Below are 143875 nucleotides of genomic sequence, written 5' to 3'. Positions count from 1 at the left end.
ATGTGGTGCTGAGGATCGAACCTGGGCCGCACGCATGCCAGGCAAGCACACTACCGCTTGAACCAAATCCCCAGCCCAAGGATTAGTTTTAAGGTGAGGCTTAGGACTCGAATTAGGGCTAGGTTTAGGTCTAGGTGTAGTGTTAGAGTTTGGTTTAAGTTAAGGTTTAGGGTTAGGGCTATTGCTCAGTTTTAGTTTACTGCTAGGATTATGGTTAAGGCTAGTTTTACAATTATCGTTAGGGTTAGGGCTAGTGTTAGTGTTAGGCTAGTGCTTAGGTTTAAGGTTAGATTTAGAGTTAGGGTTAGGGCTGGGACTAACTTTAAGATAAGTGTTAGGGCTAGTGTTAGGTTTACGGTATCAGATAGGGATAGAACAAGGGATAGGGATAGGGATAGGGCAAGAGTTAGAGTTAGTCTTGGGGCTAAGGTTAGGATAGGGTTAGAGATAGAGCTAAATTAAGGCTAGGATTAGGGCGAGGTTTTGTGTTTAGCTTAAGCCTAGGGTTATGGTTCGGGTTAGGTTTAAATTTAGTTTAAGGGATGACATTATAGCTAGGTTTAGAGGTAGGGTGAGGGTTAGAATTATGGTTAGGTGTAGGGTTAGAGTTAGGATTATGATTAAGGCTAGGTTTTTGGTTAGGATGAGGGTTAGGTGTGTTTTTAGTGTTAGGACTAGGATTAGGGCTAGGGCCAATTTCAGGTCCAGAATTATGGTTAAAGATAGTTTTAGGGTTAGGTTTATGGCTACATCTAGGCTAAGTGTTAGGTGTTGGGTTATGGTCAAGTTTAGAGCTAGGGGTATTATTAGGGTCAAGGTCTGGGTTAATGTTTGGGATAGGTTAAGGTTTCATGTTTGGGCTTGAATTAGTTATAGAATTAGGGTTAGGGTAATGATTGAGTTAGGTTTAGGATTCAGGTTAGGTTAAGGGTAATGGAAGGGTTAGGATTTGGGAGAGGGTTAGATTTATGCCTAGGGTAATCACTATGGGTAGGGTTATGGTTATGGTAATGGATAAATTTAGAGATCAGTTTAAGGGTAGAGTTATGGTTATGATTAGGCCTAGTGCTAGGGTCGGTTAGGTTTAAGGCTAGGGTTAAAAATTGGTTTAGGGCTAGGATTTGAGTTATGTAGGGCTAGGGTTAGGGTTACAGCTAATGCAAGTACTAGGTTTACAATTAGGGCTAGTTTTAGGGTTTTAGTGCTGGGTTGATTGTTAGGGTTAGGTTTACATTTAGGGTGATGTTTACAGCTAGAAATGTTAGGATCAGTGTCAGATTCAGGGTTTGTTTTACGCTTCGGCTTCCAACTCAAATTAGGGCTAGGGTTAGGTCTAGGTGTAAGGCTATGGTTTGGTTTAGGTTAATGGTTTGGGTTAGAGCTATGGCTTGGTTTTGTTTTAGGGATAGGGCTAGCATTAAGGGTCATTTTAGGATCAGTGTTATGGTTTAGGCTAGTGTTAGGATTAGGTTTAGGCTTTGGGTTAGGGCTAGATTTAGAGTTAACCTTAGTTTGCCTAAGGTTAGTGCTAGGGATAAGGATAGGGATAGAGTTAGCACTAGGTTTAGAGCTACGGTTAGGGTTACAGTAAGAGACAGAAATAGAATGAGTAATAGGGCTAGTGTGAGAGTTAGAGTTAGTCTTAGGGCTAGGGTTAGGGTTAGGTTTAGGTATAGGGCTAAATTACCGCTAGGGTTATGTTAGGGCTAGGGTTAGGGCTAGTTTTAGGATTAGGCTTAGGCATCAAGTTAGGGTTATATTTAGAGTTAATTTTTGATCTAGTGTTACTGCTAGGGCTACGGATACGTCAAGGGTTACCACCAGGGTAAGAGTTAGTGTTAGGTTTTATTTTTTGGTAAGGGATGTGGTCATAGCTAGTTTAGGGCAAGGGCGAGGGTTAGTATTAGGGTTAGAACTAGAGATAGGGTTAGGGTCATGATTAAGGCTATGCTTAGGGCTATGATGAGGACTAGGATTTGTTTTAGGGTTAGGGATAGTATTAGGGCTATGGTTAATGTCAGGTCTAGGGTTACAGTTAGGGATAGATTTAGTATTAAGTTTATGGCTTGGTCTAGTGTAATGGTTAGGTTTTTGCTTAGGGTCAGGTTTAGATCTAGGGTTATTGTACAATCAAGGTCAGGATTAGGGTTTGGGTTAAATTAGTGTTTAGGCGCAAGGCTTGAATTGGTGTTAGATTTAGGGTTAGGGTAATGACAGTGTTAAGTTTAGTGTTTAGGTTTGGTTTAGTGTAATGTATAGGGTTAGGGTTATGCCAAGGTTATCAGAAGGGTTAGGGTTATTGTTAGGGTAATGGATAGGTTTAGCGCTAAGGTTAGGGCTAGGGTAATGTAAAGGATTATGGCTAGGGTTTGGGTTAGGGTTAGGTTTAAGTTTAGGGTTAAAGCTAGGTTTAGGACTCGGATTAAGGCTAGGTTTTAGGTTAGGTTAGGGCTAGGGTTAAAGCTATCACTAATGAATGAAGTAAGTTTATGATTACAGCTAGTTATAGAGTTAGAGCTAAGTCTAGGTCTAGTGTTAAGGTTAAGTTTATGGTGATGATGATGTTTAGAGCCAGGGTTAGTATTAGGGTCAGTGTCAGGGTCAGGGTTAGTTTTTGGGTTAGGTTTAGACTTTAATTAGGGATAGGGTTAGGGTTAGGTGTAGGATTAGGGTTTGGTTTAGGTTACGGGTTAAGGTTAGGGCTATGACTGGGTTTTGTTTTAGAGTTAGGGTTAGGGTTAGGGCACGTTTTAAGATTAGTCTTAGGGTTAGGGCTAGTGTAAGTGTGAGATTTACGCTTACGTAAAGGGTCAGTGATAGGAGTAGAGTTATGGCTAGATTAAGACTTATGATTAGGGTTAAATTTACACTTAGGGTGAAATCTAGGTTTTGAGATAGGGCTAAGTATAGGGCTAGGGTAGGGCTACATTTAGGGCTAGGTGAATGGTGATGGTATGGGATAGGGTTAGAACTAGGTGTAGAGCTAGTGTGAGAGTTAGAATTAGCCTTTGGGCTAGGGTTAGGGTTAGGTATAGGGCTAAATTAGGGCTTGGGTTAGGGCTAGGGTTAGTGTTAGTTTTAGGCCTAGGGTTAGGTTTAGGGTAAGGAATGAGAATATAGTTAGTTTTAGAACTAGGGTGAGATTTAGGGTTAAGGTTAGGTTTAACGTTAGGGTTATGATTAAGGCGAGGTTCATGGCTAAGATTTTGGGTAAGTTTTGTATTAGGGTTAGGGCTAGAATTAGAGCTAGGGTCAATGTCAGGTCTAGGATATGGTTAGTGATAGTGTTAAGGTTTATGGCTAGGTCTATTGTAAAGTTTAGGTTTCTTGCTAGGGTCAGGTTTAGAGCTATGGGTATTATTAGAGTTAGGGTCAAGGTTAGGGTTAGGGTTATGTTAAGGTTTAGGTTTAGGGCTCAAACTAGTCTTATGTTTAGGGATCGGGTAATGACACAGTTAGGTTTAGGGTTCAGGTTAGGTGTAGGTTAATACATAGGGTTAAATCTAGTGCTAGGATTAGGGTTCCGCCTAGGTTTATCATAAGGATATTGTTATCTTTGGGTAATAAATAGGGTTAGAACTTGGGTTAGGGGTAGGATTATGGTTAAGATGAGGTCTAGCGTTAGGCTTAGGGTTATAGTTAGTGCTATGGTTATTTTTAGGATTAGTTTTAGGCTTAAAGCTAAGGTAGGGCTTGGATTAGGGCTACGTTTTGTGATAAGTTAGGGCTATGGCTAATGTAAGAACTAGTGTAAAGATCAGGACTAGTTTTATGGTTAATGCTAGGGCTAGGTGTAGTTTTAGGGTTAGTTTTAGAGTTAGGGTGAAGTTTAGAGCTAGGGTTAGTGGATGTCAGGGAAAATGTACAGGTAGGGTAATGGTTAGGGTTAAAGCCAGAATTAGGACTAGGGTTAGGTCTAGAGGTAGGGTTAGAGTTTGGTTAGGTTAAAGGTTATTGTTAAGGCTAGGTCTAGTTTGTCTTTAGGTCTAGAGCTATAGTTATGGCTAGATTTTTGATTAGGTTTAGGTCCAGAGCTAGTGTTAGCGTTAGGCTTAGGTATAAGTTTACCAGTAGGGCTAGTGTTAGGGTTCAGTTTAGGGTTAGGTTTAGATTTGGACCTAAGATTAGTGTTATGTTCAGAATAATTATCAGGGATAGGGTTAGGGTTTGGGTTATGGTTAGATCTAGAATGAAGGCTAGGGTTAGATCTAGTTATAGATTTAGGTTTTGGTTAGGCTAAGGATTAGTGCTAAGAATACAGTTAGCATTAAAGTGAGGGGTTGGCTTAGGGTAAGAGATAGGGTTAGAGCTAGGGTTAGGACTAGGTTTAGAGTCAGATTTAGGGTTAAAGCTCGTGTTAGGGCTTAGATGAGGGCTAGTTTTGTATTAGGGTTAGGGATAGTGTTATGGTTATGGCTATTGTAAGAAATAGGGTTACAATTAGGGTTAGTTTTAGGGTTAAATTTAGGGCTAGGTCTAGTGTTGTGTAAGGTTTCAAGTGAGTGTGATGTTTAGATCTAGGCTTAGTGTTTGGATATGAGTCAGGGTCATGGTTAAGTTTAGGGTTTGGTTTTGGTTTCAAATTAGGGATAGGGTTAGGGCTGGTGTAGGGTTAGGGGTTGGTCTAGGGTAAGGGTTAGTTTTAAGGGTATGGCTCAGTTTTGTTTTAGGACTAGGGCTAGGGTTAAGTCTAATTTTATGATTAGCATTAGGGTTAGAGGTAGTTTCAGGGTTAGTCTGAGGCATCAGGTTAGGGTTAGTTTTAGAGATGGGTTTTGATCTAAATTCCGTGCTAGGGCTAAGGATAGTGCAGGGGTTCTGACTAGGGTTAGGCCTTGGGTTAGGGTTACAATAAGGGATAGGGTTAGAAGTAGGGGTAGTTCTTGTGTGAGAATTATTGTTAGTCTTAATTCTAGGGTTTGGGTTAGGGATAGGAATAGGTCTATATTAGGGGCTCGGATTAGGGCTGGGTTTAATGATAAGGTTAGGACTAGAGTTAGGGTTATGATTATGGCTACGGCTAGGATTAGGGTTAGGGTAAGGTTTAGTGTTTAAGCTATGGTTAGGGCTAGGGGGATAGTTAGGTTTAGTGTAAGGTCTAGGTTAGGGTTATGGTTATGTTTACGGTTAGGTTTGGGGTTAGGGCTAGATTTTTCATTAGGGTTAGAGTTAATTTTAGAGTAATGTATTAGATTAGATGTAAGAGTAGGTTTAGTTTTAAGTTTAGGCGATGGTTAAATTTAGGTTTAGGCATAGATTTAGTTTTGATTCATGGTAAGGTTTAGGGTTAAGTTTATGGCAAGGGTTAGGTTAAGGGTTAGGTCGAGGGTTAAGTTTATAATTAGGGTTAGAAATAGTGTTAGATTTAGGGCTTGGGTTATTATTAGGGTTAGGGTTAGGGTCAGGGTAATGTTAGGGTTAGAGCTAGGATTAGTACTAGGGTTAAGGTTAGGATTAGGGCTAGGGTTTGGTTTATGTTTAGGAATACAGCTAGGGTTATGTTTAGGCTAAGGGTTAGGCTTTGAGATAGGGTTATGGCTAAGGCGAAGGTTAAGGTTAGGGCTACATTTAGAATTATGGTTATGCTTAGTGTAGGTTTAGGCCTCGAATTAGGGCTAAGTTTTGTGTTAGGTTTAGGCCCAGGGTAAAGGCTATGTGTAATGTAATATGTAGGTTTCTGATTAGAGCTAGTTTTAGTGTTAGGGTTATGGCTATGTTTAGTGTTAGGTTTAGGTTTTGGGTTAGGTTCAAGTTTAGAGCTAGGTTTAGTGTTAGTGTTAGGGTCAGTGTTCAGGTTAGAGTTAGGTTTAGGGTCAAAGCCAGAATTAGCACTAGGGTTAGGTCTAGGGATAAGGTTAGTGTTTGCTTTAAGTTAAGGATTTTGTTAGAGCTAGGGCTCAGGATTTTTTTAGGTTTAGGTCTATATTTATGGCTATATTTAGGATTAGGCTTAGGTCTTGGGCTTGTGTTAGGGTTAGGTTTAGGTATAAGTTTACTGGTAAGGATAGTTTTAGGATTTGGTTTAGTTTTAGGTTCAGATTTAGAATGAGGGTTTGTGTTAGGGTAAGGAATTGAGTTAAGGTTAGAGCTATGGGTTAGGGATAGTAATATGGTTAGGGTTTGAATTAGGCTATGGATTAGGATTAGGACTAAGGTTAGCATTATGGATAGGGTTTGGCTTAGGCTAAGTGATAGAGTTAGAGCTAGGGTTAGGGCTAGGGGTAGGGTTAGGTTTAGGGGTAGGGCAAGGTTAAGTTTAGGTTTACATCTAGGGTTTAGGCTCAGAATAGGGCTAGTTTTTCTGTTAGGTTTAGAGCTAGGGTTAGGGCTATGGCTAATATAAGAACTAAGATTATGATTAGAGTTTGTACTTGGTCTAGATCTAGTGTTAGCACTATCTTTAGGGTTACTGTGATATTTAGAATTAAGATTAGTGTTAGAATATAAGTCAGGGTCAGGGTTAATTTTAGGAGTAATACATGAATCAGAGGTAGAAGGTTATGGCTAGGTTTAGGGTTAGAGTTTGGTTTAGGTTAACATTTTGGCTTAGGACAATGGCTTGGTTTTGGTTAAGTGGATAAGGCTAGGGTTATGGCTAGTTTTAGGATTAGCGCTAGTTTTAGGTCTAGTGGTAGGTTGAGGATTAGGTTTATGATTAGGGTCAAATGTAGAGTTATGGTTAGATCTAAGGTAGGGTCTAGGGCTAGGGTTAGTGCTAAGATTAGGGCTTGTGTTAGGTTTATTGTAATGGATAGGGTTAGTACTAGAAATGGGGCTGGGGGAGAGTTAAAGTTAGTCTTAGGCAAAGGCTAGGGGTAGAGATAGGTTTAGGGCTACAACAGGGCTAGGATTAGCGCTAGGGTTAGTGTTAGTGTTAGGCCTATGGTTAGGGCTAGAGATATGGTTAGTGTTAGGGTTAGGGTGAGGGATAGGGTTAGGGGAAAGGATGGGGTTTTACCTAAGTTCAGGTCTAGGTCGAGGTTTAAAGTTAGAGATAGGGCTAGAGTTAGGGTTTGGGTTAGGATTAAGGCTAGGTATAGGCCTAAGTTGAGGACTAGTGTTTGTTTTAGGGTTAGGGCAAGGATTAAGGCTGGGACTAATGTCAGGTCTGTTTTTATGGTTATGGTTAGTTTTATGGTTAGTTTATGGCTAGGTCTAGTGTAAAGGTTAGGTTTAGGTTAAGGTTCAGGTTTAAAGCTAGGTGTGTTAGTAGGGACAGGGTTTGAGTAGGGTTTGGTTTAGGTTAAGATTTAGGCTTAAAGGCTTGAATTAGCATTAGGTACAGGGTTAGGGTAATTGATAGGGTTAGGTTCAGGGTTCAGGTTAGGTATAGAGTAATGAATAGAGTTAGTGTTAGCAATAGTTTGCGTTAGGCCTAAGGTTAGCCTTTGGGATAGGCTTATCTTTAGGGTAATGGATAGGGTTAAAGGTAAGGTTAGGGCTTAACCTAGGATTAAGGATTAAGGTTAGAATAAGGACTAGGGTTAGGGTTAGGCCTAGGGTTTGGGTCAGGTTTAGGTTTTGCATTAGTGTTAGTGTTTGAGCTAAGATTAGGGTTAGCTTGAGGGGTAGGGTTAGAGTCAGGGCTAATGATAAGTTTAGGTTTAGGGTTATTTTTAGATTATGGTTAGATTTTGAGCTAGAGTTAGGGTTAGGGCGAGGGTTATGGTTAGGGTTAGGTCTAGGCTTCTTGTTAGGGTTAAAATAAGGGCTAGATTTAGGGCTAAGATAAAGGCTACGTTTGTGTGAGGTTTATGGCTAGCATTAGGGCTATGGGTAATGTAAGAGCTAGGGATATGTTTAGGTCTAGTTTTAGGCTTAGGGTTATAGATAAGTCTAGTGTTCTAGTTAGGTTTTGGGTTAGGATAAGATTTAGAGCTAGGGTTTGTTTTAGGGTAATGGTCATTTTTCGGGTTAGGGTTAGGTTTAGGGTGACGGCCTGATTTAGGATTAGCATTGGGTCTAGGGATAGAGTTAGTCTTTAAGTTAGGTTAACGGTTATTGTTAGGGCTAGTGCTAGGTTTTTGCTTAGGGTTAAGGCTAGATTTATGACTCTATTCAGGATTAGGTTTGGTCTAGTGCTAGTGTTACTGTTAGGTTTAGGTATAGGTTTAAAAGTAGGGGTACGGGTAGGGTTTTCTTTATGGTTAGTGTCAGGTTTAGACCTAGGGTTAGTGTTAGGGTCAGAATAAGGGTCAGAGTTAGAGTTAGGGTTAGAGCTAGAATGAGGGATAGGATTAGGACTAGTAATAGAGATAGGTTTTGATGTAGGCTAAGGATTATGTTTAGGACTACGGTAGCATTAGGGTGAGGGTTTGGCTTAGGGTAAGGGATCAGGATAGAGTTAGAGTTAGGGTTGTGTTGGGGTTAGGGTTAGGTTCAGCCTTATACCTGGGTTTAAGCTTTGGTTAGGGCAAGGATTTGTGTTAGCATTAGGTCTACTGCTAATGTAAAAACTAGGATTTTGATTAGGGCTAGTTCTAGGGTTAGTGTTAAGGCAATATTTAGAGCTAGGGTTACTGTTAGGATTTGAGTAAGGGTCAGGGTAACTCCTAGGGTTAGGTTTAGGGCTCAAATTAGGGCTACATTTAGGGCTAGGTGTAGAGTTATAGTTTGGTATAGGTTAAGAGTTAGGGTTAGGGTTATTTCTTGATTTTGTTTTAGGACTAGGGTAATGTTAGGGATAGTTTTCCAATTAGCATTAGGGTTAGGACTAGTGTTAGAGTGAGCTTTAGGCTTAAGGTTAGGGTTAGATCCAGGTTTAGGGCTAGGGTGAAGGATAGGGCTAGGTTTGGGGCTAGTAATAGAGATAGGGTTTGGGTTATCATAATGGATAGGTTTAGAAATAGAGATAAGAGTAGGGCAAGAGTTAGAGTTAGTCTTGGGGGTAGGGATAGTGTTAGGTTTAGGGTTAGGTCTAAATTAGGGCTAGATTAGAGCTATGGATAGTTGTAGGTTTAGGCCTAGGTTTAGGGCTTGGGTTAGGGTTAGGGTTAGGGTTAGGGTAAGGTGTGATGTTACAGCTACATGTAGGGCTAGGGAAAAGCATAAAATTAGGGTTAGGGCTAGGGCTTTTATTAGGGTTAGGATTAAGACTAGGATTAGGGATAGGATTAGGGCTAGGATTTGTTTTAGGATTGGGGCTAGGATTAGGGATAGGGCTAATGTCAGGTCTAGGCTTATGGTTAGGAATGGTTTTAGGCTAATCTTATGGTCAGGTCTATTGTAAGTGTTAGGTTGAAGGAATGGGTCAGGTTTACAGCTAGGGGTATTATTAGGGCCAGAGACAGTGCTAGGGTTTGGGTTAGGATAAGGATCAGGCTTAGGGATCAAATTTGCATTTGGGTTAGTGTTAGGGTTAGGGTAATGGATACGGTTAAGTTTAGGGTTAAGGTTAGATTTAGAGTAATGGACAGGTTTAGGGTTAGGGATAGGGTTAGGTTTAGGCCTAGGGATAGAATTTGGTTATGGTTATGGTTATGGTAATTGATTGGATTAGAGCTACAGTTAGGACTATGGTTATGGTTAGGTTAGAGCTATGATTAGGGTTAGGTCTAAGATTAGAATGTGGTTAGGGTTATGGTTAGGGTAATGGATAAGATTAGAGCTAGGGATAGGGCTAGGATTATGGTTAGGATTAGGGCTATGATTTGGGTTAGATTTTGGGTTAGGACAAGGTCTAGATTTATAGTTAGGTTTAGGTTAAGTTTTAGGGCTAGGGTTAGGATTAGGGCTAGGTTTAAACTAGGGTTAGGGCTCTGATTAGGTCTAGGTATTGAGTTAGGTTAGGGCTATTTAGGACTAGGGCTAATGTTAGAAATAGGGTTATGATTAGGGCTAGTGTTAAGTTTAGCATTATGTCTAAATCTTGTGTGTAGATTCGGTTTAGGTTTATGGTGATGATTAGAGATAGGGTTGTTGTTACCGTCAGAGTCAGGATCAGTGTTTCTGAGCAGAGATAGAGATAGACTTGAAAAAGGGCTAGGCTTAAGGCTAGGTGTAGCATTAGGGTTTGTGTAAGGGTTAGGGTAAGAATTAGGGATAGGTCTAATGTCACGTCTAGGATTATGTTTTGGTTAGGGTTAGAGTTAGAGCTTTGTCACAGTTTTGTTTTACAGCTAAGACTACTTTTCTGATTAGCGATAGTGTTAGTGCTAGTGGTATGATGAGGTTTGTACTTAGATTTATTTTTATGGTTAGATCTAGGTTTAGGGCTATGGCAATGTTTAGGGCTAAGATTAGGGCTACTGTTAGGGTCATTAACGGTTAGAGTTAGAACTAGAAATAGGGCTAGGGTGAGAGTTAGAGTTAGTCTTAGGGCTAGGGTTAGTGTTAGTTTTAGGGTTAGGGCTAAATTAGGTCTAGATTTAGGGCTAGGGTTAGTGTTAGATTTAGGCCTAGGTTTAGGGTTAGGGTTAGGGCAAGGGATGGGATTATAGCTAGGTTATAGGGCTAGGGTGAGGGTTAGAATTAGGGTTAGAGCTAGGGTTAGGATTAAGGCTATGTTTAGTGCTAGGATGAGGGTTTGTTTGAAGTCTAGAGCAAGGATTAGGTATAGGTCTAATGTCAGGTCTAGATTTATGGTTAGTGTTAGTTTTAGGGTTAGGTTATGGCTAGATCTAGTGTAACGGTTAGTTTTAGGTAAGGGTCAGGTTTAAAGATAGGTGTATTATCAGGGTCAGGGTCTGGGTAGGGTTTGGTTTAGGTTAAGTTTTAGGGTTAAAGATTGAATTAGCTTTAGGGTTAGGGTTACAGATAGGGTAATTGATAGGATAAGGTTTAGGGTTCAGGTTAGATTTAGAGTAATGGATATGGTTAGCATTATGCCTAGGGTTAGCATATTCTTTAGGCTCAGCTTTAGGGTAATGGATAGTGGTAGAGCTAAGGATAGGGCTATAGATAAGGTTATGATTAGGGCTAGGGTTAGGGTTAGGCCTAGGGATAGTTTCAGGCATAGTTTTAGGGAAAGTATTAGCATTTGAGCTAGGGTTAGGTCTTGGGCGAGGGTTAGAGTTAGAGTCAGAGCTAGGGTTAGGGTTACCGTTATATTTAGGGTAAAGATTAGAGTTTGAGCTAGGTTTAAGGCTAGGGCGAGTCTAGGGTTAGGATTAGGTCTAGGATTATGGTTAGGGTTATGATTAGGGCTAGGTTTAGGGCTAGGCTAAGGTCACGGTTTTGTGTGAGGTTTAGGGCTAATATTAGGGCTATTGGAAATATATCAGCTAGGAATATGTTTATGACTAGTTTTAGGGTCAGGGTTATGGATATATCTAGTGTTAGGGTTAGATTTTGGGTTAGGATAAGGTTCAGAGCTAGAGTTTGTTTAGGGTTAAGGGTCATTTTTCAGGATAGGGTTAGGTTTAGGGTGAGTGCCAGAATTATGATTAGCATTGGGTCTAGGGATAGGGTTAGTCTTTAATTTAGGTAAATGGTAATTGTTAGGGCTAGTGTTAGGTCTTTGTTTAGTGCTAGGGCTAAATTTATGACTATATTTATAATTAGTTTTCATCTAGTGCTAGTGTTACTGTTAGGTTTAAGTATAGGTTTACCAATATGGAAAGTTTTAGGTTTCGGTTTAGTGTTAGGGTCAGGTTTAGATCTAGGGTTAGTGTTAGGATCAGAATAAGGGTCAGGGTTAGAGCTAGAATGAGGGCTAGGATAGGACTAGTAATAGAGTTAGGGTTTGGGGTAGGCTAAGGATTAAGTTTAAAACTAGGGTAGCATTAGGGTGAGGGTTTGGCTTAGGGAAAGGGATAGGGTTTAAGGTAGGATTAGGGTTAGAGTTAGGTTTAGGGCTAGGGTTAGGGTTAGCATTAGAGTTAAAAAATAGGGTTAGGTCTCAGATTCAGGCTAAGATTTGTGTTATCATTAGGGCTACAGCTAATGATAGAACTAGGTTTCTTTTTAGGGTTAGTTCTAGGTTTAGCATTAGGGCAATGTTTAGAGCTAAGGTTAGTGTTAGGGTGCGAGTTAGTGTCAGGGTTATTTCTAGGGTTAGGTTTAGTGTTATGACTCAAATTAGGGCTAGGTTTAGGACTAGGTGTAGCTTTAGGGTTTGGTTTAGGTTAAGGGTTAGGGTTGTGGCTCAGTTTTGTTTTATGTTTAGGGTATATTTAGGGCTAGTTTTCATATTAGAATTAGGATCAGGGCTAGTGTTAGGGTGAGGTTTATACTGAATTTTAGTTTTAGATCCAAGTTTAAGCCTTTGGTGTAGGTTAGGGCTAAGTTTGGGGCTAAGGATAGGGCTAGCTTTTGGGTTATGGTAAGGAATAGGTTTAGAATTAGAGATAAAGCTTGGGCAAGAGTTAGAGTTAGTCTTATGGATAGGGATAGGATTAGGTTTACTGTTAGTGCTAAATAAAGGCTAGGAATAGTGCTAGGTTTAGTGTTAGATTTAGGCCTAGGTTTAGGGCTAGGTTTAGGGTTAGCATTAGGGTTAGATAAGGTATGATATTACAGCTGTATTTAGTGCTAGAACAAGAAATAAAATTAGTGTTAAGGCTAGAGTTAAAATTAGGGGTAGGATTAATGCTAGGCTTAGAACTAGGGTTAGGTCTAGAGATAGGCCTAATGTCAGGTCTAAGGTTAAGGTTAGGCTAGGGTTAGGAAAGGGCTATGGCTCAGTTTTGTTTTAAAACTAGGCCTATGTTTAGGGCTAGTTTTATAATTAGTAGTAGTGTTAGGGCTAGTAGTAAGGTGAAGTTTCAGTTTAGATTTATTGTTATAGTTACATCTGGGTTGAGGGCTGTGGCTAGGGTTAAGGCTAAGTTTAGGGCTAGTGTTAGGGTTATGGTAATGGACAGGGTTAGAACTAGAAGTAGGGCAAGGGCGAGAGTTCGAGTTAGTCTTTGGGCTAGGGTTAGAGGTAGGTATTGGGTTAGGGCTAAATTAGGGTTAGGATTAGTGCTAGGCTTAGTGTTAGGGTTAGGCCTAAGGTTAGGGTTAGTGTAAGTGTTAGGGTTAGGATTAGGTTTAGGGAAAGGGATAGGGTTATAGCTTTAAGGCTATGGCGAGGGTTAAAATTAGGGCTAGGACTAAGGTTATGGTTTGGATTAGGATTAAGGCTAGGTTTAGGGTTAAGCTGAGTGTTTGTGTTAGGGCTAGGGTTAATGTCAGGTCTAGCTTCATGATTAGTATTAATTTTAGTGTTAGGTTATGGCTATGTCTAGTTTAAAGGTTAGGTTTAGTGTAGGGGTCAGGTTTAGAGCCAGGTGTGTTTTTAGGGTCAGTTTCCGTGTAGAGTTTGGTTTAGGTTAAGATTTATGGTTAATGCTTGAATTAGCAGCAGGATAGGATTAGGGTAATGTATAGACTTAGGTTTGTGGTTCTGGTTAGGTTAAGAGTAATGGATAGGGTTAGTTTTAGCGATAGGGTTATTGTTAGGACTAGGGATTGGATTTGGGTTAGGCTTGTCTTTAGGGTAATGGATAGGGTTAGAGCTAAGGTTGGGGCTAGGCTTAAGTTAAGGTTTTGGGTCAGGGTTTGGGGTAGGCCTAGGGTTAATGTTAGGGTTAGGTTTAAAGTAAGTGTAGGAATTTGAGCTAGAGTTAGGCCTAGGGTGAGGGTTAGGTTTTGAGTCAGGGCTAGGGTTAGGTTTAGGGTTAGAGTTATGTTTAGACTAAGGATTAGAGTTTGAGCTAGGGTACAGCTATGGCAAGCATTATCATTAGGGTTAGGTCTAATTTTATGCTTAGGGTTATGATTAGGACTAGGTTTAGGAATAGGATAAGGGTGAGGTTTTGTCTTATGTTTAGGGCAAATATTAGGGCGACGGGTAATGTATGAGCTAGGGCTATGTTTATGGCTAGTGTTAGGGTCAGGGTTATGGATAAGTCTAATAATGTTACGATTAGGTTTGTTTTAGGATAAGGTTTATAGCTAGGGTTTCTATTAGATTAAGGGTCATTGTTGGGTTAGGGTTAGTTTTATGATTAGGGCCACAATTAGGACTAGAGTTTGGTCTAGTGATATGTTGAGTCTTTACATTAGGTTAAGGGTTATTGTTAGGGCTAGTGCTAGGTTTTTGTTTAGGGCTAAGGTAGATTTATAACTATTTTGTATTAGGTTTGGTCTAGTGCTAGTGTGAATGTTAGGTTTGATTATAGGTTTACTGGTAGGGGTAGTGTTAGGATTTGATTTAGGGTTAGGGTCAGGTTTAGATCTAGTGTTAGTGTTTGGGTCAGAATAAGGGTCAGGGTTAGGATTAGGGTTAAACTAGAATGAGGGCTAGGTTTAGGACTAGTAACAGAGTTAGGGTTTGGTGTAGGCTAAGGATTAATTTTAGGAATAGAGTAGCATGAGGGAAAGGGTTTGGCTTGGGGTAAGGAATGGGTTAGAGGTACAGTTAGGGTTAGGATTATAGTCAGGCCTCGGATTATGGCTAGAATTTGTGTTAGCATTAGGGCTACAGCTAATGAAAAAACTAGTTTTCTGATAAGGGCTAGTTCTTGGGTTAGCGTTATGGCAATGTTTAAAGCTAGGGTTAGTGTTAGGGTCTGAGTCAGGGTCAGGGTTATTTCTATGTTTAGGGTTAGGACTCAAAATAGGGCTAAGTTTAGGGATAGGTGTAAGGTTAGTGTTTGGTTTAAGTTAAGAGTTAATGTTAGGATTATGGCTTGGTTTTGTTTTAGAGCTAGGGTAGGGTTAGGGCTAGTTTTCCAATTGGCATTAGGTGTAGGGATAGTGTTAGTGTAAGGATTGCGCTTAAGTTTAGACTTTACAACCAGGCTTAGGTCTAGGGTGATGGTTAGAATTAGGGTTTGGTCTAGGTTTTGGGTTATGATAAGGGATAAGTTTTGAACTTTGGATAGGGCTACCGCGAGACTTAGAGTTAGTCTTAGGACTAGGGGTAGGATTAGGTTTACGATTAGGGTTAAATAGGGCTAGGATTAGCCCTAGGGTTAGTGTTACGTTTTGACCTAGAGTTAGAGCTAGGGTTAAGGTTAGTGTTAGGGTTAGAGTAAGGTATTATGTTACAGCTATATTTTTGGCTAGGGCATGGGATAAAATTAGGCTTAGGGCTCCAGTTAAGGTTAGGACTAGGATTAAGGCTAGACTTAGGGCTACGATTAATGTAGGGTTTTTGTTAGGGTTAGAGCTAGGATTAGTTCTAGGGCTAATGTCAGTTCTAGGGTTATGGTTAGGGATAGTTTTAGGTTTAGACTTATTGCCAGGTATATTGTAAGGGTTACATTGAGCGTTAGGGTCAGGTTTACAGCTAGGGGTATTGTTAGAGTCAGAGTCAGAGTTAGGGTATGGGATAAGTTAAGGGTTAGGGTTAGGGCTAAAATTAGCATTAGGTTTAGCCTAATGAATATGGTTAGGTTTCAGGTTCAGGATAGGTTTAATATAATGGACAGTGTTAGGGTAAGGCATAGGTTTAGAGTTAGGTCTAGGGATAGAATTATCCCTAGAAAATTCTAGGGATAAAGATATGGTTCAGATAATGGATAGTATTAGAGGTACAGTTAAAGATATGTTTCAGGTTATGGATAGTATTATAGGTACAGTTAGGACTAGGGATATGGTTAGGTAAGGGCTATGGTTAGGGTTAGGCCTAGGGTTAGAATTTGCTTAGGTGAATGAATAAAATTGTATCTAGGTTGAGGGCTAGTGTTATTGTTAGGAATAGGGCTATGGTTTGGTTTAGGTTTCAGGTTAGGACAATGTTTAGGTTTAGGGTTAGGTTTACGTTAAGTGTTAGGGCTAGGGATAGGGTTAGGGCTATGATTAAAACTAGGTTTAGGGCTCATATTAGGGCTAGGTTTTGTGTTAGGTTAGGGATAGAGTACGACTACAGATAATGTAAAAACTAATGCTACGATTAGGGCTAGTATTAGGGTTAGCATTAGGACTAGGTCTAGTATTTATACTAGGTTTAGGTTTAGGGGGATGATTAGAGATAGGGTTAGTGTTAGGGTCAGAGTCAGGATCAGTGTTAATTTTAGGATTAGGAATAGGACTCAAATTAGGGGGAGGGTTAAGGCTAGATGTAGGGTTAGGATTTTTGTTAGGGTTAGGGTAAGAATTAGGGATACGGCTAATGTCAGGTCTAGGGTTACGTTTAGGTTAGGGTTAGGATTGTGGCTATGGCTCAGTTTTGTTTTAGAGCTAGGGCTACGGTTAGGGATAGTTTGGGTATTAATGATAGTGTTAGGCTTAGTAGTAAGGTGAGGTTAAATTTTATATTAATTGTTATGGATAGATCTAGGTTTAGGTCTAGGGCTATGGTTAGGACTAAAGTGTCACGGTTATGATAATCGATTGGGTTAGAACTAGAAATAGGGCTAGGGTGAGAGTTAGAGTTAGGATTAGGGTTAGGGGTGTGTTTAAGGTTAGTGAAAACTTAGGGCTAGGATTAGCACTAGGGTTAGTGTTAGGGTAAGGGATAGGGTTAGGGTTAGTGTTAGTGTTAGGGATAGGGTTAGGTTTAGGAAAAGGGATGGAGTTATACCTAGGCATAAGGATAGGTGAGAGTAGAATTAGGGTTAGGGCTAGGTTAGGGTTTGGGTTATGATTAAGGCTAGCTTTAGGGCTATGTTTGAGGTTTTGTGTTAGGGCTACGACTAGGAGCATGGATAGGGCTAATGTCGGGTCTAGGGTTTTGTTTAGTAATAGTTTTAGGGTTTGGTTATGGATAGGTCTAGTGTAAGGTTTTCGTTTTGGGTAAGGGTCAGGTTTAGAGCTAGGTGTATTATTAGGATCAGGGTCGGGTAGGGTTTTGTTTAGTTTAAGGTTTAGAGTTTAGGGTTTAATTAGCATTAGGGTTAGTGTTAGAAGTATGGTAGTGGATAGGGTTAGGTTTAGGGTTCAAGTTAATTTTAGAGTAATGGATAGGGTTAGTGTTAGCAATAGGGTTAGCGTTCGGCCTAGGGTTAGCATTTGAGATAGGCTTATCTTTAGGTTAATAAATAAGTTTAGAGGTAAGGTTAGTGCTAGAATTAAGGTTAGGATTAGGGCTAGGTTTATGTTTAGGCCTAGGGTTAGTGTCAGGGTTAGGTGTCGGAAGCCATTCTCACACGTGACTGGGTGACTCCCGGTTAGGGTCTGAGGCGCTCTGGCTGTGTCGGAGCTTTCCCGGCCCTCTCCTGGTGAGAGAACCTGTCCGTGTGGGGGTGTAACTGACCACTGACCCCGGAGGCCCAATCACTGACCCTGACCTTGGAGTGCGGCTCCCCCTTCAACCTTCATTGGATGGAATTATCCCCTGAATTTCTTGCTCCCCAATAAAAGGCTACTCCCTGGCGTGCTCTCTCTCTCTCTCTCCTGCTAGCCCTGAGTAATCCTTGCTGCCCTGCCGGGTGGTTAGTGGAGGGAACCAGAGAGGGGAGCCGTCTCGGACCTGGTCATAGAAAAAGGTAACTGAGTCTGTGTGTTTATTTCGATCTCACTAGCTAACTTTTATGCCAAGAACCTCATTAATGAAACCATTGCGCTGGCCGCGTGGTAGAATTGGCGCCCAACGTGGGGCATTCTAGATTAGCTAGATTGAGTGGGAGCGCGCGCTATAAAGATAAAGAAAAAAGTAAAAGATAAAGGAAGTGGTGACAATTTGGGTCACAAAAGGAAGTGGTGACAATTTGGGTCACAAAAGTACCTTAAGATATTGAAGGAAAGAGACGTTAAATTAATTAAAATGGGAAATTCAACTTCTACGGATAAGGAAATGTATCTGACTATTTTAGACAGTATAATTAATCAGAAAGGAAAACAGATAAAGAAAGCTCAGTTATTACAATTCTTAGAGATTGTAGGTAAATATTGTCCTTGGTTTTGTGAACAAGAGTCTCCAAATTTACTTACTTGGGAGAAATTAGGAAGAAAGTTACAAAAGGTCTGTCTTTCAAATGAATTACCTGGAGGCATAGATAATATTCAGAGAACCTGGACGGCCTTGGAAGTTTGTCTTTTTAAATATATGGGCCAGAATTCGTGGCCCCCTGAAGACCTGCTAAAAGGCATTCAACGGGCCATCAAGTCTATTCAAATGGAAAATCCGCCTGAGGCTACGTTAATTCCTTTTCCTTTAAGCCGCTTAAAAACGAAGGCGCTAGGGGCCAGGCCCAAAGTTAAAAATGTAAATTTAAACTTGCAAAATCAGGTTACTCGGCAGGGAGATTATGGAGAGCAACATCAGAAAGGAGATACCTCCGAGGTCCTAGAGAGCCCTCCAAGGGAGGTAGACAATCTTCCTGGAGAGGAAAATCCGGAAGAGATTCCTAGAGGGGCTCAGAGTTCCTCTCAGCCACGTGACTTAAAAGCCCAAATTCAAAATGGTGATAGTGCAGAATCCGACCTTGTCTCAGAGTCAGAGGGAGAAGAATCAGATGTTGAAATTCGAGATTTACAGAGAAATTTCGACAGGCTGCGTTTAACACCGCCTGCCCAGGCTACTCAAATTCGGCCCATACCCGCTAAAAGAACAAAGTTTAACAGGTACGCTGGATTAACAATGACCTTTCTTACCCCATTCCAGCGAGGTATTAAGAAGGCTCAGGAATTGGGGGAGGATACTAGTGGCTTTCAACTTTTTCCCGTTTTTGAGCAAGTTAATGAGCAAGATCAGAGAGTTAGAGTTCATGCTGTAATTCCTTTTAAAACCATTAAGGAACTAAAAGGTGCATGTGAGACGTACGGTCCAAATTCGCCTTTCGTACAGAGTCTGATAGATAATATTTGCTCCCAGCCCCTTCCTCCTAGCGACTGGATTTCTGTAGCCAGATCCTGTCTGAGCGGGGGAGATTTCTTGCTCTGGAGAACTTATTGGACTGATTTTTGTACTGAACAGGCAGAACTGAATAGGAAACGTAATATAGAAACACCAGTCGAAATGTTTTTAGGGACAGGTGAATTTGCTGACTTAGAAAGGCAGTTAAATTATGACTTTGTAATATACAATCAAATAACTGATTGTGCAAAGCGTGCCTGGAGACAAATAGTCTCTAAGGACCAATCCAATTTAGTTCTTACCAAAATCAGGCAAGGTGCCAATGAACATTATTCAGATTTTGTAGCCCGATTGTACCAGGCTACAAACAGGTCGATCGGAGATCCAGGAGCCAGTAAATTCATAGTCAGACAACTAGCATTTGAAAACACAAATAAGTACTGTCAAGATATTCTCCGACCGCACCGTAAGAAAGGCACAGTTTCTGAGTTCATTCGCTTGTGTTCTGATGTGGACTCTACACATTTACAGACTGTAGCTTTAGCCGCAGCCCTAAAAGAAACCTTAAAGCCACAGGATTTAGGGCGAAAACCCCGCGGAAAATGTTACGTTTGTGGGAAAAGCAATCATTTTGCGCGGGAGTGTCACATGCGCAAGTTCAGGACTCCATCTACTGGCGATAATAGATATTGTAGGACTCGATCCCACATGGCAGATCCAGATGGCGCGGATCAGCCCGCCTTCCCGCCGTCATTTCCTCCTAGCGGGAGGACAAAAAACTTCCGGTCGGCCCCTCCCCGGGCCGAGCAACAATACGGGGAATTCGAGGAGAGGTCGCACAGTGTGACGTCACTGGCGCCGACCAGGACAGCCCGCGATTTTTTCCGGAGGGATTTTTACCAGAACGTAGATCGCAGACAGTTTTCTTAGGGCCTTCAAGGACAATTGAATTGAGTCCTGAATCAGGACCAGAACAAATCCCTACTGGGATTTTCGGGCCGCTTCCTGATAATACTATAGGTTTAATTTTGGGACGTAATAATTTAAAGGGAGCCATTGAGGTAGTACCTGGTGTGATAGATTCAGATTTTAAAGGACAATTAAAGGTTACTGTAAGATCCAATTATGCCCTAAGGCTCACTCCAAGAGATACATTTGCCCAATTAATTTTATTGCCCTGTGATGCAGGGAAACACCTGCCGGTAAGTTCAGCTTCTAAGCCGCCGGACAGAGTATACTGGTCACAGTTAGTACGACAAGAGCGTCCTTTATTAGAACTTAAAATTAATAATAAAAAATTCCTCGGAATAATTGACACAGGGGCTGATATCTCTATTCTTTCCAGTAGATTTTGGCCAAGAAACTGGCCTTTACACGTAGCGCCAGCTAACCTAGAGGGCATAGGGCAGATTTCACAGCCCGCTCAAAGTGCCAACTATCTCCATTGGAAAGATTCCGATGGGAACAGTGGAGTATTCAAGCCTTATGTGTTAGAGACTTTACCAGCTAATCTATGGGGAAGAGATATTTTAACCAAAATGGGATTATTATTAGTTACTCCTAACTCTATGAGATCAGTTGAGGAAGTTAGTCAGAGATATTTTCCTGGAGATGATAGGGAGACCCTTCAGGAAGAGTATCTGTTTACAAACCAGTCTCCACGACAAAGATTAGTAAATGCTCCAAGCCAAAATTTTTATTAGGGGCCCTGAGTACTTCCCCGATCCCTAGAACAGCTAAAAAAATCACCTGGCTCACAGAGGAGCCTATATGGATTTCTCAGTGGCCCATTTCAAGGAAAAAACTTAAAATAATTCATAGGTTAGTAGAGGAACAACTTCAGGCTGGTCATATAGAACCAACGCTTAGTCTTTGAAACACACCTATTTTTGTTATTAAGAAAAAGTCAGGAAATTGGAGATTGCTGCAGGATTTAAGGGCAATAAATCATACAATTCAGCCTATGGGATCCTTACAGCCAGGACTTCCCTCTCCCACAGCCATTCCTTTAGATTATAGCTTGATGGTAATAGATTTAAAAGACTGTTTTTTCTCTATAAGGTTACATCCTGGAGATTGTGAGAGATTTGCTTTCACTGTCCCAACAATTAATTTTAAGGAACCTGTTAAAAGATATTGCTGGAAAGTACTCCCACAGGAAATGCGTAATAGTCCTACTCTGTGCCAAAAATACGTAGACCAGGCGATAGATCCCATAAGAAATAGCTTCCCTGATGCATATATTATCCATTTTATGGATGATATATTATTGGCTCATGCTAATTCAGAGGTACTTTCAGAAATTTTTACTCAGTTAGAGACTTCACTTACAGCAATGGGTTTATGCATAGCTCCTCAAAAAATTCAAAAAGTGTCACCTTTTCAATATCTAGGTCAGATAATTCAAGGACGTACAATCCGTCCTCAAAATCTTCAGATAAAAATTAAGGAGTTACATACCCTTAATGATTTTCAAAAGCTATTAGGAGATATTAATTGGCTGAGGCCATCCTTAAAACTAACTACTTCTGAGTTAAGTCCTTTATTTCAGATATTACAAGGAAATCCTTCTCCAACCTCTCCACGTCAGCTAACTTTAGAGGCTAAAACAGCTTTAAGGAAAGTTGAAAATGCAATTAAAAATGCACAGCTTACTAGAGTTGATCCTAAGAAAATGGTGTATTTATTAATATTTCCAACTGAACATACACCAACAGGAGCCATATGGCAAAAATTAGGAGTTATTGAGTGGATTTATTTATCCCACTCCCCTCAAAAAACATTAATTCCTTTTCATGATTCTATAGCTCAATTAGTAATTAAGGGTAGAACTAGGATTTTACAATTAATTGGATCTGAACCTGATATCATAATTATTCCATTTTCTGTTCAACAGATTAATTGGCTTTTTCAAACTTCTAGCCCATGGCAAATAGCTTTTGCTGATTTTCCTGGCCAGACAGATAGTCACTATCCTCGTGATAAGATTATACAATTTACATCATTAACGTCACTTATTTTTCCAAAGATTGTACGTGCCCATCCTATAGATGAAGCCTTATCAGTGTTCACTGATGGATCAAGTTCAGGTAAAACAGGATTTTATAGTCGTGTTCACACAGAGGTAATACAAACTTCTTATACTTCTGCCCAAAGAGCAGAGCTTCAAGCTCTGATTTGTGCCTTAACTTACTTTGCAAATGAGCCTATTAACATTTATTCTGACAGCTTATATGCAGTCGGAGTTACTAAAAATATTGAAACTTCAGTTATTGGGTATACTTCATCACAAGAGTTATTTAAATTATTTCATAATTTACAAAAGGCAGTGCTAATGCGGAAATATCCATGTTTCATAGGACATATACGAGCTCATACTAATCTTCCAGGACCTTTAGCTTCAGGTAATAACAAAATTGACAAACTCGTAGCTTTTTGTCAACAGATGTCTTCATATGACTGTGCACTAGCTTCCCATTCCTTACATCATCAAAATGCTTCTAGCTTACGTAAAAAATTTAATATTACTAAAAAACAAGCTCGTCAGATTGTAAGCCAATGCCCTAAGTGTGTTATTCACACTCCATCTCTGCCATCAGGGGTAAATCCCCGTGGATTAAAGCCAAATCAAATCTGGCAAATGGACGTAACTCATATTCCTCAATTTGGTAAACAGTGTTATGTACATGTCATAGTGGACACTTATTCTAGATTTATTTTTGCCACAGCACGTACTAAAAAAAATTCTCAAGATGTAATTTCTCATTGCCTAGCAGCTTTTTCTGTTTTAGGATGCCCTATGCAGATTAAAACAGATAATGCTCCAGCTTATGTGAGCTCTTCTTTTCAACAATTTTGTCAAGAGTTTAAAATTAATCATAAAACAGGAATTCCTTATAACCCCCAAGGTCAAGCCATTGTAGAACGAGCTCATTTATCTATTAAACTTCAATTACAAAAATTAAAAAGGGGGGATAAGCTTATGACTCCCCAAAATAGCCTTAATCATGCCTTGTTTGTTTTAAATTTTTTAAACTGTGACGCAGAAGGTCACACTGCTGCTGAGAGACAAATGTCTCCCTCAGTAACAGGCCCTTTAGGCAGAGTTTTGTGGAAAGATTTACAGACCGGTCAGTGGAAGGGCCCAGACCCGGTGATTATATGGGGCAGAGGGCATGCTTGTATTTTCCCAGAAAATTCTTCTCGTCCTATTTGGGTGCCTGAACGTGCTATCAGACATGGAAGAGATAGAACCCAGATTGAAGCGACTGAAGATCAACCCAGAGGAGCCCCCATCCAAAAGGAGGAGATATCGGAAAAGGATGAAGAAAGACCAGATTGACCCAGCCAAAAAGCTGATTTCATGGAAAGATGTGAAGAAGCTAACAACCCAGGCTTCCCGAATACTTCGAGACCTAGGAGAAAACAGGACCCCAATGATGATGGTAGCAACAGTAATTGCCCTACTGGGCTGTCAGGTAAAGGGGGATCAAGTAGACACTTACTGGACATATTTCCCAGATCCACCCCTGGTACACCCAGCTGTGTGGACTGGAGAATCTATTCCAGTATTTACTAATGACTCATTCATGATGGGAGGATTTACAGATACTCATATTACTCCCAATCATGTGACTAGATTTAATTATTCTGGCTATAGTGCCCAATTACCCTTGTGTTGGTCCCACGATAAACATGCTGGCTGTCTGAAAGTATCATTCGAAGAAAAGACAGCGATTGGTAGACCTAGACTGACAAATAATTCTATTTATGGAGATTTAAAGCCTAATACTAGATCAGTAATTAAGATGGGACTTTCCCATAATAAGCCAGTCATTTCTGCCAAACCTCCACGGATACACCACTGTCCAAATAGTTCTACAATTGAGATTGGCACCTTTCCTAAATGGATGGATTGTATAAATCCCTTTCCTGTACAACATAAGGTGTCTAAAGATAGTGGGTATATTTTAGACTGGTCTCCAAAAATTGATAAGAGACAATTACGAAGAAATTCTGCTATGACACCTGCAGGATTTGTTAGTAATATTTTGACTTATAGTAAAGGTGGTGTTCAAAAAGATATTTGGCGTTTAATTGCTGCCTCAGAATTCTTACATTTTACAGACAAACCCTTACCAAGATTTATTGGCAAGAACTGTAAAGAGGGATCTTGCTATGGCTTACGAGCTTGTGTCCAATCTCCTTATGTTTTAATTATTAAAAATGTAAAAGTTAAATGGATAGATGACAGATATATTGTTACTTGTAATAAATGTAACCTAACCAATTGTATTACTAGGTATAATGGAGGAAAAGGAGTGCTGATACTTCATCAGCCCTCTTTTGTTTTATTACCTGCTAATATTTCAGAGCCATGGTATGCTGATGCTGGTTTACAAGTCTTACAGCAAATTCATGCCCAGCTGGCAAGACCTAAACGTGCTATTGGAGTTATAATTGTTGGTGTTTTGGCGCTAGTCTCTTTTATTGCATCAACTGTCTCTGCGTCTCTGACATTGTCTCAAAATATTCAACATGCAAAATTTCTTAATAATTTAGCTCAAAATACTTCCAAGGCTCTGCGTAATCAAGTAAATATTGATAAAAAGATTGAAACTAAATTAAACGCCTTAGAGGCAACTGTTATTGACATAGGTAATGAACTTTCAGCCTTAAAATTTAAAGAAAGGCTTAAATGCCATGCTAATTATAAGTATGTGTGTGTTACAGCTGCCAAGTACAATGCTTCTCTCTGGGATTGGGAGAAGGTTAAAAACCATTTGTTAGGTATTTGGCAAAATAGTAATAATAGCTTGGATATTCTGAAACTTCATCACCATATCCAAGACATTCAAAATAATAGAGCTGATTTTTCAGATCCTTCTTCTTTGGCTAACCAAATATTGAAGGAGTTAAATGGATTCAACCCTGGAAATATTCTCAAACACTCGGCCTGGTACATTATTGGATTATTCTCTTTGCTGCTAATTCTTTATTGCGTTGTAATTGTAGGATGGTGAGTCTTCAGAACAAGAATGCAAAAACTCCAGAGAGTAAACCGCCGCCTCATTTTTGCGAAAAGAAAGGGGGAATATGTCGGAAGCCATTCTCACACGTGACTGGGTGACTCCCGGTTAGGGTCTGAGGCGCTCTGGCTGTGTCGGAGCTTTCCCGGCCCTCTCCTGATGAGAGAACCTGTCCGTGTGGGGGTGTAACTGACCACTGACCCCGGAGGCCCAATCACTGACCCTGACCTTGGAGTGCGGCTCCCCCTTCAACCTTCATTGGATGGAATTATCCCCTGAATTTCTTGCTCCCCAATAAAAGGCTACTCCCTGGCGTGCTCTCTCTCTCTCTCTCCTGCTAGCCCTGAGTAATCCTTGCTGCCCTGCCGGGCGGTTAGTGGAGGGAACCAGAGAGGGGAGCCGTCTCGGACCTGGTCATAGAAAAAGGTAACTGAGTCTGTGTGTTTATTTCGATCTCACTAGCTAACTTTTATGCCAAGAACCTCATTAATGAAACCATTGCGCTGGCCGCGTGGTAGAGTTAGGTTTAGGGTAAGTGTTAGGATATGAGCTAGGTATAGAGTTAGGGTGATTGTTAGGGTTAGAGTCAGTGCTATGGTTACTGTTAGGTTTACAATTAGGGCTACGTTAAGGGCTAAGATAAGGCTAGGCTTGTGTGGTGTTTATGGCTAGCATTAGGGCTATTGGTTAGGATTAGAGTTAGAGTTAGTTTAGGGCCAGAATTAAGACTAGTGTTGGGTCTAGAATTATGGTTATTCTTTGGGTTAGGTTAAGGGTTATTTTTAGAGCTAGTGCAAAGTGGTTTTTTTAGGGGTAGGGCTAGATTTATGACTATATTTAGGATTAGGTTTGGTCTAGTTCTAGTGTTACTGTTAGTTTTAGGTACAGATTTACTGGTAGGTGTAGGGGTAGGGTGAGTTTTAGGGTTAGTGTAAAGTTTAGTTCTAGGGTTAGTGTTAGATTCAGAATAAGGGTCAGGTTTTGGGTTAAAGTTATAACTAGAATGAGGATTAGGGTTAAGACTAGTAATAGAGTTGGGAATTGGGATAGGCTAAGGATTAGTATTAGGACTAGGGTAGCATTTGGATGAGGGTTTGGCTTAGGAAAAGGGATGGATTTAGAGGTAGGATTAGGGTTAGGGATAGTTTTGGTCTAGGGTTAGGTTTAGGGTTAGTCTTAGGGTTAAACCTAGGTTTAGAGCTTGGATTAGAATTAGCATTTGTGTTAGGTTTAGGGCTATGGCTAATGGAAAAACATGGTTTCTGATTAGAGCTAGTTCTAGGGTTAGTGTAAAGGCAATGCATAGAGCTAGGGTTAGTGTTAGGATCCGAGTCAGGGTCATGGTTACTTCTACGGTTAGGTTTAGCACTCAAATTATGGCAAGGTTTAGGGTTAGGTTTAGGGTTAGTGTTTGGTTTAGGTTAAGGGTTAGTGTTAGGTTTATGGCTCAGTTTTGTTTTAGGGATAGGTTAGGGTTAGGACTAGTTTTCCAATTAGCATTAGGGTCAGGGCTAGTGTTAGGGTGACTTTTAGGCTTAAGGTTAGGGTTATATTCACGTTTAGGGATATGGCAAAGGTTAGGGCTAAGGTTGGGCCAAGAGATAGGGCTAGGGAGAGATATAGAGTTAGTCTTAGGGCTAGGGATAGGGTTAGGTTTAGAGTTAGGGATAGGTTTAAAAATACGGATAGGGCTAGGGAGCAAGTTAGAGTTAGTCTTAGGGCTAGGGATAGGGCTAAGTTTAGGGTTATGTCTAAATTAGGGCTAGGATTAGTGCTAGCGTTAGTGTTAGGTTTATGCCTAGGTTTAGTGCAATGGTTAGGGTAAGGAATGATGTTACAGCTATGTTTTTGGCTAGGTCATAAGACAAAATTAGGGATAGGGCTAATAGTTAGGATTAAGGATAGGCTTAGATCTAGGATTAGGGCTAGGATTTGTGTTAGGCTTAGGGCTAGGATTACGACTAGGGCTAATGTCAGGTCAAGGGTTAAGGTTTGTGATAGTTTTAGGGTTAGGTTTATAGCCAGATTTATTGTAAGGGTTAGGTTGAGTGTTAGGGTCAGCTTTGCAGCTAGGGTATTATTAGGGTCTGAATAATGATTAGGGTATGTGTTAGGTTAAGGTTTAATGTTAGGGCTCAAATTAGCATTACAGTTAGTGTTAGGGTAATGGATATGGTTAGGTTTAGGGTTCAGTTTAGGTTTAGGGTAATGGAAAGCCTTAGGGTTAGGGATAGTATTAAGGTAAGGCCAAGGGATAGAATTCAGTTAGGGTTATGGTTAGGGTAATGGATAGGATTAGAGTTAAAGTTAGGGCTAGGGTTATTGTTAGATTAGAGCTATGATTAGTTTAGGCATAGGGTTAGAATTCGGTTAGGGTTATGGTTAGGGTAATAAATAAGATTAAAGCTAGGTTTACGGCTAGGGTAATTGTTAGGATTACAGCCATGGTTCGGGTTAGTTCAAGGTTTACTTTTTGGGTTAGGTTTAGTTTAAGTGATAGGGCTAGGGTTAGGGTTAGGGATAGGGTTAAAGCTAGGTTTAGGGATCAGATTAGGGCTAATTTTGGAGTTAGGTTAGGGATAAGGTAGGACTACGGCTACTGTAAGAAGTAGAGTAAAGATTAAGGTTAGTTATAGAGAAGGAATTAGGTCTAGGTCAAGGTCTAGTGTTTAGATTAGCTTTAAATTTAGGGAGATGCTTTGAGATAGGTTTAGTGTTAGAGTCAGAGTCAGTATCAGTGTTACTAATCAGGGTTAGGGATAGGACTCGAATTAGGGATAGGATTAAGGCTAGGTGTAGGTTTATGTTTTGTGTTAGGGTTAGGGTAGGAATTAGGGATAGGACTAATGTCAGGTCTAGTGTTACTGTTAGACTAGGATTAGTTTAGGACTATGGCTCAGTTTTGTTTTAGAGCTAGGGCTAGGGTTAGGGCTATTTTTAGGATTAGTGATAGTGTTAGGGCTAGTGGTAGGATGAGGTTTAGGCTTAGATTTATTTTTATGGTTACATCTATGTTTAGGGCTAGGGACTGCATTAAGATTAAGGTTAGGGCTAGTGTTAGGGTTATGGTAACAGATAGGATTAGAACTAGAAATAAGACTGGGGTGAGATTAGAGTTATTCTTTGGGCTTGGGTTAGGGGTAGGTTTAGGGATAGGGCTAAATTATGGCTAGGATTAATGGTAGGGTTATTGTTAGGGTTAGGGCTTGGGTTAAGTTTAGTGTTAGTGTCAGGGTTAGAGTTAGATTTAAGGGAAGGAATGCGGTTACATCTAGGTTTAGAGCAAGGGTTCGAGTTAGAATTTGATTTAGGTCTAGGGTTATGGTTTGGGTTAGAATAAAGGCTAGGTTTAGTGCCAGGATTAGGGTATGTGTTAGGGCTAGGGCTAAGATTAAGGCTAGGGCTAATGTTAAATTTAGGTTCAAAGTATGTGGTAGTTTTATGGTTAGGTTATGGCTAGTTCTAGTGTAAGGGTTAGGTTTAGGGTAAGGTTCTGGTTTAGAGCTAGGTGTTTTATTAGGGTCAGGGTCCAGGTATGGTTTGTTTTAGGTTAAGGTTTAGGTTTAAGACTTGTATTAGCATTAGAGTTCGTTTTAGGATTCGGGTAATGGATATGGTTAGGTTTAGGATTCAGGTTAGGTTTAGAATGATGGATATGGTTATTGTTAGCAATAGGGTTAGCGTTAGGCCTAGGGTTAGCATTTGGTTTAGGCTTATCTTTAGGGTAATGGATAGGATTAGAGCTAAAGTTAGGGCTAGTGTTCAGGTTAAGTTTATGGCTCAGGTTAGGGTTAGGCCTAGGATTATTGTCAGGGTTAGGTTTAGGGTAAGTATTAGAGTTTGAGCTAAGGTTAGGTCTCGGGGGAGGGTTAGTCTTAGAGTCAGGGTGACGGTTAGGGTGAGGGTTATTGCTATTATTAGGGAAAGGGTTAGAGTTTGAGCTAGGTTCAGGACTAGGTCGAGGGTTAGGGTTAGGGTTAGGTCTTGGTTTATGGTTAGGGTTAAAATTAAAGATAGTTTTGCTAGGTTTGTGTGATGTTTATGGCTAGCACTAGGGCTATGCGTAATGTAAGAGCTCGGGTTATAGTTATGGGTAGTTTTAGGGTTGGGGTTATGGATAAGACTTGTTTAGGGTTAGGTTTTGGGTTAGGATAAGGTTTAGAGCTAGGGTTTGTGTTAGGGTAAGCATCAGTGTTTGGGTTAGGGTTAGGGCCAGTATTAGGAATAACATTGGGTCTAGGGATATGGTTAGTCTTTGTGTTAGGTTAAAGGTTATTGTTGGGGCTAATTCAAGGTTTTTGTTTAGGGCTAAGGCTAGATTTATGACTCTATTTAGGATTAGGTTTGGTCTAGTGCAAGTGTTACTATTAGGTTTAAGTATAGGTTCACCGGTAGGGTAGAGTTAGGGTTCGGTTTAGGGTTAGTGTCAGGTTTAGATCTAGGGTTAGTGTTAGGGTCAGAATAAGTGTCAGGGTTTGGGTTAGGGCTAGAGCTAGAATGAGGCCTAAGGTAAGTACTAGTAATAGAAATAGGGTTTGGTATTGTCTAAGGATTAGGGTGAGGGTTTGGCTTAGGGTAAAGTATAGGATTAGAGGTAGGGTTGGGATTAGGGATAGTGTTAGGGATAGGATTAGTGTTAGGGCTAGTCTTAGAGTTAAACCTAAGGTTAGGGCTCGGATGAACACTAGGATATGTGTTAGTATTGCGGCTATGGCTAATGGAAGAACGTGGATTCTGATTAGGGCTACTTCTTGGTTTAGCTTTATGGCAATGTTTAGAGCTAGGATTAGTTTTAGGATCCGAGTCAGGGTCTGGGTTACTCCTAGGGTTAGGTTTAGCACTATAATTATGGCAAGATTGAGGGTAGGTTTAGGCTTAGTGTTTGGTTTATATTAAGTGTTAGGTTAGGTTAATGGCTCAGTTTTGTTTTAGGGCTGCTAGGTTAAGGTTAGGGATAGTTTTCCAATTAGCATTGCTGTTAGGGCTAGTGTTAGGGTCAGATTTAGGCTTAAGGTTAGTGTTTGATTCAGGTTTAGAGGTAGGGCAAATGTTAGGGCTAAGGTTGGGGATAAGGATAGAGCTAGGTTTTTGGTTATGGTAAGGGATATGTTTAGAACTAGAAATAGGGCTAGGGTGAGAATTAGAGTTATTCTTAGGGCTAGGGATAGGGGTAGGTTTAGTGTTATGCCTAAATTAGGTCTAGGATTAGTGCTAGAGTTAGTGTTAGATTTAGGCCTTTGTTTAGGGCTAGGGTTAAGGTAAGCAATAGTGTTATTGTAAGGTATGATGTTACAGCTATGTTTAGTGCTAGGACACGGGATAATATAAGGGATAGGGCTGGGGTTAAGATCAGGGTAAAGATTAAGGCTGGGCTTAGAACTAGGATTAGGGCTAGGGATAGGGCTAATGTCAGGTCTAGGGTAAGGTAAGATGTTACAGCTATGTTTAGTGCTAAGACAAGGAATAAAATTAGGGATTGCCTAGGGTTAAAATTAGGGTTAGGATTAAATATAACCTTAGAACTAGGATTAGAGCTAGGGATAGGGCTAATGTCAGGTCTAGGGTTAAGGTTAGGTAGGGTTAGGTATAGGGCTATGACTCAATTTTGTTTTAGAACTAGGCCTAAGGTTAAGGCTAGTTTTATGATTAGCGATAATGTTAGGGGTAATGGTAGGGTGAAGTTTAGGCTTAGATTTATTGTTATGGTTAAATCTAGGTTTAGAGCTATGGCTAGGCTTAGAGCTATGTTTAGGGCTAGTGTTAGGGTTATAGTGACAGATAGGGTTATAACTAGAAATAGGGCTAGGTTGAGAGTTCAAGTTAGTCTCTGGGCTAAGGTTATGGATAGGTTTAGGATTAGGGCTAAATTAGGGCTAGGATTAGCGCTAGGGTTAGTGTTAGGGTTAGGCCTAAGGTTAGGTTTAGTGTTAGGGTTAGGGTTGGGATTAGGTTTAAGGGAATGGATAGGGTTATAGCTGGGTTTCGGGCTAGGGCAAGGGTTAGAATTAGGGTTAGGTCTAAGGTTAGGGTTTGGGTTTTGATTAAGACTAGGTTTAGAGCTAGGTTGAGGGTCTTGTGTTATGGCTATGACTAGGATTAGGGCTATGGATAATGTCAAGTCTCAGTTTATGGTAAGTATTAGTTTTAGTGTTAGGTTATGCCTATGTCTATTGTAAGGTTAAGGTGTAGGTAAGGGTCAAGTATAGAGCTATTATTATGTAATAATATTATGTGTATTATTATGGTCACGGTCTGGGTAGGGTTTGGTTTAGATTAAGGTTTAGGGATAATGCTTAAATTAGCAGTGGGTTCAGGTTAGGGTTAGGTTAATGAATAGAGTTAGGTTTATGGTTCCGGTTAGATTTAGAGTAATGTATAGGGTTAGTGCTAACGATAGGATTATCCTTAGGCATAAGGTTAGCATTTGGGTTAGGCTTTTCTTTAGGGTAATGAATAGGGTTAGAGCTAAGGTTAGGGCTAGGGTTAAGTTTAAAATTAAGGTTAGGGTTAGGGTTAGGTTTAGGGTAAGTGTAGGCATTTGATGTAGGGATAGAGCTAGGGCGAGGATTAGATTTTGAGTCAGGGGTAGTGTTAGGTTTAGGGTTAGGGTTATATTTCGGCTGAAGATTAGAGTTTAAGCTAGGGTTAGGATTAGGGCGAGGGTAAGAAATAGAGTTAGGTCCAAAGTTATGGTTAGGGTTATGATTAGGGTTAGGTTTAGGGCTAGGATAGGCTAAGTTTTGTGTGATGTTTAGGGCTAATGTTAAGGCTTTGGGTAATGTAAGAGTGAGGGATGTGGTTATAACTACTTTTAGGGTCAGGGTTATGAATAAGTCTAGTGTTAGAATTAGGTTTTGGTTTAAGATAAGGTTTAGATCTAGGATCTCTATTAGATTAAGGGTCATTGTGGGGTTAGGTTTAGTTTTAGGTTTAGGGCCACAATTAGGACTATCATTGGGTCTAGTGATAGGTTTAGACTTTACGTTAGGTTAAGGGTTATTGTTAGGGCTAGTGCTAGGTTTTTGTTTAGGGCTAGGGCTAGATTTGTGACTCTATTTAAGATTAGGTTTGGTCTAGTTCTAGTGTTACTGTTAGGTTTAGGTAAATGTTCAGTGTTTGAGTTAGTGTTAGGTTCGGTTTAGGGTTAGGGTCAGGTTTAGATCTAGGGTTATTTTTAGGGTCAGAGAAAGGGTCAGGTTTAGGGTTAGGGTTAGAGCTAGAATGAGTGCTAGGTTTAGAACTAGTAACAGAGTTAGGGTTTAGGGTAGGCTAAGAATTATAGTGAGAAATAGGGTAGCATTAGGTTGTGGGTTTGGCTTAGGGTAAAGGATAGGGTTAGAGGTAGGGTTAGGGTTAGGGATAGGATTAGGGTTAGGGTAAGTCTTAGAGTTAGGGTAAGGGTTAGCGTTAGTGTTTGGGTTTGGGTTATAGTTAGGTTAACGGTTAGTATTAGGGTTAGGGAGAGGGTTAGTATTAGGTTTAGGGTTAGGATAATGTGAGTTTTAGGCTTAGGGTTAGGGTCAGGGTTAGGGTTAGTGTTAGGGTTAGGGTTAGTTATAGCGACAGGGTTTGGTTTAGGGTTAGGTTAGGGTTTGTGTTAGGGTTACGATTAGTGTTATGGTTAGGATTAGAGATAGGGTTATGGTTAGGGTAGTGTTCAGGTTAAGGTTAGGGTTAGGGTAAAGTTTAGGGTTAGGGTGTTAGTGTTAGGATTACTGTTACGGTAGGGTTTATCGATAGGGTTAAGGATAGGGTTAGTATTAGGGTTAGGGTTAGGTATAGGGTTAGGGTTAGTGTTAGGGTTAAAATTTAGGTTAGGGTTAGAGTTACAGTTAAGATTAGGATTACAATTAGGGTTTGGGTTTGTGTTATGTTTAGGCTAGGGGTTAGGTTTAGGGTTAGTGTTTGTGACAGTGTTAGGTTTAGGGATAGGGTTCAGGTTAGGGGTAGGGTGAGTTTTAGAGTTAGGGTTAGGTTTAGGGTTAGTGTTAGGGTTAATGTTAGGTTAAGGCTTAGGGTTTGTATTAGGTTTAGGGTTCAGGTTAGCATTAGGGTTAGTTTTAGGGTTAGTGTCAGTGTTAATGTTAGGGTTAGTGTTTGGTAAAATTTAGGGTTAATGTTAGGTTATGTTTATGGTTATGTTTTGAGTTATGGTTAGAGTAAGGGTTATGGTTAGAGAAAGGGTTAGTGTTATTTTAGGTTTAGTGTTAGGGTTAGTGTTAGGGTTAGAGTTAGGTTAGGGTTAGGGTTAGGTTTAGTGTTGGGGTTACTGTTAATTTTAGGTTTAATGTTAGTGTTAGGGCTAAGGTTAGTATTAGGGTTTGGATTAGGCTTAGGGTTAGCGTTAGTATTAGTGTTAGGGTTAAGTTTAGTGTTCTGGTAAGTTTTATGAATATGGTTAGGGTTAGGGTTAGGATTATGGTTAGGATTATTATTATTATTTAGAGTTAGGGTTGGGATTATGACTAGTGTTTGGGTTAGTGTTAGAGTTAGGTTTAGTGTTAGTGTTAAGGTTAGATTTAGCCTTAGTGTTATGGTTAGGTTTATTGTTATGGTGAGGCTTAGGGTAAGTGTTAGGTTACGGTTAGGGTTAGGTTTAGAGTTAGTGTTAGGGTTAGGGCTAGGGTTAGGTTTAGTGTTAGAATTAGAGTTATTGTTAGAGGTAAATTTAGGGTTAGGGTTATGGGTAGTATTAGGGTTAGGAATAGTTTTAGGGTTTCTGTTAGAGGTAGGTTTAGGTTTAAGATTATGGTTTGGTTAAGGTTCATTTACGGTTACAGTTAGGGTTAGGTTCATGGTTAGGTTAGTGTTAGGGTTAGGGTTCTTGTTAGGGTTACATTTAGGGTTAGTGTTAGGGTTAGGTTTAGGAATTCTGTTAGGGTTAGGTTTAGGATTTCTTTTAGGGTTATGGTTAGTATGATGTTTAAGTTATGGTTACAGTTAGGATTTGTGTTAGGTTTAAGGTTAGGGTTAGGTTTCGGTTAGGTTAGGGTTAAGTTCAGTGTTAGGGATAGGGTAAGGTTTAGGATTAGGGTTAGTGTTAGGGTTCTGTTTAGGGTTAGAGTTACATTAGGGTTACGTTTATGTTTAAAGTTCATTGTAGCGTTAAGGTTAGGGTTAGTGATAGCTTTAGATATAGGGTTAGGGTTAGGGTTAGTGTTAGGTTTAGAGTTAGGGTAATACTTAGGTTTAGGGTTAGTATTAGGATTAGGGTTAGGGTTTCGGTTAGCTTTAGGGTTAGGGTTAGGTTTAGGGATATTGTTAGGGTTAGGTTTAGGGTTAGGATTAGGGTTAGGGTTAAAGTTAGGGTTAGTGTTTGTGAGAGGGTTAATTTTACTGTTAGGATTTGGGTTCGGGTTTATGTTTAAATTATACTTAGGATTAGTTTTAGGGTTAGGGTAAATGTTACAGTTAGGATAAAATTTATGTTTGGGGTTAGGGTTAGGGTTATATTTAGTGTTAGTGATATGTTTTGGGATAGTGTTAGGGTTAGGGTTAGGTTTAAGTTTAGTGTTAGGTTTAGGTTTAGGGTTAGGGTTAGGGTTTGTGTAGGGGTTAATTTTAGTGTTATATTTAGGGTTATAATAAAGGTTAGGATTAGGGTTAGGGTTAGGTTGAGAGTTAGGGTAAGGTTAGGGATAGGGATAGGTTTAGGGTTAGGGTTAGGGTTAGAATTAGTGTTAAAATTAGGGTTGGCATTTGGGCTAAATAAGGGTTAGTGTTAAGGTTATGGTTCATTTTAGGGTTAGGGTTAGGTTTTGTGTTAGTTTTAGGTTTAGGGTTAGGGTTAGGGTTAGGGTTAGGGTTAAGGATAGATTTAGGTTTACAGTTAGAATTAGTGTTAGGGTTAGGGTAGGAGTCATGTTAGTGTTAGAGATAGGGTTATTGTTAGCGTTACTGTTACAGTTAGAGTAAGGGTTATGATTAGGTTTAGTGTTTGAGTTAATGTTAGAGTTAGGTTTTGGTTTAGTATTAGTTTTAGGGTTAGGGGTAGTGTTAGGGTTAGTGTTAGGTTTAGGGTTAGGGACAGAGTTATGGTTAGGGTTAGCGTGAGTGTTAGGGACAAGGTTACATTTAGGGTAAGATTTAGGTTGAGGGTTAGGTTTAGGAATCGGGTTAGGGTTAGGGTTAGAGTTACAGGTAGTGTTAGGGTTAGTGTTAGGTTTAGGGTTAGGTTTAGTGTTAATGTGGGGGTTAAGGTTAGGATTAGGGTTAGCGTTAAGGTTAGGGATAGTTTTAGGTTTAATATTATGGTTAGGTTTATGGTTAGGGTGAGTGTAAGAATTAGGGTTAGGGTTAGGGTATGGTTAGAGTTAGGGTTAGGGTTAGGGTTTGGGTTAGTGTTAGGAATAGGGTTTTGGTTAAGTTTAGTGTTAGTTTAGGGTTAGTGTGAGGTCCAGTTAGGATTAAGGTTATAGTTAGGGTTAGGGTTAGGGTTTGTGATAGGATTGCATTTAGTGTTAGGGTTTGGGTTAGGGTTAGGGTTAAGTTTAGGGTTAGAGTTTGAGTTAGGTTTAGAGTTAGCATTAAGGTTAGTGTTAAGATTGGGGTTAGTTTTAGGATTATTGTTAGCATTAGGGTTAGTGTTAGGGTTAGGGTTTGTGGTAGGGTTAGGTTTAGGGTTATGGTTAGGTTTAGGGTAAGTGATAAGGATAGGGTTAGTGTTAAGATTAGAGTTAGTGTTAGGGTTAGGATTAGGTATAGTGTTAGGGTTAGTGTAAAGATTAGGGTTAGGGTTAATGTTACATTAGTGTTAGGTTTAGGGTTAGGAGCAGTGTTAGGATTAGGTTTAGGGTTAGGGTTTTGGTTAGGTTTAGGATTTGGGTTAAGGTAGAATAAGGTTTAGGGTTAGTGTTAGGTTTAGGGTTAGCTTTAGGGTGAGGGTTAGGCTCGGGTTTAGGGTTATGCTTAGGGATACGTTAAGTTAGAATTTGATTTAGGTTTTGCATTAGTGTTAGGGTTAACGTTAGTTAGTGTAATGATGAAGGATAGTTTTAAAGTTTATGGTTCATGTTAGGTGTAGGTTTAGGGTTAGTTTTAGCGGTAGGTTAGTTTTATGGTTAGGGTTAGGGTTAGTGTGAGGATGAGGGTTAGGGTTAGGATTTTGTTTAGTGTAAGGGTTAGTGTTATGGTTAGGTTTAGGTTAGAGTTAAAGTTAGGGTTATGGTTTGTGTTATGGTAAGGGTTAAGTTGAGTGTTAGGTTTAGGTTTAGTTTTAAGGTTACGGTAAGGTAAGGGTTAGGGTTTGGTTTAGGTTAGGGTTAGGGTTATGGTTTGTTTTAGGGTTTGTGTTAGGGTCAGGGTTACGGTTAAAGTTAGGGTTACGTTAGGGTTAGTGTTACTTTTAGGGTTAGTGTTAGGGTTAATGTTAGTGTAACTTTTAGTGTTAGGTATTTGTTTAGGTTTAGGGTTAGTGTTTGGTTTAGGGTTAGTGTTAATTTTAGGGTTAGGTTTAGCTTTAGGTTGAGGGTTAGGGTTAGTGTTAGAGTTAAATTTAGGGTTAGGGTCAAGGATAGTGTTAGGGTGCCACAGTCTCTGGCTGGGCACAAATCACGAGTCTCCACACAGCTTGTAGATTCAAACAGCAATTCTTTATTCCCGAACTCACACCGGCCGTCTACAAACACGTTCTGGGGAAATCCACGTTCTCTGCCCAAAATCCACACTCTGCTCAAATCCACTCTCTGCCCAAATCCACTACTCCTGTGCTTCTGTCTCCCAAAATATACTGTCTGACCCTAAGAACTCAAGAGGAACTCAGCAGCAGGATACGCCCTATTCTAAAAGGGGAACACCCTAATCTCCTATTATGCTAAACCACCCTATTCTAAAGGGGGAACACCCTAAACACTGATCCGCCCTGGTCCTTGAGCAAGGTCACCTTACATGCAATGTCCTGCAAAATGTCCTATTTCCATGAGTCCTTCCACTAAAGAAACATGGGGGTACGCTGGCAAGGAAATTGTCATACCTACTTGGCTGATGGCTCCCAGCATTAGGGTTAGGGATAGGCTTGCGGTTTGTGTTAGATGCAGGTTGAGGGTTAGTGTTTGGGTTAGGTTTAGGTTAGGTTAGTGTTAGGTTTAGGGTTAGGGTTAGGGTTAGGGTTAGTGTTAGGGTTAGGTTTAAGTTTATGGTTAGTTTAGGGTTAGTGTTAGGGTTATTGTTAGGGTTAGGGTTAGGATTAATGTTAACCATTAGGGTTATGGTTAACATTTGTGTTAGGGTTACAGTTAGGATTTTGTTTATGGTGATGGTTACGGTAAGGATTTGTGTTAGGGTTAGGATTAGGGTTAAGTAAGGGTTAGGGCAGAGTTAATGTTAGTGTTAGGGATCGGGTAAGTTTAGGTTTAGTGTTAGTGTTAGGGTTGTGTTTAGGGTTAGGGCTTGGTTAGGGTTAAGATTAGGTTTAGGGTTCATGTTACATTTAAGGTTAGGGTTATTGATAGCTTTATGTTTAGGGTTAGGGTTAGTGTTAGAGTTAGAGTTAGGGTTATACTTAGGTTTAGGGTTAGTGTTAGGATTAGTGTTAGGATTATGGGTAGCTGTCAGGTAAGGGTTAGTTTTAGGGATATTGTTAGGGTTAGTTTTATGGTTAGGATTAAGGTTAAAGTTAAAGTTAGGGTTAGTGTTTGTGTTAAGGTTAATTTTAGGGTTAGGGTTTGTGTTAGGATTAGGTTTAGGCTTAGTGTTAAGGTTAGGTTTAGGGTTACGGTTAGGGTAAAATTTAGGTTTAGGTTTAGGGTTAGGGTTAGATTTAGTGTTAGTGATAGGGTTAGGCTTAGGGTTAGGATTACTGTTAGGGTTCGTGTTTAATTTAGTGTTAGGTTTAGTTTTAGGGTAAAGGTTTGTGTATGAGTTACGGTTAGGGTTATATTTAGGGTTATAATAAAGGTTAGGATTAGGGTTAGAGTTAGGTTGAAGGTTATGGTAAGGTTATGGTTAGGCATAGGGTTGGGGTTAAGTTTAGTGTTAGGATTAGGGTTAGGTTTAGGATTAGTGTTAAGATTAGTGTTAGGGATTGTGTTTAATTAGGGCTATGGTTAGGGTTACGGTTCATATTAGGATTTGGATTAGGGTTTGTGTTAGTTCTTGGTTTAGGTTTTGGGTTAGGTTTAGGGTTTTGTTACGGATTTGTTTAGGGTTACAGTTACAGTTATTGTTAGGTTTAGGGTTCGAAGTCATGTTAGTGTTAGAGTTAGGGTTATGGTTAGTGTTACATTTAGAGTTTTGGTTAGGGTTAGGTTTAGTGTTTGAGTTAAGGTTAGGGTTAGTTAGTGTTAGTGTTAACTTAGTGTTAGGTTTTTGGTTAGTGTTAGGGATAGGGTTTGGGTAAATTTTAGTGTTTGATTAGGGTTAAGGTTATTGTCCAGTTAGGATTAGGCTTATGATTAGTGTAAGTGTTAGGGTTAGGGTTGGGGTAGGGTTGTGGTTAGGATTAGTGATAGGGTTAGGGTTAATGTTATGATTAGGTTTAGGGTTAGGTTTTGGGTAAGGGTTAGATTTAGCATTAATGTTAGTGTTAGTGTTAGGATTAGGTTTAGTTTAGTGTTACGTTTAGGGTAAGGGTTAGGGTTAGGGTTAGTTTTTGGTTAGGGTTAGGTTTGGAATTAGGGCTACAGTTAGAGTTAGTGTTACGGTTAGGGTTAAGCTTAGGTTTAAAATTAGTGTTTGGATTACGGATAGAATTAGGCTTATGGTTAGTGGTAGGGTTAGTTCAGGTTAGGATTGGGTTTAGGGTAAGGTTTAGGGTAAGTGTTAGTGTTAGGGTTATGGTTAATGTTAGGGGTAGGGTTAAGGTAAGTGTTAGGTTTAGCATTAGGGTTAGTGTTTGTGTTAGTGTTAAAGTAAGGGTTAGGGTTAGGTTTAGTGTTTGGGTTAGAGTTTGGGTTAGTGTTTGTGTTAGCTTTAGGGTTAAGTTTAGTTTTAGGATTAGGGTTCCAGTAAGGATTATGGTTATTGTTGGTGTTTAGGTTAGTGTTAGGGATGGGGTTAGGTTTAGGGTAAGTGTTAAGGTTAAGTTTAAGATTAGGATTAGGTTTAGGAATGATTTTAGGGTTAGGGATAGGTTTAGGTGTAGTGTTAGGGTTAGAGTTAGGGTTAGTGTTATGGTTAGGGTTAGCATTAGGGTTAGGTTTAGGGTTAGGGTTATTGTTAGTGTAAATGTTAGTGTTAGGCTAAGGTTTATGGTTAGTGTTAGGGTTAGGGTTATGGTTATGATTAGTTTTAGAGTTAGTTGTAGGTTTAAAGTTAGTGAAAAGTTTAATGTTAGTGTTAAGGTTATGGTTTGTGTTAGGGTTAAAGTTTTTTTGTGTTAGGGTTAGTGTGAGGTTTAGTGTTAGGGTAATGGTAAGGATTAGGGTTAGGTTTAGGGTTAGTGTTACTGTTAGATGTAGCATTAGGGTTAGTGTTAGTGATAGGATTAGGTTTGGTTTAGGGTTAGGGTTAGTGTTAGGGTTAGGGTTAGGTTTAGAGTTACAGTAAGCGTTAGTGTTACCGTTAGGGTTAAGCCTTGCTTTAAAATTAGTGTTTTCTTTAGGGTTAAAGTTAGGTTTATGGTTAGTGTTAGGGTAAGTTTAGGTTAAGTTTAGGTTTATGGTGAGGTTTAGGGTTAGGGTTATGGATAGGGTTCGTGTTTGTTTTAGGGTTAGGATTATGTTTAGTATTAGGTTTAGGGTTAGGTTTAAGTTTAGTGTTAGGATTAAGTAAAGATTAGGGTTAGGGTTAGTTTTTGGGTTAGGGTTAGGATTTGGATTCGTGTTAGTATTAGGGTTAGGGTTAGATTTAGGGTTTGGGTTACTGAAAGAATTAGGGTTAGGGTTCAGGTCTGTGTTAGAGTTAGTGTTAGGTTTAAGGTTAGGCTTTGTGTTAAGGTTAGGGTTAGGGAATGTGTTAGTGTTAGGGTTAGGGTAACTGTTAGGATTAGGGTTAGGATTAGTGTTAGGTGTAGGGTTAGAGTTAGTGATACGGCTAGGTATAAAATTAGGGTTATGTTTAGTATTAGGGTTAGGGTTAGGTTTAGGAGTAGTGATATGGTTAGTGTTCTTGATAGGGTTAGTGTTCTGGTTAGGGTAAGTGTTAATGTTAGCATTAGATTTAGGTTTATTGTTAGATTTGGGGTTAGGGTTACAATTAGTTTTAGGTGTAGGGTTGGGTTTAGGGTTAGGGTTTGGGTTAGGTTTAGGATTAAATTTAGGGATAATGTTAGATTTAGGTGTAAGATTAGTGTTAGGTTTAGGGTTCGGTTTCATGTTTGTGTTAGGATTAGGGTTAGTGTTAGCCTTAGGGTTAGGTTTAGGGTAAGTGTTAGGGTTATTGTTAGGATTAGGGTTAGTGTTTGTATTACTGTTAAGGTGAGGTTTAGGGTTATTGTTAGTGTTAGGTTTCGTTTTGGGGTTAGGGTTAGGGTTAGTGCTATGTTTAGGTTTAGGATTAGTTTTAGGGTTAGTGTTAGGTTTAGGGTTAGGGTTATGGTTAGTGTTTGTATTAGGGTTAGAGTTAGGTACAGGTTTAGGGTTAGAGTTAGGTTTAGGGTAAGATTTAAGGTTAGGGTTAGATTTAGGGTTAGGTTTAGGGTTAGAGTTAGGTTTAGGGTAAGTGTTACATTTAGAATTATGGTTATGGTTAGAGTGAGGTTTAGGTTTAGCTTTAGGTTTAGGGTTAGGTTTAGGGTTAGAGATAGGTTTAGGGTAAGTGTTACATTTATAATTATGGTTATGGTCAGAGTGAGATTTTGGTTTAGCTTTAGGTTTAGGGTTAGGTTTACGATTAGGTTCAGAGTTTGGGATAGGTTTAGTGTTAGGCTTAGGTTTAGGGATTGGGTTACAGTTTGTCTTAGGGTTATCAGTCAGTCTAGGGTCAGGGTAACTCTTAAGGTTAATGTTAGGGTTATGTTTACAGTTAGTGTTTGGTTTAGTGTTAGGTTTAGGATTATGATTAGGGTTAGGGTTAGTGTTAGGGATAGGTTCAGGTTTAGTGTTAGTGTTTGGGTTAGGGTTAGTTTTAGGGTTAGGTAAGGGTTAGGGAAATAGTTAGGTTAGGTTCAGTGTTATGGTTTGGTTTAGGGTTAAGGTCAAATTTAGTATCCGTGTTTGTGTATGTGTTAGGGTTAGTTTTAGGTTAGTGTTAGTGTTAGGGTTGAGGACAGGGTTTGGGTGAGGGTTACGGTTATTGATATGGTTAATGTTATGGTTCGTGTTAGGGTTAAGGTTAGTGTTATAGTTAGTGTTAGGTTTAGGATTAGGGTCAGGGTTAGGTAAGGTGTTAGGTTTATGTTAAGGTTAGGGTTATGGTTAGCCTTAGGGTTTGTGTTAGGTTTACGTTTAGGGTTAGGTTTGGGTTAAGGTTAAGGTAAGGGTTAGGGTTAGTGTTAGGTTTAGGGTTGGGGAAAGAGTTATGGTTAGGTTTAGTGTTAGGTAAGGATTAGGGTTAGGGCTAGGTTTCTGGTTAGGTTTAAGGTTTGTTTAGGAGTTAGGGTTAGTTTTACACTTATGGTTAGGTTTAGTGTTTGGTTTAGGCTTAGGGAAAGTGCTGTGGTTTGTGATACGGTTAGGGTTACGGTTAATGTTAGTGTTAGGGATAGGGTTAGGATAGCTTTAGCATTAGTGTTAGGTGTAGGGTTAGTTTTAGGGTTAGTGATAGGGTTAGGTTTAGGTTTATGGTTAAGGTGAGTGTTAAGGTTAGAATTATGTTTCGGGTTAGGGTTAGGGTTAGGTTTTGTGTTTTTGTTAGGGTTAGGGTTAGGGTTAGGTTTAGTGTTATGGTTAGGTTTATTTTTAGTGTTAGGGATAGGTTTAGGATTAAAGTTAGTGTTTGTTTTAGTGATCAGATAGTTTTATGATTATTCTTAGGCTTAGGGTTAGTGTTAGGGTTAGTGTTAATGTTATAATTCTGGTTAGTTTTAGATTTTGGTGTAGGTTTAAGGTTAGTGTTAGGATTAGTGTTAGTGTTCAGGTTATACTTTGTGTTATTCTTAGGTTTTGTGTTAAGGATAGGGTTAGGGTTAGTGTTAGGTTTAAGGTTACTGTTAGAGTTAGGGTAAGGTTTAGGGTTAGGTTTAGGGTTAGTGTTAGGCTTATAGTTAGGCTTAGGGTTAGTGTTAGGGTTATAGTTAGGCTTAGGGTTAGTTTTAGAGTAAGTGTTAGGGTTAGGGTTAGGTTTATGGTATTGTTAGATTTAGGATTAGGGTTAGTTTTGGGTTAGTGTTTGGGTTAGAATTAGAATTAGGGTTAGTGGTACAGTTAGTGTTAGGGTTAGGGTTAGCATTAGTGTTTGAGTTAGGTTTAGTTTTAGGTTTAGGGTTCATTTTATGTTTAGGGTTATGGTAATGGTGAGGTTCAGATTTAGTGTTAGCATTTGGTTTAGGGTTAGGGTTAGGGTGAGTGTTAGTGTCAGTGTTAAAGTTAGGGTTAGTTTTAGTGTTAGTGTTAGGGTTAAGGTTAAGGTTAGGGTTATGGTTAGGGTTAGTGTTACGGTTAGCATTAGGGTTAGTGTTAAATTACTGTTTGGGTTAGAATTAGGGTTAGTGTTAGGTAAGGGTTTCTATTAGGGATAATTAGGTTTAGGGTTATGCATTGGGTTATCGTTTGTGTTATGTTTAGGGTTAGTTTTGAGGTTAGATTTAAGGTTAGGGATATGGTTAGGGATAGTATAACAGGTTAGGTAAAGAGTTTGGGTGATTGTTAGTTCTAGAGTATAGTTTTAGTGTAAGAGTTATGTTTAGTGTTATGGTTAATGTTAGGTTTAGGGTTAGGTTTAGGGTTAAGATTTGTGTTAGGGTTAGTATTAGGTTTAGGGTAAGTGTTGTGGTTAGGGTTAGGGTTTCGGTTAGATTTAGTGTTAGGGTTAGGGTTATGGTTAGTTTTAGTTTAAGGTTTGTGTTGTGTTAGTGTTAGCTTAGTGGTTGGTTTAGGGTTTGGGTGGGTGTAATGCTTAGGTTTAGGGTTAGGATTAGGGTTAGCATTAGGGTTAGGTTTAGTGTTAACTTTAGGTTTAGATTTAGGGTTAGGCTTAGGGTTAGGGTTAGGGTTTGGGCGAGGGTTGGGCTTCAAATGGTTAGTGTTATGGCTTTTGTTAATGTTACTATTAATGTTAGTGTTTGGGCTATTGTTAGGGTTGGAATTAGTGTTAGGTTTAGGTAAGAATTAGCATGATGGTTAGGTTAGGCTTACGATGGTGGTTTGGGTTAAGGTTTGTGTTTGGTTTAGGGTTAGGTTTAGTGTTAGGTTTAAGGTTACGGTTAGGGTTAACGTTAATGTTAGGTTTAGGGTTTTGGTTAGGTTTAGTGTGAGAGGTAGGATTAGGTTTAGGGTTAGTGTAGGGTTATGTTAGGATTACGGTTAGGGTAAATGTTATGATTAGGGTTAGGTTTAGGATTAGGATTCATGTTAGGGTTTGGTTTAGGGTTAGTATTAGTTTTAGTTGTAGGTTTTGTGTAGGCTTAGTTTACTGTTAGGGTTAGGTTTATGGTTAGGATTAGTATCTTGGTGAGTATTAGAGTTAGGTTTAGGGATAGTATTATGGTTAGGATAATAGATAGGTTTCGTGATAGGGTTAGAGTTAGTGTTAGGGTAGCACCATGGTTAGGGTTAGTTTAGGTATAGTTTTAGTGTTAGGGTTAGGTTTAAAGTAAGTGTTAGTTTTAGGTTAGGTTTAGGTATAGAGTTAGTGTTAGATTAATGTTAGGGTTAGGCTTAAGTTTAGGTTTAGTTCCAAGGTTAGCGGTAGTGTTTGGTTTAGGTTTATAGTTATGTTTAGTTTAAGTGTTAGTGTTGGGGTTAGGGTTAGTATTAGGTTTAGGGTTAGGGTTAGGTTGAAGGTTAGGTTTAGGTTTAGGGTAAGTGTTATTGTTAGGCTTAAGATTAGGGTTAGGGTTAGGGTTAGGGTTTCTGTTAGAATTATTGTTAGCATTTGTTTTAGTGTTAGTTTTAGGTTTGGGATAAGGGTTTGGGTGACAGTTAGGCTTAGAGGTATGGTTAGGTCTAGGTTTCGTGTTAGGCTTTGGTTTAGGGTCAGTGGTGGTGTTAGGATTAATGTTAGGGTTAGGTTAGGGTGAGAGTTATGGTTTGTCTTAGGGTTTGTTTTAGGGTTAGGGTTAGAGTTAGAGTTAGTGCGAAAGTTAGGGTTAAAGTGTAGTGTTAAGTTTAGGGTTAGGTTTTGTGTTAGAGTTATGGTTAAGTTTATTTTTAAAGTTACGGATACAGTTCGTGTTAGGGATAGGTTTATGTTAGGGTTATGTTTAGGGTTAAGGTTAGTGCTAAGTTAGGTTTAGGGTTAGGATTAGGTTTTGTGTTAGGGTTAGGGTTTTGGTTTGTGTTACCTTTAGGTTTAGGGATAGGGTTATGGTTAGTGTTTCATAAGGTTCAGGGTTAGGGTAAGAGTGAGGGTTAGGTTTAGGTTATGGTTAGATTTATTGTTAGGGTTAGTGTTAGAGTTAGGTTTAGGTTAAAGTTAGGGTTAGGGATAGGTTTAAAGTTAGTGATAGGTTTTGGGTTTGGGTTATAGTTAGTGTTTGTGTTAGGGTTAGGTTCAAGTAAGTGTGAGGGTTAGGGTTAGATTAGGGTCAGGGTTATGATTTGGTATACAGTCTGTGTTAGGGTTAGAATTAGACTTAGTGTTAGTGTGTTAGGGTTAGTTTTAGAGTTAAATTTAGGGTTAGCTTTAGGATTAGTGTTAGGTTTAGGTTTAGGTTTTAGTTTAAATTTTGGTTTAGTGGAATGAGTAGGGTTACAGTTCGTATTAGGTAAGTATTAGGGTTAGTCTCACGGTTATTGTTAGGTTTAGGATTAGGGTTAGGATTAGTTAATGGTTAGGGTTAGGCTTAGGTTTAGGGTTAGGGTTAGGTTTAAGGTTAGGGTAAGGGTTAGGATTAGGGTTAGGGTTAGAGTTAGGGTTAGTGTTATGGCTAGGGTTTGTGTTAGGTTAGGGTTATGGTTATGGTTATGGTTGGTGTTTGGGTTAGTTTTATGGTTAGGGTTAGCATTAGGTTAAGTTTTAGGGTTAAGTTTAGGGTTTGATTAGGGTTAGGTTTAGAGATAGGGTTAGAGTTAAGGTTAGTGTTCGTGTTAGGGTTAGGTTTAGGGTTAGTGTTAGTGTTAGTGATAGGGTTAGGTGTTAAGGTTATTGATAGATTTAGGATTATGTTGGACTTAGGTTTTGGTTTAGGGTTAGTGTTCCAGTTAGGGTTAGGGTTAGGTTTAGGTTTAGATTTAGGGTTAAATTTAGGTTTAGGTATAGTCTTATTAAGATTTAGGGTTAGGGTTAGGTTTCTCGATAGGGTTAGGGTTAGTTTTAGAGTTAGCATTATGGTTAGAGTTAGGGTAGTATTAGGTTTAGGGTTAGGATTTGTCTTAGGATTAGGGTTAGGGTTTGTGTTAGTGTAAGGGTTAGGGTTAGGGCTATGGTTAGGGTTATTTTTAGAATTAGTTTTAGATTTAGGGTGAGGGTTAGGGTTACAGTTAGGTTTAGGGTTGGTGTTTGGGTTAGTTTTAGGTTTAAGGTTAGCGTTAGGTTTAGTGTTAGGGTTAAGGTGAGGGTTTGGGCTAGGGTTAGGGTTAGTGGTAGAGTTAGAGTTAGGGTTTGTTTTAGGTTTGGTGTTAGGGTTAGGGCTCATCTTAGGTTAAGGTTTAGGTTTTGTGTTAAGTTTAGGTTTAGGGTTAGGGTTATGTTTAGAGTTATGGTTTGGTTTAGGATTAGGGTTAGGATTAGTGTTTGGTTTAGTGTTAGTGTTAGTTTTCTTTTTAGTTTTAGGGTTAGGGTTAGGTTATGGTTAGGTTTAGGGTTAGCATTAGCGTTTGGGTTAGGGATACGATTAGGGTTAGGGTTAGTGTTAGTATTAAGGTTAAATTTAGGTTTAGTCTCAGTATTAGGGTTAGGGTTAGTTTTTAGGTGAGGCTTAGGCTTATTGGTATAGTTAGAGTTAGGGTTCATGTTAAGGTTAGGGTTAAAGTTAGTGTTAGGGTTAGTTTTCAGGTTACAATTAAGGTTATTGTTAGGTAAGGGTTAGCATTAGGGTTAGGTTAGTGTTAGAATTATGACGGGTATGATTTGTTTTAGGCTTAGGGTTAGGTTTAGTTTTAATGTTAGTGTTAGGGTTTGGGTTAGGGTTAGTGTTAGGGTTAGGGTTAGAGTTAGGGTTATTGTTAGCTTTAGGCTATAGGTTTAGGGTTAGCATTACGGCTGTTGTTAGGTTGAGAGTTAGCTTTAGGGTCAGGGTTAGGTTTATTGTTAGTTTAAGGGTTAGGGTTAGGGTTAAGATTCGTGTTAGGGTTAGGGTTAGGGTTAGAGTAAGTGTTATGTTCAGGGTTGGGTTACTGTTAGAGTTTGTGTTAGGGTTAGGGTTAGGTTTAGATTTAAGTTTAGGGTTAGTGTTGGGTTCGGTTAGTGTTAAGTTTAGTGTTTGGGTTTGGGTTAGTGGTTAGGGTTAGGTAAGGGTGAGATTCAGGGTTATATTAGGGTCAGGGTTATGGTTTGGGTTAGGATTTGTGTTAGGGTTAGAGTTAGAGGTATTTTTAATGTTAGGGTTAGTGTTAGTGCTAGGGTTAGGGTTAGGGTCAGGATTAGAATTAGTGTTAAGTTTAGGGTAAGGGTTAGGTTTTGGGTTAGTCATAGATTTGGGGTTTTGATTATGGTTAGTGTTAGGGTTACAGATAGTGCTAGGTAAGGGTTAGCATTAGTTGTAGGTTTAGGGTTAGGGTTAGCGTAGGTTTAAAGTTAGGCTTAAGGTTAGGGTTATTGTTAGGGTTAATATTAAGGTTAGTGTTTGTTTAAGGGTTAGGTTTAGGGTTACGGTTACAGTGTGGGTTAAGGTTACGGTTGATGTTAGGGTTATTATTAGGGTAATAGCTAGGGTTAGGATTAGGTTTAGTGTTAGGGCTAGGGTTAGAATTTGGGATAGGGTTAGGGTCAGTGGTAGGGTAAAGTTTAGGGTTCGTGGTAGGTTTAGGTTTAGGTTGAGAGTTAGGATTAATGTTAGGGTTAGATTTAGGGATAGTGTTAAGGTTAGGGATAAGTTTAGGGTTAGGTTTATTGTTAGGGTTAGGGTTAGGTTTAGGTTTAGTTTTACGGTTAGGGTTAGGGTTAAATTTAGGTTTATTGTTAGGGTTAGTAATAGGGTTAATGTTGGTGTTATTTTTTTTTAAAATCTATTTTTATTATTTTACTATTCATATGTGAAATCTTTAAAGAATTCAAGTACTTGAAAGGTGACTAGATTGTGTCCCACAGTCCCCGCAGTTAGGAACTATTCTGAAATTTAGGTTTTCTCCATTTCTTACCATAGTCTATTTGAACTTAAAGGCCTTAATTACATATACTCCAGCTACTTTTATTCCTTAGAATATCTTACTCTACATTAGTTCATAAAAAATGCATCTAAGAAAGGATTTTCTAAATGACAGATAATATGTAATCTATTGATAGAGTAAGTACCACATTAGCTTGGAAACTCTAAAAATTGTTTGCATTTGGCTAGCTACTTATACCCTCATTTGTGAAGAAAAATGTGATACACATTGGTTTCTTCCTGTTTTTCCCAGCAATTGACCTGAAAAATGAATCTGGAAAAGTATACAAAGGCCCTGCAAAAGGCTGTGCTGATACGACTATCATAATTTCAGATGATGATTTCATGCAGGTAGTTCTGGGCAAGCTTGACCCTCAGAAGGTAATGTTCTCAAATTTTTCATTTATTCATCATTATTACTTCTTGTTTGACAATTATAGTTTTTTTTTATTATTCTTTTTTTTTCACCTTGCCATTTCCTTTATTTTTTTTTATTTTTTTTTAATTTTTAATTTTTTTTTTATTCAAAACATTACAAAGATTTCAGAATCACATCGGTTACACATCCACATTTTTACATAATACCATAATAGTAACTGTTGTATTCTGCTACCTTTCCTATCCTCTACTATCCCCCCTCCCCTCCCCTCCCATCTTCTCTCTCTACCCCATCTACTGTAATTCATTTCTCTTCTTATTTTTTTCCCATTCCCCTCACAAATTCTTATATGTAATTTTGTATAACAATGAGGGTCTCCTTCCATTTCCAAGCAATTTCCCTTTTCTCTCCCTTTCCCTCCTTTGCTACTGAATGAACAAAGGGTTACAGAAGACATCAAAGAGGAAATTAAAAAATTCTTAGAGGTAAACGAAAACTCAGAAACAACATATCGAAATCTTTGGGACACTATGAAAGCAGTACTAAGAGGAAAATTCATTTCATGGAGTTCATTCCTTAAAAGAAGGAAAAGCCAACAAATAAATGACCTCATACTACACCTCAAAGCCTTAGAAAAAGAAGAACAAATCAGCAGCAAATACAGTAGAAGGCAAGAAATAATTAAAATTAGAGCAGAAATCAATGAAATCAAAACAAAAGAAACAATCGAAAAAATTGACAAAACTAAAAGTTGGTTCTTTGAAAAATTAAATAAGATTGATAGACCACTAGCCACACTAACAAAGAGAAGAAGAGAAAGAACCCAAATTACTAGCTTACGGGATGAAAAAGGCAACATCACAACAGACAATTCAGAAATACAGACGATAATTAGAAATTATTTTGAAACCCTATACTCTAATAAAATAGAAGATAGTGAAGGCATAGATAAATTCCTTGAGACATATGAACTACCCAGATTGAATCAGGAAGATATAAACAACCTAAACAGATCAATATCAAGGGAGGAAATAGAAGAAGCCATCAAAAGACTACCAACCAAGAAAAGCCCAGGACCGGATGGATATACAGCAGAGTTTTACAAAACATTTAAAGAGGAACTAATACCAATACTCCATAATCTATTTCAGGAGATAGAAAAAGAGGGAGAACTCCCAAATTCATTCTATGAGGCCAATATCACCCTGATTCCCAAACCAGAGAAGGACGCCTCAAAGAAAGAAAACTACAGACCAATATCCCTAATGAATTTAGATGCAAAAATCCTCAATAAAATTCTGGCAAATCGTATACAAAAACATATAAAAAAGATTGTGCACCATGATCAAGTAGGATTCATCCCTGGGATGCAAGGCTGGTTCAATATACGGAAATCAATAAACGTTATTCACCACATCAATAGACTTAAAGATAAGAACCATATGATCATCTCGGGGGATGCAGAAAAAGCATTCGACAAAGTACAGCATCCCTTTATGTTCAAAACATTAGAAAAACTAGGGATAACAGGAACTTACCTCAAAATTATAAAAGCTATATATGCTAAGCCTCAGGCTAGCATCATTCTAAATGGAAAAAAACTGAAGGCATTCCCTCTAAAATCTGGAACAAGACAGGGATGCCCTCTCTCACCACTTCTATTCAATATAGTTCTCGAAACACTGGCCAGAGCAATTAGACAGATGAAAGAAATTAAAGGCATAAAAATAGGAAAAGAAGAACTTAAATTATCACTGTTTGCGGATGATATGATCCTATACCTAGAAGACACAAAAGGGTCTACAAAGAAACTACTTGAGCTAATAAATGAATTCAGCAAAGTGGCTGGATATAAAATCAACACGCATAAATCAAAGGCATTCCTGTATATCAGCGACAAATCTTCTGAACTGGAAATGAGGACATCTACCCCATTCACAATATCCTCAAAAAAAATAAAATACTTGGGAATCAACCTAACAAAAGAGGTGAAAGTTTTATACAATGAAAACTACAGAACCCTAAAGAGAGAAATAGAAGAAGATCTCAGAAGATGGAAAAATATACCCTGTTCATGGATAGGCAGAACTAACATCATCAAAATGGCAATATTACCAAAAGTTCTCTATAGGTTCAATGCAATGCCAATCAAAATCCCAACGGCATTTCTTGTAGAAATAGATAAAGCAATCATGAAATTCATATGGAAAAATAAAAGACCCAGAATAGCAAAAGCAATTCTAAGCAGGAAGTGTGAATCAGGAGGTGTAGCGATACGAGATTTCAAACTGTACTACAAAGCAATAGTAAAAAAAACAGCATGGTACTGGTACCAAAACAGGCGGGTGGACCAATGGTATAGAATAGAGGACACAGAAACCAATCCACAAAATTACAACTATCTTATATTCGATAAAGGGGCTAAAAGCATGCAATGGAGGAAGGATAGCATCTTCAACAAATGGTGCTGGGAAAACTGGAAATCCATATGCAATAAAATGAAACTGAATCCCCTCCTCTCGCCATGCACAAAAGTTAACTCAAAATGGATCAAGGACCTTGATATCAAATCAGAGACTATGCGTCTGATAGATGAAAAGGTTGGCTCCGATCTACATATTGTGGGGTCGGGCTCCAAATTCCTTAATAGGACACCCATAGCACAAGAGTTAAAAACAAGAATCAACAAATGGGACTTACTTAAACTAAAAAGTTTTTTCTCAGCAAGAGAAACAATAAGAGAGGTAAATAGGGAGCCTACATCATGGGAACAAATTTTTACTCCTCACACTTCAGATAGAGCCCTAATATCCAGAGTATACAAAGAACTCAAAAAATTAAACAATAAGAAAACAAATAACCCAATCAACAAATGGGCCAAAGACCTGAACAGACACTTCTCAGAGGAGGACATACAATCAATCAACAAGTACATGAAAAAATGCTCACCATCTCTAGCAGTCAGAGAAATGCAAATCAAAACCACCCTAAGATACCATCTCACTCCAGTAAGATTGGCAGCCATTATGAAGTCGAACAATAACAAGTGCTGGCGAGAATGTGGGGAAAAGGGTACTCTTATACATTGCTGGTGGGACTGCAAAATGGTGAGGCCAATATGGAAAGCAGTATGGAGATTCCTGGGAAAGCTGGGAATGGAACCACCATTTGACCCAGCTATTGCCCTTCTCGGACAATTCCCTGAAGACCTCAAAAGAGCGTACTACAGGGATACTGCCACATCGATGTTCATAGCAGCAAAATTCACAATAGCTAGACTGTGGAACCAACCCCGATGCCCCTCAATAGATGAATGGATAAAAAAAATGTGGCATTTATACACAATGGAGTACTACACAGCAATAAGAAATGACAAAATCATGGAATTTGCAGGGAAATGGATGGCACTAGAGCAGATTATGCTAAGTGAAGCTAGCCAATCCCTAAAAAACAAATGCCAACTGTCTTCTTTGATATAATGAGAGCAACCAAGAACAGAGCAGGGAGGAAGAGCAGGAGGAAAAGATAACATTAAGCAGAGTCATGAAGTGGGAGGGAAAGGGAGATAATGTTGGTGTTAGAGTAAGGTATATGGTTAGATTTAAGGTTCTGTTTAGGCTTAGGTTTGTTTTTAGAATTAGAGTTAGGGTTAGTTGTTAGGGTTAAATTTAGGGTTAGAGTTAGGGTTATTGTTAGTGTTAGGGTTAGGGTTAGGATTAGCGTTAGTGTTAAATTTAGGATTAGGGTTAGTTTTAGATTTAGTGATAGAGTTATGGTTTTGATTTGGGTTAGTATTAAAGTTACTGTTAGTGTTAGGTAAGGGTTTGCGTTAGGTTTAGTTTAGGGTTAGGGTTCTGGTTTTTGTTAGGTTTAAGAATAGGGTTAGAGTTACGCTTAGGATTATGGTTAGGGTAAGGATTCATGTTAGGGTTAGTGTAAGTGTTAGGGTTAGGTTTCGGATAAGTGATAGAGTTAGGGTAGGGTTTAGGTTTAGTGTTAGTGTTAGGGTAAGGGTTAGGTATAGTGTTAGGTTTAAGGTTAGGTTTAGGGATAGGGACAGGATTAGTGTTAGGGTTAGAATTAGTGTTAGAGTTAGGGTTATGGTTAGGTTTAGGTTTTTGGTTAGTTTTAGGGTTAGGATTAGTGTAGGTTTATGATTAAGGTTTCGTTATTGATATGGTTATGTTTAGGGTTGGTATAGTTTTATTGGGGCTGGGGATGTGGCTAAAGTGATAGCGTGCTCACCTGGTATGGGTGTGGCCAGGGTTCGATCCTCAACACCACATACAAAGATGTTGTGTTCCCCGAAAAATAAAAAATAAAAATTAAAAAAAAAATCTCTCTCTCTCTCTTCCTCTCTCACTCTCTTTTTTTTTAAAAAATAGTTTTCTTGTTAGGGTTACATTTAGGTTTAGTGTTAGTGTTAGGGTTAGGATTAAGTTTAGGGTTAGTGTTAGTGTTAGGGTTAGGGTTAGGATTAGTATTAATAATAGGGTTAGGGTTAATGTTCATTTTACGATTAGTTTTAGGATTAAGTTTAGTGTTAAAGTTAGGGTTAATGTTAGGGTTAAAGTTAGGGTTAAGGTTAGAGTTAGTGTTAGGTTTAAGTTTAGGGTTAGGGTTTGTGTAAGGGTTACGCTTAGAGTTAGTGGTATGGTTTGGGTTAGGGTTATGTTTGGTGTTATACTTAGTGTTTGGAGTAATGGTTAGGGTTAGGGTTAAGGTTAATTTTAGGTTTAGGGTTAGAATTTGGGTTAGAATTAGGGTTAGTGGTAGGGTAAGGTTTAGGATTCTTGTTAGGCTTTGCTGGGAGCCATCAGCCAAGTAGGTATGACAAATTCCTTTCCAGCTTACTCCCATGCTGTCTAGTGGAAGGACTTCTGAAAGGTGACCTTGCTCAAGGACCAGGGCAGGATCCGTGTTTAGGGTGTTCCCCCTTTAGAATAGGGCGGTTTAGCATAATAGGAGATTAGGGTGTTCCCCCTTTAGAATAGGGCAGTTTAGCATAATAGGAGATTAGGGTGTTCCCCCTTTAGAATAGGGCGTATCCTGCTGCTGAGTTCCTCTTGAGTGCTTAGGGTCAGACAGTATATTTTGGGAGACAGAAGCCCATGCGGTGTGGATTTGGGCAGAGAACGTGGATTCCCCCAGAACGTGTTTGTAGACGGCCGGTGTGAGTTTGGGAATAAAGAATTGTTGTTTGAATCTACTAGCTGTGTGGAGACTCGTGATTTGTGCCCAGCCAGAGACTGCGGCATTTGGTGGCTCGTACGCAGAACATCTGAAGAGAAGGTAAGTGAAATTGTTCAGCCCCTGAAGGAGAGTAAAAGCATGGGTGACCATTTCAAAAAACAGTATGTTCTTGTTTTGATTTATTTTGTTTTTATTTCAAGTTGCCTGTTCCTAGAACTTTCTCAGGCAAACTGGGGAAAATGGTTGACTCAAAGTTTGAAGTTGTTCACCTCCGAGGAAGAGAAATTGTTAGAGAAAGGAGGCACCCCAGTAAGACCAAGAACAGTTAAGGCATATGTTGATACAATACAAAAATGTATCCCATGGCTTTTTAAAGACAAGTTATTAAATATATCAATGGGACCATCATGGTATCCTGTAGAAGGATTTTTCTTCAACAAGAAAGTGATGGTTAGTTCTGTTTACTACGCTTGTCTAAGATCTTGGTTTTTACAGACATCTGATTAATTTACAAAACTACAATGTTCAAATATCAACCACTAAATATGAAATCAAATACTCTTTACTTATTAAGTTCCATAAGGTAATATATTAATCATTATGTGTGTTTTCATAAATTGGTGAATGGAAATGTTTAATATTGCTTTGGTCTGTGTCTTTGCTAAAACAAGGTTACTAAGAGTTAAGATTCTATCAGGTGTAATTTACATACAAAGAGTATTAGAAGTTTCAGTTGGGTTTCAATTACAGTATTATAGTACCATAAAAAAAACATGAAAGTCTTTCATCTTATTAAAGTGGAGTAATTGGTCTAAATCAGAAATTTTATAAGGGTTATTTCAGAATGTGAATTTATAAAAAGGGTTAACGGTTAAAAAAGAGATATAAAAAGATTCAAGATGTGAAAATATATTTTAATATAAAGGTTAAAAAATGTTTCTAGATGAGATAATCTCTGTGTGGTAAAGTAAAAAGTTGTAAAATGCCATTTTAAAAGATTTTGAGGAAACTAAACTTACTTTAAAAGCTTGAGAAAGGGAAAAAAAGTATTTGTACATGGCAGATTGAGACAAAGCTTCTTAATGGAGTAAAAAAGGCCTTTGGTTGAAGGGCAGCCATGTAAACTAACATGAAAGCGATTTAAACAGAATCTAAGCCTCGTTTAAAATAGTGAAGCTGTAGGTGGTGAAAAAGTACATTTAAAAGTACAGTATAGATGATAATTAAAAGGCTTTAAAAGGTTAATTTGAAGTTGGTTAAGATGCCTTCATGATGGAGAAAAGATTGCGTCATTCAAAGCCTAGTTAATCTTATAAATTGGAAAGGGGTATATATCCCCCAAAGATAAACTTAAAATAACCCTTTTTACTCTAAACTTTTAAAATTTGGATTCATCAGGACTTAGTGCTGCGGAAAGGCATATGTATCCAAAAAATGTGCATAAGCCAAAAGTTCTTTGGAAAGACATTCTAACAGGACAATGGAAAGATCCTGACCCAGTGATTTTCTGGAGTCCGGGTTCTTTTTGTTTTTCCACAGGAAGAACAGCAGCCGATTTGGATTCCAGAAAGACTAACCAAAACGATTTCTACAGATCGAAAAGAAGATGATTTGACTCAAATCCATAACAGCTGATATCCAGAACTCCAGCTTGGCCATTCTTACATCTGCGACAGTGATTAACCAGGATGCTTTTTTTCAATATCTATTTTATTATTGCATTTTTCCACATCATAAGGCTCTATTTTTATTTTTTGAGCTCATACAAACCTAGGTTAATGTTTTTCTGATCAGTTTTATTTTTTGACTATAGAGTTTTTAAACATTGCAATGAAGATTTCACCTAGGTAAAGCTACAAGGCCTTTATTATTATCTTATGTGTTGTACGTTTGTTTGCACATTTGTGTTTTGTGTTATATGTCTGTGTGTGCGTATGTCCATATTTCATATATGAGGAGCGCTCATGAGAAAATGGATCCAAATTATTATTTTTTTTATTCACGTGATTTAAATGGCTTAATTTAAATTAAGTATACAGCTGTTAAGGATTGTTTTTAAAGGTGGTTAACAAATCTGCTTGTTTACTAATTTAAATCAGGTAAACAGCTGTTAAGGATTGTTTTTTAAGGAGGTTAACAGATCTGTTTGTTTACTTTCACCTTTCCTTTTCATTATATTTAATAATTCTTTTCAGGTTAATGTCTTTTTAGCATCAGTGCCGGAATTCCTATCTTCATCCCAATGAATATAACTCAACAAGTATGCTCAATCAAGGAGTCAACTTACTTTGGGAGGAAACGGACTTTGGGAAGAGACGGACAGATTGATAGATTCCTCCCCTTTGAACTGCTTACAGAACATGCCTGGACTATGTAACTACGTTTAGTGCAGCAAATTGTGGTAATGCTGGCATATCTTTGCTGATGGTGTCACCAGTGATCTTTGCTGATGGTGTCACCAATGATGCAATTTTTCCAAAGGAACTGTCAATTGGCTTGGTGTCGTGGCATTTCTGTATCCTCCTCCCTTCTGCTAGTGATGGTCTAAATTTGGGGGCCAATGGCTTATGCTGGACCGGTAGTCAGTGACGGGTATGATCCAATTGCAGTGGTATCAACCTAAGACAGGAGGCTGACGCCTAAAGGTCAGTTGCCTAAAGGTCAGTTTTCCAATGACGGGTAAGAACCATATGTTGAATTGAACAACCTACCAGGCACGGTCCTTAAGCCACATTAACCTCACTCCCCCACTGGCACCAAGGCCAAATTTGGGGGCCAACAGAGGTGAGGCAAAGAACCTCACCCCCCCACTGGTGCATAGACCTATCCACAAGTATGGCTGTATGCTGGACCGGTAGTCAGTGACGGGTATGATCCAGTTGCAGTGGTATCAACCTAAGACAGGAGGCTGACGCCTAAAGGTCAGTTTTCCAATGACGGGTAAGAGCCATATGTTGAACTGGATAACCTACCAGGCACGGTCCTTAAGCCACATTACTTGTTGTTTAATTAATCAGAAGGGGGGAGATGCTGGGAGCCATCAGCCAAGTAGGTATGACAAATTCCTTGCCAGCTTACTCCCATGCTGTCTAGTGGAAGGACTTCTGAAAGGTGACCTTGCTCAAGGACCAGGGCAGGATCCGTGTTTAGGGTGTTCCCCCTTTAGAATAGGGCAGTTTAGCATAATAGGAGATTAGGGTGTTCCCCCTTTAGAATAGGGCAGTTTAGCATAATAGGAGATTAGGGTGTTCCCCCTTTAGAATAGGGCGTATCCTGCTGCTGAGTTCCTCTTGAGTGCTTAGGGTCAGACAGTATATTTTGGGAGACAGAAGCCCATGCGGTGTGGATTTGGGCAGAGAACATGGATTCCCCCAGAACGTGTTTGTAGACGGCTGGTGTGAGTTTGGGAATAAAGAATTGTTGTTTGAATCTACTAGCTGTGTGGAGACTCGTGATTTGTGCCCAGCCAGAGACTGTGGCAAGGCTTAAATTAGGTTTAGGGTTTGTATTAGGGTTAGTGTTATGGTTAGGGTTTGGGTTAGGTTGAGAGTTAGGGTTAGTGCCAGGTTTAGTGTTAGGGTAAAAATTAATGTTAGTGTTAAGGTTATGGTTTTCTTTTTAGGGTTTAGATTAGTCTTAGGGTTGGGGTTACTGTAGGTTCAGGGTTAGTGTTGGGTTAGTGAGAAAATTAGGGTTAGGGTTCGGTTTATGTTTTGTGTTAGGGTTATGATTAGGGTTAGGATTAGGTTTAGGATTAGTGTTAGAATTAGGCTTAGTTTTAAGATTAGTTTTAGGGTTCGTGTTAGGGTTAGGGATAGGGTTACTATTAGGTTTAGGTTTAGTGTTAGGTTTAGTGTTAGTGTAAGGGTTATGGTTAGGATTAGGTATAGTCTTAGGTTTAGGGATAGGTTTAGGGTTATATTTGGTTAGGGTAAGAGTTACGTTTAGTGTTACGGTTAGAGTTAGTATTAGGCTTATGGTTAGTGTTAGGATCAGGGTTAGTGTTAGCGTTAGTTTTATGGTTAGTGTTAGGATTAGTGTTAGGGTTAGGTAAGGGTTGTTTTTAGGGTTGGGTTATATTTAGGGTTAGGTTTGGATTAGGGTTTGTGTTAGGATTAGGGTTAGGGTTGGGGTTACAGTTAGGTTTATGGTAAGGGTTACAGTTAGGGTTCGTGTTAGAATTAGAGTTAGATTTGGGGTTAGGTTTATAATTTGTGTTAGGGTTAGCGTTATGGTTAGTGTTAGGGTTGGGGTAGGGAAAGTTTTAGGGTTAATGTTAATGTTAGGGTTAGTTTTAGGGTAAGTGTTAAAGTTAGGGTAAGGGTCAGTGCTCAGATTAGGGTTAGGGTTACGGTAAGTTTATGTTTAGGTTTAGCTTTACATTTAAGGTTAGGTTTAGTGGGTTTGTGTTTTGCTTAGAGTGAGCGTTAGTGTTAGGGTTAGAGTTCAGATTGCGGTTCGGTTTAGTGTTAGGTTTACGGATAAAGTTAGCATTAGGGTTAAAGTTACGGTTAGTGTTAGGATTCAGGTTAGTGTTATGGTTAGGTTTTAAATTAGGGTTAGGGTAAGGGTTAGGGTTAGGTTTAAGGTTAGAATTAGGGTTAGGGTTAGGGTTATGGTTTATGTTATGGTTAGGGTTAGAATTAGTGTAAGTTTTAGGTTTAGGTTTAGGGTTAGAGTTAGCGTTAGTTTTAGGATTAGTGATAGGGTTAGTTTTAGGTTTCGAGTTAGGTTTAGGTTTAGGATTCGTATTAAGTTTAGGGTTAGGTTAATTGTCAGTGTTAGGGTTAGGGTTAAGGTTAGAGTTAATGTTAGGCTTAGGTTAGGGTTAGGCTTAGTGTTACAGTTAGTGATAATTATAGTGTTAGGGTTAGAGTGAGGGTTAGTGTTAGGGTTTACGTTATCATTAGGGTTAGTGTTTGGGTTAGGGTTCGGGTTAGGTTTAGATAAGGGTGAGGGTTAGGTTTAGATAAGGGTCAGGGTTATGAGTTGAGATCGGTTTTTCCTTAGGTTTACGGTTAGGGTTAGGGTTAGCCTTAGGGTTAGAGTTAGTGTTAGGATTAGGTTTAGGGTTACATTTAGTTTTAGGGTAAGGATTAGGGTTAGGGTTAGTGTTAGGGTTTGGGTTAGATTAAGGGTTAGAGTTCGTGTTAGGGTTCATGTTAGGGTTTTGGTTTTGTCTATGGTTAGGGTTCCTGTTAGGGTTAGGTTTAGGGTTAGTGTTAGTTTTAGGTTTAGGGTGAGAATTAGGGTTAGGGTTAGTGTTATCGTTAGTGTTCTGGTTAGAGTTAGGAGTAGTTTTTGGATTAGGGTAAATGTTAGGTTTAGGGTTAGTGTAAGGATTATGTTTAGGGTTATGTCGAAGTTTAGAGTTAGTATTACCTTTTGGGTTAGGGTTAGGGTTACTCTTAGTGCTGAAGTTTGGTTTAGGGTTAGGGTTAGTGTTAGGTTAGGGTTTTGGTTAGAGTTATATTAAGGATTAGGTTTAGGTTTAGTGTTACAGCTAAGGATAGGGTTAGGTTAGTGTTAGGGTTAGGGTAATGGTTCGTGTTATGGTTAGGGTTATGGTGAGTTTTAGGGTTAGGTTTAGGTTTAGGCTTAGGGTTAGTTTCAGTGTTTTGGTTAAATGTAGGATTAGGGTTATGGATAGTATTAGGGTTAGGGATAGATTTAGGGTTAGTGTTAGGCTTAGGAATAGGGTTAATATTACGGTTGGGGTTAATGTTAGGTTTATAGTTAGTGTTACTGTTAGGGATAGGGATAGGGTTAGTGTTAGGATAAAGTTTAGTGTTAGGGTTAATATTAAGTTTATATTTATGTTTAGGGTTAGCGTAAGTGTTAGTGTTAGGTTAGGGTTAAGGTTAGGTTTAGGGTTAGGTTAACTGTTAGGGTTAGGATTAGGTTTAAGGGTCTTGTAAAGATTAGGGTTAGGTTTAGTGTGAGGTTTAGAATTAGGGTTAGGTTTGGTGACAGAGTTAGTGTTAGGTTTGGGATTAATTTTAGTGTTAGGTTTATGGTTAGGATTAGGATTTGGGTTAGTCTTAGGGTTATAGTAAGTGTAGGGTTAGGGATAGGGTTAGGGGAGTCATAGGGTTAGGGTTACAGTTAGGGTTAGGTTTGTGGTTAGGTTTAGTGTTATGATTAGGGTAAAGATTAAGTTTAGGATTAGTTTTAGGGTTAGGATTAGGATTTTTATTAGTAATAAGGTTTTGGTTAGGATTAGTGTTAAGATAAAGGTTAGGGTTCCTGCTAGTATTAGTTTTAGCGTTATTGTTAGGGTTAGGTTTAGTGTTAGTGTTATGGTTAGTGTTAGTTAGAGTGTTAGGTTTAGGGTTGGGTTTAGGGTGAGTTTTAGGGTTAGGATTAGAGTTAGTGTTACCGTTATGGTTAGGGATAGGCTTAGGCTTATTGTTAGGGTTAGGGTTAGTTTTAGCTTTAGTTTTATTGTTAGTGTTAAGGTTAGGGTTAGTGTTCGGTAAGGGTTACATTTCAGGTTGGGTTTGGGTTACGGTTATGGTTTGGGTCAGGGTTTGTGTTAGGGTTAAGGTTAGTGTTAGGGTTATGGTTAGGTGTAAGATTAGGGTTAGGTTTAGGGTTAGTGTTAGGATTAGTGTCAGTGTTAGGTTTAGAATTAATGTTAGGGATAGCGTTAGGATTAGGGTAAAGGTTATGTTTAGGGTAAGTTTTAGAATTAGTGTTAGGTTTAGTGTTAGGGTTAGGGCTTGGCTTAGGTTTAGGTTTACAATTAATGTTAGTTTTCATATTAGGGTTAGGATTACAGTATGGATTAGGGTTAGGTTTAGGTTTAGGGTTAGGTTTAGTGTTAGTGTCAGTGTTAGTGTTAGCGTTAGTGTTAGTGTTAGGGTTAGGGTTAAGTTTAGAGTTGTGGTAAGGTTTTGGTTTAGGGTTAGTGTTCAGGTTAGGGATAAGTTTAGTGTTAGTGTTAGGGTTAGGGTTAGGTTTTGTGTTAGAATTAGGGTAATGTTGGGTGTTAGTGTTAGGTTTAGGTTTAGGGTTAGGCTTAGTTTTAGTGTTTGGGTTAATGTTAGTGTTACGGTTATGGATAGTGTTAGAATTAGGGATAGGTTTATGGTTAGGTTTCAGGTTGGGTTTGGGTTACGGTTATGGTTTGCGTCAGGGTTTGTGTTCGGGTTAAGGTTAGTGTTAGGGTTATGGTTAAGTGTAGCATTCGGGTTAGTTTAGGGTTAGTTTTAGGGTTAGTGTCAGTGTTAAATTTAGAATTAATGTTAGTGTTAGCGTTAGGATTAGGGTTAGGGTTATGGTTAGGGTAAGTTTTAGAATTAGTGTTAGGTTTAGTGTTAGGGTTAGTGTTAGCGTTAGGGTTAGGGCTTGGGTTAGCTTTAGGTTGAGGTTTAAGGTTAGGTTTAGTGTTAAGATTTAGGTTAGGGTTAGTGTTAGGGTTATTGTTAGGGTTAGGGTTAGTGTTACGATTAGGTTAGGGTGTGTTTTAGGCTTAGTGTTAGGGTTTCTGTTAGGGTTAGTTTTCTTATTAGGGATAGGATTAGAGTATGGATTAGGGTTAGGTTTAGGTTTAGTGTTAGGTTTAGTGTTAGTGTTAGTGTTAGAGTTAGGGTCAAGGTTAGAGTTATGGTAAGGGTTCGGTTTAGGGTTAGTGTTCAGGTCAGGGATAGGTTTAGTGTTAGTGTTAGGGTTAGGGTTAGGTTTCATGTTAGGGTTAGCGTAATATTGGGTGTTAGTGTTAGGGTTAGGTTTAGGGTTGGCTTAGTTTTAGTGTTTGGGTTAATGTTAGTGTTACTGTTATGGATAGTGTTAGGATTAGGGATAGGTTTACGGTTAGTGTTAGGCTTGGGTTAGGGTTAGTGTTACGGTTAGGGTCAGTGTTAGGTTTAGGGGTAGGAATAGTGTTACTGTTAAGTTAAGGGTTAGAGTTAGGGTTAGTGTTAAGTTTTCATTTATTTTTAAGATTAGGTGTAGTGTTACTCTTAGGTTAGGTTTAGGGTTAGGGTTAGCGTTAGTGTTCAAGTTAGGGTTAGTGTTAGGGTTAGTGATAAGTTTAGGGTTATGTTTAGGTTTAGTGTTAGTGATAGGGTTAGGGTTGGGGTTAGGTGTAGAGTTAGGGTTATGGTTAGGATTAGTGTTATGCTCACTGTTAGTGTTGGAGATAGAGTTAAGATTAATGTTAGGTTTAGTGTTAGGGTTAGGGTTAGGGTTAGGGTTAGGGTTAGGGTAGAGTTCATGTTAGGGTCTGAGTTACTTTCAGGGTTAGGATTTGGTTAAGTTTTAGGTTTAGGATTTTGGTTACCGATAGAGTTAGTGTTAGGTTGAGGGTTAGGTTTTGTGTTAGGGTTAGGGTTTGTTTTATGTTTACTATTAGGTTTTGTGTTACTGTTTTTGTAAGGGTGAGGGTTAGGTTTAGCGTTAGAGTTTGTGTTAAGATTCGGGTTCGGGTTAGTGTTAGGGTTTGTCTTAAGATTAGGAATATGGTTAGGGTTACAGTTAGAATTAGGGTTAGAGTTTGTGTTAGGGTTAGTGTTAGGGTTAGTGTTTGTTGTAGGGTTTGGTTTAGTGTTTATATCAGAATTTGGGTTAGGTTTAGTGTTATATTTAGTGTTATGTTTAGGGTAGGGTTTATTGTAGGGCTAGGGTTAGGGTTAGGATTAGGATTAAGGTTAGAATTAGCGTTAGGTTTTGGGTTAGGGTTATGGTTAGAGTTAGGTTTAGGGATATGTTTAGGGTTAGTTTTATGGTTGGGTTAGGATTACGGTTAGGGTTTGTGTTAGTGTTAATGTTAGGGTTAGGGTTAGGTTAGTGTTATGTTTAGGGTTTAGGTTTATGGTAGGTTTAGTGTCAGGATTAAGATTAGGATTAAAGTTAAGACTAACATTAGGTTTTGGATTAGGTTTAGGGTTAGTGTTAGTGTTAGTGTTGGGTTAGGGTTAGGGTTAGTGTTAGGGTTGGATTTATAGTTAGGTTTAGGTTTAGTGGTAGGGTTTGCGTTAGGGTTATGTTAGGTTAGGATTAGTGTTAGGTTTATAGTTAGGGTTAGTTTTATTTTTATTGTTAGGGTTATGGTTAGGTTTAGGTTTAGTGTTAGTGTTAGTGTTAGTTTTAGGGTTATTGTTAGAGTTAGTGGTAGGGTTAGGGTTAAGATTAGGTTTAGTATTAGGATTAGGGTTAGAGTTTGTGTTAGAGTAATGTTTAGGGTTAGTTTTATGGTTAAGGTTAGTGTTAGGTTTAAGGTTATGTTTAGGGTTTGTGTTAGGTTTAGGTTAGTGTTAGGTTTATGGTTCGGGTTACGGTTTGTGGAAGGTTTAGAGCTAGGGTTAGGTTTTGTGTTGGTATTAGGGTTAGGGTTAATGTTAGGTATAAGAATAGGATTAGAGTTAGATTTAGGGTTAGGGTTAGGTTTACGGTTTTGGTTGGGTTAGAATTAGTGATAGAGCTAGGGTTGCAGTTAGTGTCAGGGTTAGGATAAGGGTTAGCATTATGGTAAGTGTTAGGTTTAGGGTTAGGGTTTGTCTTAGGGTTAGGGTTACATTTAGTATTAGGGCAGGGTTAGGCTTAGCTATAGGGTTGGGGATAGGTTTAGCGTTAGTGTTAGAGTAAGGTTTAGGGTAAGGGTTGGTGTTAGGAATAGGTTTACTTTTAGGGTTTGTGTTAGAGTAAGGTTTAGGGTTAGGGTTGGTGTTAGGAATAGGTTTACTTTTAGGGTTAGTGTTAATTTTAGGGATAGTATTAGTGTTAGGGTTAGGGTTAGGGTTAGGTTTCGTGTTAGGGTTAGGGTAGGTTAAGTTTAGGTTAACAATTAAAATTATGGTTAGTTTTAAGGATACAGTTAGTTTTAGTGTTAGGGTTAGGGTTAGAATTAGTGTTTGTTTTAGAAATTGGCTTAATGTTAATAGAGGTTTAGGATTAGGGTTAGGGTTAGGTTTAGTGTTATGGTTAGTGTTAAGGTGTGTGTCAGTGTTGTGATTAGTGTTAGGGTTGGGTTTATGATTTGAATTAGCTCTACGATTAGGATTATGGTTATGGTTAGTGTTAGGGTTAAGGTTACTGTTAGGGTTTGTGTTAAATTTTGCTTTAGGTTTAGGGTTAGTGTTAGGGTTGGATTAGAGTTAGGGTTAGTGTTAGGGTTAGGTTTAGGGTTCGTGTTAGGTTTAGCCTTAGTGTTTGGGTTAGGGTTAGGGTCAACGTTTGTGTTAGTGTTAGTGTTAGGGTTATGGTTATGGTTAGTGTTAGGTTTAGGGTTAGGGTTATGTTTGGGGTTAGGGTTAGGGTTAGGGATAGGGGTAGTGTTAGTGTGAGCATTAGCGTTAGGTTTTGAATTAGTGGTAGGGTTAGCATTCAGGTTAGGTTTAGTGTTACTTATAGGGTTAGTATTAGGTTTAGGGTTAGTGTCAGGTTTAGGGTTATGGTGAGGGTTAGGTTTAATATTAGTATTGGGGGTCGAGTTAGCATTAAGGTTAAGGTTACAGTTAGGTTAATGGTATTTTTAGGGTTAGAGTTCAGGTTAGGTTTAGGTTAATGGATAGGTTATGTTTAATGATATTGCTAGGGTCAGGCTGAAGATTAGCATTAGGGTTAGGGTTAGGGTTTGGGTAATGGATAGGGTTAAAGCAAGGGTTAGGGCTAGGTTTATGGTTAGAGTCATGGCTAGGGATAGGGTTAGCTTTATGTTTAGTGCAAGAATTAAAATTAGGGTTAAGTTTAGGGTAAGGGTTAGAGTTTGGTTTAGGGTTCGAGTTAGGTTTAAAGCTAGGGTTGGGTCTTGAATTAGGGCTCTGTTCTGGGTTACATTAGGGCTCCTCTTAGGTATACAGCTAATGTAAGAACTAAGGTTACAATTAGGGCTAGTTTTAGGGTTACATTTAAGACTGAGTCTAGTTTTAGGATTATGTTTAGTTTTAGGGTGATTTTTTAACTAGGGTTAGTGTTAGGGTCAGAGTAAGGGTCACGGTTCATTTTATGGTTAGGCATAGGATTCAAATTAGAGGTAGGCTTAGGGCTAGATGTAGGGTTAGAATTTGCTTTAGGTTAAGGGTTAGGTTTAGTACTATGGCTCGGTGTTGTTTTAGGACTAAAGCTAATGTTAAGGGTAGTTTTATAATTACCATTAGTGTTATTGCTACTGATAGTGTGAGTTTTGGCTTAGGAGTAGATTTACAGTTATGGATAATTCTAGGGTTAGGGCTATGGCTAGTGTTAGAGCTAAGTTTAGGGCTAGTGTTTGGGTTATGTTAAAGGATAGTGTAAGATCTAGGAATAGGGCTATGGAAAGAGTTTGAGTTAGTCTTAGGGCTAGAGTTTGGGTTAGGGTTAGGGCTAAATTAGGGCTAGGAATAGGTCTAGGCTTAGTCTTAGGCTTAGGCCTTGGATTAGGGCTATTTTTATGGTTAGGATTAGGGTAAGATTTAGGGGAAGGGATGCCTGTTTGATTTCCACCTCCATTTCCATTTACCCATAGGTGACAAAACAATGTGAAACCTTAAAATACAATGTGTTCATAATAGTGAACCATTGAATTGAAAAGAACATAACTTGGGAGCATACTAAGGCTAGATAAAAGTTGACTCCTGCCCAGTATCAAAGAAATTTGAACAAAACTAACTCTCACCCTAACATTACCTCTAACCCTAGCCATAGCCATAACCCTAAACCTAACATTAACCCTAACCTGATTAGAGAACTATTGATGCTAGAATTCCTGCACTTCGGGAGCCTTGTGGGACAAGCTAAGTGATGAATCCTGTGCAACATCAGACAAATCTGACCAAATAATTATGGGAGGTATTTCAGTACATGCATATTTTCCTGTTTTCTCCTAAAGGGCTCTCAGATTAAATTGTTTTTTGCATGCTTAAGCCTAGGCCTACTTTTACAAAAAACATACCAGAGTCCCTAAAGAGAAGTGATGGAGTGTGTGAAGCTTCAAGAAGCTAGCACAAACCCTGTTTGATTTTCAACTCCATTAACTTCCCCATATAGGTCAAAATGAAGTGAAATTATAAAATACAAAATGTTCCTGACAGCGAACCTGTGAACAGAGAAGGCCTAAACTTGGGGAACAAAGTAAATTTAGCTAAAAGATAAATCCTGACAAGTATCACAGAATTTTGAATAAAACTAACTCTAATAACTGTAACACTAGCTCTAACTCTAGCTCTTCCACTAACCCTAACATTTTTATGAAACCTTTGGCCATAGAATTTCCAAACTTCGGCAGCCTAGTGGGGAAAGCTAAGGAATGAATACTGCACAGTATCAAAGAAATTTGTCCAAAAAGTTCATTGAGTGTATCAGTACATGCATATTTCCCTGTTATCTCAAAAGGCCGTTTGAATAAAGTTGCGTTTACATGCTTCAGCTTAGGCCTACTATCACAAGAACAAACCAGAGATTGCTCACAGAGAATGGATGGAGTGTGAAGTTTCAAGCAGGTATCACGAATGCCTTGATTTCCAGCTCCATTTCCATTTACTTGTATAGGACAAAATGAATTTAAACTTTAAAATACAAACTGTTTTTTACAGTGAACCATTGAACCTAGGAGGCCCAAAGATATGGAGTATAGTAAGGGTAGGAGAAAAATGAATCCTTCACAGTATCAAAGAAATTTGAACAAAACTAACTCTAACCCTAATACTAGATCTAACACTAGCCCTAACACTATCCTTAACACAAACACTAACCTGTTTTAAAAACTGTTGATCCTAGAAGTCCTAAACTTGGGGAGCCTAGTGGGCTAAGCTATCAGATGAATCCTATGCAATATCAAAGAAATATGACCAAATAATTGATGTTGTATTTCAGTTTATGCATATTTCTCTGTTTTCTGCTAAAGGGCTCTCAGATAAAGTTGTTTTTGCCATCTTCATCTTAGGTCTACTTTCACAATGAACAAACCAGAGAGTTCCCACAGAGAACTGATTAACTGTTTGAAGTTTCAAGCAGCTGGCACAAACCAGGTTTGATTTCAACCTCCAGTTTCATTTACTTATATAGGTCAATATAAAGTGAATTCGTAAAATACAGAGTGTCCCTGTTAGTGAACCATTGAAATGAGAAGGCCCATACCTGAGGAGCATATTTAGGCAAGGTAAAAGATGACTCCTTCCAAGTATCCAAGAAATCTGTACAAAACTTACTCTCACTTAATACTACATCTAACCCTAGCCCTAACCCCAAACCTATCACTAACCCTAACCTGATTAGAGAACCATTAATCCTAGAAGTCTCACACTTGGAGAGCTTTGTGGGGCAAGCTAAATAATAAATTCTACTCAGTATCAAACAAATCTGACAAAATAATTATGGGAGGAATTTCAGTTCATTCATATTCCCTGCTTTCTCCTCAGGGGCTCTTGGATAAAGTTGTTTTTGCATGCTTCAGCTTAGGCCTACACTGAAAAGGAAAATATCAGAGTGTCCCCACAAAGAATTGAGGTTGTGTGTGCAGTTGTGAGCAGCTAGCATAAACCCTCTTTGATTTCCAGGTCCTTTTACATTTACTCATATAGGTCAAAATGAAGTAAAATGAAAATATTAATTGTTCTGGAAACCAAACTGTTGAACCAAAAGGCCTAAACTTGGGAAACAGAGTAAAGTTAATTAAAGATGAATCCTGGATTGTATCAAAAAAAATTTGAATAAAGTAACTCTAACCCTAACACTACCTCTAAACTGAGACCTAATCCTAAACCTAAGCATTAACATAGCCCTATCCCTAACTCTAATTTTAACTGTAACCATTGCCAAAAGCCTAGTTCTAACTCTATTCATTACCATAACTCTAACCCTAAACCTAATGCTATACGTAGCCCTAACCCAAACATTTACCCTAGACTTGCTCTAACCTTACCCCTCGCCCTGGCCCTAAATCTAGCTACATCCATAACACTTACCCTAAACCTAACCTTAACTCTAGGCCTAAAAATAACCCTTACCCTAACACTAACACTAGCCCTAATCCTAACCATAAATGTAGCCCTAAACCTAGCTGTAATCCTATCTTTTACCCAAAACTTAAGCATAACCCAAATGCTAACAATAGGACTAAACCTAACTGTATAGCTATCCCTAAGGTATTCAAAACCCTAAACCTAATCTGAACCCTAAAACTAACCATATCCATTACTCTAAACCTAATGCTAATTTGAGACTTAACCCTAAAACTTAACCCAAAACAATCCCTAATCCTGACCTGGACTGTAATAATATGCCTAGGTCTAAACCTGACCTTTGCCTTAAAGCTAACACTTATAGTAGACCTATTCATAACCAAACCCTACAACTACCCTTAACTGTAATGCTAGACATGACTTTAACCCCAGCCTTAATCCTAGCCCTAGCCCTACAACAAACCCTCATCCAAGCTGTAAATCTAGCCTTATTCCTAACCCTCACCCTAACCCTGACCCAAGACCTAATCCTACCCATAACAGTAGCCCTAATCTTAAATCTAACTGTATCCATTACCCTAAACATAACCTTAATCCTAATGCTAACCCTAAGACAAACCCTAAACCTATCACTATCTCCAAAACTTTCAATTACCCTAAACCTGACCTGAACCCTAAACCTAAACCTATCTTTACCCTAAAACTAACCCTAACTCTAATTTGAGCTGTAACCTTAAACTCAAACCTAAACCAAGCCCTAACATGGAAACTGACCTTAATAATTTCCCTAGCTCTAAACCTGACACTTATCCTATACCTAACTCTTCGATCTAGCCATAAACCTTTCACTAAAACTATCCCTAACTGTAACCCTAGATCTGACATTAGCCCTAGCCATAATTCTAGCCCTAACCCTAACACAAACCCTAGACCTTATCATAGCCCTAAACATAGCCTTAACTACAATGCCAACCCAAATTCTAGGACTAACCCTGACATTAATCCTAGACCTCATCTTAGCCCTAATTTAGCCCTATATCTAACACTAGTCCTAAGACTAACTTGAAATCTCACATTCGACCTTTCACTCATTCTAACCCTATACATTAACTTAACCCTAACCCTAGCCCTAACCCTTGCCCTATCCTTTGCCCTAGTACTAACCTTAGACAAAACCTAACTCTAAATTGAGCCCTAACCTGAAGACTAAGCCAAACCCTAACACTAGCCCAAACCATAATACTAATCCTAAAACTAGCCCTAATGAGAAGGCCCATAACTGAGAAGCATATTTAGGCAAGGTAAAAGTGACTCCTTCCTTAAACTAGCTCTATTCATAACAATAAATGTAACCATAAACCGATCTCTAACTCTCTCCATTACCATAACCAAAACCATAACAATAATGCTAACCCTAGGCATGAACCTAAACCTATCTCTAATCTTAACCCAATCTATTACCCTAAACCTAACCTCAAACTAAACCTAAACCTGTCATCACCCTAACCCTAAATATAATTCAAACCCTAACTTTAAACCTTAACCTAACCCAAACACTAACCCTGACCTTGACCCTAATTAAACCACTAGCTCTAAACTTGAACATAACCCTACACCTAACCTTTACCTTAGATGTAGCCCTAATACTAACCCTAAAACTATCTTTTACCATAATTCTGGACCTGAAATTAGCCCTAGGCCTAATCCCAATCCTAAACCTGAAAGAAACCCTAGCCCACATCCTAGCCCTAAACCTAGCTTTAATCATAACCCCAACCATAATCCTACTGCTAATCCAAATTGTAACCCTCACCCTACCTCTATACCTAGCTATAATGCCATCTCTTACCCTAAACTTAACCCTGACCCTAACACTAACTCTAGGCTTCAGCCAAACAATAAACCTAGCCATAATCCTATCATTATTTTACCCTATCACTAACCCTAACACTAACCCTAGCCCTAAGCCTCACTCTAACTCTCGCCCTATACTTATCACTAATTCTAACCCTATCTTGAAAAATAACCCTATCCCCAGCCCTAACCATTGCCAGATCCTTAGTCCCAGCCCTAACCATAGATCTAACCCTAACTCCAAATCTAACCTAACCCTAAGCCTAAGCTTAACACTTACACTATCCCTAAACCTAACCCTAGGACTAAACCAAAACCAAGCAATAGCCCTAACCCTAAATATTTACTTAAACGAAACCCTAACACTAAACCTTGACCTATCCCTAGTCCTCATTCGAGTTCTAACACTTACTTTAAAACTAACACTGACCCTGACTCATATCCTAACACTACACATAGTTCTAAACACCGCCCTCACCTTAAACCAAATGCTAAGAATAACCCTAATAATAATTCGAGTCCTAACCCTAACCCTAAAACGCACCCTGAATCTTATCCTAAAACAAACCCTAACTATAAATGTCACCCTAAACTTAATCCTAACCCTAAGACTAAACCTAACCATAACACTAAAACTACCCCAATTTTAGCACTAGTTCTTATATTAGCCATGGCCCTAATTCTATCCCTAACCCTAACACAAACAGTAGCCCTAAAAATAGATTTAACCCTAACTCTTATCCTAACCAAAGCCCTAAACCTAGCTCTAAAACAATCCCTTACCCTAAGCAAACCCCTAAACCTAAGGGTAACCCTAGACCTAATTTTTAGGCTAACCAAAACCCTAACTCTATCAGTAGCCCTAATCCTAGATCTCATTTTAGCTCTAACCCTATCCCAAATTCTAATCCTAACCCTGACCCTTATACTGTCCCTACCACTAATCTTAGGTCTAACTCTAACCCTAACTCCAACCCAAAACCTACGATAATCCTATCACTAGACCTAACCCTGAAGCTAACTCCCAGCTATCCCTACCCATAGCTCAAAACCTAACCCTTATGCTAAACAAACCTAAACCTAACCCTAGTTCTGACCCACACCATAACCCTAACTCAGGACCTAATCCTAACCATAATCTTAGCCATATCCTTAACTCTAACTGTATCCATTACCCAAAACATTACCCTCAAGCTAATATAACCCTAAGCCTAAGTCTAACCCTACCACTATCCCCCAAACTGTCAATTACCCTAAACCTAAGAGGTAACCAAAACCTAACCCTATAATTACCTTAATGCTAACCCTAATGCTAATTTGAGCCCTAACCCTAAACTCAAACCTAAACAAAAGCCCAACACTGACCCTGACATGAATGATTACTCTACGTCCATGCCTGACTATTACCCTATACCTAACCCTTACACTAGACTTAGCCATAAACCTAACACTAAAATGATCCCTAACCATAACCCTAGACCTGACTTTAGCCCTAGCCATAAACCTAGGCCTAACCCTAGAAAAAACCCTAGTCCTTATCCTAGCCTTAAACATAGCCTTAATTATAACCCTAACACTAACCCTAGCCCCAATCTTAGCCCTAATATGGTCTTATCCCTTACCCAAACCCTAACCCTAGCCCAAAGACTAACTCTAATTCTCACTCTACCCCTAACTCTAGTTCTAACCCTATACTTTACTGGAAGTGTAATCCTAGCCTGAACCTTAGGTCTATCCCTAGCCCTAATCATATCCCTGGCAATAACCCTAGATCTAACCCTCACACTAAATCTAACCCTAACAATAAGCCTAAGCCTAAACCTAAACCTAGCCCTAACCCTAAGTCTAGTCCTAAAACTAGCCCTAACCCTAGCCCTAGCTCTAAAACAAAACCAAGCCATAGACCTAACCCTAATCCTTAACATATACCAAGCCCTGATCCTACACCTAGCCCTAACCCTAGCAATAATTCGAGTCTTAAACTGAACCCTAAAACTAATCCTCACCCTGACTCTGATCTTAATACTATCCCTAGGTCTAAACATCACCCTAACCCTAAACCTAAACCTAACACTAGAACTATTCCTAACCCATAATACTAAAATTAGCCCTAATCATAACCCTAGTACTTACATTAGCCGTAACACAAACCCTAGACCTAACTTAACCCAAATCCAAGCCCTATTTTGAGCCATAATCCTAGCTTTAACCCTAATCCTAACTCTAACCCAATCACTAATTGTAACCATAACTCTAGCTGTAACCCTAGCTCTAACCCTAACCCTAACCCTAACCATAACCCTAACCCTAATCCTAACCCTAGGCCTAAACCTAACCCTATCCCTAATCTTCACCCTATCCATTATTGTAAATCTAACCTGAAACCTAAACCTAATGCTATCATTAGGCTGATCCTAACCTTAATGCTAATTCAAGTTCTAAATTTAAACCTTAACCTATCCAAAACACTAATCATGACCATGACTCTAATAATACCCTTAGCTCTAAAATTGACCCTAACCCTAAACCTAAGGCTTAAACAAGGCGTAACCATAAAACTAAACTTAAACTATATTTACCCATAACTCTAGACCTGAAATTAGCTCTAACCATAATCCTAGCCCTAAACCTAGCCTTAATCTTAACCCGAACCATAACCTGAGACCTAACTCTAATTCTAACCCTCACCCTAGCCCTAAACCTACCTATAACCCCATCACTTATTATAAACTTAACTATAACCCTAAACCTAACCCTAACCCCTGACCTAACTTTAGGCCTAATGCTAACACTAAGCCTAACGCTAATCCTAGCCTAATTTAATCATATCCTAACCCTAACCCTAGCCCTAAGTCTAACTATAACTCTTAAACTAGCCCTAGCCCTAGTTCTATCCTTACCCCTATCCTAATTCTAGATCTAAACCTAACTCTAAATCTAAACCTAACTCCAAATTTAACAGTAATCATAAGCCAAACAAAACAGTAACACTACCCCTAACCACAATGCTAATCTTAAAACTTGCTCTAGCTCTGGGCATAGCCATAAAACAAAACCAAGCCATATCCCCAACCGAAACTTTTAACCTAAACCAATCCCAAACCTTACAACTAGCCCTAAACATAACTCTAAAAATTACTCTGACCCTGACACTGACCCTAACACTAATCCTAGATCTAAATATCACCCTAACTTAAATGAACCATAACACTAGACCTAGCCTTAACTGTGACCCTAAATCTAGCCTTAATAATAACCTTAGTTCATACATTAGTCATTGTCCTAACCCTGGAATTAACCCTAACACAAATCCTACCCTGGATTGTGCCCTAAACCTAGCTTTAATTCTAATCCTAACCCTAACACTAGCCCTAAACCTAACCCTAACCCTATCACTAACCCTAGCTCTAACCCTATCCCTTACCCTAAGCCAAACACTAACCCAAATGCTAACCCTAGTCCTAACCCTAATCCTTAGCCTAACTTCAATTCTAACCATATTGCTAGTTTAACCCTAGCCCTCTTTCTACCTCTAAACCTAAACCTGACACTCATCTTTCCCTATAAATTACCCTAGAACTAAACCTGGCCCTAAACCTAAACCAAAACATAACACTAGACCTACTGGAAACCCTATACATATACCTAAGCCTAACACTAGACCTAGACCAAAAGCTAATCCTACTTATAGCTATGACTCTAGCCCTAGACCTAAACAAAATCCTAGCACTAGCCCTAACAATAACCCTTAACCTAAACCAAACAGTTACCCTATCCCTAGACCTAAACCTTGCCCTAATTCTATCTGTAACCCTAAACCTAACCCTATCCCGAACACTGTCCCTGATCCTAAAACTTAATCTAGCTTTAAACCTGAGACTAACCCAAAACCTAGACCTAACTCTAGACCTAGCTATAAACCTAAACCTAAAACTAGCCCTAAACATAACCCTAGGTTTTACATTACTCATAGTCCTAACCCTAGCCCTAAACCTAACACAAAACCTAGAGCTAATCCTAGGCCTAAACTTAGCTCTAAGCATAAACCTAAGTCTAGCCCTAATCCTAACTCTAAACCTAACCCTCTCCTTAGACCTAACCCTAGCTCAAAGCCTAACCCTTACCTTAAACATAAGCCTAGCTCTATTCTAAAATATATTCCTAACCCTAGTCCTAATCCTAACCTTAACCCTAGCCCAAACTTTACCTCTAAACATATCCATTACCCTAACCCTAACTCTAACTCTAGTTAAAACCCTATCCCTAACACTAAACCTAACTCTAACCATAATCTCGAACTCAGAAGTGAACCAGAACCTAACCTTCGCACTAGCCCTAACCCTAGATCAAACACTAACCCTTATCCTAACCAAACCATAACCTTAACCCTAAACTAACACTTACCTTAAAACTAACAATTACACCTAATCCAAACACTAGCCCTATCCCCAAACCTAACCCTAATCCTAGTCTTAATCCAAATCATAACCTAGCCCTAAACCTAGCTCTAAAACTACGCATTATACTAATCATAACCCTAGCCCTAATGCTAACCCTAACCTGATAGCTGAAACCTAGCCCTACAGTTACCTTAAACCTTATCTAAAACCTAAAGTAAACCTTTCCATTACCTTAACTCTAAACCTAACCCAATGCTAATTCGAGCCCTAACCCCTTAACCTTAAAGTAAACCAAACGCTAACCCTGACCCTTACCGTGAACAAATAATAATTCTAGATCTAAAGCTGACCTTTAACCTAAACCTAATCCTAACACTAGACCTAGCCATAACCTAACCGTAAAAATATCCTTAAACATAACCCTAGACCTGATATTATCTCTAGCCAGAGACCTAGCCCTATCCCTATCAAAAAACCTACCCCTAATCCTAGCCCTAATCTAGCCTTAATCCTAAACTGAAACATAACCATAGGCCTAATTCTAATTCTAACACTCACCCTAGCCCTAGACTTAGCTATAATCCCACCCATTCCCCTAAACTTAACCCTGACCTCAGTGCTAAACCCAAGCCTACCCCAACACCTAGGCTTAACCCTAACACCTACCTTATTCCTAATCCTAGCCCTAATTTAGCCCTAACCCTAACCCTCACCCTAAGCCTACTCCTAAGAATAACTCTAATTCTCACCCTAGACTTATCCCTAGTTCTAACAATATTCCTTACCATAACCATAAACCTAGCCCTAACCCTAGCATGAGCCCAACCCTAGATCAACCCTAACTCTAAATTTAACCCTAACCCTAAGCCTAAACTTCACTCTAACACTAGCCCTAACCCTGACGCTAATCCAAAATCTAGCCTTAACCCTAGCCCTAGCCCTAAAACAAAACTGAGCAATAGCCTAACCATAACCCTTAACCTAAACAAAAACCTAACCCTAAACCTAGCACTAACTTCAGCCCTAATTTGATTCCTAAACCTAACACTAAACTAACCCTGACCCTGACACTGACACTAAATATAACCCATGCTCTAAAGATCACCCTAACCCTAACTCTAAAACTAGCACTAATTGTAACACTAGTTCATACATTAGCCATAGCCCTAACCCTGGCCCTAACAAAAAAACAAAATCTAGCCTTAACCTTACCCTAACCCTATCCAGAATCCTAACCAAAACCCTAGCCTTATCACTAGCTCTAACCCTATACATTACCCTAACCATAACCATAACCCTAATGGTAACCTTGGCCTAAACCTACCTTATTGCAAACCCTAACCTTATTCATTAACCTAAACCTAAAATGAACCCTAAACCTAACCCTATCATTACCCTAACCCTCACCCTATTGCTAATTTGAGCCCTAATCCTAAACTTAACCTAAGCCAAACGATAACTCTGACCCTTCCTGTAATATTATATATATCTTTAATCCTGACCCTATCCCTAAACCTAACCCTTATATTAGACCTAGCCATAAACCTAACCCTAAACTATTCCTAATGTAACTATAGACTTGACATTTGCCCTAGCTGTAATCCTAGCCCTAAACTTAACACAAACCATAGCTCTAACCCTAACCCTAACCTAGCTCTAATCCTATCCATAACCCAATTATTTACACTAAAACTAACCCTAAGCCCAAAAGTAACCTAGGCCTAAACATAAACATTAACTTAGTCCTATTCCTAGCCCTAATTAAGCCCTATACCTAAGCAAACCCTAAGCCTAGCCCTAAGACTAACTCTCACTCTCACCCAAGCCCTATCCCTAGTTCTAACCCTATTTTTATCATAACACTAATCGTAGCCATAAACCTACAACTAACGCTAGCCACAACCTTAGACTTAGACCTAACCCTAGATCGAATCCTTACTCTAAATCTAACTCTAAACCTAAGACTAAACCGAACCCTAACACTAGTCCTAAACCTTATGCTAATTTAAAACTCACCTTTACCATAGCCATAGCCCTAAAACCAAACCAAGACATAGCCCTAACTTTGAAGCTTAACCTAAACCAAAATCTAACTTTACACGTATCCCTATCCCTAATTCGAGTCCAAACCCTAACCCTAAAACTACCCCTAATTTTAATTTTGACCCTAATAATAACCCTGTTTCTAAACATTACCCTAATGTTAAATGTAACCCTAAAACTAGAACTATTCCTAAACACAATTTTATAACTAACACAAATCATAACTCTACTACAAACATTGGCTGTAACTCTAAACCTAGCCTGAACTCTAACCAAAATTTAGCCCTTATCTGAAACCTTGCCCTAGCTTTAACAATAAAACCTAATCCTAATACTTGCCCTATCCCTACCCAAAATTTATCCTAAACGTAGGTTTAACCCTATCCCTTACCCTAAAACAACGCTAACCCTAATGCTCACCATAGTCCTAACCATAATCCTATTATTAGTTCTAACCCTAGCTCTCATTCTAGCTCTAACCATAACTCAAACCTGACACTTATTCTGACTCTAATGATAACCGTAGGTCTAAACCTGACCTGAACCCTATACTGAACCCTAACACTAGCAAAGAAATAAACCTATTCCTAAACCTGAACCCTAACAATAGCACTAGACCTAAACATAATCCTAAATCTAGCCATATCTCTAGCCCTAGACATAAACAAAAACGTAGCCCTAGCCCTAATAATAAACTTTAACCTAACCCAAACACTAACCCTACCCTGAGATATAACCTTAGTTATAATTCTAGTTTTAACCCTAAAGCTAAATCTAACCTAAATACTGACCCTGATCCTAACACTAACTCTAGCTCTACACATCACGCTAATACTAACCCTTACCCTAACACTTGACCTAACCATAACATGAAGACAAAAACTGGCCCTATTCATAACCCTAGTTGGTACATTAGCTGTAGCCCTAAAACTAGCCCTCACCTAACCCAAAACCTGGCCCTAATCTAAGCGCTAACCCTAGCTTTAACCCTAACACTAACCCTAGCCATAAGCCAGTCCCTAACCCTTCCCTAACCCTAACTCTTATCCTATTTGTTACCTTAAGCCAAACCATAAACCTAATGCTAACCCTAGTCCTAACCCTAAAACATAGCCTAACCCAAATCCTAACCCTATTACTAGTCCTAACCCTAGCCCTCATTCTAGCTCTAACCATAGCCCAAACCCTAATCCAAGCCCTGAAACTTATAATGATGCTAACACTAACCGTAGGTCTAAACCTGACCCTAACCCGAACCTGAACCCTAACATTAGCCCTACCAGTAATCCTATACCTAAACCTAAACCTAACACTAGTCCTACACCTAAACCTAATCCTAAATCTAGCTATAACTCTAGCCCTAGACCTGAACAACAACCTTGCCCTAGCCCTATCAATCCCCCTTAACATAACCCAAACACTAACCCTACTTCTAGACCTAACCCTAGTCCTAATTCTGGCACTGACCTCAACACTCACTCTATCATGAACACTGACTCTGACCCTAATATAAACCTAGCTCCAAAGCTCACCCTAACTCAAAACTGAATCCTTACACTATACCTAGCCATAACCCAAACCCTAAAACTAGCCCTAATCATAACCCTAGCTCTGAACTCCCCATGGCCCTAACCCTTGGCCTAAAATAACAAAAAAACTAGCCCTAATCCTAGGCCTAATCCTAGCCCTAATGTAACCCTAAACTAACCATAGCCCTATTCCTAACCCTAACCTTCTCCTTAGAACTAACCCTAGCTCAAACCAAACCTTTAACCTAAACATAACCCTAGCCCCATCCCAAACCCTAACCTAATCCTAGCCCTAATCCTATCACTAACACTAACCCTATCTATTACTCCAAACCTACCCTGAAACCTAAATATAACACTATCCATTACTTTAACCCTAACCCTGATGCTAATTTGAGCCCTAACCCTAAACCTTATCCTAAACCAAACCCTAAATCGGACTCTGACCATAATAATACACCTAGCTTGAAACCTGACATTTACCCTAAACCTAACTTTCCAATAGACCTAGCCAGAAACCTAAAGTTAATACTATTTCTAACCATAACCCTACACCTGACATTAGCCCTAGCTGTAATCCTAGATCTAATCCTAACACAAACCCTAGCCCTCATCCTAGCCCTAAACCTAGCCTTAATCCTACCCAGAACACTCACCCTATTCCTATACCTAATTTTAACCCTTGCCTTAGCCATGAACCTAGCTATAACCTCATCCCTTCCCCTAAAACTAATCAAAACCCTAACACTAACACTAACTCTAATTCTAGCCTTAACCACAGGCCTAATCCTAACACTAATCCTAGCACTAATCTAGCCCTAACCCTAAGCAAATCCCTAACTCTAGCCCCAAGAATAACTCTAACTCTCAACCAAGCCCTATTTCTATTTCTAAACCTGTCCATTACCATAACCATAAGACTAACCTTAACCTTAACCCTAACTCTAGATCTAACCATAACTCTAAATTATGGTTATAAACTCTAAACCTAACCCTAGCCTTAAGCCTAAACCTCACCCTACCACTAGCTGAATACTATCGCTAATCATAAAACTAACCCTAAACATAGCACTAGCCCTAAAACAAAACGGAGCCTTTACCCTAACCCTAAACCAAACCTAAACCAAACCCTAACCCTACAATAGCCATAACCCTAGCTCAAATTCAAGTCCTAGGACTAAAACTAACCCTTACTATGACTCATATCCAAACACTAAACCTAGCTCTATATATCACCCTAACCATAAAGCAAATGCTATCACCATTCCTAGCCCAAACCCTAGCCCTAAAACTAACCCTAATAATAAACCTAGATTTTATATTAGCCATAATCCTAACTGAAGCCCTAACCCCAAAACAAAAATAGCCCTAATCTGAGCCCTAAAACTAGATTTAACCCTAACAATAACCCTAACCCTAGCCCTAAACCTAATCCTAAACATAGCTCTAAGCCTAGATCTAACCCTATCCCTTACCCTAAGCCAAACCCTATCCATAATGCTAACCCTAGTTCTAATTGTAATCCTTAGCCTAAATAAAACACTAAAACTATTATTAGTCCAAAACATAGCCCTCATTCTAGCTCTAAAAGGAACCCAAATCCTAACTCTAACCTTCACCCTTATTCTGACCATACACTAATTATAGGTCTAAACCTGACCCTAGCCCTAAACTGAACCCTGAATCTAGCCCTACCAGTAAACTTTTACTTAAACCTAAGCCTAACGTTACCCCTAGACCTTAACCTAATCCTAAATCTAGCAATAACTCCTGCCCTAGACCTAAACAAAAACTTAGTCCTATCTTTAACAATAACTTTAATTAAACCCAAAAATAACAATATTTCCAGACCTAAACCTACTCCTGATTCTGGCTTTCACCCTAACTCTAATCTGAACACTGGCCCTGACACTAACAGTAAACCTAGCTCTAAAAATGACTCTAAACCAAAATCTAAACCTAACACTAGAACTAGCCATAACCCTATCCCTAAAAGTAGCCCTAATTAGAACCCAGAATTTTACAGTACCCATAGAACTAAACCTAGACCTAAACCTAATACAATACCTAGCCCTAATCCAAGGCCTAAATGTACTGTAAGCATAACCCGAACACTAACCCTAGCCCTAACCCTAAACCTAACCCTCACCTTACACCTAACCATAGCTGGAAGCCTAACCTTTGGCCTAAACATAACCCTGGCCTTATCCCTAACAATAACCCTAACCCTAGCCCTAACCCAAACTCTAACCCAAACACTATACATTACCCTTATGATAACCCTACTCCTAATGCTAATCCTAGGCCTAACCCTAACCCTATTGCAAAACCTAAATCTCTCCATTACCCTAAACCTACCCTGAACCCTAACCTAACCCTATTCATTACCCTAATCCTAACTCTAAAACTAATGCTTATTTGAGCCCTATCCCTAAATCTTAACCTAACACAAACCGTAATCCTGAACCTAAAAATACCCCTAGCTCTAAAACTGACCCTTACCCTAAACTTAATACATTCACTAGACTAAGACATAGACCTAATCCTAAATCTACTCCTAACTGTAACACTAAACCTGACATTATCCCTAGCCCTAATTCTAGACCTAACCCTACAACAAACCCTAGCCCTCATCCTAGCAATAAACCTAGCCTTAATCATAACCCTAACCCTAACCCTAGACCTAATCCTAATTCTAACCCTCGCTCAACCACTAAATCTAGCTATAACACATCCCTTACCCTAAATTTAACCCTTAACCTAGCCCTAATGCGACGGCTAAGCTGAACACTAACCCTAGTTCTAAACCTTGCCCTGATTTAACCGTATCCCTAAAACTAACCATAACCCTAGCCCTAAGACTAACTCTCACTCTCACCGTAGCCTTATCCCTAGTTTTATCCCTATCATTACCATAACCCTAAACCTAGCCCTAACCCTTGCCCTATCCTTAGACACAGTCCTAACCCTAGATCTAAACCTAACTCCAAGTCTTAACCTAACCCTAAGCCTAAGACTAACACAAACACTCTCCCTAATCCTAATGCTAATCATGTAACCTATGACTAAAACAAAACTGATAAATAGAGGCTGAGGATTTGGCTCAAGGTGTAGCGCATTAGCTTGGCATGTGCGGGGTGCAGGGTACAATCTTCAGCAACAAAAATAATATAATTAAAAAGAATATTCTGTTTCCACCAATACCTTAAAAACGAATAATATTAAAAAATTATCTGTCTCTATTTCTCTCTCTCTCTCTCTCTCTCTCTCTCTCTCTCTCTCTCTCAAAGCAAAAAAAAAAAAAAAAAAACTGAGCAATAGTTCTAATCTTAAACCTTAACTTAAACCAAATCCTAACACTACACCTAGACCTAAACCTGGCCATAATTCAAGTCCTAATCATAACCTTAAACTAACTCTGACCCCGAATCATACCCTAACACTCACCCTAGGTCTAAACACCACCCTAAACTTAAACCGAACTCTAACAGTAACCTTGGCCTTAATACGAGTCATTACCATAACCTTAAAACTAACCCTGACACTGACTCATATCCTAACAGTCACCCTAGGTCTAAAGACAGCCCTCACCATAAACTGAAGCCCAAAAGTAATTCTAGCCCTTATTTGAGTCCTAACCCTAACCCTAAAACTAACACTGTCTCTGAATCATATCCTAATACTAACCTAGCTATAAATATCACCCTAACATTAAACCTAATCCTAACACTAAACCTACCCCTACCCATAACCCTAATTGTAACCTAGTTCTTACATAATGCATTGCCATAACATTAGCCCTAACCCTAACACAAAAATTAGCCCTAATCTGAACCCTAAACCTAGATATAACCCTAAGCCTAACACTAACTCTTGACCTAACCCTACCTATAAGCCTATCCCTTACCCAAAGCAAAACCTTAACCCTAATGGTAACCCTAAACCTATCCCTAATCCTTAAGCTAACCCAAACCCTAACCCTATTAATAGTCATAATTCTACCCTCACTCTAGCTCTAACCCTATTCCAAACCATAATGTTAACCGTGACCATTATTTTGACCCTAACACTAATCCTAGGTCTAAACCTGGACCTAACCCTAGACCAAACCATAACACTAGCCCTAGACCTAAACCAAATCCTAAATCTAGCCTTAACTCTAGCCCTAGACGTAAACTAAAACCTCTCCCTAGTCTTTAAAGTAACCCTTAAACTAACACAAACACTAACCCTATCCCTAGATCTTAACCTAGTTCTAATTCTGGCTGTAATCCTAACTCTAACTCAAACCTAAACACTGACCCTGCCTTTAAGAGTAAACCTAACTCTAAACCTGACCCTAACCAAAAATCTAAAACTAACACTAGACCTAGCCAAAATCCTAACCCTCGAACTAGCCCTAATCATAACACTAGCTCTTACATTACCCACAGCCCTAATCCTATGTCTAAAACTAACACAAAACCTAGAGCTAATTCTAGGCTGAAGCATAACCCTAACCCTAACACTAACCTAACACTTCATTAGTCCCTAGCTCAAAGCCTGAACCTTACACTAAACATAAACCTGCAACTATCCTAAATAGACCCCTAACACTATCCCTAATCCTAACCTTAACCTTAGCCCTAAACCTAGCTCTAAACCTACCCATTACCCTAAAACTAACCCTAAATCTATTGATAACCCTAGGCCTAACCCTAACCCTAAACGTAACCAGAAAACTCACACAAGACCTAACCCTAAACCACACACTTACCATAGACCTAACTCTAATTCATAACCCTAAACCTTACCATAAACCTAAACAAAACTATAGCCCTTATCCTAAACCTAAACCTCAATCTAACACTAACCATAACCCTATGCCTACATCTAAACATATCCATGACTTTAACCCTAATCTACCCCTAATGATGATGCTACCCCTAATCCAATCCTAACACTAAGCATAATCTAATTTATCCCTAGACCTAACTCTAAACCTAACCCTCGCCCTAGCCCTAACCCTAGCTGAAAAACTTAATCTTATGCTAAACATAGCCCTAACACGAACCCAAGTTCTAACCTTAACACTAAACCTAACTCAAGACCTATTCCTGACCGTAACCCTAGCCCTAGCCATAGCTCTAACCCTATCCATTATCATAACCATTATACTTACCCTAATTCTAACCCTAGGCCTAACACCAACCCTATTGCTAAACCTAACCCTATCAATTACCGTAAACCTAACCTGAACCCTAAACAAAACCTATCATTACCCTAACCCTGACCCTAATGCTTATTTGAGCCCTAACCCTAAACCATAACCTCAACCAAACTCTAACCTGATCCTGACCCTAATAATTTCCCTAGCTCTAAACCTGACACTTAACCCTAAACCTAACCCTTAAATTAGACCTAGTCATAAACCTAATCTTAAAACTGTCCTCTCCTCAACCATAACCCCACATCTGACATTATCCCTAGTCCTAATCCTAGCCCTAACCCTAATAAAACCCCAGCCCTCATCCTATCCCTAAACCGAGATTAATCCTAATCCTAACCCTAACACTAGACTAACCCAAATACTATCCCTAGCCCTAATCTTATCCTTAATTTTACACTCTCTTTAAACCTAACCATAACCCTAGACCTAAGAATCAATCTAACTCTCACACTAGCCCTAGCACTAGTTCTAACCCTATCACTTAAAATAACCATAACCCTAGCCCTAAACTGAGTCCTAACCCTTGCCCTATCCATAGCTCAAGCACTAACCATAGATCTTAATCTATCTCTAAATCTAACCCTGACCCAAAGCCTAAGCCTAACCCTAACACTAGGCCTAACCCTTACACTAATTCTAGAACTATCTCTAATCCTAGCCCTAACCCTAAAACAAAACAGAGCCATAAACTCTATCCCTAACCCTTAAACTAAACCAAACCCTAACCATACACCTACACCTAACACTAGCCCTAATTTGAGTTTTAAGCCGAACCCTAAAACTCAACCTGACACTGACTCCGACACTAACACTAATCCTATCTCTAAACATCAGCCTAATCCTAACACTAACCCTAACACTAAATCTAGCCCTAATCTTAACCCTAAAATGAGCCCTAATCGTAACCCTTGTATTTAAATTCACCGTAATCTTAACCCTAGACCTAACTTAACCCAAATTTTAGCGCTAATCCGAGCCCTAACCAGAGCCTTAACCCTAACCCTAACCCTAGCCCTAGCCCTAACCATAACCATAACCCTAGCCCTAACCCTATTCATTACCATAACAATAACCCTAACCCTAATGCTAACCCTAGGTCTAAGCCTAGCCCTATCTCTAATCCTATCCCTATCTATTTCCCTAAACCTAACATGAACCCTAATTCTAAGTCTATCATTACCCAAACCCTGACCCTTATATTAATTTAATCCCTAACTTTAAGCCTTAGCCTATTCCAAACCCTAACCTAGTCCTTCACCTTAATAATATCCCTAGCCCTAAACCTGAACCTAACCCTAAACCTGAACCTTACACTAGATGTACCCATAATCCTAACCCTAAAATTATCTTTAAACATAATCCTAGACTTGTAATTATCCATTCTCCTAATCCTTGCCCTTACCCTATAACAAACCATAGCCATCATCCTAGCCCTAAACATAACCTTAATCCTAACCCTAATCCTAACCCTAACTCTAAACATCACCCTACCTCTAACACTAGCAAAACACCATCCCTTACCTTAAACTAAATCCTAAATCTAACCCTAATTTTATGTTTAAGCTGAACACTGACAATAGACATAACCTAGCCCTAATTTAGACCTACTCCTAACCCTAACTGTAACCTTAGCCCTAAGATTAAAAGTAATTCTTACACTAGCCCTATCACTAATTCTAATCCTAGCCCTTAGCATAACACTAACTCTAGCCCTAACCCTTGCCCAATTCTTAGTCCTAGCCCTAAGCCTTAGCCTAAGCCTCATGCTAACACTAAAGCTAATTCTAACGCTAATCATAAAACTAGACCTAACCCTAAAACTAGCAGTTAAACAAAACCAAGCAATAGACCCAACCCTAAAGCTAACTTAAAACAAACCCTAACACTACACCTACACCTAACCAAAGTCTTAATTAGTGTCCTAACACTAACTTTAAAAGTATAACTGACAATTACTCATATTCTAAACTCACCTTGGCTTGAAACACCATCCTAAACTTAAAACAAAACTTAACAGTAACCCTACCCTTATGTGAGTCCTAACACTATCCGTGACACTGACTCATATCCTAAAATTAACCCTAGCTCTAAATATTACCCTAACCTTAAACTTAACCCTAACACTATATCTACCCCTACCCCTAAACCGAACCCTATTACTAACCCTAATTGTAACCCTAGTTCTTATATTAGCAATTTCCCTAAGGCTAGTCCTAATCTGACACAAAACTAGCCCTAACCCTAACCCAAAATGTCACTTTAACCCTAACCATATTCTAATTCTAGCCCTAAACCTAGCTCTAACTCTCTCCCTTACCCTAAGTGAAACTGTAACCCTAATCATAAACCTAGATCTATCCCTAATCCTTAGGCTAACCAAAATCCAAACACTATTAATAGTCCTGACCCTAGCCCTCATTCTAACTCTAATTTTACCTCAAACCCTTATGCTAACCCTGACCATTATTCTGACCCTAACACAAACCCTAGGTCTAAAACTGAACCTAAACCTAGAGCAAACCCTAACACTGGCCATATTGCTAACTTATACCTAAACCTAACCTTAAACCTTGCCGTAAGACTAACACTAAGTCTCACACTATCCCTATCCCTAGTTCTAAGCCTATCCATTACCATAACCCTAACCCTAGACCTGACCCTTGCCCTATTATTAGTCCTATCCCTAACCCTACATCTAACCCTAACTTGAAATCTAACCCTAAACCTAAGCCTGTGCCAAACACTAAAACTAGCCCTAACACTAATGCTAATGGTAAAAGTAGCCCTAACCCTAAGCCTAACAGTAAAACAAAATGAGCAATAGCCCCAACTCTAAACCTTAACATAAACCAAACCCTAACGCTACACCTAGACCTAATCATAGCCTTAATTCTAATCCTAAACCTAACCTTAAATCTAACCCTTACCCTGACACATATCCTAACATTCACCTAGCTGTAAACACCCTCCTAACCTTAAACCAAACTCTAACCTAATCCTGAACCTAGTAATTCCCCTAGCTCTAAAACCTATGCTTAACCCTAAACCTAACCCTTTAACTAGACCTAGCCATAAACCGAATCCTAAAACTGTCCTCTTCTTAACTGTAACCCCACACCTGACATTAACCCTTGCCCAAATTTTAACCCTAAACATAACAAAAACCTCAGTCCTTATCCTAGCCCTAAACCTAGATTAATCCTAATCCTAACCCTAACCCGAGCTCTAACCAGAATACTAACCCCAGGCCTAATCTTAGCCTTAATTTTGCAATCTCTTTAAATCTAACTATAACCCTAGGACTAAGAATATATCTAACTCTCACACTAGCCCTATCACTAGTTCTAACCCTATTCCTTAATGTAACCCTAACCCTAGCCCTAAACTTGGTCCTAACCCTTTCCCTATTCATAGCCCAAGATCTTAACTTACATCATAATCTATCTCTACATCTAATGCTGACCCGAAGCCTAAGCCTAACCCTAAAACTAGCCCTAACCCTAACACTAATCCTAAAACTAGCTCTAATACTAGGCCTAGCCCTACAACAAAATGAGCCATAAGGTGTATCCCTAACCCTTAAACTAAACCAAACCCTAACCATACACCTAACCCTAGCCCTAGCCCTAATTCGAGGTTTAAGCCGAACCCTAAAACTAACCCTGACACTGTCTTTGACACTAACACTAATCCTAGCTCTATACATCACCCTAATTTTAACACTAACCCTAAAACTAAACCTAGCCCTAATTTTAACCCTAAAATTAGCCAAAATCGTAACCTTTCTATTTACATTAGACCTAATCCTTACACTAGCAATAACTTAACCAAAATCCTAGCCCTAATCCGAGTCCTAACCCGAGATTTAAGCCTAACCCTAACCTTAAACCTAGCCCTAGCCCTCATCATTACCATAACACTAGCCCTAACTGTATACATTACCATAAAAATAACCCTAACCCTAATGCTAAACTCAGGCCTAAACCTAACCCTATCTCTAATCCTATCCCTATCCATTTCCTAAACTTAACATGAATCCTAATTCTAAGCCTATCATTACCCAAACCCTTACAATAATGTTAATTCAATCCCTAACTTTAAGCCTTAACCTATTCCAAACCCTAACCTAAACCTTTACCTTAATAATACCCCTAGCCTAAAACCTGACCCTAACCTGAAACCTAAACCTTACACTAGATGTACCCATAAACCAAACCCTAAATTGATCTTTAAACATAATTTTAGACTTGAAATTAGCCATATTCCTAATCGTAGCCATATCCCTATAACAAACCCTAGCCCTCATCGTAGCCGTAAACCTAGACTTAATCATAGCCCTAATCCTAACCCTTATTCTAAACTTCATCCTACCTCTAAAAGTAGCATAACACCATCCCTTACCCTAAACTAAATCCTAAATCTAACCCTAATTCTATGCTTAAACTGAACACTAACCATAGACCTAATCCTAGCCCTAATTTAGACCACTACTTAACCATAACCCTAACCTTAGCCCTAAGACTAAAAATAATTCTCACACTAGCCCTATCACTAGTTCTAATCCTAGCCCTTACCATAACCCTAACCCTAGTTCTAACCCTTGTCCAATCATTATTCCTAGCCCTAAGCCTAAGCCTAAGCCTCATGCTAACACTAAACCTAATCCTAACACTAATCATAAAACTATCTCTAACCCTACCACTAGCAGTAAAACAAAACCGAGCAATAGCCATAACCCTAAAGCTAACTTAAACCAAACCCTAACACTACATCTAGACCTAAACATACCCTTAATTTGGGTCCAAACCCTAACTTTAAAAGTATAAATGACACTGACTCATATGCTTAATTCACCCTAGCTTGAAACAGCATCCTAAACTCAAAGCAAAACTTAACAGTAACTCTAGCCCTTATGTGAGTCCTAACACGAACCCTGACCTTTAGTCATATCTTAAAACTAACCCTAGCTCTAAATATCACCCTAAACTTAAACTTAAACCTAACACTAAAACAACCCCTATCTCTAATCCTAATCCTAAAACTAACCCTAATTGTAACCCTAGTTCTTATATTAGCAATTGCCCTAACACTAGTCCTAATGTAACACAAAACTAGCCCTAACCCCACCCAAAATCTAACCTTAACCCTAACCCTATTCTAATTCTAGCCTTAAACCTACCTCTAACTCTCTCCCTTACTCTAAGTGAAACTGTAACCCTAACCATAAACCTAGATCTGTCCCTAATCCTTAGGCTAACCAAAATCCAAACCCTATTAAAAGTCCTGACCCTATCGCTCATTGTAGCTGTAATCCTATCCCAAACCCTTACACTAGCTCTGACCCTTATTCTGACCCTATCACAAACCCTAGGTCTAAAACTGAGCCTAAACCTAGAACAAACCCTAACACTGGCCTTACCGCTAACTTATATCTGAACTTAACTCTAAACCTAGCCCTAAGACTAACTCTAACTCTCACACTATTCCTATCTCTAGTTCTAAGCCTATTCATTACCATAACCCCAACCCTAGACCTAACCCTTGCCCTATCCTTAGTCCTATCCCTAACTCTAGATCTAACCCTAACTCGAAATCTAGCCCTGAACCTAAGCCTATGCCAAACACTAAAACTAGCCCTAACCCTAACCCTAGCAGTAAAACAAAAAGAGCAATAGCCCTAACTATAAACCTTAACTTAAACCAAACCCTGACACTACACCTAGACCTAATCATAGCCTTAATTCAAATCCTAACCCTAACATTAAATCTAACCCTGACCCTGGCTCATATGTTAACACTCACCCTAGCTCTAAACACCCTCCTAACCTTAAACTAAAACCCAAAAGTAAACCTATTCTTAATTCGAGTCCTAACCCTAACCCTGACTCTGACTCCTATCCTAACACTAACCCTAGCTCTAAATATCATCCTAATCTTAAATCTAACCCTAACCTAGACCTACCCCTAACATGAACACTAAAACTAACCCTCATTTTAACCCTAGTTCTTACATTAGCCATTGCCCTATCATTAGCCCTAGCCCAAACCCCAAAACTAGCCCTAATCTGAGCCCTAAACCTAGATTTAACCCTAACTCTAACTCTAGCCCTAACCCTAGCTCTAAGGCTATCCCTTACCCTAGGAATATCCCAAACCCTAATGGTAGCCATATACCTATGCCTAATACTTAGGCTAACCAATCCTAACCTTATTAATAGTCCTGACCCTAGCCATCATTCTAGATCTAATCCTATCCCAAATGCGAACACTAACCCTTACACTTATTCTGACCCTAACAAGAACCCTAGTTTTAAAACTGACCCTAACACTAGACTAAAACCTAACACTAAAAGCCTAACACTAGCCCTGGACCTAAACCTAATTCTAAATCTAGCCTTAACTCTAGCCCCAGACCTAAACAAAAACCTAGTCCTAAGCCTAACACTAACCCTTATCCTAACACACAAACTAACCCTATTCCTAGACCTAAAACTACTCCTAATTCTGGCTGTAACCCTAAATTGAACTCTAAACAAAACACTGACTCTGCCTTTAACAGTAAACCTACTTCTAAACCTGACTTTATCTGAAAATCTACACCTAACATTACACCTTGGCATAACCCTAACCCTAAAACTAGCCCTAACCATGATCCTGGCTCTTACATTACCCACAGCTTTAACCCTAGGTCTAAACCTAACACAAAACCTACAGCTTATCCTAGGCCTTAACCTAGCCCTAAGCATTACCCTAACCCTAACCCTAAGTCAAACCTAACCCTCGCCTTAGTCCTAACCCTAGCTCAAAACCTAACCATTAATATAAACATAAACCCAGAACTATCCCTGAATCTAACCCTAAACCTAGTCCTAATCCTAACCTTAAACCTAGACCTAACCCTAGCTCTAAATTACCCATTACCCTATCCCTAAACCTAAACCTATTTTTAACCCTAGCCTAAACACTAACCATAATCCTAACCCTAATCAGAAAACTAACCCTAGACGTAACCCTAACTAATACTCACTATAGACCAAAGCATAGATCAATCCCTAACCCTTACCATAAACCTAAACATAACCATAGACCTAACCCTAACCCTAAACTTAACTGTAACCATTCCCTTAACCCTAACCCCAACCCTATACCTACCGTAATCCTATCCCTAAACATAACCCTGAACCTAACCCTTGCTCTAACCCTAATCGTAGCTAAGAATCTAACTCGTACACTAAGTATTACACTAAACCTAACCCTAGTTCTTACCAATACCCTTACACTAACTCAAAACCTAATCCTAATCATAAGTCCACTTATAACCTTAGTTCTAACAGTATCCATTACCCTAATCATAACCTATACCCTAATGCTAATTCTAGGCCTAACCCTATCTCAAGACCAATTCCTTACCATAACGCTAGCCCTAAACTTAACTCTAACTGTATCCGTTACCCTAAACATAACTCTTTCCTTAATGCTACTCCTAGGCCTAATCCTAAACCTTTCACTAACCCCAACCCTATCAATTACCCTAAACTTAACCAGAACCCTAAATCTACCCCAATCATTACCCTAACAGTAACCCTAATGCTAATTTGAGCTCTAACACTAAACTCAAACCTAAAAGAAACCCTAACCCTGAACCTGACCCTACTAATTCCCCTAGCCCTAACCTGACCCTTACCCTAAACCTAATCCTTAAATTAGACCTAGCCAAAACCTTACCCTAAAACTATCCATAACCATAACCCATATCCTGACATTATCCCTAGATATAATCCTAGCCCTAACCTGAAAACAAACCCTAGCCAATATTAGAACTAAACATAGCCTTAATCATATGCTTAACCCTAAACCTAGGCCTAACTTAAAACAATTCCTATCCCTAATCTTAGACCTAACATAGCTTCATCCCTAACCCTAATCCTAACCCTGTTTAGAACTTGCATGGACTATATATCACTTGTATGCATTGTGAACTCACTTGTATGCATTGTGAACTATCTGTTGGTGCAGCAACTTGTGATAGTGTTGGGGTATTTTTGCTGATGGTGTCATTGGTGGTACAATTTTTCCAAAATGAGCCATCACTGAACTGCTTGCAGAACTTGCCTGGACTATGTATCACTTATATGTATTGTGAGCTCACTTGTATGCATTGTGAACTATCTGTTGGTGCAGCGACTTGTGGTAGTGTTGGGTTATTTTTGCGGATGGTGTCATCTGTGGTACAATTTTTCCAAAAGGAGCTGTCAATTGGCTTGGTGTATCTTCCTCCCTTCTGCTTGTCATGGTCGTTCAGCTAAAATTTGGGGGCCAACAAAGGTGAGGCAGAGAACCTAACCCCCCCGCTGCTACAAAGACCTATCCACAGGTGTGGCTGTATGCTGGACCTGTAGTCAATGACGGGTAAGATCCAATTGCAATGGTACCAACCTAAGACAGGAGGCTGACGCCTTAAGGTCAGCTCATCCGATGACGGGTAAGTACCATATGTACTATTTGACAACCTAAGGCAGGCACGGTCCCTAAGCCACACGCTTGTTGTTTAAACAGAGAGGGGGAGATGTTGACAGCCACAGCCAAAGGGGCCCCAGCAAACTTCCAGCTGCCAGAAAACTTGCAGCTGCCAGCTGATGATTGACTCACTGCGGCCCCAGCAAACTTCTAGCTGCCAACTGATTGTCTCCTCTGCGGTGATGTTCATTGGGCTGTTTCCCCACCCTTTCAGACCACGGAGCTGCTCATTGGGGGACTTTTTTGGCTCCGCCCATGTGACCCAGTCAATCGGCCTCAAGAGCAGGAGGAGTCGGGGAGGTTGAGAGGCTTCTGGGAAGCCGGTGGTGGCAGTTGGGCTCTGTGGGTTTTTCCTGAGGAGCTGTGTGGTGTGGTGTGTGTGTTCTAACAATAAAGTTTGTTTCTTTTGACAAGTGGCTCCTGAATTGTGCCCAGCCAGACTGAGGCATAACCCTAGCCCTAAAACTAAGTCTACCTCTTTCCCTAGCCCTAAAACTAATTCTAACTCTATCCGTATTTGAATTCTAAATCTTTCCCGAAACCTAGGCCTAACCCTAGCCATTTCCTTAGCCCTAGTCCTAACCCTAGATCAAAACTTAACACTAAATCTAACCCTAATGCAAAGCCTAAGCCTAAATCTTAAACTAACCCTAACCCTAATGCTACTCCTAAAACCAGCACTAACTCTAGCCCTAGCCCTAATACCAAACTGAACCATAGCCCTAACCCTAACCTTTAACTTAAACCAAAACCTAACTCTACACCTAGCCCTAACCCTAGCCCTAATTCTAGTTTTAAGCAGAAACCTAAAACTAAACCTAACCCTGATTCTGACGCTAACACTAACCCGAGCTTTAAACATCAACCTAAACATAACCCTAAACATAACAATAGACCTAGCCCTAACCCTAACCCTAACCCTAAAATTAGCCCTAATTTTAACCCTAGTACTTACATTATCCATAACCCTAACCCTAGCCATACCTTAACCAAAAACCTTGCCTGAAGCCCTAAACCGAGCTTTAACCCTAACCCTAAACATAACACTGAAACTAGCACTAATAGTAATCATAAACATAGCTCTAACCCTAGATCTAACCCTATCCAATTACCTAAAAATAATTCTAACCCTAGTGCTAACCCTAGCCCTAAACGTTACCATATTCCCAATCCTAACGCTATCCATTACCCTAAACCTAACTTGAAACCTAAATCTAAATATAACATTAAACTAATCAAAATCCTATGCTAACGCGAGCCCTAAATTTAAAAATTAACCTATCCCAAATACTAATCACGACCCTGACCCAACCAATACCTTTAGTTTTAAACCTGACCATAACCCTAAACCTAACACTTACACTATATCTAACTTAACCCTTAACCATTTTTTAACTGTAAATCTGGACCTGAAATTAGCCCTAGCCCTAAACCTAGCCCTAAAACTAGCCTTAATTCTAACCAAATCATAACCCGAAGTTTAACCCTAATTCTAACCCTTGTCCTAGCCCTAAAATTAGCTATAACCCCATCCCTAACCCTAAACCTAACCATAACCATAAATCTAACCATAGCCCTTGCCCTAACCCTAGGCCTAACCCTAACACTAAGCCTAGCACTAACCCTAATTTAGTCCTATCCTAACCCTAAACCTAGCCTTAAGACTAACTCTAACTCTTGCCCTAGCCCTATCACTAGTTCTAACCTTAGCCCTAGCCCAACCCTGGATCTAAACCTAACTCTAAATTTAAATCTACCTCTTAATGTAACCATAACTATAATTGTAAACCAAACACTAACACTTGCCCTAACAATAATGCTAATCCTGAAACTTGCCTTTATCCTAGCCCTAATTTTAAAACAATACCAAGCCATATCCCTAATCCTAATACTTAACATAAACCAAACCATAAACCTACACCTAGTCCTAACACTAACTCTAAAAATAATGCTGACCCTGACACTGATCCTAACACTAATCCTAGCTATAAACATCACCCTAACTTTAAATTAAGTCTAACACCAGACGTAGCCTTAACCCCAACCCTAAAACTAGCCCTAATTGTAAACCTAGTTCGTACATTATTCATTGTCACAACCCTAGCCCTAACCCTAACACAAATCCTATCCCTAATTCTAGTCATAACCCTAGCTTAAACCCTAATCTTAACACTAACTCTAGCCCTAACCCTAACCCTAGCCCTATCCTTAACCCTAGCTCTAAACCCATCCCTTACCCTAAGCCAAACCCTAAACCAAATGCTAACCCTAGTCCTAACACTAAACCTTAGCCTAACTTAAACACTAACAGTATTACTTGTCCTAACTCTGGCCCTCATTCTAGTTCTTGCTCTAACCCTGACCCTTATTCTGGTCCTAACAATAACCCTAGGTCTAAACCTGACCCTAACACTAAAACAAACCCTAACACTAGCCCTACTGTTAAGCTTATACCTATTCATAACCCTTACACTAGATCTAGACCCAAATCTAATCCTAAATATAGCTTTAATTCTAGCCCTAGACCTAAACAAAATCCGAGATCTAGCACTAACAATAACCCTTAACATAAACTAAACACTTACCCTACCCATTGACCTGACATTATTCCTAATTCTGGCTCTAACACTAACCCTAAACCTATCCAGAACACTGACACTGACCCTAACATTAACCTATTTCTAAATCTGATCCTAACCCAAAACCTAGTCCTATTACTACACCTAGCCATAACCCTAACCCTAACATTAGCCCTAAACATAACCCTAGCCATAACCCTATTTTAAACCTAATATTAACCCTAACAATATTCCTAACCCTTACTGTACTCCTAACCCTAGCCCTAAACCTAACACAAAACTTAGCCATAATCCTAGGCCTAAACTTAGTACTAAGTATAACCCTAACCCTAACCCTAGCCCTAACACTAACCCTAACCCTAACCCTTGCCGTAGACCTAACCCTAGCTCAAAGCCAAATCCTTAATCTAAACATTAGCGTAGCCCTATCCTAAACTATAATGCTAACCCTAGCTCTTCTCCTAACCTTACTTCTAGCTCAAACTTTAGTTCTAACCCTGTCAATTACCCTAACACTAACCCTAATTGTAACCCTATCCCTAACACAATACATAACCCTAAACATAAATGTATCCTAAGACCTAACCATAAATCTAAACCTCACCATAGCCCTAACCCTAGATGAAACATTAAGCCTTACAATAAATCTAATTTTAAGACTAGCCAGAATCCTTACCCTAACCCTAACTCTAACCCTAAATCTAAAATTATCCATTACACAAACCTAACTTTAACTGTAATGAAATCTCTAGCCATAACCCAAACCCTAAACAAAACACTAACCATAAAGATATCCCTAGACCTAAACGTAAACTTAACCTTGCCCTGGCTATTACCCTAGCTCAAACACTAATCCTTACCCTAACCCAACCATAACACTAGCCCTAAACCTAACACTTACCATAAACCAAACCTAGCCCCATCCCTAAACCTAACTCTAATTTTAGACTTAAACCAAACCATAACCTAACCTTAACCCTAGCTCAAAATCTATCCATTATACTAAACATAACCCTAACCTAATGCTAACCTTAACACTATTGCTAAACCTAACCCATTCATTACCCTAAACCTTAACTGAAACCTAAAACTAACCCTATGCATTACCCTAACCCTAAGCCTAAACTTAACACTAATCCAAGCCCTCACCTTAAACTTTGACCTAAACCAAATGCTAAAGCTGACCATGGCTCTAATAATACCCCTAAGTCTAAACCTGACCCTTACCCTAAACATAGCTCTGACACTAGGCCTTGCCATAACCTAACCCTAAAACTATCCTTAATTATAACCCTAGACGTGGCATTAGACCTATCCCTAGTTCTAGCCCTGAAGCTAACAGAAACCCTAGCCCTAAACCTAGCCTTAATTCTAACATAAATACTAACCATAAACCTAATCCTAATTCTAACCCTCACTCTAGCTCTAAAGCTAGCCAGAACCACACCCATTCCCTGAACTTAATTTTAACCGCAATGTAAAACCTAAACCTATCCCTACCCCTAGGCCTAACCCTAACAACAACCCTAGCACTAATCTTAGCCCTAATTTAGCTTTAACCCTAACCCTAACCCTAAACATAGTCCTAAATCTAAATCTAACTCTCGTCCTAACCATTTTCCCAGTTCTAACCCTATCCCTTACTGTAACACTAATGCTAGCCCTAATCCTAACCCTGGATCTAACCCTAACTCTAAATCTAACCCTATCCCTAAGCCTAAACCTCACCTTAACACTAGCCCCAAACCTAACACTAATTCAAAATTTAGCCCTAACCCTAGCCCTAGCCCTAAAAAAAACACGAGCCATAGCTCTAACCCTAAGTAAAGATGAAGTGAAACCTTAAAACAAAAACTATTCCTGAGAGTGAACATTGAACAGAGAAGGCCCAACCTGGAAAACATGGTAATGCTACATAAAACATGAATCCTGAACAGTATCAAAGAAATTTGAACAAAACTAACTCTAATCCAAACATTAGATCTTACCCTAGCCCTAACCCTAATCCTAAAACTAAGCCTTTCTTGTTTATAGAGCTTGATCATAAAAGTAAAAAACGTGGGGTGCCTAGTAGGGCAAGGTAACAGATGAATCCTTCCCAGTATCAAAAATTCTGACCAATAATTGGGGAAGGTGTTTAAGCACCGGCCTATTTCCCCTGTTTTCTCCTAAAGTGCTCTTGGATAAATTTTTTTTCATGCTTCAGCTTAAGATATTTTCACAAGGAACAAACCAGAGCATGCCTACAGTGAAGAGATTGAGTGTGTGAAGTTTCATGCAGCTAGCATCAACCCTGTTTGATTTCCAGCTCCATTTCCATTCACACCAATAGGCCATAATGTAGTGAAAACTAAAAATTCAAACTGTTCCTGACACTGAACCATTGAACCTTGAAGGCCCAAACTTGGGAAGCCTGCTAAGGCTGGTCAAAGATGAATCCTGTACTGTATCAAAGTAAACTGATCAAAAAAAATTGAAGCTCTTTCAGTACATGTGTATTTTGCTTGCTCCTAAAGCACTCAGAGATAAAGATGTTTCTTTCTACATCAGCTTAGGGATACTTCACAGGAAACAAACCAGAGAATGCTCACTGAGAACTGATTGAGTGTGTGAAGTTTCAAGCAGCAAGCACAAAGCCTGTTTGATTTCCAGCTTCATTTCCATTCATCCCTATAAGGAAAAAAAGAGAAACATGAAAATTGAAAATGTTCCTGAGAGAAAACCCTTTTACATAAGATGCCCACACATTTGGGGTGCAGGGAAAATAGGAAAAAGTTGAATCCTGCCCAGTATCAGAGAAATTTTTAAAAAACTAACTCTAACACTAACACCAGGTCCAAACCTAGCCTTAACACTAAGTCTAACCCTAAACTTAATCTGTTTAGAGGACCTTTGATCATAGAAGTTTCAAAATTGGGAAGTCTAGTGGGGCAAGCTCACAGATGAATCATGGGCAGTTTCAAAGAAATCTGAAAAAATAATTGGGGAAGCTATTTCAGTACATGCATATTTCCCTGTTTTCTCATAAAGTGTTCTCAGATAAATTTGTATTGCATGCTTCAGCTTATTACTAATTTCACAAGAAACAAACCAGAAAGTGCCCTCTGAGGACTGATTGAGTGTGTGAAGTTTCAAGCAGTTAGCACCAACCTTGTTTGATTTCCAGCTCCATGTCCATTTACCCATATAGGTCAAGATGAAGTGAATCCATAAAATACAAATTGTTCCTGTGAGCAAAGAATTGAACAGAGAATGCCGAAACCTGGGGAACATAGTAAGGCTAGGTGAAAATGTATCCTGCCCAGTATCAAAGAAATTTGAACAAGACAAACTCTAACACTAACACTAGACCTAACTTTAACCTAAGCTGTTTAGAGAACCTTTGATGATAGAATTCTCAAAGTTGAGGAGCCTAGTGGGGAAAGCTAACAGATGAATCCTGCCCAGTATCAAAAAACCTGACCAAATAATTTGGGGAGGTAGTTCAGTACATGCATATTTTCCTGTTGTCTCCTAAAATGCTCTCACATAGTGTTGTTTTTGCATGCTTCATCTTTGGTATACTTTCACAAGGATAAAACCAGAGCGTCCTCAAAGAGTACAGATTGAGTGTGTGAAGTTTCAAGTAGCTAGCAAAAACCCTGTTTGATTTCCACCTCAGTTTCCATTTACCCATATAGGTCAAAATGACTTGAAACCTCAAAATAAAAACTGAAAGCAGTGAACCTAGAAGGTCCAAACTGGGGAACATAGGAAGGGAAGGTAAAAGATAAATCCAACCTGGTATCAAAGAAATTTGAACAAAACTACTTTAAACCTAACACTAGATCTATCCTTCATCCTAACCATACAGCTCACCCTAGCCTGTTTAGATAACCTTTGATCATAGAAGTCCAAAACTAAGGGAGGCTAGTGGGGCAAGCTAATAGATGAATCCTGCGCAGTATCAAAAAAATCTGAGCAAATAATTGGGGGAAATGTTTCAGTACATGCATACATCCTTGATTTCTCCAGAAGTGCTCTGGGTTGCTTTGCCTGTTTCATCTGAGGGTAACATTCACAAGAAACAAACCAGAGAGTGCCCCCAGAGAACTGATTTAGTGTGTGAAGTTTCACGAAGCTAGCACCAACCCTGTTTGATTTCGTTCTCCATTTATCTTCCATAAAATAGTTCAAAATAAAATGAAACCATAAAATACAAACTGTTCCTGACAGTGAACCATTGAACCGAGAAGGCCCAAACCAGGGAACATGGGGAGGCTAGGTAAAAGATGAATCCTGCTCAATATCAAAGATACATGAACAAAACTGATTCTAACCCTAACACTAGGTTTAAACCTAGCCCTTACCCTAACCATAAACCTAACCATAAGCTGTTTAGAAAACCTTTTATCATAGAAGTCCCAAATTGAGGGAGATTAGTAGGGAAAACTAACAAATGAATCTTGTGCAATATCAAAGAAATCAGTCCAAATAATTTGGGGAGGTAGTTCAGTACATATAGTTCCCTGTTGTCTCCACCAGTACTTTCGGAAAAGATGTTTTTGCATACTTCAGCTTTGGGAAACTTTCACAAGGAAGAAACCAGAGTGCCCACATAGAACTGATTGAGTGTGTGCAGTTTTAAGCAGCGAGCACCAAGCCCTGTTTGATTTCAAGTTCCATTTCTATTTACCTGAAGGAAACCTTAAAATACAAACTGTTCCTGAGAGAAAACCATTGAAGGGATAAGGGTCAAATCTGGGGAAAATAGTAAGGCTAGGTAAAAGACGAATTATGCCAACTATCAAATGAATTTGAACAAAAATCACTCTAACTCTAACACTAGATCTAACCCAACCCTAACCTAAAACTAACCTGTTTAGAGTACCTATGATTATAGAAGTCCCAAACTTGGAGAGCCTAGTGGCACAACCTAACAGATAAATCTTCTGCAATATTAAAGAGATTTGATGAAAAATTGGGGGAGGGATTTCAGTACATTCTTTTTTCCCTTTTTTTTCTTAAAGCGCTCATGGATAAATTGTTTTTTATGATTCAGCTTAATGTACTTTCACAAGAAACAACCAGAGAGTTCCCACAGAGAGCTGATTGAGTGTGTGAAGTTTCAAGCAGCTAGTAGTAACTCTGTTTGTTTTCCAGCTCCATTTCCATTAAAGTCTATAGGCCATAATAAAGTGAAACCTAAAAATTCAAACCGTTCCTGACAGTGAACTGGCAAACCTTGAAAACTCAAAGTTGGGGATCCTACTAAGACTAGGAAAAGGATGAATCCTGTACAATATCAAAGTAGTCCATGCAAAAAAAAAAAAAAAGGAAGCTTGCTCCTAAAGTGCTCACAGATAAAGCTGTTTGTTTCTAATTCAGCTTTTGGCTACTACCACAAGAAACAAATGAGACAATGTGCACTGAGAATTGATTGAGTGCATGAAGTTTCAAGCAGCTAGCACGAACCCTGTTTGAGTCCAGCTTCAATTCCATTCACCCCTATAGGGCAAAATGAAGTGAAAGATGAAAATAAAACTGCTCTTGAGAGAAAACCCTTTTACTATGAGGCCCAAACATGGGGAGCATACTAAGAATTGGAAAAAGATAAATCCTGCCCAGTGACCAAAAATTTGAAAAAAACTAACTCTAATACTAACACTAGTTCTAACCCTAACTTTAACCATAACCCTAAGCCTAACCTGTTAAGAGAAACTTTGATCATAAAAGTTTTAAACTTGGGGAGACTAGTGGGGAAACCTTACATATGAATCCTGCCCAGTATCAAAGAAATCTGACCAAATAATGGAGGAGGTATTTCAGTACATGCATATTGTCCTGTTTTCTCCAAAAATGTCATTGGATAAACTTGTTTTGCATGCTTCAGCTTATCACTACTTTTACAAGGAAAAAAACCCAAAGAGTTCCCACAGAGAAATGATTGAGTATGTGAAGTTTCAACCAGCTAGGACCAACCCTCTGATTTCCAGCTCCATTCTCATTTACCCATATAAATCAAAATGCAGTGAGACATTAAAAACAACCTATTCCCAACAGCGAACCATTGAACTGAGAAGGCCCAAAACTGGGGCACATAGTAAGGCTAGGTAAAAGATAAATCTTCCCAGTATCAAAGAAATTTGAACAAAACAATCTCCAATCCTAACTAGCTCTAAATCTAGCCCTAACCCTAACCATAACACTAACACCTACCTGTTTAGAGAAACATTGATCCTAGAAGTGCCAACCTTGGGGAGCCTAGTGGAGCAAGATAAAAGATGAATACTGTGTAGTATCAAAGAAATCTGATCAAATTGTTGGAAGACTTATTTCAGTACATACTTGTTTCTCTGTTTTCTTCTTAAGGGCTTTCGGATACAGTTCAATTTCAGTTCAATACAGTTCAAATACAGCTCAATACAGATCAATTTTCATTCACATCAATAAGCCATAATGAGGGGAAACCTTAAAATACAAACTGTTACTGATAGCGAACCATTGAATTGGCAAGGCCCAAACCTGTGGAGCATAGTAAGGCTAAGAAAAAGATGAATACTGCCCAGTATCATAGAAATTTGATAAAAACTAGGGCCACATGGGTGCTCTTGGTGCAGATGGAAGGCTTGGCTGTAAAGTTTCTCTGGGTGCAGACAACAGTCTCAGTCACACAGGCACTCTCTGCACACACGGAAGGCAGCACAGGACACAGAGGATTTGCTTGCAGGTCACCAGACCAAGCTCTGGACACAGCACAAGGTCACTCCAGAACCACCCACCTCACCAAACTCCATTCATGGGTAGTAGATGGAATCCATCCTGCGTGCAAAACCTTACTCACAATCTGTCAGTGGGCATGGCTATCAGCTTGGTTCTTCAGCTTATCAGGTACCCTGTTTCCAACTCCCCTGTCTCCAGCTGTGATAACTCAAGATGTTTCTCACATGATTTTTGGGGGTGTAACTACCAATGCAGAACAGCAACTGTACAGGGACCTGGTTTTCAATTCAGAGACTAAGAATAGGGAGGCTCCAGGTAGAAGCTCAAGCCCTCTCACCCTGGCTACATCCACCACCCTGGGCACAGAGACTCAAGCTAGGAATTGACAACTCCACATACTGCAAGAGAAGAAAACAGAGTTCTGAGATACTTTTTTTCTTTCTTACTTTTCTGTTCTTGCTCTTCTTATCCATTCTCCTCTACCCTTTCTCTTCTGGTCCTCACCACCTCAACATATGTGAATCCAAGAACTTTCCATGAAATTGGACTTTAAGAACTAAATCACTAGAATTTTATAATATAGATGAATTGCATAGGCCCCACCTCACCACCTTTTATTTGCTCTTATTTTCTTTCTCCCTCTCTTTCTTTCTTCCCTTGTAATTTTTTCTTCTTTTTCTTTCTCCCCTTATCCCACTTTCAGCCTCCTAACTTTTACTATTTATACATAGGATAATTTTATGAATAGAGATAAAGAGTTTGAATTTATACCCTCTTCCATAAATTCCCCCTTTCTATTCATTAGAGTTCTCCTCCAATGTTGCTAAATTAGATTAATCACATACCCTAATTCCTTTCCCCCTTAACATAGCATCCTACCCATGACCCTCAGTTCTCTATAAACCACCAGAAATGGTATGACTTTTATGAAACTAATGACTATATTCTAGATAATAATTGAAGAAAACATCTGTAGACACAGTGTCTAAATATAAATATATTTATAAGCTTTAGGCTTTGGGTTAGGGTTAGATTTAGAGTTAGGTTTTGATCTATGGTGAGGGCTAGGGCTAAGTATAGGGCAAGGGTTAGGACTAAGGTTTGGGTTAGGTTCAGGATTATGGTAAGGGATAGGGTTAGAAATTGTGAAAGGGCTAGTAGGAGAGTTAGAGTTAGTCTTAGGGCTAGGGTTAGGGTTAGGGTTAGAGATAGGGCTAAATTAGGGCTATTGTTAGTGTTAGGTTTAGGCCTTCAGTTGGGGTTAGAGTTAGGATAACGTTTAGGGTAAGGTATTGGGTTCTAGCTAGGTTGAGGGCTAGGGCAAGGTTTAGGTTTAGGGTTAGGGCTAGAATTAGGTTTAAGGTTATGATTAAAGGTAGGTTTAGGGCTAGGATGAGGGCTAATGTTTTATTCAGGTTTAGGACTAGAATTAGGGCTAGGGCTAATGTCAGTTCTAGGTTTACAGTTAGTGATAGATTTAGTGTTAGGTTTATTCCTTGGTCCAGTGTAGGGGTTAGGTTTAAAATAACGGTCAGTTTTAGAGCTAGAGTTATTATTAGTGTCAGGATCAAGGTGAGCATTTGGGTTAGGTTAGAGTTTAGGTTTAGGCCTTGAATTATCATTAGGGTTTGTGGTTAAGGTAAAGAAAGGGTTAGGTTTAGGTTTAGATGCAGTTTAGTGTAATGGATATGGTTAGGGTTAGGCCTAGGGTTAGCATAAGGGTTATCATTAGGGTAATGGATAAGGTTAGACCTAAGATTAGGGGTAGGGTTATGTATAGGATTAGGGCTTTTGTTTGGGTTAGGGTTAGGGTTTAGGTGTGGTTTAGAGTAATGGATAGGGTTAGGCTTAGGCCTAGGGTTAGCATAATGGGTTACCATTAGGGTAATGGATAGGGTTAGACCTAAGACTAGGGGTAGGTTTATGTATAGATTTAGGACTTTTTTGGGTTAGGGTTAGATTTACATTTAGAGTTAAAGCTAGGTTTAGCGGCTGGGGATGTGGCTCAAGAAGTAGCTTGATTGCCTGGCATGCACAGGTTGCTGTGTTCTATCCTCAGCACAACATACCAAAAAAATAATGATGTTGTGTCCACCTAAAACTAAAAAATAAATATTAAAAATACCAGGTTTAAGACTCAGATTAAGGCTAGGTTTTGCGTTAGGTTAGGGCTACTGTTACGGGTATGGCTAATGTACAAAGTAGTGATAGGATTAGAGCTAGTGATAGGGTCAGGGATAGGGCTATATCTAGTGTTAGGGTTAGGGATAGGGCTATGCTTAGTGTTAGAGTTAAATTTACGGTTATGATGATGCTTAGAGCTAGGTTTAATGTTAGGGTCAGTGTCAGAGTCCAGATTAGTTTTCAGGTTAGGTTTAGGACTAGAATTAGAGAAAGGATTTGGGCTAGGTGAAGGGTTAGGGTTATGATTTGTTTCTGTTTTAGGGCTAAGGTAGAGTTAGCGCTAGTTTTAGGATTAGCGCTAGTGTTAGTGTGAGGTTTAGGCTTAGGTTTAGGGTTAGATTTAGAGTTGGATTTAGATGTAGGCTTTGGCTAGGGGTAAGGATAGGGCTTGGATTAGGGCTAAGTTCTGGGCTAGGTATAGGGTGATTGTAAGGGATAGAGTTAGAACTAGGTATAAGTCTAGGGTGAGAGTTTGAGTTAGTCTTAAGGCTAGGGTTAGGGTTGGGTTAGGGATAGGGCTAAATTAGGGCTGGAATTAGGACTAGGGTTAGTGTTAGGGTTAGGCCTAGGTTTAGGGCTAGGGTTAGTGTTAGGGTTAGGGTTCAGTTTAGGTGTAGTTTAAAGGATGGGATTATAGCTACTTTTAGGACTAGGGTGAGGATTAGATACAGGGTTATGATTAGGGATAGGTTTATTATTTAGGCGAGGTATATGGCTAGAATATGGGCTAAGGTTTGTGTTGGATTAGGACTAGGATAAGAGGTACTCCCAATCCTACTCAGCTCTAGGGTTACAGTTAGGGAGAGGTTTTAGGTTAGGTTTATAGCTAGGTCTATTGTAAGGGTCAGGTTTCTTGTTAAGGTCAGGTTAGAGCTATGGGTATTATTAGGATCAGGGTCAGGTTTAGGGTTTTTATTTGATTAAGGTTTAGGGTTAAGGCTTGAGTTATCATTACAGTTAGGAATAGGTTAATGATGGTTTTAGGTTTAGGGTTCAGGTTAGGTGTAGGGTAATGGTTAGGTTTTGGGTTAAGATAGGAGTAGGGTTTGGTCTAGGGTTAGCAGAAGTGTTAGGGTTATCATTAGGGTAATGGATAGGGTAAGAGCTAGTGATAGGGCTAGTGTTATGCTTAGGATTAGGTCTAGGGTTAGGCATAAGTTTAGTGTTAGGGCTTAGGTTAGAGTTATGGTTAGATTTAGGGTTAAGGCTAGGGTAGAGCTTGGGTTAGGGCTAGATTTTGCAATAGGTTAGGGCTATGGCAAATGTAAGAACTTTGTTATGATTAGGGCTAGTTTTAGGGTTAATATTAGAGCTAAGTATAATTTTAGGGTTAAATTTAGGTTTAGAGTGATGTTTAGAGCTAGGTTAGTGTTGGTGTCAGTGTCAGTGTTCAGTTTAGTGTTATGTTTAATGGAAAAGCCAGAATAAGGACTAGGGTTAAGACTAGGGGAAGGGTTAGTTTTTGGCTTTAGGCTAAGGGTTATCATTAGAGCTAGGTTTTTCTTTAGATCTAGGACTAGAGTTATGGATAGATACAGATTAGGTTTAGGTCTAGGGCTAGTGTTAGGTTTAGGTTTAGGTATAAGTTCACCAGTAGGGCTATTGTTAGGGTTCAGTTTAGGGCTAGGTTTAGGTTTAGAACTATGATTAGTGTTAGGGTCAGAATTAGGGGAATTGGTAGTGTTAGGGTTTGGGTTATGTTTAGAGCTAGAATAAGGACTAGGGTTATGACTACTGATAGTGTTAGGGTTTGGGTAAGGTTAAGGAATAAAATTAGGATTAGGATTAGTATTAGCATTAGTTTTAGGGTTTGGCATAGGGTAAGGGATAGGGTTAGAGCTAGGGTTAGGGCTAGGGCTAGGGTTAGGGTTAAAGCTAGGTTTAGGGCTCAGATTAGGGCTATTTTTGTGTTAGATTTATGGCTAGGGTTAGAGCAATGGCTAATGTATGAACTATGGTTTTAGGGTGAGTTTTAGGGTTATGGTTCGGGATTGAAGCGCTAGTGTTAGGATTACGTTTAAGGTTAGGATGAAATTTAGAGCTAGTGTTAGTGTGAGATTAATAGTCAGGGTCAGGTTTAGTTTTAGGGTTAGGGTTAGGACTCAAATAAGGCTAGGGTTACTGTAAGAGTTCTGTTTAACTTTAGGGTCGTATTTAGAGCTAGGGTGAGTGTTAGGATATGAGTCAGAGTTAGGGTTATTATTAAGGTTAAGTTTAGGACTCAAATTAGGGCTAGGGTTAGGTCTATGTTTAGTGTTAAGGTTTGGTTTAAGTTAAGGTTTAGTGCTAGAGCTATTGCTCGGTTTTGTTTTACTGCAAGGGTTAGGGTTAGGGCTAGTTTGATGATTAGTGTTAGGGCTAGTGTTAATGTTAGGCTTAGGGATAGGATTAGATTTAGAGTTAGGGTTAGATCTAGGCATAGGACTAGGAATAAGTATTTGGTAATGGTTATGGCTAGGTTTAGGACTCGAAGTAGGGCTAAGTTAAGGATTACAATAATGGATAGTTTTAGATGTAGGGATAGGGTTAGTGTGAGAGTTAGAGTTATTCTTAGGGCTAGGGTTAGGGTTAGGGTTAGGGATAAGTTTAAATTAGGGCTAGGATTAGGGCTAGGGTTAGTGTTCACCTTAGGCCTAGAGTTAGGGTTAGGGTTAAATTTAGGGTAAAGAATGGCATTATAGCTAGGTTTAGAGATAAGGTGAAGGTTAGAATTAGGTTTAGAGCTATGGTTAGGTTTAGGGTAATGATTAAGTCTAGGTTTGGGGCTTAGATGAGGGCTATGGTTTATTTCAGTGTTAGGCCTAGGATTAGGTCTAGGGCTAATATCAGATCTAGGGTTATGATTAAGATAGTTTTAGGGTTAGGTTTATGGCTACATGCAATAAGGTTTAGCTTTAGGGTTAGGTTCAGGTTTAGAGCCAAGTGTATTATTAGCACCAAGTTCTGGGTTAGAAGTTTGGGATAGGTTAAGGTTTAATCTTAGGGCTCGAATTAGCGTTATGGTTAGTGTTAGTATAATGATAGGATGAGGTTTATGGTATAGGTTTGGTTTAGAAAAATGCATAGGTTTAGGATTAGGGATAGAGTTAGGTTTAGGCCAAGAGTTATGGTTATGGCAATGGATAGGGTTAGAAACAGTGTTAGGGCTAGGGTTATGGTTTTGATTAGGGCTAGGTTTAGGATTAGGGTTACGGTTAAATCTCAGGCTAGGGTTTGGATTAGGGCTAGGTTTTTTGGTTAAGTTAGTGCTAGGGTTAGGGGTAAGGCTAATGTAAATACCAGGGTTAAAATTAGGGTTAAATTATTGGTTAGGGTTACTGGTAGGTCTAGTGTTAAGTTTAGGGTTAGGGTTTGGGTGATGTTTAGCCTAGGGTTAGTGTCAGAGTCAGGGTCAGTGTTAGTTCTAGTTTTCAGCTTAAAATTAGTATTAGAGCTAAGGTTAGGGTTAGGGTTAAGGGTTGGTTTAGGTTAAGGGTTAGGGTTAATGCTATAGCTCAGTTTTGTTTTAGGCCTAGGGTTAAAGATAGATTTAGAGTTAGGGTTAGGGTTAGGATTAGGGATAGGGTTAGAACTAAGGATGGGCTAGAGTGAGAGAGTTAGTCGTAGGACTAGGGTTAGGGCTAGGGTTATGAATAGGACTAAATTAGTGCTAAGATTAGGGCTAGGGTTAGTTCTTGGGTTAGGCTTAAAGTTGGGTTTAGGGTTAGGATTAAGGCTAGGTTTAGGGCTAGGATAAAGTCTGGGGTTTGTGTTAGGTTTAGGGCTAGGATTACGGATTTGGCTAATATCAGTTCTAAGCTTATGGTTGGCAATAGTTTTAGGATTAGTGTTATGGCTAGGTCTAGTGTAAGGGTTAGTTTTAGTGTAAAAGTCATCCTTAGAGCTAGCAGATTTATTAGGGTCAGTGTCAGTGTTAGAGTTTCTTTGATGTTAGGGTTTAGGTTTAGGGTTGAATTAGCACTTGGGTGTGGGTTAGGGTAATGATAGGGTTGTGTTTAGAGTTTACATTAGGTTTAGGGTAATATATATGGTTAGGGTTAGTGATAGGGTTAAGGTTAGGCCTCGGGTTCACATTAGGGTAAGGGTTATGTTTAGTATAATGGATAGGATTAGAACTAAGTGTAGGGTTAAATTAATGGTTTAAAATAGGTCTTCAATTAGGGTTAGGGTTAGGGTTAAAACTAGGGTTAGGCTTAGGTTTATGTTTAGTGTAAGGGTTAGGTTTTGAGCTAGGGTTAGGACTAGGGTGATGGTTATGTTTACAATTTCTTCTAGGGATAAGATTATAGTACTCATAGGATTAGAGTTAGGATTAGGGCTAGGGACATCATTAGGGATAGGGTTAAGTTTAGGGTAATATATAAAATTAGATGTAGTTTAGGGCTATGTTTATTGTTAGATTGAGGTTTAGGCTTAGAGTGAGGGCTATGGTTATGTTTTGGTTTATATTAAGAGTTAGGGTTTCAGCTATGGGAAGTGGGAGGTTTAAGGTTTAGTCTAGGGTTAGTTTTCCAGTTAGTTTTAGGTTTAGCATTTAGCCTAGGATTATCAATAAGTTTAGGTTTGGGTTTAGAGTGATGGGTAGGTTTAGAGCTAGATTTAGGGCTAGGGTTAAGGTTAGGATTAGGGCTAGGGTTACGGTTAGATTGAGGGATAGGTGTAGGTTTATGTTTAGAGTAATGTTTAGGCTTTGAGCTAGGATAAGGACTAAGGTGAGGGTTAGATTAAGGTTACGTCTAGGATTAGGGTTAGGGTTATGCTTAAGGCTTGATTTAGGCCTAGTATTAGCTCTAGGTTTTGTGTTAGCTTTAGGCCTAGGTATGGGTAATGTAAGATCTAGGGTTATGTTTACGGCTAGTTGTAGGGTTAGGGTTATGGCTAGGTCTACTGTTAGGTTTAGATTTTCAGGTAGGGTCATATTTAGAGATAGGTTTACTTTAAAGGCAGGGTCAGTGTTTGGGTTAGAGTTAGTGTTGGGGTTACAGGCAGAATTAGGACTATGTTTAGGTCTAGTGCTAGGTTTAGTGTTTGAGTTAGGTTAAGGATTATTGTTAGGGCTAGGGATAGGTTTATGTTTAGCTCTAGGGCTAGAGTAAAGGCTAGACTTAGGATTTGGTTTATGTCTAGGGCTAGTGTTAGGGTTTGGTCTAGGGTTAGGATCAGTTTTAGACCTAGGGTTAGTGTTAGGGTCAGAATAAGGGTGAAGGTTAGCATTAAAGTTTGGGATAAGTTTAGTGCTAGAATGAGGGCTAGGGTTAGTACTGTTAATAGGGTTGGGGTTTTGCTTAGCCTAAGGATTAGAGATAGGTCTAGGGTTACCATTAGGGTTAGGGTTTTTCTTAGGTTAAGAGATAGCCGTAGAGCTAGGTTTAATTCTAGAGTTAGGGTTAGGGTTAAATATAGGTTTAGAGCTTGGATTGGGGCTAGTTTCTGTGTTTGGTTTAGGGCTAGATTTGGGCATTGGCTAATGTAAGAGCCAGGGTTACAATTAGGGTTTGTTTTAGGGTGAGGGTTAGAGGAAGGTCTAGTGTTAGGTTTAGGTTTAAAGTTAGGGTAATATTTAGAGCTAGAGTTATGGTTAGGATTGATTCAGCATCATGGTAATTTTAGGGTTAGAGTTAGGAGTCAAATAAGGCCTAGGGTTACTGTTAGTGTGCAGTTTAAGGTGAGAGCTCTCTTTAGAGCTAGGGTGACTGTTAGGATACCAGTAAGGGACAGGGTAAGTTTTAAGGTTAGGGTTAGGACTCGGATTAGGGCTATAGTTATGTCTAGGTATAGTGTTACGGTTTGGCTTAAGTTAAAGTTTAGGTTTAGAGCTGTTGCTCAGTTTTTTTTTTTTTTTTTGTTCTAGGTTTAGGGTTAAGGCTAGTTATAAGATTAGCATTAGGGTTAGGGCTAGTTGTAGTGTTAGGCTTAGGCTTTGGGTTAGGGTTAGATTTAGCATTAGATCTAGGTTTAGGGCTACTTCTAATTATAGGGCAAGTGTTAGGGCTAGGGTTATGGTTACGGGAACACATAGGGTTAGGACTAGGCCTAGGGCTAGGGTGAGAGTTAGAGTTAGTCTTAGGCCTAGGGTTTTGGTTAGTTTTAGGGGTAGAGGTAAGTTAGGGCTAGGATTATGGCTAGGGTTATAGATCAGCTAAGGCCTAGTGTTACGGCTAAGGTTATAGTTAATTTTAGGGTAAGGTATGGTGTTATAGCTAGGTTTAGATGTAGGGTGAGGGTTAAAGTTAGGGTTAAGGCTAGGGTTATCATTAAGTTTATGATTAAGGCTAGGTATGGTGCTAGGATGAGGGCTAGGGTGTGTTGTAGGGTTAGGTTTAGAATTAGGGCTAGGGATAATGTAAGGTCTAGTGTTACAGTTTGGGGTAGATTTAGAGTTAGGTGTGTGTCTATGTGTATTTTAAGTGTTAGGCTTTGGGTAAGGGTCAAGTTTAGAGCTAGGTGTATTTTTAGGGTCAGGATCAGGGTTAGGGTTTGTTTTAGGTTAAGGTTTAGGGATAGGGCTCAAATGAGCATTAGGGTTTGAGTTAGGGTTAGGGTAATTGATTGGCTAAGGTTTAGGTTTCAGGGTAGTTTTAGAGCAATGGAGAGCTTTAGGGTTACCAAAAGGGTTAGGGATATACCTAGGGTTAGCATTAGGATTAGGGTTACCATAAGGATAATATATAGGGATAGATTTATGGTTAGGGCTAGGGTTAGATTAGGATTAGGGCTACAGTTACATCAGGTTTTGGGTTAGGGCTAGTAACCCTAGTTTAGGGTTAGGGTTATTGTACTATTTAGGGTAAAGTTTAGGTTTTGAGCTAGGGTTAGTTCTAGGACAAGGGTTAGGTTTAGTGATATGGTCAGGGTTAGGTTTAGGGTTAAGGCTAGGTTTTTCCTTAGGGTTAGGATTAGGTTTAGGGTAATAGATTGGGTTAGATCTAATGTTAGCTTTATGGTTAACGTTAGGTTTAGGTTTAAGTTTAGTTTAGGGCTAGGTTTACTGTTGGTTTTAGGGTAAGAGTTAAGGTTTGAGTTAGGGTTAAGGCTATTGCAAGGTTTAGGTTTAGGGTTAGTTCTAGGGTTATGTTTATGGTTTGGGTTAGGTTTGGGGTTAAGGTTATGGATAGCGTTATCATTAGGGTTAGGGTTAGAGTCAGGGTAATGGCTAGGGTTAGAGCTAGTGTTAGGACTAATATTCAGGTTAAGATTAGAGGTACAGATAGGGTTATGATTATTGATAGTGCTAGGGTTATGTTTAGGGTAAGGGTTAGGCTTTGAGCTAGGGTTAGGTCTAGGGTTATTGTTAGGGTGAGAGTTATGCTTAGTGTAAGTTCAGGCTTCGAATAGGGTTAGGGTTATTTAAATTCTGTGTTAGCTTTAGTCCTAGGGTTAGTGCTATGTGTAATGTAAGATCTAGGGTTCTGATTAGAGCTAGTTTTAGGGTTAGGGTTACAGCTAAGTCTAGTGTTAGGTTTAGGTTTTGGATTAGGGTCAGGTTTAGAGCTAGATTTAATGTTAGTGTCAGGGCCAGTGTTCAGGTTAAAGTTAGTGTTAGGGTGAAACCAGAATAGAACTAGGGTTATTTCTAGTGGTAGGGATATTGTTTGGTTAGGTTAATGGTTATTGTTAGGGCTAGCACTAAGTTTTTGTTTAAGTCAAGGATTAGAATAATAGCTACATTTAGGATTAGGTTTAGGTCTAGCAGTATTGTTAGGGTTATGTTTAGGTATAACTTTAGTGGTAGGACTAGTTTCAAGTTTCAGTTTCGTTTTAGTTTTAGGTTTATACATATAATTAGTGTTAGGGTCAGAATAAGGGTGAAGGTTAGGGTGAGGTTTTGGGTTAGGGTTAGATCTAGAATGAGGTCTAGTGTTAGGACTAGAATTAAGGTTTTTGTTTGAGTTTTGCTAAAGATTAGGATTAGGACTAGAGTTACCATTATGAATAGGGTTTGGCTTAGAATAATGGATAAGATTAGAGCTAGCATTAGGGGTAAGATTAGGGTTAGGATTAGGGATAGTTTTAGGGTTAGGTTTAGGACTATAGCTAGGGTTAGGGCTCAGGTTAGGGCTATTGTGAGGGTCATGGTAATGAATTGGGTTATAAATAGAAATAGGGCTAGGGTGTGAGTTAGCGTTAATCTTAGTTCTAGTATTAGGTGTAGGGTTAAGTTTTGGTTTCAAATGGGTCTAGAATTAGCGCTATGAAATGTTTTAGGGTTAGTCCGATGGTTAGGGCTGAGGTTAGTTTTAGTTTTAGGGGAAGGGATGGGGTTATATAGCTAGGTTCAGTGCTGGGGCGAGGGTTATATTTAGGGGTAGGGCTAGGGTGAGCGTGAGGGTTAGGATTAAGTCTAGCTTTAGGGCTAAGATGAGGGCTAGGGTTTGTTTTAGGGCTAGGTCAAGGATTAGGTTCAGCCTTAGGTCTAGGGACAGGATTATGTTAGGTTTAGGGTTGAGGTTACGGTTAGGTCTAGGGTTATCATTAGGGTTAGGATAAGGGTTAGTGTAATGGATATGGTTAGATGTAGGTTTAGGTTTAGGTTTAGGGTTAGATTTAGTTTTAGGGTTAATATTAAGGCTATGGTTCTGTTTAGGTTTATGGTACCAGTTAGGTTTTGAGCTAGGGTTAGGGCTATGTCAAGTGTTACTTTTAGGGTTAGGTCTATTGTAAGTTTTCTGGTTAGGGTTAGGGTTATGGTTGGGGTTAAGTCCAGGGTTATCAATACAGTTAGGTGCAGGGTTAGGTAAGGTGTAGGTTTAGAGCTAGGTTTAAGAATAGGGTTTAGTTCAGGGTTAGGGCTAGGGTTAGGGTTTAGAGTAAGGTATAGTTTTAAGTTTATATTTATGATAAGGGTTAGGCATTGAGTAAGGTTTAAGACTGAAACTAGGGTTAGGTTTAGGTGTATGGTTAGGGTTAATGTTATGCTTAGGGCTAGATTTAGGCCTAGAATTTGCTCTAGGTTTTTTGTCAGGTTAAGGCATAGAGTTAGGGCTATGGGTAATGTAATTGCTAGGATTATGATTAAGGCTAGTTGTAGGGTTAGAGTTATGGCTATTTCTAGTGTTAGGTTTAGGTTTTTGGTTAGGGTCAGGTTTAGAGATAGGTTTAATTTTAAATGCAGGGTCAGTGTTCAGGTTAAAGCCAGAATTGGGACTATGTTTATGTCTAGGGGTAGGGTTAGTCTCTGTGTTAAGTTAAGGGTTATTGTTAGGGCTAAGGCTAGGTTTTTGTTTAGGTCTAAAACTAGATTTAAGGCTAGATTTAGGATTAGATTTAGGTCTAGGGCTAGTTTCAGTGTCTGGTTTAGGTATAAGCTTACTGGTTGGGCTACTGTTATGATTTGGTCTAGCGTTAGGATCAGGTTAAACCTAGGGTTAAGGTTTGGAATAGGGTTAGAACTAGAATGAGGGCCAGGATGAAGACTATTAATATTGTGAGAGTTTTGATTAGGCTAATGATTAGGGATAGGTCTAGGGTTACAAGGGTTAGAGCTTTGCTTAGGGCTAGGGGTAGTGTTAGAACTAGTGTTAGGGTTAGGGTTAAAGCTAGGTGTAGGGCTCGGATTAGGGCTAGTTTTTGTGTTAGTGTTAGGGCTCGGGTTAGGGCAACTGGTAATGTAAGAACCAGGGTTAAAATTAGGGTTAGCTTTAGGGTTAGGGTTAGGGGTAGTTCTAGTGTTAGTGTTAGATTTAAGGTTAGGATAATATTTAGAGCTAGAGTTATTTTTAGGATAGGAGTCAGGATCAGGGTTAGTTTTAGGGTTTGATTTAGGACTCGAATTAGGGCTAGGTTTAGTGTTAGGGTTTCATTTAAGGTTAGCATCATGTTTAGAGCTAGGTTTAGTGTTAGGATATGAGTCAGGGTCAGAGTTAGTTTTAAGATTAGGTTTAAGACTCGATTAGGGCTAGGATTAGTTCTGGTAGTAGTTTAGATTTTGGTTCAAGTTAAGGTTTAGGTTTAGGTCTATTGCTCAGTATTGTTTTAGTCCCAGGGTTAGGGTTAGGGCTAGTTTTAAAATTAGTATTAGGGTTAGTGCTAGTGTTAGTGTTAGGCATAGACTTAGATTTAGGATTACATTCATTGTTAGGTTAGATTCATGATTATGCTAGGATTAAAGATAGTGCAAGGGTTAGGGCCAGGGTTAGAGTTATGGTAAGGGATAGGTTTAGAACCAGGGATAGGGCTAGTGTGAGCGTTAGAGTTAGTAATAGGGCTAAAATAAGAGTTAGGGTTTGGGATTGGGTTAAATTAGGGATAGGATTAGAGCTAGGGTTAGTGTTCAGCTTAGGCCTAGCGATAGGGATAGGGTTAGGTTTAAGTTTAGGATAAAGAATGGCGTTATAGCTAGGTTTAGACGTTGGGTGAGGGTTAGAGTTAGGGTTAGGGCTAGGGTTGGGGTTAGGGTTTTGATTAAGGCTAGGTTTAGGGCTAGGATGAGGGCTAGTGTTTGTATTAGTTTAGGGCTAGTATTAGTGCTAGGGCTAATATCAGGTCTAAGGTTATGGTTAAAGATAGTTTTAGGGTTTGACTTATGGCTACATCTAGTGTAAGGGTTAAGTTTAGGGTAAGAGTCAGGTTTAGAGCTTGGAGAATAATTAGGTTTAGGATCTGGCTTAGGTAAGTATTTAGGTTTATGGCTCAAATTAGCATTAGGTTTAGGGTTAGGGTTACAGTTAGGGTTTGTTTTAGATTCAGGTTTTGTTTTGGGTAATTGATACAGTTAGCATTAGTGATAGGGCTAGGGTTAGGCTTAGGGTTAGCATTAGGGTAAGCGTTATGGTTAAGGTAATTTATAGGGCTAGAGCTTAGTTTAGAACTAGAGTTATGGTTAGGAATATGCCTTGAGTTAGGGTTAGAGTTAATGTTAGAACTAGGCTTAGGGTAAGGTTTAGGGTTATGTGTAGCATCAAGGTTAGGTTTTGAGCTAGGGTTAGTGATAGGTTTAGGGTTAGGTCTAGGGATAGGATTGAGGTAGGTTTAGGGTTAGGGTTAGAGTTAGGGCTAGGGTTATCATTAACATTAGGATTAGGGTTAAGGTAACGGATAGGGTTAGGTTAGGCTTAGATTTGGTTTAGAGTTAGAATTAGTGATACGGTTAGGATTACAGCTATGGTTATGTTTAGTTTTATGGTGAGGTTTATGGTTTGATCTAGAGTGAGGGCTATGCTGAGTTTAATTTTAGGGATATGTCTATGGTTAGTTTTCTGGGTAGGGTTATGGTGAACATTCGGGTTCGGGCTAAAATTATCAATAAGTATACGTTTAGGGTTAGGGTAATGGGTAGGTTTAAAGCTAGGTTTAGGGCTAGGTTCAATTTAGGATTTGGGCTAGGTTTAGGGTGAGAGTTAGGGATAGGTCTAGGTTATGTTTAGGGTAATGGTTAGGCTTTGAGCTATCATAGGACAAAGGTAGGCTAAGGTTAGGTACAGGGCTAGTGTTAGGGTTAGGGTTGTACTTAGGGCTAGGTTTAGGCCTAAAATTAGCTTTATGTTTAGAGTTAGGTTTAGGCCTAGGGTTAGGGCTATGGGTAATGTAAAATCTAGGGTTATGATTAGGGCTAGTTTCAGGGTTAGGGTTAGGGCTGGGTCTAGAATTAGGTTTAGGTTTTAGTTAGTTTCAGGTTTAGAGGTAGGTTTAGTATTAAAGTCATCATGAGTGTTTGGGTTAGAGTTAAAGATAGGGTTAAAGCCAGAATTAGGACTAGGTTTAGGTCTAGGGGTAGAGTTAGTGTTTGGGTTAGGTAAAGGTTTTGTTAGAGCTAGGTCTATGATTTTGTTTAGGTCTAGAGCTAGAGTTAAGGCTAGATTTAGGATTAGGTTATGTCTTAAGCTAGTGGTAGGGTTAGGTTAAGGTACAAGTTTACAAGTAGGGCTACTGTTAGGGTTTGGTTTAGTGTTAAGGTTAGGTTTATGGCTAGGGCTAGCATTAGTTTTAAGGTCATGGTTAGTGTAATGGATAGTTAGAGCTAGGGTTAGGGATATCTTTACAGATAGGATTACTACTAGAGTTAGGGTCAGGTTTAGGGTTTGGGCTAGGGTTATGTTTAGGGTAAGGTTTAGGGATTGAGCTAGGGTTAGGGCTAGAAGGAGGGTTAGGGTTAGGATTAGGGCTAGGTTTAGGGTAGGGGTTATGCTTTAGGTTCCGTTGAGGGCTGCAATTAGGGCTAGGTTTTTTGTCAGGTTTAGGGATATAGTTAGGTATATGGGTAATGTTAGAGCAAGTGTTATGGATATGTCTAGATTTAGAGTTCATCTAGTGTTAGGGTTAGTTTTTGAGTTAGGATAAGGTTTAGAGTTAGGGTTTTTGTTAGGGTAAATTTCAGGGTTCATGTTAGGATTAGGTTTAGGGTTAGGTCCAGAATGAGGACTAGAGTTAGGTCTAGGGGTAGAGTTAGTGTTTGGTTTAGGTTAAGGGTTATTGTTTGGGCTAAGGCTAGGGCTATGGCTATATTTAGGATTAGGTTTAGGTCTAGGGCTAGTGTTAGTGTTAGGTTTAGGGTTAGGGTTACTGGTAGGGCTAGTGTTAGGTTTCAGATAAGGGTTAGGGTCAGGTTTAAAAATAGGTTTAGTGTTAGGGTCAGAATATAGGTCAGCATAGGTCTAGGTTTTGGGTTAAGTTTATAGCTAGAATGAGGGCTGGGTTTAGGACTAGTAATAGAGTTAGGGTTAGGGGTAGGCATAGAATTAGGTTTAGGACTAGGGTAGCAAATGGGTGAGGGTTTGACTAAGTGTAAGAAATAGGGTTACAGCTAGGATTAGGACTAGGGATAAGGGTAAAGGTTAGGGCCAGGGTTAGGGTTAGGGTTAAAGCTAGGGTTAGGCCTTGGATTAGGGCTAGGTTTTGTGTTAGGTTTAGGGCTATAGCTAATTTAAGAACTGGGATTACTATTAGGGCTAGTTTTAGGGTTAGGTTTAAGTTGAGGTCTTGTGTTAGGATTAGGTTTAGGAATAGGGTGATGTGTAGAGCTAGTGTTAGTGTTAAGGTCAGAGTCAGGTTTAGTATTGTTTCTAGGGTTAGAGTTAGGACTGCAATTAGGACTAGAGTTAGGGCTGGGTGTAGTGTTAGGGATTGGTTTAGGTCAGTATTATGGCTCAGTTTTGCTTGAAGGCTAGGGCTAGGGTTAGGGCTAGTTTTCAAATTAGCATTAGGGTTAGAGCTAGTGTTAGGGTGTGGTTTAGGCTTAGGGTTAGGGTTTCATTTAGAGTTAGGGTTAGATCTAGGTTTAACGCTACAGTGAAGATTAGAGCTAGGGTTAGGGCTAGGGTTTGAGTTATCATAAGGAATTGGTTTAGAACTAGGGATAGGGCTAGGGTGAGTGTTAGAGTTAGTGTTAGGGTTAGATTTAGGGTTCGAATTGGGGCTTAATTAAGGCTAGGATTAGAGCTAGGGTTAGTATTAAGGCTGTGCCTAGGTTTATGGTGATGTTTATGGTTATGGTTACAAATGATGTTATAGCTAGCTTTAGAACTAGGGCTATTGGTAAAATTAGGGTTAGGTCGATGATTAGGGTTAGGTTTATGATTCAGGCTAAGCTTAGGGCTATGATTAGGGCTAGAGTTTGTTTTAGGGTTAGGGCTTCATTAGGGCTAGGGCTAATGTCAGGTCTAGGGATATGGTTAGAGATAGTTTTAGGGTTAAGATTGTTAGGGTTAGAATTAGGGTTATGGATATGATTAGGTTTAGGGTTCAGGTTAGGTTTGGGTAATGTATAAGTTTATGGTTAGGAATAGGTTTAGGGTTATAATAGGTTTAGCATTAGGGTTAGGATTAGGATTAGGGTAATGGATAGTGTTACAACTGGAGTTAGGGCTAGGTTTATAGTTAGGATTAAGGTTAGGTTTAGGGTTAGGTTTTGGTTTATGGCAGGGGTTAGGGTTAGAATTAGGTTTAGGGTAAGTGTTCGGGCTAGAATTAGGTTATGATTAGGGTTACAGTTGGTGGTACAGCTCCGATTAACGATAAGTTTTGGTTTAGGTTAGGGCTAGGTTTAGGGCTACAGCCAATGTAATAACTACGGTTATGATTAGAACTATTTTTAGAGTTATGGTTAGGTCTAGATCTAGGGTTAGGTTTAGGTTTAAGTTTTGATTGACGTTTAGAGCTAGGGTGAGTGTTAGTGTCAGAGTCAGGGTCAGTGTTTGTTGTAGGGTTAGGGATCGGACTCAATTTAGAGCTAGATTTAGGCCTAGGTATATGCTTAGGGTTTGATTTATGTTAAAGGTTAGGGTTAGGGCTATGGCTCAGTTTTTTTTTTATGGCTAGGAATAGGGTAGGCTAGTTTTAGAATTAGCATTAGTGTTACGGCTTGTGTTAGTGAGAGGTTTAACTTAGGGTTAGGGTTAGATTTAGAGTTAGGGTTAGATATAGGATTAGGGCTAGAGCTAGGATTAGGGCTGATGTAAATTCAACTGATAGAATTATGGTAAGGGATAGGGTTAGAACTAGAAATAGGAGTAAGGCGAGAGTTAGAGTTAGTCTTAGGGCTAGGGTTAGGTTAGTTTTAGGGCTAAATTAGGGCTAGGATTAGGTCTAGCATTTTTATTAGGATTGGGCCTAGTTTTAGGCTTAGATTTTAATTTAGGGATAGCGTTAGGTTTTGGGGAAGAGATGGGTTTAGGGCTAGTTTTAGGGTTAGGTCGAAGGTTAGAATTTTGTTAGGGCTAGGGTTATGGTTTGGTTTAGTAATAAGGCTAGGTTTAGGGCTACACGTGAGCTATGGTTTGTTTTAGGGTTATGGCAAGAATTAGGGCTAGGGCTAGTTTTAGGTCTAGGCTTATGTTAGGGATAGATTGAGGCTTAGATTTGTGGCTAGGTCTAGTGTAAGGGTTCGGTTTGGGTTAAGGGTCAGGTTTGGAGCTATTAGTATTATTAGGGTCAGAATTTGTTTTCATGTTTGGTTTAGGTTAGGGTTTAGGTTTAGAGCTTAAATTAGCATTAGGGTTTGGTTAGGGTAATAATAGGTTTAGGTTTAGGGTTCATGATATGTGTAGGGTAATTGATAGGGTTAGAGTTAGCAAAGAGTTAGCATTAGGCCAAGGGTTTGCCTTAGGGTTATGGTTGTGCTTAGGATAATGGATAAGGTTAGTGCTAGGGTTATGGTTTGTATTAGGGCTAGAGTTAGGGTTAGGCCTAGGGTTAGGGTTAGGTTTAGGTTTAGGATATGGTTCAGAGTTTGAGCTATGGTCAGCACTAGGGCATAAGTTAGGTTTACGGTTAGGTCTAGGTTATAGTTAGGGTTAGGTTCAAGGTTAGTGTTAAGTTTAGGTCTAGGGTTATCATTAGGTTTACGGTATTGGATAGGGTTTGATGTTGTGTTATGGTTAGTGTTAGGGTTATGTTTTGGCTTAAGGTTAGGATTAGGGATAGGCTTAGGCTTAGGTTTAGGGTAATGGTTAGTGTTTGAGCAAGGGTTAGCTCTATGGCAAGGGTTAGATTTATGGTTATTTCAAGGGTTTGTGTTTGGGTAGATTTAGGTTTTGGGCTAGGGTTATCAATAAGTTTGGGGTTAGAGTTAGGGAAATATGTAGGCTTAGAGCTAGGATTAGGGATAGGGTTAAGTTTAGGATTAGGGCTAGGGTTAAGGTTAGGTTTAGGTTTAGGGCATGGATTAGTGTTAGTGTTAGGTTAAATTTAAGGGTTAGGGATTGAGCTAGAGTTTGGACTAGGACGAGGATTATGGTTAAAGTCAGTGTGAGGGTTAGGACTAGGTTTAGCATTAGGTTTAGGGTCATGGTTAGGGTAATGGATAGAGTTAGAGGTAGGTTTTGGCTTATGGTGATGGCTAGTTTCAGGGTTAGTGATATGGCTAGGTCTAGTATTAGGGTTATGTTTTTTGTTAGGATAAGGTTTAGAGCTAGGTTTTTGTTAGGGTAAGGGTCAGTGCTCGGTTTAGGGTTAGGTTTATTGTTAGGGCCAGCATTAGGACTAGGGTTTGGTCTCTGGGTAGGGTTAGTGTTTGGGTTAGGTTAAGGGTTACTATTCGGGCTGAGAATAAGTTTTTGTTTAGGGCTAGGCCTAGAGTTATCACTAGATAAATGATTAAGTGTAGGTCTAGGTCCAGGGTTAGGGTAAGGTTTAGGTATAGGGTTACAGTTAGTGCCAATGTTAACGGTCGTTTAGGGTTAGGGTCAGGATTAGACCCATGGTTAGGGTTAGGGTCAGAATAAGAGTTAGGATTAGGTTTAGATATAGGGTTATGGGTAGGTTAGGGCTAGTTTTAGGTTTATGTTTAGTTAGGGTTTGGAATACTGATAGAGCTAGATTGAGGCTTAGGGTTAGGATGAGTAATAGAGTTAGATTTTGGGTTAGGCTAAGAATTAGGTTTAGGACTAGGGTAGCTTTAGTGTTAAGAGTTTTGCTTAGGGTAAGAAATAGGGTTAGCCCTAGTGTTAGGGCTAGGTTTAGGGTTAGGGTTAGGGCTTGAGTTAGGTTTGGGTTTAGGCTTAAATCTAGGTTTAGAACTTGGATTAGGGCTAGGCTACATTTTGTGTTAGCTTTAGGGTTATGGCTAATGTAAGAACTAGGGTTATAATTAGGGCTATTTTTAGGTTAGTGTTATGTCTAGGTTTAGTGTTTGGTTAGGTTTAGCGTTATGGTTATCTTTTGGGGAATGATAGGTTAGAGTTAGCGAATGTGTTAGGGTTAGGCCGAGTGTTAGCTTTAGGGTTAAAATTAGGGTTAGGGTTAGGGTTTGGGTAATGGATAGGGTTAGAGCTAGTGTTAGGGCTAGGGTTATGGTTAGTGTTATTGTTAGATTTAGTGTAAGGTTTAGGGTTAGTGCAAGGATTAAAGTTAGGGTTAGGTTTAGGGTAAGGGTTAGGACATGGTTTAGGTTTAGAGTTAGGGTTAAAGCTATGGTTGGGGCTCACATTACAGTAGATTTTGGGTAACATTAGGGCTAGTTTTAGGGATACAGCTATTGTAAGAAGTAGGGTTATGATTAGGGCTAATTTAGTGTTACAGTTAAGGCTAAGTCTAGTTTTATGGTTAGGTTTAAGTTCAGAGTGATGTTTTGAGCTAGGGTTAGTGTTAGGTTCAGAGTCAGGGTCAGGGTTAGTATTAGGGTTGAGGATAGGACTCGAATTAGGTTTAGGCTTAGGGCTAGATGTAGGGTTCTGATTTGATTTAGGTTAATGGTTAGAGTTAGTGCTATGGCTCGTTATGTTTTAGGGCTAAGGATAAAGTTAAGGGTAGTTTTACAATTAATGACAGTTTTATTGCTAGTGATAGGGTGAATTTAGTCTTAGGGGTACATTAACAGTTATGCTTAATTCTAGGGTTAGGGCTAAGGTTATGTCTAGTGTTTGGGTTACAGTAAGGGATAGTGTTAGAACTAGGAATAGAGCTAGGGTGATAGTCAGAGTTAGTCTTAAGGCTAGGGTGAGGGTTAAGTTTAGGGCTAAATTAGGGCTAGGAATATGTCTAGGATTGGTGTTATGGTTAGGCCTAGGCTTAGGGCTATGTTTAGGATTAGGTTTAGGGTTAGGTTTAGGGGAAGGGATGGGTTTATATCTAGGTTTAGGGCTGGGGCGATGATTAGAGTTAGGTTTAGGTCTAGGGTTAGGTTTGTGTTAGAATTAAGGCTAGATTTTGTGTTAGAATGAAGGCTAGGTTTTGTGTTAGGGTTAGGGCAAGTTTTAGGGATAGGGATAATGTCAGGTTTAGGGTTACAGCTAGGGACAGTTATAGGGTTAGGTTTATGCCTAGGTCTAATGTTAGGTTTAGAGTAAGGCCCGGGTTAAGACTAAGGTGTATTTTTAAGGTCAGGTTCAGGTTTAGGGTTTGTGTTAGGCAAATTATTAGTGTTAAGGCTCAAATTAGTGTTAGGGTTAGAATTAGGGTTAGGTTTATGGATAGCTTTAGGTTTAGGATTCAGCTTAAGATTAGGGTAATTTGTAGGGTTAGGGTGAGTGATAGCGTTAGGGTTATTCCTAGGCTTAGTATTTGGATTAGCGTTATTCTTAGGGTAATGAATACCATTAGAGCAAGGGTTAGGGCTAGGATTTTGGATAGGATTAGGGCTAGATTTAAGGTTAGGGTCAGGCTAGGTCTAGTGTTAGGGTTTGGGTTAGGTTTACTGTACAGGATAGGTTTTGAGCTTGGGTTAGTGCTAGGGTGAGGGTTAGGTTAAGGATTATGTTTAGGGTTAGATTTATGGTTAAGTTTAGGGTTAGTGTTAGGTTTAAGGCTAAGGTTATCTTTAGAGTTACGTTAATGGATAGGGTTAGATTATGAGTTAGGGTTAAGGGTAGTTTTAGGTTTAGGGTTAGTGTTAAGGTAAGGGCTAAGGTTAGTGTTAGAGTAAGGGTTAGGGTTTTATCTAGGGTTAAGGCTACAATGAGGGTTAGGTTTAGGGTTAGGTCTAGGATTAGGTTTACACTTAGGTTTAGACTAGAGTTATCATTAAGGTTCACTTTAGGGTAATAGATAATTTTAAAGATAGTATTAGGGCTAGAGTTAATATTAGGATTAGGATTAGGTTTAGGGATATGGTTAGGGTTATGTTTAGGCTTCGGTTTTATGTTTTATCTAGTGTTAGGTCTAATGTGAGATTTAGGGTTAGCATGAGGGTTAGGCTTAGGGTAAGGGATAAGGTTAGGTTAGGGTTAGGATTACGCTTTGGGCTAGATTTAGGCCTAGGATTAGGGCTAGGTTTTGTATTATTTTTAGAGCTAGTTTTAGTGCTATGGTAATGTAAGGATTATGTTTTCAGTTATGGCTAGTTGTAGTGTTAGGATTTTGTTTTGGTTAGAGTCAGTTTTATAGCTAGGTTTAGTTTAGTGTCAGGGTCTGTTTTTGGATTTGGGTTAGGGTGAGAGTGAGAGCCAGAATTAGGATTGGTTAGGTCTAGAGTTAAGCTTAGTGTTTGGGTTAGGTTAAGGGTTATCATTAAAGCTAGCACTAGTTTTTTGTTTAGGTCTTGGTTAAAAACGTGGCTTAATTTAGGATTAGGTTTAATCTAGGGCTAGTGTTAGGGTTAGGTTTAGATAAATGGTTATTGGTAGGGCTAGTGTTAGGATATGTTTTAGTTTCAGGGTCAGAATAAGGTTCAAGGTCAGGGTTAGGATTTGGGTTTTGGTTAAAACAAGAATGAGGGCTAGGGTTAGGTCTAGTAATATGTTTAGTGTTTGGGTTAGACAAAGAATTAGTTTTAGGACTAGGTTTAGCATTAGGGTTGGGGTTTTTCTGGGTTAAAAATAAGGTTAGAGCTAGGGTTAGAGCTAGGTTTCGGATTAGGGTTAGGGCTAGTGTTAGTGTTAGGGTTAGTGTTAGTGTTACAGTTAGGTTTCAGATTTGGGCTAGGTTTTGGTTAGCATTAGGTTTAAGGTTAAAGCTAATATATGATCTAGGGTAATAATTAAAGCTAGTTTTAAAATTAGGGTTAGGACCACGTCTAATGTTAGGGTAAGGTTTAGGTTTAGGGTGATGTTTAGAGGTAGGGTTAGTGTTAATGTCAGAGACAGGATCAGGGGTACTTTTAGGGTTAAGATTAGGACTCAAATTAGGGCTAGGCTTAGGGCTAGATGTAAAGTTAGGGTTTGATATAGGTAAAAGTTTAGGGTTAGTGTTATGGCTCAGTTTTGTTTTAGGGCTAAGACTATAATTAGGGCTAGATTTTGGATTAGCGTTAGGGTTAGGGCTAGTGTTAGGGTTAGGTTTAAGTGAAGAATTAGGGTTAGATTTAGAGTTAGGTTTAGATCTAGGATTAGGGCCAGGTGTAATGTTAGGGCTAGGGTTATTCTAAGCTATGGCTAGAAAAAAGGTTATGGTGAGTGACAGGGTTAGAATTAGGGCTAGGGCTAAGACGAGAGTTATAGTTAGTCTTAAAGCTAGGGTTAGGGTTAGGTTTAGAATTAGGGCTAGGGTTAGTGTTAGGGTTAGTTCTACAGATAATGTTAAGGGTAAGATTAGTGTTAGGGTTAGGGTTTGGGTTAGGTTTAGGGTAAGAAGTGGGGTTATAACTAGGTTTAGAGCTAGGGAAAGGTTACAATTAGCGTTAGGGTTATGATTAAGGCTAGGTTTTGGGCTAGAATGAGAGCTAGTGTTCGTGTTAGGGGTAGGGCTAGGATTAGGGCTAGGACTATTGTCAGGTCTAGGGTTATAGGTAGGAATAGGTTTCAGGTTATGCTTATGGTTAGGTCTAGTGTAAGGGTTAGATTTAGGGTAAGGGTCAAGTTTACAGCTATGTGTATCATTAGGGTCGGTGTTTGGCTTAAGGTTTGGTTTAGGTTAAGCTTTAGGTTTAGGGCTCAAATTAGTATTAGGGTTAGAGTTAGGGTTAGGGTAATGAATACACTTAGAATTAGTGATCAGGTTAGTTTTAGGGCAATTGATAGGTTTAGGGATTGCGATAGGGTTAGGGTTAAGCTTAGGGTTAGCATTAGCGTTAGGATTATGGTAAGGGTAATGGATAGAATTACAGCTAGGTTTAGGGCAATGATTATGGTTTGGTTTAGGGCTAGGATTAAGGTAGTGGATATAATTAGAGCTATCTTTAGGGCTATGGTTAAGTTTCTGATTATGGCTAGTGTTAGGTTAGGGTTTGGGATAAGGCTAGGGTTATGATAAGGGTAAAGGTTAGGCTTTGAGAAAGGTTTAGGTCTAAAGTGAGGTTTAGGGTTAGGGTTAGGGCTAGTGTTAGGTTTAAGGTTACTCTTTGGGCTATGTTCAGGCCTAGAATTAGGGCTTGGTTTTTGTTAGTTTAGGCCTAGGGTTAGGACCATGTGTTTTCTAAGAGCTAGGGTTATGATTAGGGCTCATTTTAGAGTTAGGGTTATGTCTAGGTGTAGTGTCAGAATTAGGTTTTGGTTTAGGGTGAGCTTTGGAGATAGGATTTTGTTAGGGTCAGGACAGTGTTCAGGTTAGAGTTAGTGTTGGTGTTAGTGCCAGAATTAGGACTAGGGTTAGGTCTAGGGGTAGGGTTAGTGTTTTTTTTTTTTTTGTTAGGTTAAAGGTTATTGTTAGGTCTAGGGCTAGGTTGTTGTTCAGGTCTAGGGCTAGAGATATTGCTAGATTAGGATTAGGTTTAAGTCTAGGGCTACTGTTAGGTTTAGGTTTATTATAGGATTACTGGTAGGTCTAATTTTATGGTTCGGGTTCGCGTTAGGGTCTGGTTTAGACCTATGGTTTGTGTTAGGGTCAAAATAAGTGTCAGGGTTAGCGTTTGGGTTTGGGTTAGGTGTAGAGCTAGAACGAAGTTTAGGGTTAGGACTAGTAATAGGGTTAGGATTTGGGTTTGAATATGGCTTAGGGTTAGTACTAGGGTTAGCATTAGGTTTAAAGTTTAGCTTAAGGTAATGGATAAGTTAAGAGCTAGGGTAAGAACTAGGGTTAGAACTAGGGTTAGGGTATGGGTTAGGGCAATTTTTAGGGTTAGGGTTAAAACTAGGGTTAGCACTCAGATTAGGGCTTGGTTTTGGTTTAGGTTGGGGCTAGTGTTAGGCCTTCAAACTAATGTATAAACCAGGGTTTTGATTAGGGCTACTTTTTGGGTAAGTATTATGGCTAGGTCAAGTGTTAGGGTTTGGGTTACCATTAGTGTAATATTTAGAGGTAGGGTTAGTGTTAGGGTCAGGGTCAGTGTTAGGGTCAGGGTCAGTGTTCAGGTTATAGTTAGGTTTAGGGTTAAACCCACAATTATCACTAGAGTTAGGTCTAGGGGTAGAGTTAGTGTTTGTGTTAGGTTTATATTTATCATTAGTGCTAGGGCTAGTATTTTTTTTAGGTCTAGGCCTAAAGATATGGCTAGATTTAGAATTAGGTTTAGGTCTAGGGCTAGTGATAGGGTTGGTTTTAGGTATTGGCTTATTACTAGTCCTAGTGTTAGGGTTCGGTTTATAGTTAGGGTCAGGTTTAGACATACGGTTACCATTAGGGTCAGAATAAGTGTCAGGGTTAGGGTTAGGGTTTGGATTATGGTTAAAGCTAGAATGAGGCCTAGGGTTAGGACTAGTAATAGGGTGATGATTTGGGTTAGGCTAAGGATTAGGGTTAAGCCTAGGGTTCATATTAGGTTTAGGGTTAACTTAAGGTAAGCGATAGATTTATAGCTAGAATTAGGGCTATGTTTAGGGTTAGGGTTAGGGCTAGTGTTAGGTTTAGGGTTAAACCTAGGATTAGGTCTTGCATTAAGGCTAGGTTTTGGTTAGAGTTAGGACTAGTTTTAGAGTTATGGCCAATGTATGGACTAAGATTATGATTTGGGCTAGTTATAGTATTAGGGTTAGGATTAGGTCTAGTGGTAGGGTTAGGTATAATTTTAGAGCTAGGGTTAGTGTTAGGGTAAAATTCAAGGTCAGAGTAGATTTACGGTTAGGGTTTGAACTCGAATTAGGGCTATGGTTAGGTCTAGGTGTAGGGTTCGGTTTTGGTTTAGGTTAAGTTTTAAAGTTAGGGCTAGGGCTTGGTTTTGTTTTAGGGCTAGGGCTATGGTTAGGGCTAGTTTTAGGCCTAGCATTAGGCTTAAGGCTAGTGTTCGGTTTAGGTTTAGACTTAGTGTTAAAGTTAGATTTTCATTTAGGATTAAATCTAGGGTTAAGTCTAGGACTAGGAATAGGGCTACTGTTAGGTGTTGGTTTATGGCTAGGATTAGGGTTATGGTAAAGGATAGGGTTAGAACTAGGAATAGGGCTAGGGTTAGAGTCAGAGTTAGTCTTATGGCTAAGCTTAGAGTTTGGTTACCTATAGGGCTTAATTAGGGCTAGTAATACAGCTAGGTTTATAATTATGTTTAGGCCTAGGGTTAGTTTTATGCATAAGGTTAAGTTTATTGTAAGCGATGTGGTTAGAGCTAGGGATAGGGCTAAGGTGAAGTTTAGAATTAGGGTTAGGCCTAGGGTTTCATTAGAGTTTTGATTAAGGCTAGGTTTAGGTCTATGATGAGGGCTAAGGTTTGTGTTAGGGTTTTGTCTAGGATTAGTGTTAGGGTGAAGGTCAGATCTAGGGTTACATTAGGGATAGTTTTAGTGTAAAGTTTATGGCTATGTTTAGTGTAAGTGTTAGGCTTAGGGTAAGGGTCAAGTTTAGAGCTAGGGGTATTATTAGGGTCAGGATCATGTTTAGGGTTTTGTTTATGATAGGGTTTAAGGTTAGGGCTTGAATTAGTGTTAGGGATTGGGTTAGGGTAATGATAGTGTTTGGTTAAGGGTTCAGATTAGATTTAGCATAATGGATAGGGTTATGGATAGGGATAGGGTTAGATTTAGGCCTAGGGTTAGCATTATAATTAGGGTTATTTTTAGGGTAATTGATAGGGTTAGAGCTAAATTTAGGGCTAGGCTTATGGATAGGAGTAGGGCTAGGGTTACTGTTAGGGTTATGGGTTTGGTTTCTGTTAAGTTTAGGGCTACAATTACAGCTAGGGCAAATGTCAGGTCTAGGGATATGGTTAGGGATACTTTCAGGGTTAGGTTATGGCTACGACTAGTATAAAGGTTAGGTTTAGGGGTAGGGTCAGGGTTAGAACTAGGTATATTATCACGGGAAGGGTCAGAGTTAGGGTTTGGGTTAGGATAAAGTTTAGGGTTAGGGCTTGAATTAGCATTATGGTTAGGGTTAGGGTAATGATAGGGTTAGGTTGAGGGTTCAGGTTAGTTTTAGGATACTGAAATAGGTTAGGATTATGGATAAGTTTAGGGTTAGGCCTAGGGTTAACATTAGAGTTATGGTTATGGTTAGAATAATGCATAGATTTAGAGCTAGTGATGGGGGAATTGTTATGGTTAGAACTCTGGCTAGTGTTAGGGTAAGGTTTAGGGCTTGGTTCTGGGTTAGTGTTAGGGTTAAGTTAGGGTTAAAGCTAGGGTTAAGCTTAGATTAGGGCTTTGTTTGGAGTTTGGTTAGGGCTAGGGTTAGGGCTATGGCTAATGAAAGAACTAGTTTTGCAATTAGTGCTAGTTTTAGGGTCAGGGTAAGGTCTAGGTTAGTGTTCCAGTTAGGTTTAGGGTTAGGGTGATGTTTAGAGCAAGGTTTATTGTTAGGGTCAATGTCAGAGTCAGGGATAGTTTTAGGGTTAAATTTAGAACTCGAATTAGGGCTAACATTATTACTAGGTTATGGTTAGGGTTTGGTTTAGATTTATGGTTAGGGACACAGGTTAGCTTTTTTAGGGCTAGGGCTATGGTTACGGCTAGATTGTGGATTAGCATCAGGTTTAGGGCTAGTGTTAGGTTGAGGTATAGGCTTAGGGTTAGGGTTATATTTAGAGTTAGGGTTAGATCTAGGGTTAGGGCTAGGGCTAGGGCTAGGGTTAGGGTGAGGGTTAGGGTTATGGTAATGAATGTTGTTAGAACTAGGGATATGGATAGGGTGGGAATTAGAGTTAGTCCTAGTAGTGATCTTTGGGTTAGGGTTAGGGTTAGGGATAAATTAGGGCTAGGATTAGGGCTAGGGTTAGGGTTATAATTAGGGCTAAATTAGGGCTATGATTAGGACTATTGTTAGTGTTAGGATTAGGGCTCTATTAGGGCTAGGATTAGGGCTAGAATTAAAGCTAGGGTTAGTGTTAGGGTAAGACCAAGGGGTTAGGCTAGAGTTAGGGTTAGCATTGGTGTTAAGATTAAGTTTAGGGGAATGAGTGGGGATGTAGCTAGCTTAGGGTTAGGGTGAGGGTTAGAATTAGTATTAGGCCTAGGGTTATGGTTTAGATTAGGATTAAGGCTAGGTTTTGGGCTAGGTTAAGAGCTAGGGTTTCTGTTAGGGTTATGGATAGGACTAGTATAGGGCTAATATCAGGTCTAGGGTTAATGTTAAGGATAGTTTTAGGGTTAGGTTATTGCTAGGTCTAGTATAAGGGTTAGGTTTAGTTTAAAGTTCAGCTTTAGGGCTAGGGTTATCATTAGGGTGAGGGTCAGGGTTAGTATTTGGTTTAGCTAAACGTTTAAGATTAGGGCTCAAATTAGCATTAGGTTAGTTTTAGGGGTAGCGTAATGGATAGGGTTTAGTTTAGGATTCAGTTAAGGTTTAGGGTAATGGATGGGTTAGATTTAGCAATTGGGTTTGTTTTAGCATTAGAGTTAGGGTTATCTTTAGTGTAATGGATATGTTTAGATCTAGGGTTAGGGCTAGGTTATATTTGGATTAAGTCTAGGATTAGGGCTAGTTTTAGGGATAGGGCTAGGGTGTGCTTTGGGGCAAGTTTTAGGGTTAGTGTAAGTGTTAGGTTTAGGGCTAGGGTTATGGTTAGGTTAGGGTAAGAGTTAGTGTTTGAGCTATGGTTCAGGCTAGGGAAAGGGTTAGGTTTAGGATTAGGTCTAGGTTTACATTTATGGTTTGAATTAGGTTTAGTGTTAGTGATAGGGGTTAGGGTTAGGGTAATGGATATGGTTAGAGCTAAAGTTCAGGCTAGGTTTAATGTTAGGATTTGGGCTAGCATTACAGTTAGTCTTTAAAATAGAGCTTGGGTTATGTTTAGTTTAAAGGTTAGGCTTTGAGCTAGGGTTAGGTCTAAGGCGAGGCTTAGGTTAGGGTTAGGTTTAGGGCTGGAGTTAGGCTGAGCATTATGCTTAGAGCTAAGTTTAGGCCTAGGATTAGGCCTAGGTTTAGTGTTAGCTTTAGGGCTAGGGTTAGAACTATAAGGAATGTAAGAACTAAGGTTGTTTAGGGCTAGTTTTAGGGTTAGGGTTATGGCCAGGTCTAGTTTTAGGTCCAGGTTTTGGGTTAGTGTCAGGTTTAAAGCTAGCTTCAGTGTTAGAATCAGGGCCAATTTTTCAGATAGGTGTAGTGTTAGGGTTAGATCCAGAGTTAGGACTAGGTTTAGGTCTAGAGATAGGATAAGTGTTCAGTTTAGATTAAGGTTTATTGTTAGGGCTAGTGCTAGATTTTGGTTTAGGTCTAGGGCTAGAGTTATAGCTATATTTAGGATTAGCTTTGGGTCTAGGTCTAGTGTTAGGCTTAGGTATAGGTATAGAGTTACCAGTAGGGCTAGTGTTAGAGTTTCATTTAGGGTTAGGGTCAGGTTTAGACTAGGGTTACGGTTAGGGTCAGATGATGGTCACGGTTAGGTTTAGAGGGAGAATGAAGTTTAGAGTTAAAACTAGTATTATGGTTCAAGTTTAAGTTAGGCTAAGATTAGGATTAGGACTAAGATTAGCATTAGGGTCAGGGTTTGGCTTAGTGTAAGGAATAGAGTTAGAGTTAGGGTTTGTGATATTGTTAGGGTTAAAGTTAGGCCTAATATTAAGATTACAGCTAGGGTTAGGGCTCGGATTACGGGTAGAATTTGTTTTAGGGTTTGCTGCAGTCTGGTTGGGCACAATTCAGGAACCACTTGTCAAAAGAAACTAACTTTATTTTTAGAACCACACATGCCAAACCACGCAGCAATTCAGGAAAACCTTCAGAGCCCAACTGCCACCACTGGCTTCCCACAAGCCTCTCAACCTCCCCCACTCCTCCTGCTCTTGAGGCCGATTGGCTAGCTTGCATGGGCAGAGCCAAAGAAAGCCCCACAATGAGCAGCTCCCTGGTCTTAAAGGGTGGGGAAACAGCGCTATGAGCATCACCGCAGAGGAGCCAATCAGTTGGCAGCTAGAAGTTTGCTGGGGCCGCTTTGAGCTAATCATCAGCAGGCAGCTGGAAGTTTGTTGGCAGCTGGAAGTTTGCTGGGGCCCCTTCGGCTGTGGCTCTCAACATCTCCCCCTCTCTGTTTAAACAACAAGCGTGTGGCTAAGGTACCGTGCCTGCCTTAGGTTGTCCAATAGTACATATGGTCCTTACCATTCATCGGATGAGCTGACCTCAAGGTGTCAGCCTCCTGTCTTAGGTTGGTACCATTGCAATCGGATCTTACCCGTCATTGACTACCGGTACAGCATAGAGTCACACCTGTGGATAGGTCTTTGTACCAGCGGTGGGAAAGGTTCTATTCCTCACCTCTGTTGGGCCCCAAATTTTAGTTGAATGACCATGACAAGCAGAAGGGAGAAAGATACACCAAGCCAATTGACGGCTCCTTTTGGAAAAATTGTACCACCGATGACACCATCAGCAAAAATACCGCAACACTACCACAAGTTGCTGCACCAAGAAATAGTTCACAATGCATACAAGTGACTTCACAATGCATACAAATGATACATAGTCCAGGCAAGTTCTGCAAGCAGTTCAGTGATGGCTATTGCAGAAGCTGTAGATTGGTTTTATCTTTGTCTTCACCAGCACTGGGATGAAGATAGGAATTCTGGCAATAATGGCTAAAAAAAAAATTATGTAACATTCCAGAAGGCACTAAAAGAAAACAATTTTCTTAACAATTTACATTATCTTGAACAGAATTATTAAATATAATGAAAAGGAAAGCTGAAAGTAAACAAACAGATCTGTTAACCTCCATTTTGGTTCACATATTAAAACAATCCTCAACAGCTGTTTACCCAATTTGAATTTAACCATTTAAATCACGTGAATAAAAAAAAAAAACAAAACAAGCAAAAAAAAAAAAAAAACATTTGGATCCATTATTTTATGAGCGCACATCATATATGATGTATGGACATATGTACATACAAACATACAACATAAAACACAAGTGTGCACACATAATATAATATGTACAAAACATAACATAATAGTAAAGGCCTTATAACTTTTTACAGGTGAAATCTCCATTGCAATGTTTAAAAACTCTATAGTCAAAAAGTAGAACTGATCAGCAAAACATTAACCTAGGTCTCTATGAGCTAAAAAAACAAAATAGAACTTCATGATGTGGGAAAGGGTAATAATAAAATAGATATTGAAAAAAGCATCCTGGTTCTGTCGCAGATGTAAGGATAGCCAAACTGGACTTTTGGATACCAACTGTTATGTATTTGAGCCAAATCATCTTCTTTTTGATCTGTAGAAATCACTTTAGTTAATCTCTCTGGAATCCAAATCGGCTGATGTTCTCCCTGTAGAAATACACAAACAGACCCCCAACTCCAGACAATCACTGGATCAGGACCTTAGTTAATCTCTCTGGATTCCAAATCGGCTGCTGTTCTCCCTGTGGAAACACACAAACAGACCCCTGACTCCAGAAAATCACTGGGTCAGGACCTTTCCATTGTCCTGTTAGAATATCCTTCCAAAGTACTTTGGGCTTATGTACATTTTTTGGACACATATGCCGTTTCACAGCACTAAGCCCTGATGAATCCAAATTTAAAAAGTTTAGAGTAAAAAGGGTTATTTTAAGTTTATCTTTGGGGAATATATACCCCTTCCCAATTCCTTTTTTGCTTTAATAAGTACATTTTAATAGTTTGATGAGCTCTTTCAACTATGCCTTGTCCCTGTGGATTGTATGGGATTCCTGTTATATGAGTAATGCCAAATGATGAGCAAAATTGTTTAAAAGAGGTAGAAGTATAACCAGGGGCATTATCTGTTTTTAATTGTTTTGGAACGCCCACAGTGGCAAAATTTTGTAAGCAATGAGCTATAATATCTTTAGTTTTTTTTTTTTTTTTTTTTTTTTCCGGCATTAAGGGAGCCCATCAAAAATCCAGAAGTAGTATCAACTGTAACATGCAAATATTTTAATTTTCCAAATTCTGGCAACCGTGTGACATCCATCTGCCAAATATGGTTAGGTATCAGTCTTGTAGCATTGAATCCAAGATTAACTTGTGAAAAGGTCACACAATTTTGACATTGTTTTATTATTTGTCTAGCTATTTCCTTAGTTATTTTAAAATGCTTTTGTAAAGAATTATCATTGACATGAAACTTTTTATGAAAATTTGTAGCTTCTTCTAGTGTAGAGAAAATATGTATGTCATGTGTAGTTTTCTCTGCTAAATCATTGCCCAAACTAAGGTATCCAGGCAATCCTGTATGTGCCCTGATATGTACTATAAAGAATGTGATCTTTTCTGTCCCAGATTAGACTTGTATAGTGGAAAGCAAAGAGAAAACAGTAGAGGAAGTGGAAATCCTACCAGCATCTTCAAGGGATACTATAGCATTAACTATATACTGACTATCGGAAAATGAATTAATTACAGAATCTTTAAACATCACAAAAGATTGTAACACTGCATTAAGCTCTACCTTTTGAGCTCATTGTTTGGGTACTAAAAATGTAAAATTTTGATCAGGTGTAACTATTGCTGATGTACCATTATTTGACCCATCAGTGAATATATTTGGAGCATTCATGATAGATGTTTTTCTTGTCATTTTTGGAAAAATTACAGGATGCAATGACCAAAAAGACAATAAAGGATTAGATGGTAAGTGGTTATCCAATGCAACATTAGATTTGCACATGATTATTGCCCAAGTATTAAACTCATTAGCTAACTCATCAATTTGATTCATAGTATATGGAGTAATAATTTTATTGGGGGAAATTCCAAACACTCCCTTTGCTGCTTTTAACCTTTGAGTATTAATTGTCCTACAGCCTCAGGATACCTAGTAAGAATAGTGTTAGGAGAATAAGATACATGTAGCCATAATAAAATGGACCTTCTTGCCAAAATACTCCTGTAGGAATATTTTTGTTGGTAATACAATAAATAATAAAGGCAAACTTACATCAATTCTATCCAAATGCATATTTCCATATATTTTTCAATGATTTTAATGCATTTCTTTCAGGTGTTAACATTCGGGGTGAATTTGGATCTTATGGACCTTTTAGGATATCAAATAAAGGCCCTAACTCTTCTGTTGGTATACCTAGATAAGGCCTTATCCAATTTATGTCTCCTAATAACTTTTGAAAGTCGTTAAGTGATTTGAGTTGATCTACTCGTATTTGAATTTTTGGTGGATGGATCATGGTTGAGGATAATAGAACTCCTAAATAATTAATTGGAAAATTTAATTATACTTTATCTATTGGTACCTCTAGATTATAATTTTTTAATAAGTTTTTACATGTGGCATAACATTCTAGCAATGTGATTTTATCTTTGTGTGCTAATAATACATCATCCATATAGTGAAATATTCAGGATTTTGATTTCTAAGTGGCTGGATTAATTTGTTAACATAAATTTGACACATAGTTGGGCTGTTAGCCATCCCTTGAGGAGTACTTTCCATTTATATCTCTGATAAGGACCTTCATGATTCAGTGCAGGGATAGTAAATGCAAAACGTGAACTAGTCAGGGGCCACTGAGGAACCTATACTGGTCTTTCTGATTTCCAAGTATTTTTTATTGTCTCAGTGGCCCTTTCTGAAAATCCAACCCATGTCTGTCTGTTTCTTGATCTATTTGTATTGGTGCTGCTATACCTTGTTCTGGTTTTTCTAATCTTTTTCCTTTCCTAAAACCTAGTCTAGCCATGATAGTGGGTGCATTTTGATTGGTGTTATTTGTTAATGTCAAACCTAATTGATCTAGGACATCTAGTTTTCATAAATTTACAGGGAGATGATCCAATACATATGGCTGTATAGTTCCTACACATCCTTCAGGATCCTTCCAATCTAATATCATTGCACTTCTATGGGGATTAGTCACCACTCCTAGGCCTCGAAGCATTTGAGGGGCTTGTTGTAATGGCCAATGTTTTGGCCATTCTTGATGAGAGATGATGCTAAGGTCTGCACCTGTATCCAGTAGCCCATTAAATTTATGTTCGTGAATATTTAGTTTTAGCATGGGGCTAGAATCTAAATTTAAAGAAAGCATAGCCCAATCTGCACCTGTGGAGCCTAATCCTTTGGAACCTCTTTCTACAGTATGACTGGAAAATTTATCATGTAGGCTTGGTATTATTAGTAACTGTGCTATTCTATCTCCTGGTGAAATTACTGATATACCCTTTGGAGAACTGGCTATAATTTTTATTTCACCTTCATAATCAGGATCAATTACCCCAGGACTTATCATAAGTCCTTTTAGAGTAGAATAACTGTGTCCCAATAATAAGATTACTGTTCCTTTGGGAAGAGGTCCTTTTACCCCTGTGGGAATGATTTGAATTCCCATCTCTGGAGTTAGTACTGTTCTGGTGGAGGTGCAGATGTCCAAACCTGCACTACCTGTGGTTTGTCTGATGAGGGATCTGATAGACAATGTGTCCTGGGCACTACCCTGATGGGATTGCTGTATTCTTCCAGTGCTCCGTATATTTGTGGTCTTTGGCCCCGGAGCATTGGGCCCCCCTGTTTATTTTTTGGCAATGGAGCACGATGCCTTTCTCCACGATATCGTAGATAAACACCTGGTCCTTGTTCATTTTTTGATAATGGAGTACCCTCTATGGTGGTTTGAGAATGGCATTCATTAGCCCAATATCTCCCTCTACGGCATCGTGGGCAAATACCTGGTATTCTACTCTTTGATACCTAGTTTTGTTAAACCCTCCTCCTATTGGGCAATTCCTTTTAAAATGTTCTGTTTGTTCACAATTGTAGCATGTTCTTGCCCTAGCATCTAAAGCCTGTTTTATTGCAGCAGCCACGATTTGCCCTTGTTCATTAATGTCTCTGGCATCTAAAACCTGTTGTACTGCAGCTGCCATGATTTGCCCTTGTTCATTAATGTCTCTACATAATTTAATATATGTGTTTAAATCTTCATGTTTCCATGGTCTAATGACTTCTCTGCACCAATGATTCGCTTGCTCATAAGCCAGTTGTTTGATTAATGTCATTGCTTGTTCTGTATTCCCAAAAACCCTGGTAGCTGTTTGAATAAGCCTATCTACAAATTCAGCATGAGGTTCATTAGCTCCTTGTATTACCTTAGATAATTGACCTTGTAAACCTCCATGTCCTTGTAAAGTCTTCCATGCCCTAACCGCATCAACAGCAATTTGTATGTATATGCCAGGATCATATGCAATTTGTTGCTGCTGATCCGCATAAGGTCCCTTTCCTAAGAACATATCTAGATTTCTCTGAGGATAACCAGCTGCTCCATTTTGCCTAGCAGATTCCTTGCAAAATTCCTCATTGGCAACCTTCCATAACAGGTATTGTCCTCCATTTAGCACAGCTTTACACATATTTGCCAAATCTGCTGGCATCATGTTCAAGTTGGTAATGGATTTGACCATGCTTACAGTGAAGGATGCTTGAGGACCATAGGTTCTTATAGCCTCTTTTAGCTGCTTCACTTTTTTGAAATTTAAAGCATGGTGAATTCGCTGCCCTCCTGCCTGCTCAAATACAGGGCATGTTAATATTTGAGATCCTATCTCAGGATCCCAACTATCAACTGCGGGGGTTGGGAACCTTCCAGCATATGGAGGTGGCACTGTTGGTTGGACACTTATGCCCTCTGGTGATAGGAAGGTGTTAGTAGCAGTCTCCTGTAGAGGTGGTGCTGTTGGTTGGACACTTTCACACTCTGGTGATATAAAGGTGTTAGTAGCAGTCTCCTGTTGTAACTTTTCCCCTGATGGCTTTTTCTGCTCTAAACTTTCTTCCTCTGTCTGACTAATTCAAGAGACCTTCTCTTTTACTTGAATCTTTTCCTCTGACTAGCTCAAGAGACCTTCTCTTTTAATTGAATCAATATGTCTTCTCCTTCCTCTACAATTGTCTGAACTGAAGGTTTTGGACTAAGCAAACAAGATATGAATGTCCACAAAGGCAATGTGCCAACTGACAGAGTCCCTGGACTTTTCTTTTCTATTCTTTTTAAATCTTCACCATGATGGTTCCATTGTGATATATTTAACAACTCCTCCTTAAAAAGTCATGGTCTACATTTTTGTATTATATCAACGTATGCCCTGACTGTTCTTGAATTTACTGAGATGCCTCCTTCCTCTAACAATTTACTTAACACTCTTTCGATTTGTTTTTTATTAATTTCTGATCCCATATTTCTACTATAATACAACCCAACAAGATAACACTGAACAAAACCGAGACAGAATGAAACAAAAATGGAACAACACAAAATCATTATAGCCTTTCTCTCCTCCTGAAATGTCCATCTGTCCTTTCTCCCTATCTGTTCCTCAGATGCAAATAGGTTTTCCTCAAATGTGAGCGGTTTTTCTTCCATCTCACTCATCTCTAGGGACAGGCAACTTAAAACAAAAGCGAAACAAAACCAAAGAAGAATCTTAAAATGTCTACCCATCCTCTTGCCCCGCCCTCAGGGGCAAGCAGTTTACCTTATCACTTACCCTCAGTTGTTCCCATGCGGCCCACCAAAAGCCGCAGTCTGGCTGGGCACAATTCAGGAGCCACTTGTCAAAAGAAACAAACTTTATTTTTAGAACTACACACGCCCAACCACACAGCTCTTCAGGAAAACCTTCAGAGCCCAACTGCCACCACTGGCTTCCCACAAGCCTCTCAACCTCCCCCACTCCTCCTGCTCTTGAGGCCGATTGACTGGGTCACGTGGGCGGAGCCAAAAAAGTCCCCCAATGTGCAGCTCCGTGGTCTGAAAGGGCGGGGAAACAGCCCAATGAGCATCACCGCAGAGGAGCCAATCAGTTGACAGCTAGAAGTTTGCTGGGGCCGCTGTGAGCCAATCATCAGCTGGCAGCTGGAAGTTTGCTGGCAGCTGGAAGTTTGCTAGCAGCTGGAAGTTTGCTGGCAGCTGGAAGTTTTCTGGGGCCCCTTCGGCTGTGGCTTTCAACAAGAGTTAGGGCTACGGTTAGGACAATGACTAATGTACAAACTAGGGTTATGATTAAGGCTAGATTTAGGGTCAGGTTAAGGCTGGATATAGTGTTAGTGTTAATTTATTGTTAGGGTGATGTTTAGAACTAGGATTAGTTTTAGGGTCAGTGTCAGCATCAGGGTTAGTTTTAGAGTTAGTTTTAGGTTTAGTTGTAGAGTTAGTGTTTTATTTAGGTTAAGAGTTAGAACTAGGGCTATGGCTTGGTTTAGGTTTATGGCTAGGGATAGGGATAGGGCACGTTTTAGGATTAGCATTATGGTTAGGGGTAGTGTAAAGGTTTGGTTTAGGCTTATTGTTACAGTTAAATTTGGAGTTAGGTTTAGATTTAGATTTAGGCTTAGATCTAGAATTAGGATTAAGGCTAAGGATAGAACTAAGGCTAGGTCTAGGGCAAGCATTAGAGTTAGATTTATGGCTAGGTTTAGGGTTAGGATAGGATTAAATGAAAGCTAGCATTAGCAGTAGGCTTTGCGTTAGGTCAATTGTAGGGCATGGGTAAGGGTTAGGTTTAGGGTTGTGGTCAGTTTGGGGGTACAGGCTGAGGTTACGGGTAGGTTTAGGCCTAGGGTGAGGAATAGAATTAGGGTTAGGGCTAAGGTTATGGTTTGGGTCAGGAATAAGCCTAGGTTTAGGGCTAGGATTAGAGCTAGGGCATATTTCAGGTCCAGTGTTATGGTTAAAATTCATTTTATGGCTAGGTTAATGGCTATATCTAGTGTAAGGGTTAGGTTTAGGGTTAGGGTCAGGTTTAGAGCTAAGGGTACTATGAGGCTCATGGTCACGATTAGTGTTTTTGATAGGTTAAAGTTTAATATTAGGGCTCAAATTAGCATTATAGTTTGGATTAGGGTAAAGACAGTGTTAGGTTTAGATTTCAGGTTAAGTTTAGGGTAATGGATAGGTTTAGGATGAGGGATACGGTAAGGTTTAGGCCCAGGTTTAGCATTAGTGTTAGGGTTATGTTTAGGGTAATAGATAGGGTTAGAGATAGGGGTACAGCTTGGGTTTTTGTTACGATTATTGATAGGGTTAGGCTTAGAGTTAGAGTTAGGGTAAAATCTAGGTTTATGGCCAGGATTACAGTTACCACTAATGATAGGGTTAGGGTTAGGTGTAAATCTAGGGATAGTGCTTGGAATAAGGCTAGATTTTAGGTTAAGTTAAGGCTAGGTTTAGGGTAACAACTAATGTAAGTACCAGAATTGCAATTAGGGCTAATTTTAGGGTTGGAGTTAGGGCTAGGTCTATTGTTAGGTTTATGTATAGGGTTAGGTGGCTGTTTAGAGACAGGATTAGTGTGAAGGTCATAGTCAGGGTCAGGGTTAGTTTTAGGGTATGGCTTAAAACTCGAATTAGGGCCAGAGTTGTGGCTAAGTGTAGGATTAGGCCTTAGTTTATATTACGGGTTAGGTTTAGGTCTATGGATTGGTTTTGTTTTAGGGCTAGGTTTAGTTCTAGTTTTAGGATTAGCCTTAGGGTTAGGGCTAAGTTTAGGTTTAGGTTTCGGCTAAGGGTTATGGTTAGATTTAGAGTTAGGGTTAGATCTAGGATTGCTGCTAGGGCTATAAATAGAGATAGTGTTAGACTTATGGTTTGGGCTAGGATTAGGGTTCCAGTAAAGTATAGGTTTAGAACTAGGGTTAGGACTAAGGTGAGAGTTAGAGATAGTCATTGAGGTAAGGTTAGGGTTAAGATTAGGGATAGGACTAAATTAGGTCTAAGATGAGGGCTGGGGTTACTGTTAGAGTTAGGCCTAGGGTTATGGTTAGGGTTATAATTAAGGCTATGTTTAGGGCTAGGATAAGGGCTAGGGTTTGTTTAGGATTAGGGCTATTATTATGGCTAAGGCTAATATCAGGTCTAGGATTATGCTTAGGGATAGTTTTAGGGTTAATTTTATTTATACGTCTAGTGAAAGTGTTAGGTATATGGTAAGAGTGACATTTAGAGCTAGGGGAATTATTAGGGTCAGTGTCAGTGTTAGGGTTTGGTTTAAGACTGAGTTTAGGTTTTGGGCTCAAATTAACATTAGAGTTAGGATTAGGTAATGATTGGATTAGGTCCATGGTTCAGGGTAGGTTTAGGGTAATTTATATGTTTGGAGATAGGGATATGTTTAGGGTTAGGCCTAGGGTTAGCATTAGGGTAATGATACAGTTAGACTTAAGGTTAGGGCTAGGGTTATGGTTGGGATTAGGTATTGAATTAGGGTTAGGGTGAGAGTTAGAACTAGGTTTAGGTTAGGGTTATGTTTAATGTAAGGGTTAGGTTCTGAGCTATGGTTAGGGCTAGGCTGAGAGTTAGTTTCAGGATTAGGTCTAGGGATAGGATTTTGGTAGGTTTTGGGTTAGGGTTAGTGTTAGGATTAGACCTAGAATTAGTGGAAGTGTCAGTAAAAGGGTCAGGGTTAGTGTTAGGATTTTGTATAGGGTTAGTTTTAGAATGAGGGCAAGGGTAAGGACTATTAATAAGGTTAGTGTTTTCGTTAGCCTAAGGATTATTGATAGTTCTAGTGTTACCCTTAGGTTTAGGGTTTTGCTTAGGGTAAGGGATTGGTTTAGAGCTAGGTTTAGGGCTATGGTTATGGTTAAAGTAAGGGATAAATCTAGGTTTAGGGCTCAAATTATGCCTAGGTTTTGTGTTAGGTTTAGGGCTAGGGAAAAGGCAATGGCTAATGTAAGAGCTAGGCTTACCATTAGGGTTAGTTTTAGTGTTAGGGTATGTGTTAGGTTTAGTGTTAGGGTTAGGTTTAAGGTAAGGGTGATATTTATAGCTCGGGTTCATGTTAGGATAGGAATCAGGCTTAGTTTTAAAGTTAGAGATAAACTCGAACTAGGGATAGAGTTACTGTTTGGGTTCAGTTTAAGGTGAGGACGGTGTTTAGAGCTAGGTTGAGTGTTAGGATATTAGTCTGAGTCAGGGTTGGTTTTAAGGTTAGGGTTAGGACTCAAACTAGGGCTAGAGTTAGTTCTAGTTGTAGTGCTAGGGTTTGGTTTAAGTTAAGGTTTAGAATTATGACTTATGCTTCATTTTCTTTTAGTCCTAGGGTTAGGATTAGGGTTAGTGTTAGTGTTAGGCTTAGGCTTAGTGTTAGGGTTAAATTAGAAATTAGGGTTAGACCTAGGGTTAGGGCTAGAACTATGGATAGGGCAAGGGTTATGGCTAGGTTTAGGGTTATGATAATGGGATAGGGTTAGAACTAGGGATAGGGCTAGAAAGAGAGTTAGTGTTAGGGCTAGGGTTAGGGTTAGGGTTAGAGATAGGGCTAAATTAGGGATAGGAATAGTGCTAGGTTTAGTGTTTAGTTGAAGCCTAGGGTTAGGGTTAGGGTTAGGGGTTAGAATAAGAGTTTAGAGTTTAGGTTTAGAGTAAAGGCAAAGTTTGGGGTAAGGGATGGCTTTATAGCTAGGTTTGGAGGCAGGGTGAGTGTTATAAATAGAGATAGGCCTGTAGTTAGGGATAGGGTTATGATTAACGCTATGTTTAGGGCTAGGATGAGGGTTAGGGTTTTTTTTTAGGGTTAGGGATAGGATTAGTGGTAGGGCAAATTTCAGGTCCAAAATTATGGTTGAAAATAGTTTTAAGATTAGGATAATGGGTACGTCTAGTGTATGGTTTAGGTTTAGGGTTAGCATCAGATTTAGAACTAGGGGTATTATTACGGTCAAGTTCTGGTGTAGGATTTGGGGTAGGTTAAGATTTCAAGTTAGGGAATGAATTAGCATTAGGGTTAGGGTTATGGTTATGGTAATGGATAGAGTTAGAAATCAGTTTAGGCCTAATGTTCTGGTTATGATTAGGACTAGGTTTTGGGTTAAATTAGTTATACAGTTAGGGTTATGGCTAATGTAAGTACTAGTGTTATGATTATGGCTAATTTTAGTGTTTTATGGCTAGGTTTACTGTTAGGTTTAGGATTAGGGTTAGGGTGATGTTTAGACCTCGGGTTAGTGTTATGGTCAGAGTAAGGGTCAGAGCTAGTTTTAGGGTTTGGCTTAAAATTTGAATTAGGGCTCGGGTTATGGCTAGGTGTAGGGATAGGGCTTAGTTTAGGTTAAGGTTAGGGTTAGCGCTTTGGCTCCATTTGGTTTTAGGGCTAGGGTTAGGGTTAGTGAAATTTTAGGATTAGTTTTAGGGTTAGGGCTAGTCTTAGATTCAGGCATAGGCTTTGGTTTAGGATTAAATTTAGAGTTAGGTTTTTATCTAAGATTAGTGCTTGGGCAAAGGATAGGGCAAGAGTTAGGACTAGGATATGGGATAGGGTTAGGTTTATGTGAAGCGATAGGATAAGAATGAATAATAGGGCATATGTGAGTGTTAGAGTTATTCTTAGGGCTAGGGTTAGAGCTTGTTTTTAAACTAGCATCAGGTTTAGGGCTAGTTTTAGGCTTAGGCATTGAGTTAGGGTTAGATTTAAAGTTAGTTTTCGATCTAGTGTTAAAGCTAGCACTAAGAATAGAGCAATTGTGAGAAAAAGGGTTAGACTTAGAGTTAGGGTTACGTTTAGGGTAAGGAATATGGTTTTGGCTAGGTTTAGGGTTAGGGTAAGTGTTAGTATTAGGGTTAGGGCTTAGTTAGGGTTAGGGTTATGATTAAGGCTAGGTTTATAGCTAGGATGAGGTTTAGGGTTTGTGTTAGGTTTAGGGATAGTATTAGGGTTAGGGCTAATGTCAGGTCTAGGGTTATAGTTAGGGCTAGATTTAGTGTTAGGTTTATGGCTTGTCCAGTGTAAGGATTAGGTTTAGGGTAAGATTCAGGTTTATATGTAGGGTTATTTTTAGTGTCAGGGTCAATTTTAGGGTTTGGGTTAGGTTTGAGTTTAAGTTTATGGTAATGACAGGGTTAGTTTTAGGGTTTAGGTTTGGTTTAGTGTAATGGATAGGGTTAGGGTTAGGCCTATGATTAGCTTAAGGGATAGGGTTATCGTTAGGGTAATAGATAGTTTTAAACCTAAGGTTAGGGCTAGGGTTATGTATAGTATTAGGGCTAGTTTTGGGTTAGGGTTATGTTCAAGTTCAGGGTTAAAGCTAGTTTTAGGACTCAGTTTAAGCTAGGTTTTAGGTTAGGTTAGGGCGGAGGTTAAGGCTAAGGCCAATGTATCAAGTTGGGTTATTTTTAGCACTATTTATAGGGTTAGGGTTGGGGGCTAGGTCTAATGTTAGGTTGAGGTTTACGGTGATGGTGATGTTTACAGCCAGGTTTAGTGTTAGGGTAAGAGTAAGGGTCAGGGTTAGTTTTTGGGTTAGGGTTAGAACTAGAATTAGGGATATGGTTAGAGCTAAGTTTAGGGTTAGGGTTTGGTTTAGGTTAAGGGTTAGGGTTACGGCTATGCCTCGTTCTTTTTTTTTTTTTTTTTTTTTTTACACCTAGGGTTAGTGTTAGGGCTAGATTTAGGATTAGTGTTAGCATTAGGGGTAGTGTTAGGTATAGGTTTTCACTTATTGTTAGGGTTAGATTTAGAGTTAGGGTTAGATCTTGGGTTATGGCCAGGGCTACGAATAGGGCTAGAGTTAGACCAAGGTTTAGGGCTAGGATTAGGGTTCTAGTAAGGGATAATGTTAGAATTAGAGTTAGGGTTAGGGTGAGAGTTAGAGTTAGTTTTTGGCCTAGGGTTAGGTTTAGGGTTAGGGAAAGGGCTAAATTAGGGCTAAGCTTAGGGCTAGGATTAATGTTGGGTTCAGGCCTAGGGTTTGGGTTAGGTATACAATTAAGGCTATATTTAGGGCTAGTATAAGGGCTAGAGTTTGTGTTAGGGTTAGGGCTAATATCAGGTCTAGGGTGGAAGGTTAGGAATAACTTTAGGGTTAGGTTTATAGCTAGGTCTAATGTAAGGGTTAGATTGGGTAAGAGTCAGGTTTAGAGTTAGGGGAATTATTATGGTCATGGTCAGTGTTAGGGTTTGGTTTAGGTTTGAGATTAGGTTTTGGGCTCGAATTAACATTAGGGTTAGGGTTAGCATAATTATAGGATTACGTTTAGGGTAATTGATAGGTTTGGGGAAAGTGACAGGGTTAGGGTTAAGCCTAGGTTTAGCATGATGGTAACGGTTATGTTTAGGGTAATGGATCCAGTTAGAGTTAACGTTATGGCTAGGGTTATGGTTAGGATTAGGTCTTGTGTTCGGGTTAATGTGAGGGTTAGAACTAGGATTAGGTTTAGGGTTATGTTTAGCGTAAGGGTTAGGTTCTGAGCTATGGCTAAGGCTAGGCTAGGTTCAGAGTTAGGTCTAGGGATAGAATTATGGTAAATTTGGGGTTATGGTAGGGGATAGGGTTAGACCTAGGTTTAGTGTTAGGGTAAGAATAAGGGTCAGGGATAGGGTTAGGTTTTGGGATAGTGTTAGAGCTAAAATGAAGGCTAGGATTAGGACTATTAATAATGTTAGGGTTTTAGTTAGTCTAAGGACTAGGGATAGGTCTATGTTTACTCTTTGGTTTAGGGTTTCGCTTAGGGTAAGGGATTGATTTAGATCTAGGGTTAGAGCTATGGTTAGGGTTAGAATTAGAGTTAAAATTAGGTTTAGGGCTCGGCTTAGGGCTAGTTTTTGTGTTAGCTTTAGGGCTAGGATTAGGATAACGGCTAATGTAAGAACTAGGGTTACCATTAGGGTTAGTTTTAGGGTTAGGGGTAGGGGTAGTTAGAGTGCTAGGGTTAGGTTTAATGTTAGGGTGATATTTATAGTTACGCTTCTTGTTAGAATAGGAGTCAGGGTAAGGGTTAGTTTTAGGACTAGCGTTAAGACGCGAATTCGGGCTATTTTTAATGTTAGTGTTCAGTTTGAATTTAGGGAGGTGTTTAGAGCTAGGGTGAGTGTAAGGATATGAGTCAGGGTAAGGATTAGTTTTAAGGTGAGGCTGAGGACTCGAATTAAGGATAGGTTTAGGTCTAGGTGTAGTGTTAGTGTTTGGTTTAAGTTAAGGTTTAGGGTTAGGGCTATTGCTCTGTTTTGGTTTACTGCAAGGATTAGGGTTAGGGTTAATTTTGTGATTATCATTAGGGTTATGGCTAGTGTTAGTGTTAGGCCTAGGCTTAGGTTTAAGGTTAGAATTAGAGTTAGGGTTAGGCCTGGGACTAACATTAAGGCAAGTGTTAGGGCTAGTTTTAAGTTTACGGTTGCAGATAGGGATAGAACTAGTGATAGAGGTAGGGTTAGGACAAGAGTTAGAGTTAGTCTCAGGGCTAGGGTTAGGATAGGATTAGAGATAGAGCTAATATAGGGCTAGGATTAGAGCTAAGTTTTGTGTTTAGCTTAAGCCTAGGGTTAGGGTTAGGGGTAGGTTTAAATTTAGGGTAAGGGATGACATAATAGCTAGATTTAGAAGTAGGGTGAGGGTTAGAATTAGGGTTAGTGTAGGGATAGAGTTAGGGTTATGATTAAGGCTAAGTTTAAGGCTAGGATGAGGGCTAGGTGTGTTTTTAATGTTAAAACTAGGATTATGGCTAGGGCAAATTTCAGGTCCAGAATTATGGTTAAATATAGTTTTAGGGTTAGGTTTATGGCTATGTCTAGGCTAAGAGTTAGGTGTTAGGTTATGGTCAAGTTTAGAGCTAGGGGTATTTTTAGGTCCAAGGAGTGGGTTAGGGTTTGGGATAGGTTTAGGTTTCAAGTTTGGGCTTGAATTAGTTTTAGAATTAGGGGTAGGGTAATGATAGGGTTAGGTTTAGGATTCAGGTTAGGTTTAGGGTAATGGAATGTTTAGGATTCGGGTTAGGGTTAGGTTTATGCCTAGGGTTATCATTATGTTTAGGGTTATGGTATGGTAATGGATAGATTTTTTGATCAGTTTAAGGCTAGAGATATGGTTATAATTAGGCCTAGTGCTTGGGTTAGGTTAGATTTAAAGCGAGTGTTAGGGCTCGGATTAGGGCTAGGTTTTGGGTTATATTAGGGCTAGGGTTAGGGTTACAGCTAATGCAAATACTAGGTTTATATTTAGGGCTAGTTTTAAAGTTTTAGTGCTGGGTTTAGTGTTAGGGTTTGGTTTACAGTTAGGGTGATTTTTAGAGCTAGAAGTGTTAGGGTCAGTGTCAGGTTCAGGGTTTGTTTTAGTCTTCGGCTTCCAACTCGAATTAGGTCTAGGGTTATGTCTATGTGTAAGGTTAGGGTTTGGTTTTGGTTAATGGTTAGGGTTAGAGCTATGGCTCGGTTTTGTTTTAGGGATAGGGCTAGCGTTAGGGCTCATTTTAGCATTAGTGTTATAGTTTGGGCTAGTTTTATTGTTAGGATTAGGCTTTGGTTTAGGGCTAGATTTAGAGTTACATTCTGCCTAAGTTATGCTGTTGATAAGGATAGGGAAAGGCTTAGCACTAGAGTTAGGGCTAGGGTTAGGGTTATGAAAATGGATAGGGTTAGAACGAGTGATAAGGCTAGTGTGAGAGCTAGAGTTAGTCTTAGGGCTAGAGTTAGGGTTAGGGTTAGGCTTAGGTAAAGGGCTAAATTATGGCTAGGGTTATGTTAGGGCTAGTTTCAGGATTAGGCTTAGGCATCAAGTTAGGGTTAGATTTAGAGTTAGTGCTAGGGTTAGTGCTAGGGCTAAAGATAAGGCAAGGGTTACCACTAGGGTTAGGGTTAGAGTTAAGGTTTAGTTTAGGGCAAGGGATGTGGTTATAGCTAGGTTTAGGGCAAGTCCGAGGGTTAGAATTTGGGTTAGAACAAGGATTAGGGTTGGGGTTATGCTTAAGGCTATGTTTAGGGCTACGATGAGAACTAGAATTTGTTTTAGGGTTAGGGATAGTATTAGAGCTATGGCTAATGTCAAGTCTAGGGTTACAGTTAGTGATAGATTTCGTGTTAGGTTTATGACTTGGTCCAGTGTAATGGTTAGATTTTTGGTTAGGGTCAGGT

This window comes from Callospermophilus lateralis, chromosome X, assembly GCF_048772815.1.
Source record: "Callospermophilus lateralis isolate mCalLat2 chromosome X, mCalLat2.hap1, whole genome shotgun sequence".
Taxonomy (NCBI): Eukaryota; Metazoa; Chordata; class Mammalia; order Rodentia; family Sciuridae; genus Callospermophilus; species Callospermophilus lateralis.
Note: the sequence above shows the minus strand (reverse complement) of the source record.